The 108,171-nt window shown below is 51.0% G+C and overlaps 8 protein-coding genes and 4 non-coding genes across 27 annotated transcripts; 6 read left to right on the top strand and 6 right to left on the bottom strand.

The window, feature by feature from the left end:
- The first annotated feature begins 2,192 nt into the window (after positions 1 to 2,192).
- Positions 2,193 to 2,265, top strand: TRNAR-CCU. The gene has a single exon. It is a non-coding gene; the product is annotated as a tRNA-Arg (tRNA).
- A 455-nt stretch (positions 2,266 to 2,720) lies between these two features.
- Positions 2,721 to 2,793, bottom strand: TRNAR-CCU. The gene has a single exon. It is a non-coding gene; the product is annotated as a tRNA-Arg (tRNA).
- A 402-nt stretch (positions 2,794 to 3,195) lies between these two features.
- TRNAR-UCG lies at positions 3,196 to 3,268 on the bottom strand. The gene has a single exon. It is a non-coding gene; the product is annotated as a tRNA-Arg (tRNA).
- A 491-nt stretch (positions 3,269 to 3,759) lies between these two features.
- On the top strand, positions 3,760 to 3,832 carry TRNAR-CCU. The gene has a single exon. It is a non-coding gene; the product is annotated as a tRNA-Arg (tRNA).
- A 2,781-nt stretch (positions 3,833 to 6,613) lies between these two features.
- On the bottom strand, positions 6,614 to 12,262 carry ATP5PD (ATP synthase peripheral stalk subunit d). Its single transcript, XM_036339630.1, has 6 exons — positions 12,125 to 12,262; positions 10,132 to 10,262; positions 9,146 to 9,242; positions 7,707 to 7,778; positions 6,941 to 7,003; positions 6,614 to 6,814 (listed from the first exon to the last, which is right to left on the bottom strand). Exons 2-6 carry the CDS (start codon positions 10,251 to 10,253, stop codon positions 6,683 to 6,685), a joined length of 486 nt encoding a protein of 161 aa, XP_036195523.1. The 5' UTR covers positions 10,254 to 10,262; positions 12,125 to 12,262; the 3' UTR covers positions 6,614 to 6,682.
- Positions 12,263 to 12,309: 47 nt separating this feature from the next.
- KCTD2 (potassium channel tetramerization domain containing 2) lies at positions 12,310 to 24,073 on the top strand. Of its 2 annotated transcripts, none has more exons than XM_036339629.1 (6): positions 12,310 to 12,784; positions 14,339 to 14,447; positions 16,252 to 16,343; positions 18,467 to 18,562; positions 20,516 to 20,641; positions 21,367 to 24,073. In XM_036339629.1, the coding sequence occupies exons 1-6, from the start codon at positions 12,446 to 12,448 to the stop codon at positions 21,394 to 21,396; spliced, it is 792 nt and encodes a 263-aa protein (XP_036195522.1). In that variant the 5' UTR covers positions 12,310 to 12,445; the 3' UTR covers positions 21,397 to 24,073. The 2 variants fall into 2 exon arrangements, with proteins under 2 accessions (XP_036195522.1, XP_036195521.1); XM_036339628.1 differs by having other exon boundaries at positions 18,443 to 18,562.
- Positions 24,074 to 27,359: 3,286 nt separating this feature from the next.
- On the top strand, positions 27,360 to 36,433 carry LOC118671596 (E3 ubiquitin-protein ligase TRIM47-like). The gene is made up of 7 exons (XM_036339997.1): positions 27,360 to 27,539; positions 27,833 to 28,503; positions 29,541 to 29,636; positions 29,814 to 30,047; positions 31,105 to 31,267; positions 31,485 to 31,547; positions 33,911 to 36,433. The coding sequence occupies exons 1-7, from the start codon at positions 27,524 to 27,526 to the stop codon at positions 34,456 to 34,458; spliced, it is 1,791 nt and encodes a 596-aa protein (XP_036195890.1). The 5' UTR covers positions 27,360 to 27,523; the 3' UTR covers positions 34,459 to 36,433.
- An 8,604-nt stretch (positions 36,434 to 45,037) lies between these two features.
- Positions 45,038 to 54,687, top strand: SLC16A5 (solute carrier family 16 member 5). Of its 2 annotated transcripts, none has more exons than XM_036339994.1 (5): positions 45,038 to 45,176; positions 45,263 to 45,518; positions 48,068 to 48,211; positions 50,305 to 51,114; positions 53,617 to 54,687. In XM_036339994.1, the coding sequence occupies exons 2-5, from the start codon at positions 45,320 to 45,322 to the stop codon at positions 53,868 to 53,870; spliced, it is 1,407 nt and encodes a 468-aa protein (XP_036195887.1). In that variant the 5' UTR covers positions 45,038 to 45,176; positions 45,263 to 45,319; the 3' UTR covers positions 53,871 to 54,687. The 2 variants fall into 2 exon arrangements, with proteins under 2 accessions (XP_036195887.1, XP_036195889.1); XM_036339996.1 differs by having other exon boundaries at positions 45,045 to 45,168.
- Positions 54,688 to 57,366: 2,679 nt separating this feature from the next.
- ARMC7 (armadillo repeat containing 7) lies at positions 57,367 to 89,605 on the top strand. Of its 10 annotated transcripts, none has more exons than XR_004972640.1 (5): positions 57,370 to 58,008; positions 58,103 to 58,246; positions 63,453 to 63,479; positions 63,663 to 63,794; positions 68,726 to 68,862. XR_004972640.1 is itself a non-coding variant. In XM_036338956.1 (4 exons), exons 1-3 carry the CDS (start codon positions 57,918 to 57,920, stop codon positions 63,464 to 63,466), a joined length of 249 nt encoding a protein of 82 aa, XP_036194849.1. In that variant the 5' UTR covers positions 57,371 to 57,917; the 3' UTR covers positions 63,467 to 63,479; positions 68,726 to 68,865. The 10 variants fall into 10 exon arrangements, 3 of the variants coding, with proteins under 3 accessions (XP_036194850.1, XP_036194849.1, XP_036194848.1); XR_004972642.1 differs by having other exon boundaries at positions 57,374 to 58,008; positions 63,412 to 63,479; XR_004972636.1 differs by lacking the exons at positions 63,453 to 63,479; positions 63,663 to 63,794 and adding exons at positions 72,183 to 72,411; positions 74,203 to 79,532 and having other exon boundaries at positions 57,375 to 58,008; positions 68,726 to 69,223.
- On the bottom strand, positions 70,274 to 71,963 carry NT5C (5', 3'-nucleotidase, cytosolic). The gene is made up of 5 exons (XM_036338954.1): positions 71,582 to 71,963; positions 71,207 to 71,307; positions 71,053 to 71,113; positions 70,740 to 70,854; positions 70,274 to 70,647 (listed from the first exon to the last, which is right to left on the bottom strand). Exons 1-5 carry the CDS (start codon positions 71,777 to 71,779, stop codon positions 70,427 to 70,429), a joined length of 696 nt encoding a protein of 231 aa, XP_036194847.1. The 5' UTR covers positions 71,780 to 71,963; the 3' UTR covers positions 70,274 to 70,426.
- JPT1 (Jupiter microtubule associated homolog 1) lies at positions 75,150 to 89,621 on the bottom strand. Of its 3 annotated transcripts, XM_036338960.1 has the most exons (6): positions 89,489 to 89,621; positions 81,445 to 81,587; positions 80,987 to 81,084; positions 80,085 to 80,103; positions 75,512 to 75,621; positions 75,287 to 75,417 (listed from the first exon to the last, which is right to left on the bottom strand). In XM_036338960.1, exons 1-5 carry the CDS (start codon positions 89,542 to 89,544, stop codon positions 75,512 to 75,514), a joined length of 426 nt encoding a protein of 141 aa, XP_036194853.1. In that variant the 5' UTR covers positions 89,545 to 89,621; the 3' UTR covers positions 75,287 to 75,417. The 3 variants fall into 3 exon arrangements, with proteins under 3 accessions (XP_036194852.1, XP_036194853.1, XP_036194851.1); XM_036338959.1 differs by lacking the exon at positions 75,512 to 75,621 and having other exon boundaries at positions 75,150 to 75,417; XM_036338958.1 differs by lacking the exons at positions 75,287 to 75,417; positions 75,512 to 75,621 and adding an exon at positions 75,847 to 76,743.
- SUMO2 (small ubiquitin like modifier 2) lies at positions 81,447 to 107,934 on the bottom strand. Of its 3 annotated transcripts, XR_004972644.1 has the most exons (5): positions 107,749 to 107,916; positions 106,024 to 106,155; positions 100,020 to 100,091; positions 96,608 to 96,773; positions 81,447 to 81,587 (listed from the first exon to the last, which is right to left on the bottom strand). XR_004972644.1 is itself a non-coding variant. In XM_036338961.1 (4 exons), exons 1-4 carry the CDS (start codon positions 107,767 to 107,769, stop codon positions 96,711 to 96,713), a joined length of 288 nt encoding a protein of 95 aa, XP_036194854.1. In that variant the 5' UTR covers positions 107,770 to 107,916; the 3' UTR covers positions 96,111 to 96,710. The 3 variants fall into 3 exon arrangements, 2 of the variants coding, with proteins under 2 accessions (XP_036194854.1, XP_036194855.1); XM_036338961.1 differs by lacking the exon at positions 81,447 to 81,587 and having other exon boundaries at positions 96,111 to 96,773; XM_036338962.1 differs by lacking the exons at positions 81,447 to 81,587; positions 100,020 to 100,091 and having other exon boundaries at positions 96,111 to 96,773; positions 107,749 to 107,934.
- Positions 107,935 to 108,171: the final 237 nt, after the last annotated feature.

Here is a 108,171-nt window from a genome sequence, read left to right as displayed (position 1 = left end):
GAGGGGCTGGCCCTGCCAGCAAGCGAAGAGCTTGGCACCTGGAGGCTGCAGTGTGTCCAGGGGCCCTGCTGTAGCCGGGACAGTGAACTAGATCACTGAGAGGATGGGCTCTGAGGCCAGCCTCCCGTGGTCAGTCCCTGCCCTCCACCCTCCATCCCCCTCCCCCTCCCACCAGCTGTGGGCTTTGTTTCTCCGTCTGGAAACAAGGGATGATGTAATCACTGCCGACCTTGGGTTGTGGGACTTCAGTGAATAAATAAGTGGTTAATGGCATGAGTATGTACTGGGGGAGCCGGGATTAATAGCCCAGCTTGGCTGGGGCCCAGGGGGTGAGGAGCTGTGGGAGACATATCTGCCACATTGAGTGGGAGCCAGGTCTAGAAAGTCCTTACATGTGACAGTTAAGACATTTAGACTCTACCCCACAGAGGCTGTCAGGGGAAGATGAATCTGACCGTGAATGGAGGAGAAAAGACCGCAGGGAAGTGAGCCCAGGTGGGTGGACTGACCCACATGAGCAGTCAGGGACTCATCCTGGAACTAGGGCAGTGACAACGGGGGAGAGAGAATAGATGCAGAAGGATTATGGGGACAGAAAAGTCCACAGGGAATGGGAGCAGGTGTGTGACGGGTGCTGCTGCGCATTGAAACAGGAACGTCACAAAGGGAGCAGGCGTGGGAGGCTGACTGTGGGGCCTGAGGAGGAACGAGGGTAGTGATGCCAGGAGAGGGGATGGCGCCCTGGAGCTGGGGAGTGAGGCTGCAGCCAGGAGATGCAGGATGGAGGGGGACAAGCAGACTCGGAAATGGCTGGGAGCGGTTGAGGATGAAGCAAGGCAAACCCCAGGGAGGCCGGTCAGATGGTGGCAGTGGGAAGCCAGAGGAGGCATCCAGTGGGTTGCCCCTGAGCAAAGTGCTGGACCCCTGAGGACCTCCGACATTGGTGGTGCGAAAGGCCTGGAATAGCCTTCAAGATGAGGCGGGAAGGACAGGGACAGAGAAACAGAACAGGCTGGGGACGCAGAGTAGAGCACACGGTTAGGACCCACTCTTTTAAAAAGTTGAGGGCAAAAGAATGAAGGTGGGTGAATTTCATAGACACAATGTTGAGCAAAGGAGGCCAGGCTACCAGAGTATGATTCCATATATATGGAGTTCAAAACAAGGCGAAACTGCTTTGTGGTGATGACAGCCGAGAAAGTACTGGGGGGAGATGGTGGTTGACTGGGGGGGAGGGAGCTTTCTGGGATGCTGGGAATGTTCTGTATCTCATCAGGCTGTGGCCTGCGAGCTGTACGCTTCGCCACATGCATGTTACACCTCAACAAACAGACAAATTGATGGACTTACATGAGGGCAGGAGCCTGGACCGGGTGCGTTAAACCCTTCTTGCTGATGTGGAAGGAAGGAGGTCGGTTTCCGCAGACTCCGCCCCTTGGAGAGAGAAACAAGAACGTGTCCAAGCTCTCAGCCCTCAACTGCGGGGGAAGGGGAGGCAGGTGTCAGCCAGGCATGACGAATGCATGGCCCTTGGCTGAAGCTTCTGCGTGGCCCCTTTCAGATGCGCACGGGCTCTAACCGGATTGTCAACGTTTGTAAGGTTTAACAATGCGCCCCTTCTTTATTTGTACTACTTTCTAGCTAACAGCTTTAAAGGAATAAAATATTAGGGCGAAGTGTCTACTTGGCCGATGTATTTGTCTTCTGTACAGTATGCCTTTGTATATCACATGTACATTATGAATATATACCCATATTTCTATTTACGTAGAAGGACTTGTTCCTCCTGGTCGTTCCTGCCTCGTGATGGTGAAGACGTCCAGGGTTTGTTTCATGATTGAGGCTATTCTGCTCTCGTGAACTTCCTACACCCCTTTTCCCTAAAATTCCTGGGTTTTCTGTCGGTTCCGTAGAGGGGCGGACATACTAGCTCGAACCTTAGTCTTCACCGGCCATGCTCTGGGTGTTCCTGCAGCTCCAGCCCCACGTGCTGCCCCGTGCGGTGGCTGGAGGTTGGCCAGCTCACCTCCCAGGGTAGCGTCTTACTGGTCCATTGTGAGCTCCGGAAGCCTATCCAAGCGCTTCCCCGACTTGGGGTCCCTCAGTAAACGTGTGCCCCATTAATTTTCACCTGAAATACCCGCAGTCCGATTAACTACTAAGGGGAGATATACGGGAGCTGTAACCTACAGGCCCCAGTGGCCTAATGGATAAGGCACTGGCCTCCTAAGCCAGGGATTGTGGGTTCGAGTCCCACCTGGGGTACAGCCATATTTTTGACACGGAAAAATTGTCTCCACTGCAGCTCGATCTTATTAAAAAAAAAAAACAAAAACAAAAACCCGAGTTCACGGGACTGGAACACCGAAAGGTTCCCCAAAGCGAAGCACCGAACAGCGACACTCCCCACCCCCCCTACTTTTCTACACGTCACAGCCGACGCTAGAGAGCAGGACTTGTCCTGTAGGTGCAGCGTGTTCCCAGGACCCGCCAGGACCGCGAGGGGATGAAGGGGGCGAAGGCAACAATGAGCTGGGGTGGGGAGCGGCGTAGACACACCCTGATCGAAAAAGCGAGGGGGCTGTGAGAGAGCGGGCAGGGCTCCAGAGGCCGCGCGGCCCCAACCACGTGGAGTGGAGCCCGTGGTTGCCCGTGTGCAGCACGGCAGGGTCCGCACGTTAGCGAATCAAAAGTTACCTGTAGCAGGTGGCCACGTGCACCACCCCAGGTGGGACTCGAACCCACAATCCCTGGCTTAGGAGGCCAGTGCCTTATCCATTAGGCCACTGGGGCGAGACAAAACGTCTCCTCCACGTGGTCCGTGGTAAAGCTCAACAGCACGTGCACAAACTGTACGTTTTTGTCGGGCCGGCGGCCGGAGCGTGTACCCCTAGACCCGAACTTAGTACAAGCAGCAGAAAGCCAACTAGAAAACCAGAGGGTACACCCGCCGGGCTACGCGGAGAGCTAAAGAGTAAGACGAAAAGATTGGGAGGTACCAGCTGAGACCTAAGGGCGCCCGGCGGCGCGCAGGTTGAAGGAAATGAGCGAGGTCCCCGGAAGGCGAGTGTCTGCGGGCCAAGGGGCTAGGAGAGGGGAGAGGAGGGAGGCCAGTACGATGCCCATCGGGATTGCTATGCCCCCAGCCACGAGCCACCGCCCCCTCTGCAAAAAAACAAAAACAAAAAGCACAGCCGACCACGAAGGGACTCGAACCCTCAATCTTCTGATCCGAAGTCAGACGCCTTATCCGTTAGGCCACGCGGTCCTCGTGCTGAGCGGCAAGCAATGTGATATTCAGGTGTAACCTCCTCCCAGGTGGCAGCGGCAGCTCAAGCGACTAGTGCCCGGGAAGACTGCCGGTGCTGGGGCACAGGGTGAATGAAAGGCGGGGCCAGGATGCAGTCTATGCAGCCAACGTCTGTGCGGTGCGTCCTTATATCCCTCAAGAAGCATCGCCATAGAACTCAACCTTTACAGGGCATGTGTGGTGCAAAGAGTAAAATGTCTGGCCCTGGCTCAGGAGGTGGAAGGTTCTAGTCTTCTCCTAAGGAGAGGTCAGCATACCGTGTTACATCTCAAACCTTAACCTTTTCCCTTGGACCTCTGCAGTCTTCCAACCCACTCCCGGTTCTGGACTGCTATCCCACTGAGCGATAACCTTGATTTTTTGCAACGCGGAGCTTCCGGGATGACGTCATTACGCAGCTTAACCCCGTCACAGCCAAAAGGCAAATAATCGCGCGCCGCCTGCGTAGTGCCCCAGTGGCCTAATGGATAAGGCACTGGCCTCCTAAGCCAGGGATTGTGGGTTCGAGTCCCATCTGGGGTGAGGTGATTAACCACTGACCAAATTTTTTCTAGACCCCAGATAAGGTAAAAACAAACAAACAAAAAACCTTGCCGTCTATTTTGTCTTTTTTTATAGCCTTTTCTGTATGTGTTGCACTGGGGAGCCTCGGTAGCAATTATCTTACTCTTTTTAAAAAGTGCGTATTTTTTTTATTGATTTCAGAAAGGGAGAGATAGAGACATCAATGATGAGCACGCCCCACACTGGGGATCGAGCTGGCAACCCTGGCATGTGCCCTGACCGGGAGTCAAACCATGACCTGGTTCATAGGTCCACACCACGCCTGCTGGGCGTACCCTTTCTTTTTGATCAAGCTGGACTGTGCACTTTGAAAGGTATGACCAAGCTGTACTGCGCTCTGGGGCCCTACTTCCCTGTTGCCTCTATGAGTCGGTACCCGCTCACCTGGTGAAAGGAGTGTGTTCTGTGAGAGACCATCACAGACTGTAAAGTTAACAGGCAAAACCTTAGCCCAGTGGTGGCGAACCTGTGACACGCGTGTCAGAGGTGACACGCGAACTCATTTTATTGGTTGATTTTTCTGTTAAATGGCATTTAAATATATAAAATAAATATCAAAAGTATACATCTTTTACTATGGTTGCAAATATCAAAAGATTTCTATATGTGACACGGCACCAGAGTTAAGTTAGGGTTTTTCAAAATGCTGACACCCCGAGCTCAAAAGGTTCGCCATCACTGCCTTAGCCCCTAGTCTCTCCCTGCCTCCCATTGGGGTGAAAATGCTGCCCAATTCTATGCCAAAGATTTTGCTGTGGGCTGTTCCCATGGAGATGGCACCCACAGTTCTGTGCAGGAAAAAAAGGGCACTCAAATGCTGATCCCAGGAGTGTTTAAAAAGGGGCTATAGCTGGTTTGGCTCAGTGGATAGAGTGTTGGCCTGTGGACTGAAGGGCCCTGGGTTCCATCCTGGTTGAGGACACATGCCCAGGTTGTGGGCTTGATCCTCAGCTGATCAATGATTCACATCATTGATGTTTCTCTCTCCCCCTCCCTTCCTTTCTGAAATCAATAAAATAAATTAAAAAATACATTAATAAAAAGGGACTATTGAATATGTACATTTATAATTTTCATACTTTCCTGTATACGTGTGTATCCTTTAGAAAAAAAATTTTTTTAAACTACAAATTTGGCCAGAGATGATTTTTTTTTTTAAACCTTGAGGCCCATAGCACCTGAGGAGTATAGCTGGGCTTTCAAGGTTGAATATCTCACATTATGTGCTGTGTTGTTTGAGATTTTCAAAAGTCCTTGACTCAAAAAAGTTTAAAAACCAGTTTCTTGTACCTTTGTAAAAGAAACAACACACGCCAGACCAGTTTGGCTCAGTGGATAGAGCATTGGCCTGCGGACTCAAGGGTCCCAGATTCAATTCCGGTCAAGGGTGTGTACCTTGGTTGAGGGCACATCCCCAGGAGGCGGTTGGTCGATATTTCTCTATCATCTATGTTTCTCTCTATTCCCTCTCCCTTCCTCTCTAAAAAAATCAATAAAATATATTTTTTTAAAAACACCACACACGAACAAAACGAAGAATTAGAAATACAGAGTTCTCCTCTCTCTTCTCCAGGGTCATCCAGAATTCTTGTCTCTACTCCAAACCAGGCACCAAGTGTCATGGATGCTACGTTAGAGCATCCCTCTGGCTCCCAAGCCTTGCCACAGAACTGCAGCACCATGGGCTCCTCAGCACTGAGACACTGATTCTTGTCCTGTTTCAAGCTTCAGTTCTCCCTGAAACCACCCTCTACTGCCTCCACGCTTACATTCTAGTGAGAGAGAGGACAGAAGACAATTCAAAATAGAGGGCAATGGGAAACTACTGAGTAGTCAGATAAGGCCTCTGGGCAGAGAATAGCAAACTTATCATTGGCAATGTTGTCACCTTCAAAGGACTTTATATATATATTTATGTTTTTATTGATTTTAGAGAGCGAGGGAGAGAGAAACTTCAATGTGAGAAACATCGATCAGCTACCTCTTGCAAGCCCCCTCCTGGGGATGGAACCTGCAACCCCAGCATGTGCCAATCCAGCCTTATTTAATGTCTTGGCTGATATACTACCTACCTCATAGGGTTGTTTTGAGGAGAAATGAGATATTTATCTAAAGTGATTAGAACAATTCTTAGAACATAGTATATGCTTTGTAAGTCATGATCATTTACTAATATACTAGTTGGCCCTATTATCCGAGGTTCATGTGATAACCTCCTAGGCTAGATGTAAACCCCTGAAGCAGGGGTCCTCAAACTACGGCCCGCGGGCCACATGCAAATACAAATATTGTATTTGTTCCCGTTTTGTTTTTTTACTTCAAAATAAGATATGTGCAGTGTGCATAGGAATTTGTTCATAGTTTTTTTTTAAACTATAGTCCAGCCCTCCAACTGTCTGAGGGACAGTGAACTGGCCCCCTGTTTAAAAAGTTTGAGGACCCCTGCCCTGAAGGCTCATATTTCTTCTCTTTCATTTACAATGAATTCATATTAAGGCTCCTCTAAATCCCAAGCACAGTGCTAAGCCCTGGGGAATAGAAATATGACTAAGGTGTAGTGCTGGCACTCAACAAAGAGTCTTCTGGAATCCTCTAGATCTTTATCTTCTGGGATTAAGAGCATATCCTGACCATTAGACAACTGAACCCACATACACCTATCGGCTCACCTTTCCATTTTAACAAAAAGCCCACTTCCAGTGAGGTCACCTCAGAGTTGTAAAGGAGCAGACACACTCAGCCCATCTGATTATTTTTAATGTCCAGAGTTTAAAATACAAGGAGCAGAGCTTCCTCTCAGACTTAAGTTTATAAACTCTCAATTGGCTTGTGAGGCCAGTAGGGATACTTCTTTTTGTCTAATTTGGTTTCCGGGAAGACTTCATTCAAATCCTCAATGGTCATCTGGTCAAATGGAATGATGTTCCTTATCTTCTCCAGCTGGAAGGAGGGGAAACATGTTAAGGTAAGCAGGGTTGCAGAGATGCAAAAAAGGAACCCAAGGCAGGTTTCTGCCATTTGGTGGAAGAGAGGAAATTTATCCCAAAGGCCAAAGGTCATCCTTACCTCTTTCTCGTATTGCTCAATCCTGGTCTTTGAGAGAGACACAAACTCAGCACAACTTTTCGCCTTTAAAAGAAGGGAGACATTCTGTTTTGGATCCAAGTTAAAGTGTCCTGACCCTGAGGCTCCCAAGGTCTCAGAAGTCCTGGAGCCAGACCACTGCTGCTTTCTCACTCTCTACGGAGAATCTGTAGCTGCCATGACTACTGGGGGAGCTGGCTTTGGGAGGCAGCTTATGATGGTGGGACCAGGGTTCTTCAGCAAGTGACGCGTCTAGGCAACCTGCAAAATGCCCATGTTTCATAGGTGCTGGGTGCAGAAGGGTCAGTACAAGCTGCCTGACCACCTAGCCAGACTTCTCCTTTGCGGAGCCACCTGCACTCCAACTTTTGGCCTTCAGTACTTTCAAGCACACTGGGTAATTTTCCCACCCAATTCCAACTCCTTAACTGTTTGTAACAGCTTTTTAAAAAATTATTATTGTAACAGCTTTGTTGAGGTATAACTGACATACAATAAAATGCACATATTTAAAGAACCCACTTGATCAGTTATGACACATGTATCCACCTGTGACACCATCGCCACAATCAAGAGAGAGAACAAACTGATCAGCCCCCTCTGTCCAATTACCAGGCAACTTCCGAGGTTGCATTTTCTAGAGTTTTATTTTATTCCTCCTTTTAGTTCACTCTACTTCAACCTAATGACTAAGAAGAGTCATCAGGAGTTAAGAGCATTTTGGAATAAAAGAGTCTCAACTACTTACATCTTCTTTTTCTTCAGCATCCACCAGGGCACTGTACTTATCCTCTGGCACAGGAACCTTCAGGGCACTAAACTATAAACACAGGCACAGGGAGCTGTTGTTAGTATACCCAGGAGCTCCAAGCTGCTAATCCTTAGAGATCACATAAGAACACATTCTCCATTCCAAGAAAAAGCCGGTATGAAGCTAGGGTGTTGGAGTGGAAAGAACATTAGACAGGGAAAGGGACCGCAAGTTCTTCTCAGTCCTGTCACTAAGCGGAGACCCTGGACAATTCTTTACTACGATGACCTTTAGTTTCTTCATCTGAAAAGGACAGTTGAACTGGATGACCTCAAAAATGGCCCCTTTTCCCTGGCCCCGTAATAGCTCAGTTGGTTAAAGCATCATCCTAATATGCCAAGGTTGTTTGGCTCAGTGGATAGAGCGTCGGCCTGCGGACTGAAAGGTCCCAGGTTCGATTCCAGTCAAGGGCATGTACCTTGGTTGCGGGCACATCCCCAGTGGGAGATGTGCAGGAGGCAGCTGATCGATGTTTCTCTCTCATCGATGTTTCTAACTCTCTATCTCTTTCCCTTCCTCTCTGTAAAAAATCAATAAAATATATTAAAAAAAAAATTCTGATTTCTCTTTTAAGTGAAACCCAATTGGACTTGGTGGAACTAATGTTTGCATAATGGAGATGGTCTCCCTAGAATGGTGGTTCTCAGCCTTGGCTGCACATTAGAATCACCTGGGAATCTTTTTAAAATCCTGATTTCTGGGCCTCATCCTCCGGAAATTCTGTTTCTTTGTGATGGGGTGGGGCCACAACATTAGTAACAAAGAAACAGAATTTCCGGAGGATGAGGCCCAGAAATCAGGATTTTAAAAAGATTCCCAGGTGATTCTAATGTGCAGCCCAGGTTGAGGACCACTGCCCTATGAAGATGGCTTAGTGTTACAGCCCCCGCACTCAGCACTGCACCTGGCACAGAGTAGGCCCTTGACAAGTTAACAAGAAATTACAGCTTACAAATTACAGTAAAAAAATAAAAATAATAAAAGCAGAGTAGAGAAAGGAGGAAAACAGGGGAAGGGTAGAAAAGATATCAGTTTATTCCAAAGGAGACAGGTGGGGGACCAAGAAATAATTGAGGAGAGGAGTGGAAATGTGTAACTTGACAGCCCTCTGGCTCCTTGAGGAAGGCTACCCTGTACTGTTTCTTTGGACAAAAACCATTCGAATAAACAGACCCCGAATTCTCTGCATGCATTTACCACTGAACTCTAACATGAGACCTTTGGCCACACCCACCTCACCTGAGCTTCCTTTGGGATCTGAGTGCTAACACCACCCTTCTTTCCTTGCTGTCCCCCCCGAGTATGTACTTATCTGCTGTCCCCCCTCTTCCCGCAAGCCACGTTACCAGACCAGCGAAAGCTGCCTGAAGCCTCACCTTCTTCTCAAAGTCATCGACTAAGCCGGCCTTCGCCACATTAGCCTTGTAGTAAGCCCAGTCGATAGCAGGTGGTTTCTCAGGCAGAGCAGCCAACCTGCTCACACGGAAAAACAAAAGTTATGGTTGTTCTATGAACAGAAAATTCACACAGTAATTTCCCTGCTCCTTATTCCTACGGCCTGGATGCACCATCACACTTTTGTCTAGGTGGGAAAGCATAGGAATGCGCAAAAAAGTTACTTTTATTTGGAAAATACATGGATTTCTTTATACTTTCAGAAGAGCACCAGAAAGTCCTATGTAGCTCCACATCACTGTTTCGCTTCCACATTCAATGGCAAGTCAAAAAACTCCCTCTCAGAAAGGGCTGACCCGGAGAGAACCGAGATGAAGGCGGAGGAAACTGCCTGTGCTCGCCGCCTCCCACAACCGTATCAAAATTACAAGTGAAATCCAGAACAGCCATCATTCAGAGCCGCCTGAAAGCTGGCTGAATGGAAGTCCTACAACTAGAGAAGTAAAGAAGAAGGCACACGGAGACGGCCTCGCTGTGTACCCTCCAGGTAGGCAACAAAACCAGCCTCAGGCCCGGCTGCACTGAGTACCGACCCTGTGCCCTGGTGCCCGCCAATCAGTGGAGCCCACAACCCTGAAAGGACACACCTGGGAAGCTGCTGAATGCTCCATTAGGATCCTCCCCTGGGACCGCCCCTAAAACCTCCGCCCTGAAAACCCTCAGGATGGGGACCCCGTGCCTCTCCCTCCAGGGAGCAAGCCTGTGCCTTTCCCTTTCCCCTGCCCCTCCCCTCCAGCCCCGCCCCAGGCACCTCACCATTAGCCTCCTCACTCCCAAGCTCCCAGGGCCCTTCCTTTGCCTCTGGAACTTGTTTCCTAAGCCCCTTTCTTCTAGGAATTACTTCTTCTACCTCTGTGATTTACCAAACTGTTCTCTTCCCAAAAAAAAAGAAAGAAAAGAGACTGACCTGGAGGTGAGGGTCTCATTCCAGGATTTCAGGGTGTTAGCAACGGCCTTCTGGTTTCGGGGTATGATCTCCCCAAAAGCTACCCAGTCAATGGTTTTTAGAGCAAGTTTTCGCCCAGCCATCTTGAGATCCTGGAAAATAAAACCCGTCAAATCAAAACTGGGCTCTTGGAGAGAATCCTATAGAGGCCATCTTGGCAACGTTTAAGTCTTTCAGAAACAGATCCGCGTCCTCTGAGGGCTTGGAGGACGTACTTATAAAGAAATCAGGATGACTGAATGAGAAAAGGACGGCGTAGCTCTTCAAATTCAAGGCGTGCAACCTGACATGTAAATATATTCTCCTCCCCCTAAATGCTCCTCCCGCTATTCTCCAACTCCTAACTCTCCCTTAAAACCCCAGTTCTCCAGTGTTTGTTTTCCACGTACCTTCGGAAATATTGAAGTCATACTTATGCCTTGCATTAAAGTTAAAAATGTAATTTAAATGCATTTCCACTCAAACTGTGTTTTATTCACTGACTCTCCAGTGCACAGAGCTGACACATACCCAAGTTCCCACAAAGGCTTGGCTAGAGCAGGCTCTAGACCAGAATTCCCCGCCTGGAAAGTGGGGGTGTCATCAGCCCTGCTTGCCTCAGAAAGCTGTTGCAAGTATCAAGTGAAATCGTGCACATCAACTTGCTCTTTCTACAAACTTAAGAGGCTCTCTATGCCCTCCCTGTCAGATCGGCACCATGTCTGCCCTTCTTACTCCTGTCTGATGCGTCCCCTGCAGCACCACACACTCTTGTCTTGAGTATGCTGGCCACACCCTAAATATATATATGAATGTGAGACAAGAAGGAAAATGATTACAGCCTTTTTGTTTTTAATAATTCTTTATTGTCGAAAGTATTACGTATGTCTCCCTTTCCCCCCCACTGGCCCCCTCCAGCCCACCCGCCCTGTTATCTGTGGCCATGGGCCATGCATATACGCACACAAGGTTCTTGGTTGATTACTGCGCACCCACCACCGCCATTTTTTAAAGAATACGACAGAATAGAGTAAAATAGTCCACTTCAACGAAATAAGATCAGTGTCAGACATCAGGAGACTGACTGAAATGTCCAAGGTCTACCAGCGGTTCTCAACCTGTGGGTCGCGACCCCTTTGGCAGTCGAAGGACCCTTTCCCAGGGGTCGCCTAAAACGATCCTGCATATCAGATATTTACATTGCGATTCATAACAGTAGCGACATGACAGTTATGAAGTAGCAACGACAATAATTTTATGGTTGGGTCACAACATGAGGAGCTGTATTTAAAGGGCCAGAAGGTGGAGAACCGCTGGATGGGGTGGAGCACAGGGAGGTGGTCGTCAATCTGCCCCAGGATCTTAAAGAGAAACGTGCCCAACACCTGCCGCTTCCTTTCCTTCCCACTCAGGACAGCCTGCTTCCTGGAATGGAGGTGAGGGCAGGGGATTCTGAAGATGCCAGAGGAGCAGCTTCCTTAAAGAGACCTTTCCCAGCACCCGGAGAGGGGGGCTCCGTAAGTGAAGGGGTTTTTGACTTTGATTTATTGGGGAACCCCCAGCGCCTCGAACCGATCGTGCACAGGAGGTGCTCCGTGAGGATCTGCTGAGGGGCTCTGACCCGCCCGCAGCTCGAAAGCCGGAACCCTCAGGAGGGAGGGGCGGACGCATCGAGCTGCATTACTGGCTTCAGGTGACGCTGCTCCAGCCCCCAAATCGGACCTCTACCGTCAGCCGCCCCGGGGCGCACGGGGCTGTGGAAGCGCCTAAGTTAAAGGTGACCAGGTCGCCGCCGGGCCCCGGCGACCTCTCGCGCGAGCAGAGCGGCACCAGCTCCACCCGGGCACTCTTCCAGCGCGGCACCCGCGGCGCCTGGCGTCCTGGGCAGGATTGCGACAACGGCCGACGCGAGGTTTGGAGGCGAAAGAGCAGAGGAACCCCCTGGGGTCGGACCCAACGTCCCAACCCTACTCACCTTCACCGACCCCGGCGACCCGCGGTCCACAGCACAAGTAACGGAAATGGGTCACCGGAAAGGCTTCCCTCAGCCAACCACTCATCCAAAGGGGCGGGCCTTGCCGCACAGGTTAGCCAATAGAGATTAAGGTTCCTTCCGGAAGTCCCGCCTACAAGGGCGGGCACAGCGCCCCCACCGTGCGGATCCCCGGGTGCTGGTTGGGGGCGCTCTCGTCCCTCTCCCCGGCCCCACCCCCGCCGATGGGCCGGCCCGGCTCTCCCTGCCGCGAGATGGGCCGGCCCGGCGGCGCGCGGGCAGTGGCGGCGGCGGCGGCCCAAGATGGCGGAGCTGCAACTGGACCCGGCGATGGCCGGGCTGGGAGGGGGTGGTGGGAGTGGGCTGGGCGACGGGGGCGGCCCGGGCCGCGGACCTCCCAGCCCTCGCCCCGCTGGCCCCACGTCCCGCGGGCACAGCCGCCCGCCCGCCGCCGCCGCGCAGCCGCTCGAGCCGGGTCCCGGACCGCCCGATCGGGCAGGGGGCGCCGGCGCGGCCCGCTGGGTCCGGCTGAACGTGGGCGGCACCTACTTCGTGACCACCCGACAGACCCTGGGCCGGGAGCCCAAGTCTTTCCTCTGCCGTCTCTGCTGCCAGGAAGACCCGGAGCTGGACTCGGACAAGGTGCGCCCCGCCCTCGGGCGCGCCCCCGGCCTTCAGACCCCCCGGTTCCTCCTAGGCTGGACCCCAGATCCCTGTGACACGCTCCTCCGGCCTGGACCCCCGCCCCCCTCCTCCCCCTACAAGCTCTACCCCGGCAGCTCCTCTCGCCCATCCTCCGGCGCACCCAGGGTTTCTCCCGGACCCCACCCTTCGTTTCGGTCTCAGCGGCTCGTTCGCCGCACCGCCCACCCACCCGCACGCGGGAGACCCCCGGCTCCGTATTCCTCTCCGCACCCCATCCCAGCCCCTCGGGTCCGCCTGAGCTTTCCCCTAGCTCCTCGTCAGCCTCTCACTGCCTGTGCCAGATCCATCCAGAACTGGGTCAGGGCGAGCCAAGGCATCTTTGTAGCTTTCTCAGACTTCCTCTCGGACCCGCTGCCAAGTTGGGCGAAAGCCTGGGTTAGAGGGTGGCTTGACAGCTGCCATCACACTGCTTTCCCGGGGTCATGGTCCCTGAGCTGGGCGCTGGGAGCAGTCACTGTGTCAGGTCCATCCTTAAGATCAGATCCATTCCTTGGAAGGAGGTTACCATTTCCGGTGCCAACCTCAGACCCCTGGTTAAGATCCCGGGGAAATGAAGACAGGAATGCTGTTGGGCAATATGCATAGCTGCTAACCAGAGGCTTGAGATGACCCAAGAGACTTAACCCATTTCCAGTTTGAACTGTTGTTTGAATTTTTTTTTTTAACTTTACACGTTCATCTTTCAGTTCCCAACGTAAAGCAATTGATCATTGCTTACATCACCTTGTAGCCCATATGACGTGCAGCCTGTTATCTTGAAACAGACTTGGGGTTGGGTAAACATGGGTCGGTTTCATTTATTTATCTCTGACCTCTCTGATAAATCTCAGATTGATAGAAACCTGTCCTGCCCTAACTGGAGATTCCAAAACCCTGGCTTATAAAGGAATTGTTTTTATCTACCCTAAGCCTCCCTTCTTGCAGTAGATCCCAGTTTATTCTTGTTTCTTTTACTGTAAAGATGAGTAGGATTAAAACTGCTCAGAGCCAAGCGCTGGCAGCACCAAGCTTCCTCTGGGCACAGAGCTGGGGTGTGCAAGGTGCAGCTGGCACTGCAGACGGCCACTGACGTTGGCCTTGAGCGCGGGAGCATTGCCAACTAAACAGGTTTTCTTAGAATTAGGAATATGATTCAGGGACAGTAGGGAGTTCAGAATGTCCATCTCAAGCAGAGATTTAACCACAACGAAGGCGTTTTCTCCCTCCCTTTCTTAAAAAAAAAAATAGCCAGAAACATTGGTCATTGTGTCCAAGTAAATATTTTAGAAGTTGAAGTAAACGCCTAGATGATATGACTGTATATCCGGAACGCCTCACCTTAAATTATGTTGAAGTACCAGATACATAAAAATAGCCTTCCTGTCCATAGTTTGTGATAAGCAAACGTCTAGCAAAACTTGCCCTCTCACTAATGGTTTGTGACCCGGTTTGACACCCTGTCCTGACTTGGTCTGAAAGCTCCACAGTGACACCCTTGTGTTTGGTCGGCAGGATGAGACGGGGGCCTATCTGATTGACAGGGACCCCACCTACTTTGGTCCTATCCTAAACTACCTCCGCCACGGGAAACTCATCATTACGAAGGAGTTGGCAGAAGAAGGTAAGAGCAGCGTTCGAACCAGGCATTTTCAGAATTCGGGTTTTGTTTGAGACTTTTGTCGCGCTCGTGTGCAGGTATAGTAAGGGCTTATGAAAGTGAGCCGGGAGCCGCAGTTACTGAGTGACGTCCGAGGGAGTCTTGTTTAAGGGAGCCTCGTCGTGCTCTGTTCATCCACCTTAACGAGAAGGGAAAGAGGTGGCTTTGGGAGTGTTTTCCAAACCTGCAGAATTTTCAGGATCCCTTTTTACAGTTGCTTATATGCTAGCAGTGAATGTCCATAGCCTGAAGCAACACATCTCTGATATTTAGTTATTTATATTTTTTGTTTTAGTTTGAACTTGCAGCTGCAAAGAAATAATAAAGGCTTGGCCTCATTTCTTTTAAGACTGATCTCATGCCTCCTTGTCAATTTTTGCAGCTGACCTAATTCATTCTCCAAACCATTGTCAGGTACCTCATCAGTGGCCTCATCTTTTTGGTTTTTAGGGCATTTAGACTAAGTGGGCCTAGATGTCTTTCTAAAAGGCTTGGTTGGCTTGGTCTCATCGAAGGCCTTCAGTTGAAGATTGGGGCCTGTCCCTGAGTCCAGGGCACCCTGATCGGGAATGTTCGCTGAGTAAGGAAGCTGTAATGGCTGTGCTGGTTAATTAAGCAGCTGCAAAACACCTCTGTTTCTACCAGTGAAAAGGGAACTTGCTCTCTTTTTGTAAATGCCCCCTTTACAAAACATTTCAAATTCATACCGAAGTAACGGGCATGACACAGTAAATTCCATGCACCCACCATCCATCCATCCAGCTTCAACAATTGCCAACTCATGGGTAATCTTGTTTCTTGAAAAGAGGACTCTTAATGCAGTTCTTTTCTAATGCCTTTTCAAAAACTTTTATTTTAAAATAATTTCAAACTAGGAGAAAAGGGCAAGAATAGTACAAAGAACTCCCTTTATCCAGACTCACCAATTTTTAACATTTTTTGGTCATATTTGCATTATCATTCATTCATTCTCTCTCCTCCTCCTGCCTCTCCATCCTCCACCCCTCCCACAGGTTATTTCTGAACTATTTGAGAATAGATTCTAGACTTCTCCCCTTAATACTTCAGTGGATATTTCCCAAGAACAAATCTATTCTCTTACATAACCACAGTATAGTGATCAAATTGAGGGAATTTAATATTGATGAACACTTTTATCTGTAGCTTATTCTCCAATTTTGTCTACTGTTCCAATGATGGCCTTTGTAGTACATTTTTCTCCTGGTACAGGATCACATATCCCATGTAGTTGTCCTGTCTGAAGTCTTTGACTTTATGTAGCATGGGATTCTTCCCATGATTGCCTTTCATATTGTTCAAATAATAAGCATTCTGTTAAATTGGGTCCACATATATTTACACACACAACCCACCCCTGGTCATCTTTAGGACAAACTGCAACTCAGGTAAAAATTGCAAGCTCAGGAGTTGTCTAACTTGACTAGTTCCGGGAACTAAGTGATATACGGTCAAGGTGTCCTGCAGCCAATGGCAGGCACAGGGAGAGCCAGGGAAGGTGCCGGTAGGAAACTAAAGGTGAAAGGGGGTGGACAGGCCAGACCCTTCTGCTGACTCCCTCCCGTTGGGCAAAGCCGATGGGTACGCCCTAAACAGCAACGAAGCATTTCCAGGCAGAGGGAGAGAGGCGAGGCTTGCATTTGAAAACTGCAGCTTTTGGCAAACGTGCACCCCAGACACGAGGCCAGCCTTTCCTGCTCTTCTCGGGGGAGTTCGCACATCTCTAACTACAGTTTGGTCCTTGTTCTAGGTGTGCTGGAAGAGGCAGAGTTTTACAACATCGCTTCTCTTGTGCGGCTGGTTAAGGAAAGGATACGGGACAATGAGAACAGAACTTCCCAAGTAATGGATTTTGAATTTTTAAGGGGAAACTACCTCGAGTGGCTGTCTGTCCATGTGTCTGGGTGTAGTTAGGAAAGGATGACTTGCCCTCAGAGCCTGAGGTCTGTGTGGAAAACTGTCCGTCTGCCAGGCCGGCAGCATGTACTCCACCAGACTTGTTCAGAACAAAAAAACAGAAGAAATAACAAAGAAAACAAAACAGCCTCATGTCCCTGTAGAAGAATGGGGAGGCTGCAGCTACTCACCATATGGCAGTGGGAGGCCCCAAACCTGTTCTCGCGGAGGGAGCATCTGTCTCCCTCCACGTGAAGACCAGGCCGGGTCCCGCTTGCACCTGGTGGCTGCTCTTTGTTAGGACCAGCCTTCAGCGTGTGGCCACATCACAGCCGGCTCCTGCCAGCCACCTGAACCCAGTCTCATGGTGTAGACTTTAGAACAGCGGTTCTCAACCTGTGGGTCGCGACCCCTTTGGGGGTCGAACGACCCTTTCACAGGGGTCGCCTAAGACCATCGGAAAACACATATATAATTACATATTGTTTTTGTGATTAATCACTATGCTTTCATTATGTTCAATTTGTAACAATGAAAATACATCCTTCATATCAGATATTTACATGATGATTCATAACAGTAGCAAAATTACAGTTATGAAGTAGCAACGAAAATAATTTTATGGTTGGGGGTTACCACAACATAAGGAACTGTATTAAAGGGTCGCAGCATTAGGAAGCTGCTTGTCTATTTGCTCCTGAGGAAATAATACCAAGCTTCCCATTTTATTATGAAGTCTAGATTTTGGTATTAACTCAGTAGGTAATAGTAACAAAAGTGAAACATTTCCCACCCGGTTTGGGAAGGGAAGACAGAGCTTACTCGGCTTATTTTATGTCGTCACCCATCCAGGTGTCTTAAGAGGCCACAGTAACTTCGATTAGGCCCTTGGGACTCTATGAGCACTAGAAGTCCCATGCCCTCAAGAAGCTGGAAGTCTAGCAGGAAACACAGACACCCCCTTTCATGTATGAGGCTCTCCTCTAAGTACAACTGCAGTGACAGGCAGGGTCAGACCTCACTGACCGTCTGGCCTGCAGCATGACGTGCCTCCTACCCCAGCAGATTCCGGCGGTGGAGGCTTTCCTGAGAGCTGATCTGCTGCAAGGTAGAATTTTCCTGCGATTAAGAAGGAAGCAGTACATTTCTTTTCACTGTAAAAAATAGTTCCTTGCTCCTGTGTGTTTGACTTGATAGATTCGTTTTCTGGCTCTGAATGGTTTATCTGAATGGAATAACCAACACCTGTGATAAAAAATGAACTCTCATCACGCTGTCTCCAGTAGTGTGCAGGGGTGGAAAGGAGGGCTTGTTCATTTAGTTTCCATCCAGCTGCGGGCTGAAAGGCTGCTTTAATATCAAAGATGAATTTCCAGTTGGTTAGCGGATTACCAGTGAAATAGGATCGAGTGTCACCAAGCTTTTGCACCTCATATTATATTCACAGGGCACCTTTCCCTAATGTAGAGCTTTAAGAGCTGAGATGTTCTGAGAATTCTAACCCTCTCATCATGCTTGGTGTCTCTGGTGACCAGCCATTACCCTATGAAAGACACTTATCACTCAGGAGTTTCCAAGGGTTTATTTTTTATTATTCCTCGGCCTAGCAGAATGTCACGTCTTCCGCTGCGACACTTTCACTGTCCGGTAGCATGGCAGCGGGTAAAGGTCGCTGGAACATGTATGTGTATGTGATGGGTTCCTATTTCATATGTTATTCCCATAATAAGGTGTCACTGCCAATAAGCCACAATAGAATCTGCATTGTCCACATGGATGTTAGACACGAGCAGCTTAGAGGAGCGTGTGGCTTTCTTGTCCAGAGTGAGTTTACTGTTTTCTGTTTGGGAAAATAGAGGAAATCTAAGAACATAACTCATCCCTCTCCACTTGAGAATGATTTTCCCCACTGATTCGTATCCCCGGGCCCTTTGGTTTTTGGATAAGTTGTTACTGAAAGCCACAGTGCTGCTTGTAAAAGGGGTGGAGGTTGGCTGCCAAGAAAATATTCCAAGCAAACTCCTTTTCAGTGTTTGTTCTTTTAGCCTCACTGTTCGTGGTTGTCGCAGGGCCCAGTGAAGCACGTGTACCGAGTCCTGCAGTGCCAAGAGGAGGAGCTGACACAGATGGTCTCCACTATGTCTGATGGCTGGAAATTCGAACAGGTATGTTTCTTCAGTAATACAACCCCTCTGTCTCCCTGGGAGTCCACACTCCAAACACTGACCTCCGTAGCCGGTTAACAGCCTGGGGGTTCGGTAGGGCCCCACGTGCTCCTGCTCCAAAGCATGGGAAAAGAGAGCTGCTCAGTGTGGATTATTTATAACCAAGGCTTCAGCTTGATTGTGCTAGAGGGAGTCAGCCAGCTTGTTTGGGCTTGAAATGCCTCTCTCTCTCCCTTTTTTTGTAATAGTTCATTGCGTCTTAGAGAGAGAGGAAGGCAGAAGAGAGAAACATCAGTGTGAGAGTGCAACATCGATGGCTGCCTCACGCATGCCCCCACTGGGCAGGTGCCCCAACTGGGAATCACACCAGCAACCCTTTGGTGCACAAGACAGTGTCCAACCAACTGAGCCCCACTGGACAAGACTCTCTTTTTTCTCCCCCAGTGGGATTTTTTTCAGAAATGCGTGTGGATGCATTCTAGAATAATTACCTAAAGAAGACTAGGATTCACCAATAGCCCTTCCTTTGCTTGCCCCAGGGTCAGAACTTTATCATCCTGGGTATAAGTGTAATCGGCAGAGAAAGCGTGGTGAGCTGCAGTGATAGGAAAGGAATCAAACGCATGGTTACCATCCCTGGGCTGTGGATTCCGTCCTTGTAGCTTTGTGCCATTAGATGGCAGAATTGTTCTGTTCATCTACTTTCTTCAAAACACGGGTGCTGAGCATGAACAGAATGAATATATTGTAATTTTATTTGGATCGTGCCAATTTTCATGTAGAGTTTAAGAGGCCAGTTGAACTGTCACCATAACTTACCTTCTCAGAAGTTCCTTTTTGTGTCTCTGTCTTCAGAACCGATACTGGGTTTTTCCTCCCACAGACCTCCCACTGCAGAATCCGTTCTGCCTGTGTGTCCTTCTAGTCCTTGTCAGGTGTGGGTTGCAAAATGGTGCCATACTTCCACTCCAGAAGTGTTTCCCTGATTAAAGTCTTAAGCAGAGGATGTTATAAATACGGTTTTAAAGTATTCTTTTTTTAAAAAAATATTTTTGTTGATATCAGAACAGGAGGGAAGGGGAGAGAGAGATAGAAACATCAATGATGAGAGAGAATCATTGATTGGCTGCCTCCTGCACACCCCCTACTGGGGATTCAGCCTGAAACCTGGGCCTGTGCCCTTGACTGGAATCGAACCTGGGACCCTTCAGTCCATAGGCCGACACTCTGTCCACCGAGCCAAACCAGCCAGGGCTAAAGTATTCATGTCCTGTAGGAAGACCAAGTGTGCCCTCAGTGACTCCACTATATGGGTGAGGAAGTTAAGGCACAAAGGGGCTGAGGCGTCTGCCACCCAGCCATACAGCATGTCAGTCATGGTCCCCTGACTTGCGGCCCTAGGGGCTCGCCAAGAAGACCTCACCCTTGGGCTCAGCTTCTTCTGCAGGTGTATTTCCTACTTAGAATTAAAGCCCGGATTCAGTTCTCCAAAAAGGTGAAAGCTACCAGGAGCATGTGGTTTGCGGTAGCGCTTCAGTGATTGGCCTGCTTTCCCCAGCCTTCCGGGCGCCAGGCTCCTGTCTCGCCCTCTGTCCAGATGAGCCACTGTGTGTAGGTGTTCTGGCAGAAGCAGTGTCCATTTTTATTCACAGAAACATTCTGTTTCCCTTTGTGTTTGCTGGAAGGAATGTGGTCATGTGAATCCAGCTGCTGCCTTTGGGTGTCAGCTTCTCGGGTGAGGGAGATGGTGGCAGAACTCAGACTTTTTTCCTCTGGGGCAGCCTCGCTGACGACGCCCTGATGAGTGACCGAGACCCGGTGACTGGGGCCTTGACGGTCCCAGAGCCCTTCACCCGCTGAGGAGGCGAGCCGCAGCGGCCCCTCGGCAGGCTTGGTTCTGTGGCACTGAGCGGTGTCAGGTCCCGTGTGTTCACCAGGTCCTTGTTTTATCAGCTCATCAACATCGGGTCTTCCTATAACTACGGAAACGAGGACCAGGCGGAATTCCTCTGTGTTGTCTCCAGAGAACTAAATAATTCCACCAACGGCATCGTCATCGAGCCCAGTGAAAAGGCAAAGGTAAGAGGCCACTTCACCAGAATCTGCGTGGGACTCGTTCGTCCCCCAGGGGCCCTGTCTCATTTCCTCCCGGCCCTTCTCAAGGCAGCTTTGCGGTTCCCCTTCATTTGGGTCTTCTGATTGTTGTCATTTAAATCAAGATTTATGAGCAGTGAGAGAGGTTTTCGTTAGAAAACAGGACGGAAAAGGGCAGGCTATTCCCAGGCTCTGTCGAATCAGTGAAAAAGAAGGGCTTATCCCCCTAACCCCCCAAGCTCGGCATTCTGAACCTCAGCGTTGGGAAGTACTGGCTGTTGCTTTTATTATTTGAAACTGTTCTTTTTCCTGCCTCAAGAAAAAAGGCATTAGGTTACCTTGGTGGCTTCTTAAGGTACTGGAAAAGTGCTGTACACAGTTACATTTCCCCCAGCGGGGCCCCCAGAAACACAAACACACTCTTGGAAGTCGCCCACATATGCCTGACCCGTTCCCTGGAGCAGGGAGAAGTGGTCCCACAGCACCGCTGGGCCCGCCGCCGTCAGCTAGTCTCCAGCCGGAGTGCTTTAGGCGGGGTGGGCTCCCATCCTGCTCGCTTCCTGGGTAACGGACTGTGGTGCTGCTCGCCGGGGCCAGTGGGAAGCAGTGGGTCTCCTGGCTTTCTTCAGCCGTCTGCTTAGCAGCTGAGCCTAAAAGCAGTCTGCATCCAGAGTCCAAGCCTCAGCCCTCTCCCCACCTTCCACTTCCAGATTCTTCAGGAGAGAGGGTCTCGGATGTAAACGCCAGAATCCTAGACATGGAGAGAGCACCCTGGCAGAGCACCTCTTGAAGTTCAGTCTCGCTCCTGTACAGTAACTGAGCTGCAAAGCAAAGCTGAGCCTGGCCCCCCGTGGACTGTGTTCTGGTCAAACCAAAGGAACCCCCACCCAGCCACAGGAACTGAAGACAGATGGAGCTTCGGCTGCAGCATACCTTCTCAGAAACCTGCTCTGTGTTCCTCGCCAGTGTTACAACAGCTTTACAGCCGCATCTGGGCTGGGTTTCCAGTTGGAACCTGGGGCCGGGGGAGGGGAGAGGAAGGCCTGCTCTTGGCCGTGCCTGTGCTTCCGGGAAGCCAGAGCAGTGAGCGGACTGTCCCTGTGCTGTGCCGGGCTTTCACCTGCGTGTGCCGAGGCGGGCGCTGGCACCAGCCGCTCTGTAACACTATCCTCCCGTCCTTCGATGCACCGCATACTAATGTAGCCGACGCAAAGGAGTCTAGCTCCCATTTGTCGAACTGAATTGAGGGCTTTGATAAAGGAGAGAGTACCCCACATTCCTATGAACTAAGCCTCTTTGAGGAAAGGGAGGATGGGGCGTCCTTGCTTGTGGTTGGAGGCTGGGGAGTGCTGCTCGGGGTTTGGGCCGTTCAGCTGCTGCCACAGTCAGCTTTGCCCCATTTGTCTCCAGCAACCTGGGCCGTCCAGGCGGCTTGCTTTCTTGCCAGGAAGAGGGTGGAAGCAGGCGGCATTCTGCACTGAATGGGACAGGCAGATGGGAGCCGGAGGTAGTTGGTGTAACTGCTTCTGCTTTCTCTTACACTCTTGGTCTCTTACACTCTTGGTCCTTCCTTCCTTCCTGGACTTTTTAAACTGGGCTAAAGGGACTTTGAACCCCCCTGGTGGCTTGGGTGGGGATGGCTGTTTCTTGAAGAGTTGCCAAATGTGTCCTGTTACGGTGTCCAAAGTGTTATTTCTGTGATTGTCTCCTGGAAATGCCTTGACTGAACATGTAATATTTGTTTGTGTCTCTCTTGGTCTCTCACCTTGGCAGCCCTGCCCTGCAGCCCTGTCCGTGACCCACACCTTCCCGCTAGTGTGTATGCGTTTGCTGGGCCATCTGAGGGCTCTCCCTGTCCCTGACCCGCCCGCACCGTCACTTCTTTCTATGGAGGGCCATGCCCTTGACCAAACGCTTGTTTGCCCTGGGGGAGCAGAGCTGTGGCCGCAGAGCTTGTGCCAGACCTTCTCTCAGCTTTGAGTCTGAGAGCAGCTGTGAATGCATGGGGGCCGGGAAGCCTTGTCTTTCCCGATGGCTCCCAGAGTGTGGCAGGTGGGCCAGAGAAGGGGAAGGCGCCTCGCGAACACGCCATCTGTAAGCCACCTCCAGCCAGTCGCTTCTGGTTCTTCAGAGCTGAGGGTCCCTCCGCTCCGCAGCTCACCTGCTTGCTAGGGGGCCTGGGGTCGTAATTTTTGGATATAGACTGTGCCAAGTGTCTTTTGAGCTTGTGACCTGCGCATGCCCAGAATTCTCACTTTGACCTTATTTCTCTGTGTAAAGTAGGATAGACATGTGTCTGCTGACAGACAAGGCTGCACGCCAGCCTGAGGTGCACATTGGCACCTCAGAAGCCTGGCAGGCGCCCAGGATTTTTACAGCTGTGACATGTCGAGGAACTTCTGCCTACAGTAAAAGCCGTCACCTTTCAGAAAGGTTGTAGGCATCCATCCTGTCATCTGTCGGGAGGGGTGGGAAAAAGGTTTAAAAGCATCTCTGACGGGACAGAGGACTGGAGGGGGTGCTGTTTGGACAACTGGAATAAGGAACCTCAAATGGACGCGCACAAGGAGACGTGCTTTCCTGGGCACTGGGCATGCTGATGACCAGCCTGGTCCCAGGCCACGAGGATGAGGAGGCGGGAGGCAGGCATGGCGAGCCCTCGGGAATGCATTTCTCCTCGCAGAACCCACAGCGGGGCTGTAAGAGGACTGCCGAGCCCCTGCTCTGCTCTGAGACACAGGCCTAAGTGGTATCTCATCTCCTGGGGGGCTGGCGTTCACCCAGCTTCCCTCCTGGCAGCCCAGGGACCCTTTAATGGTTCCAGTGCTCCAGAAATCTCAGATGATTTGTTTCGTAAGGTTTCTGAAAAGTATTTTACCCAAACCCTTTATGAGCCAAGGGGTATTTTTCTTAAAAGCCTCCCCCTGGTAGAGTCTGGCTAATTCAGAGAGAGGTCTGGCCTTTGGCTTGGGGGTGTCACATGACCAGTGACCCATCCTCTCCAGCTTCCCAGTGCTGCCAAGTGGGGAGTGTCTTCCTGCTTCATTCTCCGCCCAGGGCTGTGGCCGCAGGCCATGCAGGTCAGGCCCAGGGAGCAGCCGGCATCCGAATGACAGCGGTGGGCTTGTTGTGGCCTCAGAACCTGCTCTGTACCTTGGCAGTGAGGTGGGCCCAGTCCCTCTAGAATGACTTCGTTCCTGCAGTTGCAGCTGATCTCAGGGGTGTCGGGAGGAAGGGACAGCTGTTGGGGTAGGGCTGAGAGGACACCCACACCCTGCAGCGTGGCCTTCGATCCAGACGTTAGGGACCATGCCCGTCCCCTGTGGGTGCCCTTGATGATTGAGTGTTTGAAGAGTCTGAAATGGTGTGACCTCCTTTTTTCTTTTGGTCAATAAACACATGAAACGATCTGCTGAATCTCAAGACCTTTGGTGTGTTTTCCGGTATGGCCAGCTCCTTGTGTCCACTCACCATTCATGCTTCTCCAAGGGCTCCCTGGAGGTGAACTGCACCTTTCCCAGCAGGGCCGCCCGCCCGCAAAGGCCTGGCTTCTCCTGCTGCCAAACTGCCCGAGGGGGTGTTGGGCCTCCTTCCTCCCACGTTCATTTTCCTGAATCTGACAGGACTCAGTGCTGAGAACCAGAAGGTGGGACAGATGGGCTACCCACAGGGCTGGAAAGAGATGGGGGGGAGGAGTATGAGGTGTTTTTGTGGGTTTTCTTTTCATTTGTTTTTATTTATTTCAGAGAGAAGAAGGGAGAGGGAGAGATAGAAACATCAATGAGAGGGAAACATTGACCAGCTGCCTCCTGCACGCCCCCTACTGGGGGTGGAGCCCGCAACCTTGGTTCATGGGGATGACGCTCAACCAAATGACCACACCGGCCGGGTGAGATGCTTAAGGGAAAAACAGTCCTGGAGACAATAAGTGACGAGGTTGCCCATTTTCTCAGCAAAGTAGAGGGTGAGAAATGTGAGGTGAACACCCAGTAACGAAGTGAAGGACCCCTCACTTTAGGCATCAGGCAGGGTGTGGGATCCTCAAAAGGCCTCGCCCCCCCCCACGCCCACCCCCCACCCCCGCGCGCCCAATAGGGAGACAACTGGACACAAAGGTCAAGAACAAGGCACAAGTTTGTATCAGCCAGGGTCCAATGAGATGGAGACCCCAGTGGCTAACAGGCTGTGGGGAAAGGTGGTGGGGATTACAGGACGCTCCCAGGGCCCAGGAGCAAAGGGGAGAAGTTAGGATTACGGAGAGGAGGCTCAGCGGAGGAGCCCTGTGCGAGAGATGCCGCCAGCTCAGGGCTCAGGAACGCCGGGTCTAACTAGAAAAACAGCGCACTGCTGCTACGCCTGCCCGAGAGGCCGCAGTGCTGTGGTTGCTCAGCTGGTTGGAGCATCATTCCAGGCACCAAAAGGTTGAGGGTTAGGGCACATACCTAGGTTGTGGGTTCGATCCCTGGTTGGGGCAAGTACGGGAGGCAAACCAATCGATGTTTCTCACATGGATGGTTCTGTCTCCCTTTCTCTCTCTAAAATCAATAAACATATCCTCCGGTGAGGATAAAAAAATACATAAATAATAAAGATCCTTTCCTCTCCCCGGCAGGGAGCAGCACAGTGCCAACAGTCATTGTCCCGGGGCCTGAAAGAGTCACACCTATTCCTGAGCAATGTTAATTACTCCTCCGGTGGCTGAGGGGGTGAGAGAACACCCTGTTTGTGATGGGCAGTTCAGGGCCTGTGGTCACTTGAGGTCCATGGTTAGGTTGCAGGAGCTGCATCTCCAAAGGAGAAGAGTTCATCTGCGAGAAGGCGAGGATCTACTCCAAAACCCTGGCGTTCTGCCTGCTGATGCTCCAGGGAGGGCTTGCTGGCGGCTGCAGGCAGCGCCAGCGCCTGGAACAGATCGCTGAGTGTGGCCGGACCTGCTCAGTCACAAAGCCCAGGTGGCAGCCTCCAGCTAAACTTTCAGTAGGAATCACACCACACATTTTCATCAGGAAAGCTTTCCACTGGAGGGAACTGTTACTCCATTAAGCCAGTTTAATTCCTTGATCGGTTTTCTATGCAGTGCAATTAAGTTGTTTCCAAGTTTCTATTTTCTTTTTTTCTTTTTATTGATTTCAGAGAGGAAGGGAGAGGAAGAGAGAGATAGAAACATCGGTGATGAGAGGGAATCATTGATAGGCTGCCTCCTGCAGGTTGGACCAAGCCCACAACCCAGGCATGCGCCCCCGACCAGAATCGACCTCGGGACCCTTTGGTCCGCAGGCTGACACTCTATCCACTGAGCCAAACAAGCTAGGCCCCAAGTTTTCTATTTTCATTTTACTTAAAAATATTTTAATTAAGGCCCAGCCAGTTTGGCTCAGTTATTGAGCATCAACCTATGAACCTATTCCTGGTCAGGGCTCATGCCCAGGTAGCCAGCTCTATCTCCAGTGTGGGGTGTGCAGGAGGCAGACAATCAGATTCTCGTCATTGATGTTTCTATCTCTCTCTCTCCCTTCCTCTCTGAAATCAGAAATACATTTAAAAAAAATGAAAGCGGTAAAACATTTTAAAAAAATTCAAATGACAATTTAAAAAAAAATTTTCATTAAGATTGTTTCCCATGTTGATTTTATGGTGGAACTTTAATGATAGCTTTTGCCCTTGTGAGCTTTCTTTTGAGGCCATTATTTCCTCCAAGTCAAATTTGGCAGCTCAAAATCTAAGTTTCATAACTTCTTGAAGCAAGAAAGTGGCATATTGCAAACGTCTCAGGACATTTGTCCTGTTGGATAGGGAAGAATAAGAAACAAAAAGACTAACAAGAAGCCCTTAGAGTAATGAGGGTCTCTTCAGTTTTGCTCGTCCCTTTTTTCCTCCTGAGGGTCAGGACCAGAGTGGGAAGCAACAATCTTTAGGATCACCCATCAGATAATGTTCGGATCAATCCACTTTAGACCAAGAGGGGGCCTTGAAATGTTATCTCCTACCACCACCCTGTTGATTCATAAGAGAAAAACCATGGTCCAGAGAGATTTAATGAACTGCCCAAGATCCTTCTGCCACTGAGTTGCTGTTTTCCCTCTCGGGTTCATAAGGAGTCCCTTAAGTCCACTGCAAGTGGCCCCAGGTGCATAGCGGCTCTGCCTCCTGGGACGCAGGCTCCGGAAGGAGGAATAGCCTGTCACAGGCAGCCTGCATCAGCGCCGCAGCAGGCCCAGCGGTACACCTTTCCCTGCTGACGTCACAAGCAGGGTGCTGGGGCTGGTCCCACTTGAATTGTGACATCAGGAAGCAAAACTGCAGGCAGTTTTTCAGGGGGTGGGGTGGGGGGGCGGCAACTTGATAGGGAGACTGCAAAACACAGCCGAAGGGAAAGGTGAGATGGTGCTTATCAGACCCAGAGAGTTTAAAGGGTGGGAACCCACTAGACCAGTGGTTCTCAACCTTCCTAATGCCGCAACCCTTTAATACAGTTCCTCATGTTGTGGTGACCCCCAACCATAAAATTATTTTCGTTGCTACTTCATAACTGTAATTTTGCTACTGTTATGAATCGTCATGTAAATATCTGATATGAAGGATGTATTTTCATTGTTACAAATTGAACATAATGAAAGCATAGTGATTAATCACAAAAACAATATGTAATTATATATGTGTTTTCCAATGGTCTTAGGTGACCCCTGTGAAAGGGTCGTTCGAACCCCAAAGGGGTCGCGACCCACAGGTTGAGAACCGCTGCACTAGACTGATGGGGACCCTCCCAGCAGCTGGTGAAATGGGACCAGGGGCAAGGGCCCTGCACCTGAGTGCCCACGGGTTCTCTTCCCTCCCGACAGGGCCGCCACGCCTCTGGCCTTCCCTGACATGCAGAGAGTTTCACGTAAGTACCTGTGCTTCCTACCTGCCTGCCGATGGGCCAAGGAAGTGGTTCCTTTCCCGTCACGTGCCTGCTGTCTGCCATCCACCCTCTTGTCCAGGACCTGTCCCAGGAATTGGGGCTGGGACAAGGAGAACACCATCCCCAACTTCTGTCCCCGCTTCGGGCTGACTGATGGCACAGTCCCTGTCCCCCAGGGGCAGACAGCTGCTTCTCAGAGGAGTGTCGTACCCCTGTCAGGCCCCCTCGGCTCCTGCCTAGGCGTCCACATGGCTTTGCTCCGTCCATCTCCCTAGAGCCCGTCCAGGACCGGGTCCCAGCGGCGCAGCCCCCGGCCCAGCCCTCCAGACCTCCGCCAGGCCAGCGCCCGCTGAGGAACAGCGGCAGCCTCTGCAAGTTTGAGGACCAAGTCCTCTGTCCCATTTGCCTGGAGGTGTTCCGCAGCCCCGTCACCACCGCCTGCGGCCACAACTTCTGCATGACCTGCCTCCAGGGGTTCTGGGACCACCAGGCGGCCGAGGGCGAGACGCTCTACTGCCCCCAGTGCCGAGAGAGCTTCGCCTCCAGGCCGCGCCTCTGCAAGAACGTCACCCTGGAGGAGATGGTGACCTGCTTCACCCAGGCCAAGAGCCCGGCCTCGGCGTCCTCCTGGAAGCTGGCCGGGCCCCGGGACGTGCCCTGCGACTTCTGCGGCCCCCAGAAGCGCCGGGCCATCAAATCGTGCCTGCAGTGCATGGCCTCCCTGTGCGAGAACCACCTGCGCAGCCACGCGGAGGACCAGGTGTTCCGGGACCACCAGCTCCTGGAGCCCCTGTGGGACTTCAAGAGCTGCCTGTGCCGCAAGCACCGCAAGCTGCGGGGGCTGTACTGCCGCACGGAAGGCTGCTGCGTGTGCGGGACCTGCCTGCTGGAGGAGCACAGGAACCACGACACCATCCCCCTGCAGGAGGAGCGCGCCCGCAGGGAGGTGAGGCTGGGGTGGCGCTGGAGCGGGGCGGGAGCCAGGGGCCTGGGGTTCTGAGTCTTTCGCTGAAGATGAAAGTCTTTCGCAAGCCCCTCCCCTCATCCCCCGCACCCCAGCCACCTCCACACACCTTTCCTTGGAGGACAATTCTGCAGTCGTCAGAGTGATGGCCAAGAGGGTCAGGCCGTGACAGGAAACAGTGCCGGCCCGTCAGGTGAATAAGGATCCAACATGGTCTGGATGAATCCTATGATCAGTGGGTTTGGGGGGTTTTTTTTGCTCAGAACGAAAGGAAAGGCTGAAAGAACAGATAAAACTACAAACATGACGTCCTTCTATGTGAGGACATTCCATCACGCACATCCTAGAACAGCGCTATTCCAACAGCCACCGTTCGCGGTCCGTGGCAAGGAGCTCGGCCGGAGCGCCAGCCAATGCCTCACTGTTGTGTGATGAGCTGACACCCTCTCCCTGCCAAGCCCTTCTCGGCGAGAGAGCAGTGCGTTGGTTTACCGTCTGGCACGAGCTTCTCATTTTGCTGCGGGTCAGCAGTTCCTGGACAGGCACTTGGAAGAGCGCGGTTCTGTCTGTAATACATCGTGAGACAGGGACACGCCCGTTGCCGGGCAGGGGAGACTAAAGGCATATGTAGAAGAACTGGCCTGGCAGTGCTGCCCCCGGGAGCCCAGGGCTCCCTACCTGATGTGCCCTTTTTCAACCCACTGCCTCCCAGGCCTCTCAAGCCACTGACCCCTCCACAACCCCTTCTTGTGACCTGAAACCCGAAGGTCATTCCTGTCAGGGGCAGAGAACCTGACTCCTAAAAACAGGGAGAGACCTAGAGCAGGGGGGTGGGCCCTCGGCCGGCACCCCTTTCAGCTCTGCTCTTTCTCATCCTCATCCTCATCTCCTTGAAACCTCTTTGGAATGTGAGAGGAATGAATATCTCTTCTGGGCTTGAACATGGGGCTGCTTGCAGAAGGCTTCTTCTGGGCACCCCTCCATCAGGGGCCCTCTCCTCCACTCACCCTCTCACCCAGGTGGAGTTGCGGCAGGTCCAGGCCAACGTGGAGAACCAGATGCTGATGATCACCTCCGACAGCCAGAAGCACCGCGAGCAGGTGGCCTTTCTGCTGGTAAGGGAGCCCACCCGCCCCAGGCCCAGGCCGAGGGGACTCAGAGGGCTTGGAGGGGATGGGGTGGGGCCAGGCGGACAGACAGGGTGCCTAGGTGGGCTGGGGACCATGACAAGGCAGGGATCAGGGTGGAGCTCAGAGATGCCTCGCTATGCACCCTCCCACCTCCACCTCCAGAAAATGATCCAGACAATGCGAGATGAGGTGCACTCCTGCTTCTCGGGGATCATCCAGGAAGTCAAACAGCTGCAGACGAAGGTCTTGGATTTTGTGGAGAAAGAGGAGGCCGCCGCCCTGGAGAAGCTGGGCAGCTCCATCCAGCAGAGCCACAACTGGCTCCTGAAGCTGGAGGCGGACAGCATCTGGCTGCGCACCCTGCTCACCAACCCAAGTGACCAGCAGTTTCTGCAGGCAAGACCCCACCCCACCTCCGCGCCTGGCCCTGCCACAACCTCCACTCCTCCACCCACAGACACACCCTCAGCGTTTGGGGCGCATCACTGGTCCACCCCCTGCCTCCCAGGCCATCTGTCCTGAGCTTTCACCCACCCCCCTGGGTTCCTCCACCTCAGCACCCAGCCTGGCCCTAACGCTCCTGCCTTCATTTCCCTGGAACAGATGGGATATACCCTAGGGTTCTGGGCATCTGACTGGCTAAGTTTCTCCACACGCCCCCAGGCAGGGCTGGAAGTGAGACAGAACAATCTATGGAGCCCGGATTGAAATCCCATTTTTTTTTTTTAATATATTTTATTGATTTTTTACAGAAAGGAAGGGAGAGAGATAGTTAGAAACATCAATGAGAGAGAAACATTGATCAGCCGCCTCCTGCACATCTCCTACTGGGGATGTACCTGCAACCCAGGCACATGCCCCTGACCGGAATCGAACCCGGGACCCTCCAGTCCGCAGGCCAACGCTCTATCCACTGAGCCAAACCGGTTTTGGCGAAATCCCATTTCTTTCCCCGGCCCTGGCCTGGCGCCACAGCCTGGTTGGGTGCTGCTGCAGGCGGGTACCAGGAAGGGTAGCTGGTGGGGTCAGGTGAAGGCTGTGGGGCAGCCTTCTCTCTGGGCGGGGCCGGGGGCTGCCCCAACCCTGTGCTTGGAACTCCTAGCACAACTCCCCTTCCTTCAGCGGCCATCGCACCCCCGAGCAGACTTCGAGGGCTGTTCCTCCCCTGTCCCCCCCCTTCCCCCCCGACCAGGAAGTGTTGGCAAGGTTTTTCACTAAGCAATTAGAGGCTGGAAGAAGTCCTGCCAGCACTGTTTTCTAAAAATCACTCTGTGTAATGCACTAGGCCAGGCCTTTGGCAAAGCCCTAAGCTACGATGTCCAAACGCCAGCAGTTTCTCCACCTGCCCCACACTCTGGGCACCACCAAGCCCCTGCATAGGCAGGGACACCTGGCATCTGCTGGGGCCCTGGTGAAAGGTAGTACCACCCTCGCCGCCCCTCCCCGCACGCAGGAGTTCCCCAGGCTAAAGAACTTCCAAGACTGCATGGAACCCCTAATGGGCACCAGCTGGGAGGAGAAGCAGAGCTTCCTGCAGCTGCCCCAGACCCTGGCGGAGCTCCGGAGCCGGCTGGTGGGCATGGGGCTCAGCTTCATCAACCAGCTCCTCCTGCAGGGTCAGTACCTGCGGCCTGGGCCACTGGACGCTCCCTGTCATTCTGGGGCAGGGACAGCCCGGCAGGGCAGTGGCTGGGGTGGTTTCCGGGCATCGTAGAGGGCCCTGCCGGCCCGTGTGCACCTTCCCCAGGTGACACCTCCTCCTGGGAGCCCACGCCTCTCTGCGGAAGGATGCTGGGCTGGGCGTGTCCTCAGCAGAGCCCTCCATCTCCACAGGCATTAAAATGAACTCCTACGAGGTGCTGCCCCCCACTGTGGACAGGAAGGCACTTCTCAAGTGTGAGTCCTCAGTCTTGGGGTCCCACTGCAGGGGGGGAGGAAGGGAGCAGGGCCCCTAGGTGCCTCGACTTCCCCAGCTCCACCTCCACTCGGGCCAGGGCTCCAGAGAGATGCCAGCTCTCTCTTGCCTGGGCCTGGAGGCCTCAGAGGGACTGGCCTGTGACTCCGAGGCCCTGATAGGAAAGAAAAGACTGCCCTGTCCTACCCCACGGGTGGGCAAGGCCTCACCTACTGCCCAGAGGCCCTTTAGCCTTCCCTGGCCCCGGTGTCGCACCACCCTGTCCTCCGCTGGGTGCCTGACCACCTCCCTGGGCTTTAGCCAAGCCAGTTGGCAGACCCTGTCCATTTCCGCCTCCGTCTCCCTTTCCGCTTGACGTTCCCACAGCCCTCCCGCGCCCAGGCTGGGCTGGGGGCCGAGGCCCAAGGACTTCCCTGCGACCTCCAGGGTCAGGGATGCACTGCCCTTGGTGACCCCTCCCTCTGCGTGACCTCCTCCGGGAGCCCTTGACTCCCCCTCAGTTCCCCTCTATCTTGCATCCTGAATGAATGAAAGGGAGATTGTGTGAGGGTCTGTGAGGGCACGGAGGGCGCCTCAGCGCTCAACATTTCTAGAAAGGTGGGCCTTGCGCCCTGGCCAGTGCGGGCTCAGTTGGGTGGGCGTCATCCAGTGCACCAGGAGGTTGATAGCCAAGGGCACATGGCCAGGTTGCAGGCTTGATCCCCAGCTGGTGGGGAGCATGCAAGAGACCAATGAATGAATGCACTCTCTCATTGATGTTTCTCTCTCTCTCCCTCTCCCTTCCTCTTTCTCTAAATATCAATAAACTATTGTTTTAAAAATAAAAATTACATATATATATATATATATATATACATACTAGGGGCCCGGTGCACGAAATTTGTGCGCTGGGTGTGTGTGTGGGGTGGGGAGAGTGTCCCTCAGCCCAGCCTGCCCCCTCTCACATACTGGGAGCCCTCAGACATTGACCCCCATCACCCTCCGATCGCCTGATCGGCCCCTTGCCCAGGCCTGAGGCCTCTGGCAGAGGTGTCAGGCTTGGACAGGGGACCCCCATCTCCCCCCGATCACTGGCTCTGGCCCCTGCCCAGGCCTGAGGCCTCTGGCCCAGGAATCATGCCTGGGCAGGGGACCCCCATCTCCCTCTGATCGCTTGCTCCACCCCCCGCCCAAGCCTGATGCCTCTGACCCATCATATCCCCCCAATCCCCGGCTCCGCCCCCCACCCAGGCCGGATGCCTCGGCCAGAGGAGTTGACCCTCATCACCCTCCGATCACCAATCACCGGATCGGCCCCTTGACCAGGCCTGAGGCCTCTGGCAGAGGTGTCAGGCCTGGGCAGGGGACCCCCAGCTCCCCGCGGTTGCAGGTTCCGCCCCTGCCCAGGCCTAACGCCTCTGGCCTAGGCGTCTGGCCCGGGCAGCAGGGACCTGCAGTGGCAGCAGGGGGCACCGCGATCGTGGGCTTCGCTTTAGGCCCAGGCAAGGGACCCCTAGCTCCTGGGACTGCCAGCTTCGACCGTGCCCAGCTCCCATCCCTGGCTCCACCCCTACTTCCTGCTATCACTGGCCAGGGCAGCAAAGGCGCCTGATTCTCCGATCATGGCTGGGGGGCAGGGCAAAGGCGGCCCCAGGGCTGCCTTTGCCCTGCCCCCCAGCTCTTAGCTCCCCCCTGGGTTTCAGATCACTGTCAGTGGCAGGGGGCTTCTTCCTGCTTTCCCTTTCGCCTCCCTGCATTGTGCCTACGTATGCAAATTAGCCGCCATCTTGTTGGCAGTTAACTGCCAATCTTAGTTGGCAGTTAATTTGCATATAGCCCTGATTAGCCAATGAAAACGGTATCGCCGTACGCCAATTACCATTTTTCTCTTTTATTAGTGGAGAGAGAGAGAGAGAGAGAGAGAGAGAGAGAGAGAGAGAAACGGTGGGCCTTGGGACAACACCCATCTCATCCTCTAAACCAGCGGTTCTCAGCCTGGGCTGCACATTAGAACCACCTGGGAATCTTTTTAAAATCCTGATTTCTGGGCCTCATTCTCCGGGAATTCTGTTTCTTTGTTACTAATGTTGTGGCCCCACCCCATCACAAAGAAACAGAATTTCCGGAGGACGGGGCCCAGAAATCAGGATTTTAAAAAGATCCCCAGGTGATTCTAATGCGCAGCCCAGGCTGAGAACCGCTGCTCTAAACCGTTGGGGCACATCCCCACCACCACCAGTTGGGGACTTCAGCGGGGGTGTGGGGGGGCGGGGGGGCACAGCTAGGAGCTGGGGGAAGCTCTGGCGTCCTCGGCCGGTGCCCTGGGACCCTGAGCGGCTCCTGTCCGCCCCCTCCCCGCCCCCAGGCTACTGCAACCTGAAATTCGACCCCGCCTGGGCCAGCGAGGAGCTCTTCCTGTTCAAGGAGACGCACTCGGTGCTGAACCTGGGCGTCCTCCTGGAGCCCTTCCCCGCCGGCGGCCCGCTGCCCGGCTTCAAGCAGTGGCCGCAGGTGCTGTGCTCGCGCGGCCTGGCCGAGGGCCGCCACTACTGGGAGGCCGACGTGTCCAACTCGTGGGTGTGCCTGGGCGTCACCTACCGCCGCAGCCCCCCGCCCGGCGGCCGCCCGCGCGGCAGCATCGTCTACCTGCTGGGCCGCAACCCCGACTCGTGGTGCCTGGAGTGGGACTCGCTGCGCTTCTCCGTGTGGCACAACAACACGCAGACGGTGCTGCAGGGCGGCTACCACCGCACGCTCGGCGTGGCGCTCGACTGCGGCGCCGGCTGCCTGTCCTTCTACGGCGTGGCGGGCGGGGTCAGCCTCCTCTACCGCTTCCTCGCCTCCTTCCTGGAGCCGCTCTACCCCGCGGTCATGGTCAGCAGCGGCGCCTTGGTCACGCTCAAGCAGGTGTAGGTGGGGGGGAAATAAAGCTGGACTCCAGCGCTGGCTGGCCCCGCGGGGTCCTCTGGCTCGGGGGTGAGGGTGGGCAGCGAACCTGTCACCCAGCAGAGGTGAGTAGTAGTGACAGAGACCGACTGGCTTGCAAAACCTAACAGCTACCGTTTGGCCCTTTAGGGACAAAGTGTGCCAACTCCTGCTTGAAATCAATATAAACACACAATACCGGGAAGGACCAAGAAGAGGGGTAGATGTGCCAGGAGGAGGAAGAACTGGAGAACCAGCCTTGTGGGGAAATCAGGGCAGGCTTCCTGGAGGAAGTGATATTTGAGCTGCTATCCGAGATGACGGGTTATCCGGGGAAACAGGGCCTGGGAATCCCAGAAAACAGGCAGACCCATATGTCCCCAGAGCCACAGGAGAAGGGCTCTGAACCAGGCTGGACTGTCCCTGGGACTCAGGCCTTGGTTCTCCAGGCTGGTCCTGGCCACTCGCACCAGGTACCTGTCCCTAAAGGCCTTGTGGCCTGAGAGTGGGTGGGGCTTGGGCCCGGTGGCCAGACTGAGAGGTGGCACCTTACATTGGGGGAGGGGGGAGTTCTGTCTGGGTTACTGGCTTCATTGCAGACTAGAGGCCAGGCTGGACCCCGGCCGGGCCACGGCCCTGCGACCCTGGCAGGAGCGGGACTGGGGACTCGGCCCCTCTGCAGAAGCCGCCTCTGCATTTCCAGCCTCAACCAGCCGCTTGTTCCCATGGCCTCTCAAGTGGGGGCTCTCGGGGGTTAATGATTGGCTCTGAAGAGGACATGAGGCAAGTCACAGGAGGAACTCCTTCGGGCCACGGGGCTGTGCCTGAACTCCACCCCCGGGCCTGTTCTCTGTTCTCGGGGAAGTGAGTGACCCCCACTTCTCGGTAGGAGCCGGCTGGAGCAGGCTGCGGGGCCTACCCTGTGGTCTGGCAGGGGTGGGCGCCCTTTGGCTCCTCTGAGCAACCTTGGCTGGGCTCTCAAGCTGACCCTCCTCCCTGCACCAGTTCCAATCACTTTCCCCAGGGGCCGCTACCTGGTGATGGGTAGGAATGAAATCTAAACCTTCCCCGATATTCAGGAAAACCTTTCACACCAAAATGCCTAAATCTCGCCTCTCCACCCCCAAATCTTCCCGGCCCCTGCTTCAAGGAGCTGCAGGCCTCTGCATCATGGGGTGGAGGCAGTGAATGCTGAGAGGGTGAATGTGTGGGCCCAGGGGATAGGGCCTGCTCTTGCTGGCTGCATGGTCTCAGAGTCCTTCCCAAGGACAGGGCCGTACCCTCACCTTCTGGCTCTGAGGGACGTGTCGTCCCAGGATGGGGTGGGGTGTGATGCTGGCACCATGACACCCTGGGACACGGGCTGAAACCACATCCGGTGTAAGAGGGATGTCGTTGCCTTTCTCATTTGGAGCTCCTCGGCCCATAGGCGTCCACAGTGATAGAGATCATTTTGAAATAATTCCTAGTATTTCAAAAAGCCGAATGGGAAGCAGGCGAGGCTGGCCAGCAAGGCAAAAGGCCAGCGTCCTTTGCTCATGACTCAGCATGTCTCATGGGGGCCCATATAGAGGGGCTCCTTCGGGTGCAAGATCAGCCAGTAGCCTTGGATAATCCACACCAGGGAACCTTATCCCTCCCCTTCCCCTGCTGTGGGGAGACCAGGGAGAGGCCTGACCCTGGAACGCCCCCCACACTTCTGCCTTCCTGCTCCTGCCTTGGCTTGCAAAGACTATTTTGTTTAATGTGAATCCAAACAGGCTGTAAACTAATCTGTCTCCAAGGGTTATTTCACTAAACAATGTTCCGTGTTATACTTACAAAAGGATTGGGTAATGTTTTGCATTTCCTTTTTTTATTTTTAGTTTATTTTTATTGATTTTTTTTTAAGAGAGAAAAACATCATTTGGTTGTCTCCGGCATGAGCCCCAACCAGGGATTGAACCCCAAATCTGGGTCTGTGCCCTGACTGGGAATTAAACCCGCCACCTTTGGTGTACGGGACAACGCTCCCACCAACTGAGCCACACTGGCCAAGGCTGTGTTTTTGCATTTTTCTCTAACAGTAATTTTAATGCACATTTTACAAAATCAAATGAATGCAAATGTCACGATGGACAAACATTTGTTTATTTATAACAAAATTATAAATAAAGGTCAGACCGGACTGGGCACTTGGACCAACTGCCCCAGACCCCTTGCTCTGACAATGGCCCTGATTCCAACAGAATGTCATTGACAAACAGGTGGCCGGTCCACTGGCCATGGTTTGTTGATCTCATTTCTTTAAAGGTTGCGTTGTGTCTCTTGATTACTGAGTGTTGTTGGCCTCTCTGTAAATTTTGAGTCCCAGCCAGTCGGCATGGGTCAGTGGTTGACCATCGCCATATGAACCGGTTCAATTCCCAGTCAGGGCACATGCCCAGGTTGCGGGCTCAATCCCCAGTGTGGGGTGTGCAGGAGGCGGCCGATCAGTGGTTCTCTCTCATCATTGATGTTTCCATCTCTCTCGCCCTCTCCCTTCCTCTCTGAAATCAATAAGAACATTTTTACAAAAAAAAATGTTGAGCCCCAGGCAGTTGCCCAGTTGCCTCACTCGCCTCCTCGCTGAGGGTGTCACAGGTCTGGGGGGCACTGGTGGGATTTAGTAGCTGGGCTGGGGGAGGGGCCAGGGACCCCAAATGTCCTGCAAAGCTCAGAGCAGCCGTGCCGCAGATGTCCCTGCGGTCAGTGTGGACACGCACACCCACACTTGAAGCGAAACGTGAGTAACATCCCTCGGGCCGCTCCCCTTTGCCAAAACAAGCCACAAAGCACCGGAAGCCCAAGGGCACCCATTTAGAGGCTGTGGCTCCTCGCCACGTGCTCCTAGACGCTGAACCTTCCTCCCTGACCAGATCCGGCCGGCCTGGAGGACGCGTGTTCTTGCTGCTTTTGTATTTCACGCACATTGGAGAGGGCGGGATGGTTGGATTTCTGCTCAGCTTGCTCCGATGGCCCACAGGGCTCCCCATGGAGGCTGCGGTGAGAAGCAAGACAGTAGCTTGGTGGGTGAGGGAACACTTCCAGCCACGCACTGAGATAAAGCCCATTCAGGGAAGAGATGACAAAGGACCCATCCCACACCAGACATGGATCGGGGCAGAGCAGATGGTGGGCGATGAGAGCCCGGGAGGAATGGGACCTGATTCTGGAGGCCCTCAGGGGGTGGCTGACCCAGTGTGTTTTAAGACAGCGGGAGGGCACGAGGGCGGCTGGAGTGGGGAGGACCACGTGTGACCTGGGAGCCAGGGTCAGCCGGAGTGAGAGGGAGGCGCTGGAGGTGAGGCGAAGGCACGAGGCGGGAGGTGAGGGCGTGAACGCACGTGGGGTGGTGGCGGGTGGGGAGATGAGTCCTATGCGTGGGCTGTCGGGCACATGGGCTGAAGGAACAGGGAAGTGGGAAGTGGGTGTGCAGACCAGAGCCCCGCCCAGGCACAAGCAGCCCCTGAAAAGCAGAAGCTTTTGGAGGATGAGTCTGGCGGTCCCGGCAGGAGGCTGAGCAGAGAGATCCTATCGGGCTCAGCGTCCAGGCCACGTGGGCCCAAAGCGGCCCAGCATCAGGAAGAGATAAGACAGGAGCACGGGGAAGAGTGGGCGATAAGCTGGAGAGGAAGATGAGGCCCTTGACTGAGTCAAAGAGTGGAGGTGGGGCCTGGTCCGAAGAGGGTGAGGGTGAGGGTGAGGGGGGTGTGGGGACAGTGAGTCGGGGAAAATCTCAAGGAGATGGGCCTGGAGCTCCAGAGGGAGAGAGTGGGCCGGGGAGAGAGCCCAGGTAAGAGAGCTGAGAAGGAGAAGGCAGGAGAAGGAAGAGGGGAGCCCCAAAGCCATGAGAGCAGCACCCCAACAGCCTCTTCCTAGGCTAGGACAGGGCAAGGGGCCCTTGGAGTGAGGGCTGTGCCCAGGCTGTAGTTCCAGGAGTGTCCATTTGCCTGGATTTATGATCATTGCCCCTTCCCACACCCCTGAGATGGGGCAGGGCTCAGCACAGGGCAACCCCAAATCAGGGGGCAGGAGGTCACCCTATGGTTTCCCATATCCTGCTCCCCAGCATGAGGTAACCTGCTGCCCCTGACTGGGACAGATCAGGACATCTCTGTCCACGCCCTCCAGGAGGTGGGGGCTGGAGTGGAATGGGGGTGCAGGGAGTGTGTCCCTCAACATCACAACCAGCATCTATGACCAGTCTTGGGACAGATTGCCCACCAGATCTGAGTTCGGGGGACCTTGGGGGGAATAACCAGCTGGTGGCACAGCCTCGGCCTCTGGGCCAACTGACAAGCTTCCACCCGCCTGGGCAAATGGGCAGAGGGGTGACATGGAGGAAGAACAGCGAAGGAGAAAAGCGCCGTGAAGGGGAAGGCGCGGAGGGCCCAGCCGCCCCAGCATCCCCGAGAGCAGGAACAGACCTTGTCGCCATTGTGCCAGCAGAGGGCACTCTGGCTATGCCAGGGACGCAGAGGCTCACAGCACAGGCCAAGAGCTGGAGAGAGAGGCAGAGGGACCAGGAGCCCATCCCGCAGCTTTAGCGACTTGGGTGGGCGATATCTATTCCTTCATTCAGCCAATGAGCCAGAACCCGGACAGCTCCATACATGCCGACCCTCATTATGACAGTTGTTATCAGCCTGTGCCAGGCACCGTGCTAAGTGCTGGGGAAACAGGTCCACGGGGCGAGGAAGCTCCTAAGCCTTGGGGAGCTTGGTGGGGAGACACGCAGCACCCAGCAGGATGAGTGCTCCACTGGGAGGTCTGGGAAAGCTGCCGCCTGCAGGCCGGCCAGGAGCCAACCAGGTAGATGAGCATCCTGGGCACAGGGTGTTCCGGGAAGAGAGCACAGCCATCAGCACACAAAGACCAAAGCCGGCAGGGGGCTCTGCAGAACAGCAAGAGAATGAGGTGCTGGTTGTTATCACTGATGTATGGCAGTGGCAGGAGGCAGCTAACCACAAGTGATTATTGATTTCTGATTTTGAGCAAGAGCCTCCCCCTCTCTTCGAGGAGGTAGCCCAGTTCCCCTTTCTATAGGATGACGACCCCTTCCACTCTGGTCACACTAACAAAACTGGGGGCTAGGCTGTGTGCTGAGACCCCCTCTTAGGGGACGGAGTCACAGAGGAAGGCTGTGGGGACTGCCTGTGGGAGCCGGAGGCCCTGGCTCAAGGGTCACCAGCATTTCAGGCTCCTTGTCCACACCTCTCTGCTAGAGAAGACAGTAGGCGGCTTCCCACAATTTCTCTCTCTCTTGCAGGTGGAAATCTCAGGGGAGGGCTCAGGAGAGGGTCTTCATAGAATATCCATCAGCTTTCCAGCTGTGCTCTTTTAGGGTCATGGTCTCCACTGATAGGTCGGTGCCAGGGCAGGGGGAGTCCTGAGTCAATGCAGCTGGTCCTGAGCAGCCACAGGGTCCCTGGTCTGGTTCTGCTGCTCTTCTGGGCCTGGAACTGAAATACCTCTGAGGCCTAGAGGTGATCTTTAGGGAGGAAAAGTCAGGGAGTCTAAACCACATGACCAGCGAGATGCTAGGGCAGGAAAGGTCACACTGGGGGCGAGGTCCTTGCTTTCCCAGGTTTGCCCCTGGCTAGGCACCGGGCTTTCCTCCCTGGTGACCTTCGGTTCCTGCTCCATCGTCCTTGCTCTGCTCAGGGCTGTCTAACTGCCCACAACACTCCCAATGTTTATATCCAGACACCTTCACGTTAAACTGAATACCCTCCCGTGTCAGAGCCAGCCCCGGCACTGAGACAGTTGGCAAAAAAAACCCCACAGGCACAGCGATGACATGTCTAAGACGCACCTTCCAACTCGACACAAGTATCGCCTCTGTGACACACCCAGACGTGAGGCCATCTTCCTGGGTGGCAAATGGTATCTCCTTGTGGGTTTGATTTGCATTTCCCCGATGAATAAGGGTGTTGAGTATCTTCTCATGTGCTTGTTGGCCAATTGCACATCTGCTTTGGAGAAATAGCTACTCAGATCCTTGGCCCACTTTTTACTGGGCTTGTCTTTTCATTGCTGAGTTGGAAGCGTTCTCAGGACAAGCCCCTTATCAGATGCAAATCGTTGCTCCTGTCCTGAGAGTTACGCTTCCCTGGTGGTGTCCTTTGGTCAATTTCTGTGTTTGTTTCTTGGTCACTTGTGCTTGTGGCGTCACATCTAGGAATCCATCGCCTCATTTACGGTTATGAAGATTTGCTCCCATGTTTTCTTCTAAGAGCTTTATAGCTTGAGGCCTCACATCTCCATCTATGATTCTTTTTATGTTTTTCTTCACATGGTGCGGTGTCGAAGCCCAGCCTCATTCTTTCCCATGAGGATACCCGATTGTTCTGGAACCATGTGCTGAAAAGACTCCTCTCCCCACATTGGACCTCAGCACTGGTGTGGAAAATCAACTCTATTCCATCGGTCCCACTGTGCCCGTCCTGATGCTGGTACTACACTGTCTCAATCACTGTAACTTGGTAGCAGTCACATGCTAGACAATGCATATCGAGGGCTGGCTAGCGGGGGGCGAGGACAGAGGGGCCTGGCATCGGAAGGACCCCTGGGCAGCTAAAACCCTCAGAGAAGGGGTCCCCCATCCTGGTTTCCCTTCCCCTTCCCGCTGGGAGATGGAGTCTCCTCATCACCGGCTTTCTCCCTCCCTCTCCTGGGGTCCTGAAGAGTGAGCATATGGTCTATGCAAATTACATGCTAACGACATACAAATGAACCCCGCCCAGCCGGCGTCCGCCTGGGCTGCTGGACGGTCCACGCCACTCGGAGGAGGGGACCGGGCTGAGATTAGGGGTGCCGGCCTGGCCACGCCCCGCCGCGCCCTCCCACCTACAGGCAAGACCTCCTCCCCCACCCCCCACCCCCGCGGCTCCGAGGTGGTCCCACCCCCCGCGCCCTGCGCCCGCCTCCCCGGGGCCGCCCGCCCGGCGCCCTGCCACCCCCGCCCCGGGAGGCCGGGCCGCAGGAAGCCGTGCGGCGGGAGTGGAGCTGCCGGTAGCTGGGCCCGTGCGAGCCGGTAAGCGGGCTCCCTCCCCTCCCCGCGGCTCCAGGCGCCCTTCCGCCGGGGTCCCCGTCTGCGCGCGGCTGACCCGCCCGCCCTGGGCCTCCCCAGCCCCTTCCCGCCTGTCAGGGGCGAGGATCCGGAAAAGCCTTTTTGCCCCGGGTCCTGGGCTTGCCCCAGCCCCCGATGGCTGGGGACCCGCACCCCCGAGGGGTCTCCCCAAAGCGACTGCTTGCCCCCCACGACCTGGGGAGTGAGGGGACGGACACCCCCCCAAGCCCTGGCCTGAAATATGCACACTGGCGCCTCCTGGACGTCCCCAAGCCCCACCCCAAGCAGCTCTGTCCAGCGGAGGGTGGGAAGCAGGGTGGGAAGCGGAGGGGAAACAGGATCCCTGATGGCAGACGGGGCCCAGGATGGCAAGAGGTCACGAATTTCGGTTGCCAACCACCCCCCTTGCAGGCTGTGGCCAGCCGGCGCCTGTGGGACATGTGGGCCACGTTTGGGGCAGAGAAGGGCGAGGGTGACTTGCCCCAGCTCACCCACCTCTGGAACTGCCTCCTTCCTTCGGGGGGGCCCCTGCCAGGTGCAGGGGTTTGAGGGTTCAAGCTGGCTCTTGCAGTTCTCGGGCCCAGGGGGAGCCCTCCGGCGGCCTGTCCCATGCCCTGTGCCCTGTGCCCTGTGCCCTGTATCCTGACATGTGTGTGTTCTGGTGAGGGAGGGGGTCTCCAGGATCTGCCTCGGCTGCCCCTCCTCTCTCTGCTCTGGGGCTTGTGACCCCCTTTTCCCCTCACCATGAGAAGAGAGGGAGAGGAAGAGAGGAGGAGGCCCCTCCACTCTGCACACCAGCCCAGTAAGCCCACAACCCCTGCATGAGCGCATCGCTCGCCCTTCCCACCATACCTGCAAACCTGGAAGGCAGGGAGAGGATGCTGAGGGCCTAGCCGGGCCTCTGTCATCCAATGGGGAGCCCTAGAAACAGCCTGGGGGTTGGGAGGATAATAAATGTCATCTTGGCATTGTCACTTGGGCATGAAGATGGTCTCGGGGGTCGGGGGAGTCCCTGAACGCTCGGGGCAGCTCCCCTGGAAGGCGGCTCACCTCCAGTCCCAGGAAGTGAGAGTGAGGTCTCTAGCCGCATCTCCCTTCTTGCCCCAACCACACACCAGGCGGTGATGGTGACTCATGGTTCCCAGTACAAAGGAGAGACCACTTCCCCGCTGGGGCAGAGGCGACGCCAGCGCCCCCAGCCCCATCGTGTCTCTGCACCACTTGCGTCTTCTGGAATGGACCTGCCGGCCCGGGAGCCCGGTCAGCCTTGGTCCCCGGCTCGCCTGTCTTCTGGGGAGCACAGGTGGGTCACATCAATAGTGTTTTGGGGCTCTGCCGGAGGCTGGATGGGAGCTCAGGAAAAGATCCTTGCTCCTAGTGTGGAAGATGGGGGTAGGGGCAGGGGGACAGGTAAAGCATTGAACCACTCGGATGTGGTATGAAAACCACTGCTAAGGGGAGAAAACAGGAAGGGAGGGGGTCTGGCCCAACTGGGGTGGGGGTCAGGGTAGCTTCCTAAGGTGGAATCTTGAAGGACCAATCGGACTTCTCTCTGGCTTAAGATTTGGAGGAGCCACCACTGTAGCCAAGTGGGGGGGGGGGGGGCGGCGGGAGGGACAGCTTGCTTGGGGAGGGGGCTGAAGGACCAATGGGACATAAAAGCCTGGGAGTTGCTGAGGTGTGAGGGGATGGCTCGCTCTTCTCACGGAAGACTGGGTCTGTAGGGGAGCTCCCGGAGGGACGCCAGGGGTCCCCAGGCTGGGAGGCAGCAAGTTAAGGGAGGGCAAGGGTGCTGAGTGGTTTCCTAGGCTCTGATGGTCTCCAGGGAGGAGAAGCGGTGACGAGCCAGCTCCCCCAGAAGTTTGTGGAGGGAAGGTGGGTGCAGAGTGAAGGGCCCCACTAGAGAAGTGCTGCTGAGAAGGGCACTAAGGAGACCTCTCCATGGAGGGGCAGGACAAGGATGAACAAGAAGGGACCGTGTCTCTTCTCCCCTCCCTGCCACCTCTTGTCCGTGACTGTGCTGCTCTGAAGGGAAACGCAGGGCCCTGGAGCTTGGGGGTGCCGGGCCGTGGGGCAGCAGCGGAGGGAAGAGCAGGAGGAAGTGGGGACGCAGGGGAAAGCTGAGGGGCCGGGATATGTCAGGGAGGAGGGGCGAGCTACGGACACGGGTGCGGATACTTGACATTCAGGTCACCGTGGAGGGGGTCAGGTGGCGCTGGTGGCCTTTCCATTTGCTGAGGGAACAGAAATCCTGGAAGGGGCCCGAGCCAGCGAGGAGGAGTTGAATCTGAGGTTTGCCCGAGGATCGGGGCCGAGGGGATCTTTAGGGCCAGCGTCCCAGGCAGGAGCCAGGAGGGCAGGAGGTGCCCTTGGCCCATACGCACAAGGGCTCACCGTCACACACACGCTCACACGCACACCCTGAGGCTGGGATGAATGGGATGATGTTCTTGGCAGGGCTGTACCCTGAGAAGGGAGCTGAGCACCTGAAGCAATCACTTTAGGGTGGGTCCAGCTTAGCGGCCGGTTGCAAGATCCTGGCCTGGGGGAAAGGTGTGGGCTGCTGGGCTTGGCAGGAAGAGGGGGTTTCATGTTTCTGAGCGTTTTCTGAGTCCCCATGGATCTTCCCTGGGCCTGGAGCTAAAAGGAGGGAGGCTGTGGGAACAGGAGCTCCTGGGACCCGTGGCTTCCCAGAGGCCCAAGTTGCTCCCACTGCCTGCCGAACCTGGAGCCCCGAGAGCAGGTGAGGTCTGAGGATGTTGGGGAGAGCCAGGATGGAGGGAAGGGTCCGGAAAAGGGCTCTGCATTTGCGGGGGCGGGGAGGGGGGTGGCGGGGACTTGGGGCTTCCAGGTCTGGTTATGGCGGCTTCTGTGATGAGGGAGAGTGGCCTGGTGGTGGCAAGGAACTGAGATAGGACTGAGCCAAAGATGTGAGGGTGTGTGTCTGTGGGTCTATGTGTCTGTCCATTTGTTTGCATGCCTCTAGGGTTGCCTGCATGTGTCTATGTCAGTGTGTGTCTACCTGTGTGTATGTATGTGAGCATGTGTCTTGATTTGTCCACGTGTGACTGTATGTATTTGTGTGTTGGAGGGGTAGTGCACAGAGAAGCCCTTGCAGGTGGTGGGGCTGGACTCCTGGCCATGGCTCTTTCTAGAAGGAGCCTTGTAGGGCTTTCAGAGTGCCCTTGTGAAGGGTCCTGTACACTCCTTGGCTGCACCCGGCACCAGCTTGCTCACCTTGGCCCTCAGCGCGGACAGAAATTCGCTGTTGATGTGGGTTGTGAAAGACTGTTTGTGTGCAGGAAGCCTGGTGATGAATGGAAATGTATGCGCGTGCCTGTGGGGTCAGTGGGACGGCCCTGGCCCTGGAGCCCTGCCCCATTCTCCAAGCAATTACCCAGTGCTCGCTGCCCCGGAAGTCCCACCTGCTGACTACCAAGTGATGTTAGATTAGAAAGAATTCCACTCACCTGCCGGGTCCGACTGATCCCACCCCTGCCAGCTCCTCCTGCCAGGCTGGCTCTGGGAAGTGGGTGAAAGGAGATGCCAAGACCAACGCGTGGGCCCTAGCCACCTCCCAGGGGGTGATGCTCCTCTGACACCTGGTGTGGAGGCAAGAGGACGGGTTCCAGCCGCCCAGGAAAGGTGGCAGGGGAGCCGGGGAGGCTGGCAGCTTCATTCTGTCCCCTCCCTCCCCAGGCAGCCCAGGCGCTGGTAGCAGTGGCAGCGAGGCCGTGGCAGCGTTCCCAGCAGAGGATGCCCCAGGCCCTGGAGCGCGCCGAGGGCTGCTGGGCCTGGGTGGTCCTGCTGGCCGCCGTGGTGGCCCAGGGCCTCACCCTGGGCTTCCCCACGTGCATCGGCATCTTCTTCACTGAGCTACAGCGGGAGTTCCAGGCCAACAACAGCGAGACCTCCTGGTTCCCCTCCATCCTGACGGCCATGCTCCACGCGGGGGGTAAGCAGCCTGAGGAGGGACCAGGGAGGGGCACAAAGAGCCACAGCCTCCCTGGCCTCTGCGTCCCTCTCTTGGAGGCCGCAAGCTGTGCCTTTCGGGTGAATTCCTAAGATTTCACTGGATTTCAGCAGGGCCCGCTCCCTTCCTGGGTTGGAATCCCACTCCCGGTGCTGGAATCCCGCTGGGCGGGGCGGGGCGGGGCTGGGCTGGGCTGGGAAAAGGCTGGGGAGGCACCTAAGATGCTAAGCCAGTCCTCTCAATGGCCACTGCAGGCTGGATCCAGACTAGAGGAGGTGCGGCCTGAGGTCCAGCTGGGAGATCACCCTGAACCTTAGCTCCTTCCCCTGCAACATGGGGTGACACCCGGCGTCCTGCCCACCTCGCACATGGGATCGTAGGGAGATCACGTGAGGGAGGGAAATGTCAGGCGCTGTGAAGGCTTGTATCCTGGAGATCTTCATCTGGGCTTCAGACAGGAAGGGGGCTCTTTGAAGACACCAGGAGCAGGATGGGGGCATTGCCAGAGCCCCATGTCTCACCAGGCAGCAGAGGGGGAGTTGCAAGGGCTGGGAGATGGAGGAGGCAGCCCCCTCATTTCCTGGTGGGCTCCTCCAGGTCTGTGACCACCTCACCCTGACCCCAGCCATCGGGGAAGGTCAGGAACTGTCCAGGCAGTCTGCACAGCAGCCTCGGGCTCAGCGGCCTGCCCCAGCTGCTGGTTGCTGTGGCCTCCAGGGAGACTCCGCAGGGGCCGCTAGGGAGGCCTGGTCACCTGGAGCGGGGTCTGGTGGGGCTGCAGGGCTCGCCCTGTGTGAGGGTGTGGGTGCTTGCCTAGCAGACCCCACCTCCCTGCCTACCTCCTGCCACTCCCTCCACCTGGGACCAGTAGCCTGCTTGTTCTTCCACTTCCTTCCCTCCAATCGGGAGGGAGGTCAGACTGCGAGGTGCCACCTTTGCTGGAATGACCCTGAACCTGTCACCCCAGGGCATGGGCTCAGGGCAAGGGGAAAAGGCCAGGCTGAGCCCGCATGACCTTTTCACTTGGGGTTGGTGCAGAAGTGGGCATCGCAGAGGGCTCCTTGCGTGCAGCCAGATGGGTCTGGGCCAGAGGCTGGGAGCCGGGCATCTAGTGGGAACCCCACTCCCCAGCCAGCTTTTGACTCACTGCCCCCTAGCAGGCTCTCCAGCATCTCAGTCAGCTTGGGACTTCTGTCTGTCTCGTCTGTCTGTCTCTCTCACACACACACCTTTAGCCCATGCTCAGAGATTGATAGACATTTGAAACTGGAAAGTATTGTTGATCCTAAGCGGGCCACCCCCCCCCCCCCCCACACACACACACATTTCAGAGATGAGGAAAGCAAGCAAGAGCAAAGTACAAGGCCTGCCCAAGGTTGCAGAGTGAGTTCTGGCTCCTGCCAGAGCCGCCCTGCCTCGCAGCGCCCCACCCCAGCACCCTCAGCTATCTCAGCTAAGCTGGCTCCCGGCCCAGGCCCACCCCCGACTCCATGACTCAGGGCTTTCCCCAATATCACCTTTCCCGAGACGGGTCAAAGTGTGGTGGTGGGGAACCTGTGTGGGCCCGTGGTCATACCCACGGCAAAGCCTCGCCTCTCCCTCTACTGCTGCCGCTGCTTGATTATCTCTGAGGCTGGGCTGCTCACTTCCCCTTTCACTCCCAAGCTCATACCGGCTACACGCACACATCCCCTCTTCACCCCAGACACACACCCACAAACCTCGTGCGCACACACACACTTTCCCCGAAACTCAGTTCCATGTACTTGGGGGCAGGGCGCAGGGTGAATGGGGCCTTGCAAGGTGCTGAGGAGCAGCTGGCCAGGACTGGCTTGTTTCTCTCCTCTGGGTCTGGGCCCGGAGAAAGCCGCTCAGGATGGGGGTGGGGTGGAGGAAAACAGGCCCCTCTCCAACAGCAGCCACACATTGGGTGCCGGGCTCTGGTGGTGGCTGGAGGTGATGGGGGAGGGGAGAAGGTACCCCACCCAGTTTTCTCCAGAGGCCAGTGCAAAGGGGTGGAGAGTGGCCCAGGGCCCCAGCTGCTCACCCTAGACAGGTGGGAGGCTGGAGGGAGGGCTGTGGCCAGTCTTCTTGAGGATGGGGTAGGAGCAGGGACAGGGGTGCTCACTACGATTTAGATACCTGGGGTCCCCCCCACCCCCCTGAGACAGACCCCCCAGTGAAGAGCGCACCTCGGCCATGAGCCAATCCTGTTTCTTGTCTGGGTCAAACTGGACATTGGCAGCACCTCACCTCACACCTGGTCACCCTTCCCCCAGCCTGATCCCTCCTTCTGTAGGAGAGGAAACTGAGGCAGAGAGAGAGAGAGCCTTGCTGGGGTCCCATGGCCAGTCTGGCAGGGTGGGCATCAGGGTCCAGGACTGCGGGCTCCAGGGCTTATGCCCTTTAAGCCTCCTGGTTAGTTCCTGCTGGAACCCCTTCCCGGCCTCCCCCTCCCCCTGCCCCTCCCTCTGGGACTCCTCAACTGCTGCCTGGCTTCTCATCCCTGCCCCACCTGCCTCCACCCACAGGACCCCTGTGCAGCATCCTGGTGGGACGCTTCGGCTGCCGAGTCACCGTGATGCTGGGGGGCGTGCTGGCCAGCCTGGGCATGGTGGCCAGCTCCTTCTGCCGCACCCTCGGCCAGCTCTACCTCGCAGCAGGCTTCTTCACAGGTGATTGTCATTCCGTTTGGAGAACTACTGGGCGCCTATTAAACAGTGTCACGTGCAAGTGAACAGGGCAGGCAAAGCCCATCGCTGGGGCTGCTCACAGGAGGGAGCCCACAGAGGGGAGAGGCCAGGGACAGATGAACGAGGAGCATATCTGATCGCGACAAGACAAGTGCGTGAGAAGACAGGACAGCCGATGTGACAGCGTCCTGGCTGAGGGTGGTGGCGAGCAGAGATTAAACAAGGAAACATGTAGAATGTCAAGAACGTCCAGGGTCGAAGGGAGGCTGCTGTTTGCAACAAGCAAGCGGAGGAGGCCTTGAGAGGAAAGGGGTGGCTGGGCAGAGAGCTGCAGAAGGGAGTCTGCCCCTAGGTTCTGGGGGGAAGGGCATTCCAGGAAGAGGGAACAGCAAGTGCAAAGGCCCTGGGGTGTCCAGGGGCAGTGCAGTGGCCAGTTAAGTAGAGGGGCATGAATAGGGGTGGAGAGAAAGAATGAAGGACGTTCGAGAGGAAGAGCGAGGGGTTCAGTGTGCCAAGCGGCTGCCGGGTCAGCTTGAGTGGGGCCCCGGCTCTTTGGATTTGGCAATGGAGAGGTTGGTGACCTCGGCGAGAGCTATTCTGGAGCAGAGTTGGGGGTGAAAGTCTGATGGGAACAGTTTCAACAGAGCACAGGAGGAGGGCAATGGGAGATGGCTGAGCTGATCGAACCTTGCACGAAATTTCGGTGGAAGGGGAGCAGAGAAATGGGCGGGGACCCAGAGGAGCCTGTGGGGTCAAGGGAGGGTTGTGTTTTGTTTTTAATGAGAGAAATAACAATGAAGGAGAATGATCTAGAAAAGAGAAAAACGGGTGATGCAAGAGAGAGGGACATTGCTGGAGGGCTATGCCTCTGAGTGGGCGAGATGCAGGGCAGAAGGAAAGGGCTGGCCTTGACTGGGAGCACAGATGGTCCACTGTCTCTGGCGGGAAGGCGAGGCGGCTGTCAGCTGGGAGCGAGGAGGGGTGAGGTGTGGAGTATGAAGAGGAAGGAAGCCCGGGCGTCATCCAGGAGGAGGGAGAGTAGATGGATGACAGATCTGGCCACCCAGGGCCCGCCCGAGGCCAGTGGTCCTGGGTGGCTGTGAGCTTTCTCTCCAGAACGTCCAGCTGTGCAGGGGCAGACACAGAGTGGGTGAGGAGGCGGCTTCTGAGCTGAGTCAGGAAAGGGAAGTCGGGGGAAGAGTGTCCCAGGCAGAGGGAACCGCAACAGCCATGTCCTGAGGTAGGGAGCAGCGGGGTGTCCGGAGGAAGAGAAAAAAGCTGATGTGGCTGCCGCCTGGTGAGTGACGGGGAGCGTGGCCTGAGATGGCACCCAAGAGCTGGCGGGAGGCCAGATGGTACAGAGCCTTCCGGGGCATAGTAAATACTTTGAAGTCTCTGGAAGGTGTTAAGCAGGGGAGAGACTTACTTTGATTTTAAGTTGTTGTTGTTTTTAAAAAAATAATATATATATATATATATATATATATATATATATATATATATTTTTAGAGCGAGAGAGCGGAAGAGAGAGGGAAAGACAGAGAGAAACATCGACGTGAGAAAAGCACATTGATTGGTTGCCTCTTGCATATGCTTTGACCAGGGCCTGGCTAGGGCAAAAATATATATTTTTATTGATTTCAGAGAGGAAGGGAGAGAGAGAGAGACACATCAATGATGAGAATCATCGATTGGCTGCCCCCTGCACCCTCCACACTGGGGACCAAGCCCGGAGCCCAGTCGTGTGCCCTGATGGGGAACTGAGCCATGTCCTCCTGGTTCATAGGTCAACGCTCACTGAGCCACGGCAACCCGGCTGATGTTACGGTTTTAAGGATCACCTGGGTACTGTGCCAAGGGGACAGGTGTGCCCCTGGCGGCCTTGGGAGGGCAGATCTGAGGGGCGGATGTTTCCAGGGAGGAGAGTAGGCAGGCTGACTCCATCTTAAATCCCTGGGGCCCTGGAGGTGGGCTTGGGCTGGAAGGGAAGGAGAGCAGACGTGGACATGACCCTGTGACTCCACTGTGGGTGGCCCCAGGACGCCCTCGAGCTGGTCTCCCCTCTTCCACCACAGGCCTGGGCTTGTGTTTCAGTTTCCAGTCGACCATCACCGTATTGGGCTTCTATTTCACCCGCCGGCGGGCGCTGGCCAACGCTGTGGCTTCGGTGGGCGTCTCCCTGGGCATCACACTCTGGCCGCTGCTGGCCCGCCACCTCCTGGAGGAACTGGGCTGGAGGGGCACCTTCCTGGTCTTCGGCGGGGTTTTCCTCCACTGCTGCGTCTGCGGCGCCATCCTGAGGCCCGTGGCCCCCAGCGTGGCCCCTGCACCCAGAAAAGGCCGTGCTGTGCCCTCCAAGACACCGGCGCCCGGCTGCCTGGCAGCATGTGGCCGGGCCGTCCTGCGCCACCTGGCCTTCGACATCCTGTGGCACAACGCTGGCTACCGCGTGTTCACGCTGGGCGTCACGTGGATGATCCTCGGTTTCCCGCTGCCGCAAGTCTTCCTGGTGCCATTCGCCATGCGGCACGGGGTCGACGAGCACAAGGCCGCCCTGCTCATCTCCATCATCGGCTTTAGCAACATCTTCCTGCGGCCCATGGCCGGGCTGGTGGCCGGCCGCCAGAACTTCGCCAGATATCGCAAGTACCTCTTCAGCCTCGCAGTTCTGCTCAACGGGCTCACCAACCTGGTGTGCACGGTGTCGGCCAACTTCCGAGTGCTGGTGGGCTACTGCCTGGTGTACAGCGTGTCCATGAGCGTGGTTGGCGCCCTCTTCTTCCAGGTCCTCATGGACGTGGTCCCCATGGATCGGTTCTCCAGGGCCCTGGGCCTCTGCACCATCCTGGAGAGCATCTCCATCCTCATCTCCCCGCCAATGGCTGGTGAGGCCCAAGAGGGAGGGCGTAGCCTGGGAGGGCAGGGTTAGGGGGTGAGGCGGAGGGAACAGTCTGGACAGATTTGGGCCCCGTCCAGCATCCCAGGGGGAGGGACTTGGAATCTGTGATTTTCCCCCAAGCACCTCAGGGGACTGGCTGCAGCCTATTCCCCAGCTGGCACTCAGTCTGAAGAGTTAAAAATGGGGGTTTGGGTACCACACTTAGCTGAGGCTGTCATCTTCCTCTCTGTACCTGTTTTCTTTTTTTAAAAAAAATATACTCTACTGATTTTTTACAGAGAGGAAGGGAGAGGGACAGAGTGTTAGAAACATTGATGAGAGAGAAACATCGATCAGCTGCCTCCTGCACACCCCCCCACTGGGGATGTGCCCGCAACCAAAGTACATGCCCCTGACCGGAATCGAACCCGGGACCCTTGAGTCCGCAGGCTGATGCTCTATCCACTCAGCCAAACCGGTCAGGGCTGTACCTGTTTTCTTATCAACAAAGTGAGGATGAGAATAGAATCTACCTGGTAGGCTTGTTGTGAGGGTCACAAGTTATACTGTTAAGCTCTAAGTAGAGAAGATGGCAGAGTAAGTACTATGCACGGATTGGCTGTTATTGACACTTCCTGCCCGTGGGACCAACCCCGCATCTCATTGACCTTCTCTGAGCCACAGTGTTATCTGCAAAATGCAGAAAAGAACACCTGCCGTCACCCAGGACTGGCCTGCCGGGGTCCAACCCCAGCAGGTCCAGGGGTCCCCAAAGGTGTGGACGGAGTCGGCGAAGAAGGAAGGACACGGAGACTGCGTTCAGTTGATCAGCAGCCTAGCCAGGATCTCTAGCCAGGATCTCCAGCCAAGTTCTGGTCTGGATCTCCAGCGAAGTTCTGCTTAGGATCTCCAGCTAGGTTCTGTGTCCATGTTCTCTTGCTAGGTTCTCCAGGTTCTCCAGCCAGGTTCTGTAGCCATGTTCCCTTGCTAGGTTCTCCAGCCAGATTCTGTCCAGGTTCTCCAGCCAGGTTCAGTTACCAGGTTCTAGTCAGGTTCTTTTGCCCATTTCTGTAGTCAGGTTCAGTCCAGGATCTTTTGCCATGTTCTCTCGCTAGGTTCTGTCTCTAGGTTCTGAGGCCAGTTTCTGTCCAGGATCTTTTGCCATGTTCTCTCCAGCGAAGTTCTTCTGTCTCTAGAGAACGTTCTGTGTAGGTTCTGTGCCTAGGTTCTGTCTCTCTTCATTCTGTATTCTTAGTTCTGTGTCTTGCTGTCTTATTACATCTGTATTTATACCAGTTGATTCAATCCTATCAATCTCTATTACAAAGGTTAGGGCGTTTCTTATCTCCATTCCAGGGAGTAAAGATTATGTAGCTTAAGCATGATTGTTCATAGTTAAAGTGATTAATTACCCACCTGGCACTAGTTAAGAGGTTTTATTCCCTCCCTAACTTCAGGGGAAAATCCCTACCTGGGGAAACAACCTTTCTCAGAGACCTTGGTTAAAACACATAGTGCCAAGAAGGTGAGCAAACATATTAAGAACAGTATGCCATATATGCCAGGTCCTTTGAAACAGCAAGGATGGACCGGCTCCCGGCACACGGCCAGAGGCAGAGACTTCCCTCTGGGGGGGAGAGACGGCAATCAAAGTGAGGAGACATATTTGGGGGCCCAGTGGCGGTTTGTGCCAGGAGGGAAACGTGCAGGTATAGAAACAGAGCCCCACACGAGAGGTGTGACATGCAGAGCAAAAGGGAAGGTTTGTGAAGCCTTTGGTGCCGGGGGACAGTCACACAGACAACACGTGCCTGCCGTCATTACAGTTAGATGACGGGGACTCTTCCCCCAAGTGTGGAGTGGGAAGGCCCAGTTTCCACGGGATCCCCCGCCCCCTGCCCACCGCTACGCCAGCAAGTGCAGAGAGCTCGCTGGGAGAGGCCTGGGGGGCCCAGGGCGGGGCCCAGCCGATCGATATCCCGACTCCACTGGCCCTTGTCCTCATAGCTCCCTGCCCCCGGGTGAGCGAGACATGCCCTGAAGTGCTCTTTGGCCCGAGGACTCTTCCTGCCTGGGCCAGAGGAGGTTTAGTGTTCCCTCTCCCCCTCACCTTTACCAACTGTTTACTGAGTGCCTAGGCCAGTGATGGCGAACCTTTTGAGCTCGGCGTGTCAGCATTTTGAAAAACCCTAACTTAACTCTGGTGCTGTGTTACATGTAGAAATTTTTTGATCTTTGCAACCATAGTAAAACAAAGACTTATATTTTTGATATTTATTTTATATATTTAAATGCCATTTAACAAAGGAAAATCAAACAAATGAGTTCACGTGTCACCTCTGACACGCGTGTCATAGGTTCGCCATCACTGGCCTAGTAGGTGCCAACCCCGGTTCCTAGTCCTGGGGTTCCGCAGAGACAAAACTAAAGGCCCTGCTCTTGCGGAGCGCACAGGGCAGTGGGGGGCTGGCAGCCCGGGCCGTGACCTAACTTGCTCTCTGTCCTTCAGGGTTTGTCCTGGACAACACTGACAGCAACTTCAGCTACGTCTTCTACATGTCAAGCTTCTTCCTCATCTCCGCCGCCCTCTTCATGGGTGGCGGCTTCTGTGCGCTTCAGAAGAAGGAGAGGCAGGGCAGGCCGGCCGAGGCGGAAGCAGCCGACCCGGAGCCGGCCCCGCTGCGGGCCCTCAGCAGGGAGGACACAGGCAGTTCGGAGAAGCGGCCGTGCACCGAAGAAATCATGTATGTGACCAGCGTCTGAGCCCCGAGGTCAGTGAGCGAACACCGCCTCCGCCCAGGAACGCGATGTCCTGCTGTTTCACTGGGTGAAGCCTGAACCAAAGGGCTGGCCGGCCCGCCCCGCACGTCGGGACTCAGCCAGGGGCTGGGGCCTTGGAGGCTGGCCTCCGAAGACTCAGGGTTCCTTCCAACGAGCAGAATCCAGGAGCTGGTCCTCCTGACTTTTTTCCTTGGGCACCAGGGTACTTGGGGCCCAAGAAGGTGGGTCTGAGCTCTGCTTGGGTCTCTCATGGCCGACGGGGCTCAGCTGGCTGCCCACTGCCGCTGCTACAACTCAACACACCGGGCCTTCAGGTCCAGCCTGGATGCTTCATAGGTGACCTCTCTGTCCTTCTCCAGCCTCCAGCTCCAGACAGTTCCAAAAAGTTCACCCTAAGTTCCCCTAAGCCCTTCTGCCCCCCTTCCTCCCTGCGGCCCAGCCCTTGCCCTCGGGGCTGCCCCCAGCACCGGTTGCTGGGCCTCCCACTGATTGGGACTTGGGAAGAAGGGAGAGAATTAGTGGTGGCCTGCAGCCGTGGATGGCCAAGCTGCGGATGAGCTTGGATGCAGGGTTCGGACAGATTAAATGCTGGTGGAGCACCTGTCCTGGCGTCTGTGCAGAGAATCGGAGGGGAGCACCTGACTTGGGTCCTTGAATCAGTGAAGTCTGAGGAGCCCCTTACACCAGCGGTTCTCAACCTGTGGGTCGCCACCCCTTTGGGGGTCGAACGACCCTTTCACAGGGTCGCCTAAGACCATCGGAAAACACATATATAATTACATGTTGTTTTTGTGATTAATCACTGTTTTCATTATGTTCAATTTGTAACAATGAAATTGGGGGTCACCACAACATGAGGAGCTGTGTTAAAGGGTGGCGGCACTAGGAAGGTTGAGAACCACTGCCCTACACAGTCAGCAGAGCCCGCTCCAGGGTCTCATTCCTTTGCCCCACCCAGTATTGTGACCGGGAAGATTAGTGGGGGGGGGGGGTGTTGGGGGGGGAAGCCAGACAGTTGACTGAGCAGGGAGGGTCGGATTGCTAGGCAGGGCCCAAGGGCCTCTGTGGAAATAGAGCTGCCCTCGCAACAGAAGCCCTTCTGCTCCCCTCTCCCGCCCTCCTCGTCTCCCTGCTGTGTCCAAGGCGTCAACCCTGGGTGAGTAGCTGGCTGGGCCAGCTGCCAGTCCCCCCTGCTCCCCATGGGCCTGTGTCTGTGGCCTGGAGGTCAGAGCTCTCCCCCACACCCTTTGCTGGTGCCCTTCCTTGAGGTCATGACCGTGGGGGGCGGGCTGTCATCAGCACGGTCTTGTCCCAGCAGGGTCCCGACCGAGGGAGCCAGGGAACCGAGAAAGTTTGTTTGAATCACACACAGAAGTGTTTCCTGCAGCAGGCTATAAACCCCGGGAACTAATGAAGCAGGAAAACAGGCCTGGAGAAGTCCTCCTCCCCCTTCAGTCCTCCCAGCTTAGCTGGGGCTGCTCACGCCCAGGGCCTTGTTTGTTGATTCAGGCTCAACCAGGCTCCAATGAGAAAACCTTATCAGGAGGATTGATTTTATTTTCATGATCCGCCTCTAGCCTTCCTCCTCCACTTGTCCAGCTGGCCTGAGTAAGCATCCTTGGGGTTGTCCTGTCCTCTCCAGGACCCTGCCACGAGTGCCCCCTTATGGCCAAAGAAAGTAGTGCAGAGGCGACAAAAAGGCTAGGATAGTAGAGACCCGAGTTCGTGTTTGACTCTGCCTGAATTTACTGTGTGCCTTTGGGCAAATTGCTCAGCATCTCTGGGCTTTTAAAAAGGAGGAGGCTGGCCTGGATAAGTTAAAGTCTCTTCCAGTTTGAAAAGTCGGATCCTGAAGAGCCCCACTACCGGCCTGCTCCCCACCCCGCCACCACCCACAGTGCTTGGCCACCACCCACAGTTTGTGAACGGAAGGGGGAAAGCCTGGGCACATTTCACCAAGTCCTATCTCCGCCATCTTCATGGAGTGGAAAAGGAGGGAGTCGGGTTGGTGAGTAGGTAAATGCTTTTGGTGCCAGTAGCTCCCAGGCTATGAAACGTGCCTCCCCTAATAGGCCCACTTCCTTAAAAGATTTATTTTAAGGAAAAAAAGATTATCGGTGAACATTCAGCACAAAGAACTCTGATTTCATCTGCCCCGGGCAACAGTAACCATAATCACCAGGCAAATATTTATTAAGCATCTACTGTGTGCCTGGGACTGGACAGATAACCAGTAAGAACTGGTGAATGCCCTCAACACAAAACCAAGGGCTGAGAATATTTCCCCCAGGAGGGAGGGCCCTGAGGTCTTGGGAGGAAACAAAGGAGGGAGGATGGGTGGCCCATCTGATTCCAGAACCACACTTAGCTGGTCTGGGGCAGTTCCCGACTAGCAGGGGGTGGGGCTCGTTTCCATGGTGTCCACAAGCCTTTGCTGCTCTGTCTAGCCAGAGGCAGAGAACCCCCCTGGCCACCTTTGGCTGAGTGAACATCCCCAGGTCGCATCCCGTCCCCAAAGAAGCAGCCTCGATATCCAAGCACCCAGACTATGGCCATAACTAGGCAGGCCCAGGGCAGGGGGTGGGGGGTAGGGGGAGGTGCATCAGGCAAAGGCTGACCACGGGGACCTGAGCCCGTGTATGCAGGGCCTGCTCCCAAGGGGGCTGTAGCAGGTGGAGTATGGCCCAGGGCCAAAGGCACATGGTCCTTGCCCTCAAGAAGCTCACAGCCCAGGCCTCCTTTACCTTCACATTCAAGCACCGTGGGAGTGTGGTAGGACCACCTCCTAACCTGGTGCTTTATAAACCCAGTGCCTATGAGGTCCCGGTCACACACTACCTTCCTGAGAAGCCCCAAGAAATAATTGGGCCAAAGGGCTTTACCACCATGGCAGCTCCCCAACCCAGAAAGCGGCCAACACTGTACATTTGGGTGGACAGAGGTTCCTACCACCGGTTGGCGCTGCCCCAGCGCTCCCCGTCCACCTGGCGGGCAAACAGCCTTACCTGGTTCCGGATATTTCAGACCAGAGGTGGAGGGCTCGGGGCTGGGGAGCATGGGATGCCAGGCTCCCGCGGCTTCTTGGAAAAGGGCCCGTGGGAGGGGGGGGCTCAGGGAGCTGGCGCTCACGCTCCAGTGGGGCATTCTTTGGTTGAGGAGGCTGGCCTGTGCCCCCTCATCAGATGCAAGGGGATCTGGCGGTGGTTCTGCCTCGACAGCCGGCCACCTCTGGGCTCCTAAGGGCCCTAGAGATGTTGTTCCAGCGGTTCTCAACCTGTGGGTCGCCACCCCTTTGGGGGTCGAACGACCCTTTCACAGGGGTCGCCTAAGATCATCGGAAAACACATATTGAATATATAATTGCATATTGTTTTTGTGATGAATCACTATGCTTTAATTATATTCAATTTGTAACAATGAAAATACATCCTGCATATCAGATATTTACATGACGATTCATAACAGTAGCAAAATTAGTTATGAAGTAGCAACGAAAATAATTTTATGGCTGGGGGTCACCACAACATGAGGAACTGCATTAAAGGGTCGCGGCATTAGGAAGGTTGAGAACCACTGTGTTGTCCCCTTAAGCATCCACAGCCCTTGGCCTTGGGCCCAGGCGGTGAGGCGTGACGTTTACTGCGCACGCGCGCCGAGCTCCACGACGGCCCCGCCCCTGGTCCGCCTGGACCAACCCCGCCCCGCCCTCTGGGGCGGAGCTAAGCACGGCTTCCGCCGGAAGTCCGGGCTCCAGCGGGAAACCGTACCCAGCCGGTGATGCAGCTCCCTCCTCCAGTGACCGGCCGCTTCCGTGTCTTCCGCGCCCCAGTTTAGATTTTCACGCCCAACTCTTATCCAGTCGTGATCACACCACATCCCAGTGCCAGGTGCAAATCACTGCACAACCCGAAGCTAGGAGAGGAGCCTGTGTCCCGCCCGGGGCGGCCCAGGGAGGTCCCCGCCCGCCTTTCCGACCTCATCGGCCGCACTCTCCTACCTGTCCCCCGTGCACCCTCCGCCACCCCGGCCATGGCGCAGAAGCCGAAGGTAGACCCCCACGTCGGACGGCTGGGATACCTGCAGGCGCTGGTCACTGAATTCCAGGAGACGGAGAGCCAAGGTGAGAGCGACAGGATGTGGGTCTGGGGACAGGGCGGGGGTCCGCCCGCGACCCTCGCCCCGGACCTGGCTCCAGTGCCGCTTTTCCGCCGCAGACGCCAAGGAGCAAGTCCTGGCCAACCTCGCCAACTTCGCCTATGACCCCAGCAACTACCAGTATCTGCGACAGCTGCAGGTCCTGGATCTATTCCTGGATTCGCTGTCGGAGGAGAACGAGACCCTGGTGGAGTTTGCTATTGGTAAGGATGGGGCGGTCACGGATGCCTGATGGTGAGATAAGCGAGTCCGAAGTGAGTCGTTGGGGAGAGACCTCGGGCAGTCCCTCACCGCAGGGGCAGCCTTCGGGGTGCGCACACGGTCCGGGTCACAGCTAGCGGGACCCTCCGCATGCTGCCTTCCCACCTGCTTAGAGATGAGATCATAAATGAAGGGATGGATTGAAGCCACTCGGAGAGAAAAATATTTAGAGTGCTCTTTTAAACATCTTTATTTTAATGTTTTCCTATCAAGGAAAGTAGGGGTAACTTAGGATGACTTATGGTCTAAGACAGTGGTTCTCAACCTTCCTAACGCCGCGACCCCTTAATACAGTTCCTCATGTTATGGTGACCCCCAACCATAAAATTATTTTCGTTGCTACTTCATAACTGTAATGTTGCTACTGTTATGAATCGTCATGTGAACATCTGATATGCAGGATGTATTTTCATTGTTACAAATTGAACCTAATTAAAGCATAGTGATTCATCCCAAAACCAATATGTAATTACATATGTGTTTTCCGATGGTCTTAGGCGACCCCTGTGAAAGGGTTGTTCGACCCCCAAAGGGGTGGCGACCCACAGGTTGAGAACCGCTGGTCTAAGATCTATTGAATTATTCACTGGACAGGTACTTATGGGGCATGAACTGTGTGAGCAAGGTCCTGTCCTAAATGCTGAAGAGATGGCGAACAAGTCGGGGGAAAGGCCTTTGCCCGCAGGGAGAGGGGGAGGCAGATGGTGGGCAAACCAACCAAAAGGCTGAGGCTCTGAAGGACATTCACAGGATGATAAGACAGGGCAATAGGAGATGGGGCCGCTGCACTTCGGCCATCATGGGCAGGCGGACGTGATGGGTGGGAGACCCTGAAGCAGGAGGATCCAGAGGAAGGCTGATGTGTCAGGACTAGTGAGGTTACAGAGGTGGCAGCACCAGAGATGGCTGGGAGGGGCTTAGATGTAGGCTTCGGGAAAGAGTTTGGAATTTATTCTGAAGGCAAACAAATTATTTTTTCAGCTGCATCTCTAAAAAAAATAACATTTTTCGCCCTCGCCGGTTTGGCTCAGTAGATAGAGCGTCAGTCAGCCTGCAGACTGAAGGGTCCTGGGTTTGATTACAGTCAAGGGAACATCCCCTTTAATTTCCTGTAACCTAGAAATTAGATTGAAAGCCTTGATAGAATCAAGTAACACTTCCCCCGCCCCTGCCAAATATATCATAGGTGAGTGTGATTGAAAATTTTGAAAGACCACCCATGTCTGCCCCTGATGTTTGTGGTATTGTGGCTAGAGTTCAAATGGGAGTCACCCCTGACCTTCTCACCACGACAGGTCTTCACACACGAGTGTGGACATCCCAATTCTGTTCACACACACCTGCCTGTGGCCTCTCCTTGGACTTAGTGTGCACACCAACCGTGGGGTTCACCCTCGGAGTCAGGAATCCAGGAAAGGCCCATGCGCTGTGGGAGGAGGTTCAGGGCCTGGTGTGGGGAAGGGAGGACTTTGGGTGGGTTCTCTGGATTTTTTAGCCTGTGGAGCGGGCCAGAGTGAGTCCCGCTAGAGCTGAGTCGGGGGCAGGAGCCCCAGTGGGCTGGGCCTAAGAGAGTATGTCTCGGCCCCTCGGGAAGATTATTACTCCAAAGAAATATCCTAAAGGATTGCTACTTGAAGGTTTTCGCCAGTGGCAGTCCTCCATCCCCTTCCTTTTTGTAACTCGGCTCCACAGCTTCCAGCCTCTGAATGGTGGCCGTGGCCCCTGCAGAAGCACGTGGCTAACCTCCGCCTGGGAGTGATAGAACTCCTCCCACTCAAGCTTCTGGCTCCGGAGAAGAGTTGCCTAAAAAGAGCAGTCACCCAGGGAAAGCTTTGACAGCATCAGGCACCAAGCAGGAGCACTCTGTCTGAGGTCCTGGCCCACGGAGCCGGGAGCTACGGGGGATGCAGGCCTGCCCTGAGTTCTTGCTCTCCTGGCCAGCTTCCCTGTTTTCTTTTCCCAGCCACCTTTCTTTTTTCCTTCCTCCTTCCCTCTCTCCCTCCCTCCCTCTCTCTCCCCCTCTCTCTCTTTCTCTCTCTTTCTTTCCTCCCTCCTTCCCATCAGAGCAAGCTTCTCAATCCCAAGAGCCTTGGCTTTCTCGCATTGAATCTCTTCCCCGGATCCCCTGCAGAGTAAATCTCTCTTTTCCTTGTTATGCGTGACTTAAAGGAGAGCCAGTGCTACTTAGAAGCGGGTCTTGTTACCGCTGTCGTTCTCTCTTCTCTTAATGTGCCTGGTGCTCGATGGGAAACACTGTCAGGCGCTTTCTCTGCTGTCGAAAGGCTCTGTGCTGCGCTTTGTCGTTTTGAATCTTTTCTCTCCGGTGGCAGGTCTGACATTGTGATCTCCATGAGGGCAGAGCCCAGCCTTGCTTATCTCCGCTGTTGTCTTGAGTGCTCTGGCCTTGTGGTCTGGAGAAGGTGAGAGAAGGGCCCAGTAGGTGCAGAGACTGGCCACCAATCGCAAGGCGCGTAGTACTGAGCCCTCTGTACCGGTGATGAAACAGCACCTCAGTGAGGTGAGTCCCATTGCCTGAGGCTCACACTGAGCACTAACTGGAGCCAAATTCTGTGCCCAGGGGACCCGGCTGCCGGAGCCAATGCCGGAGTCCATTGTGTCTTCTCCCCTGGTTCCCATGGCACCTGGCCACCTCCAGCATATCCCTGGGATGGTTCTGGTGGCAAGTCGTCCCTGGCCCAGGTTCTAAGTGGAACTATCACCAGGAGATGGTACTGCTCAAGGTAGGACAGGGCGTGGGAAGTGAGTGAATTATGGGGAACCAGATATAAAGCCAGGATCTCAGCAAATACTTGAATGAGTATTCCGAGCTTGTGCCCCACATAAAAACTCTGGCAGCCTTTGGCATTAATTTGGAAATGTTTGCCCAAAGCACCATGGGTTGACTCTCAGGCATCCTATATGCTGCGTGTGCACACCTGCACCATCTTAGATGCCGTATGGAGACAAAGGGACCAGGAGAGAATCCTCTACTTCTGTGAAAATTGGTTGAAATCTAGGACATCACAGAATACTTGACAGTCTTGTTACTAAAACAGGGTTCCAATAGGTTGCCTCCAAGAATTCAGGTTAAATCTCTTTCCTGTGCTCTATTTCCTGTAATACACGTAGCTGCCACTAGATGGTGGTGGTGCTCAGTAAAAGGCAGGTATACATAAGTCCTCAGAGGCCTCTCTGGAAAACAGTATTTAGTAAAATTGAAGCTAGGCTACCCCATGACCCAGCAGTTACAGTCATTGGAGTAGGGCACATGCATGCATATCCAGACACATGTGCAAAAATGGCACTAGCAAACTTGTAACAGACAAACTAGAAACAGTAAACAGCAGAATGGATACCAACATTGTGGGATGTTGCTACTATTTAGCAAGGCAAATGAACAGTCAACAACTACATGCAATAATGTTATAAATTTTTTAAAAATTTAAATTATTTTTTGTTAATCCTTATTCGAGGATATTTTGTCATTGATTTTTAAAGAGAGTAGAAGGGAGGGGGAGAGACAAAGAGAGAAACATCCATGTAAGAGAGACCCATCAATTGGTTGCCTCCAGCACACACCCTGCTCATGGCCAGGGATTGAGCCTGCAACCCTGATACGTGCCCTTCACCAGAATCGAACCCAGAACCCTTCAGTCTGTGGGTTGATGCTCTATCCACTGAGCCAAACGGGCTAGAGCAATAATGTTATAAATGTAATGGTAAGCAAATGGTGCTAGACACAATAATACATACAGTGTGATTCCATTTCTATAAAGTCCCCAAAACAGGCTGAAATGTTTAGGGATGTGTGGAAAAGACAGGAATGGAGGGAGACTTCTTTAAAAACCCTATATTTTAAGTTAAAAAGACAAGAGGTCTGCTTAGTAAAAATTTTGTTATTAAACTATTACAAACCAGGAAAGTGTTTACCTCAGAGAGAGAATTGGTTCAGGAAGGGACACAGGCTCTGGATTGCTGATAGTGTTTTAGTTCTTGACCTGGGGGCTGGTTCCACAGGCATTTGCTTTATCATTGTCAAACTGACCTGTGTGTGTCAGCCCTTTGCTGTGTGTGTGGTTTGCAGGTATGGCCCTGTGCCAGCCTCTGGGGCTGTGAACAGGTGCCTTGTTGATCCACATCTGTGCGCCAGGGAGGGGCCTCAATCACATTACTTCATTCTCTCTGCCCATTTTATTGATGAAGAAACCAAGGCTTAGAGAAATGGAGTTGCTTGCTCTGGTCACCTAAATCCTCAGTGGCAGAACTGGTTCTAACTGGGTCTGCCCACCACGGAGCCCTTGCTCCGTCCTCATCCTCTGGGCTCCGCCCGTACATCCTTCTCCCACTGATCAGTCAGGCTCCTGCGGTCTTGCAGCTTCTGCTTCAGTTCCTCAGCCATCCACCCGGGGCAGATTCCCCTTACAGGATGGAGGTGGTGTTGAGGTTCTCACCCACTGCTCCCTTCCTCGCTGGCCCCAGGCTGGCCTCATGGGGACAAGGGCAGCCTCCACCATCTTTCCTGACTTACAGAGACCCAATTCCCCATCTCTTAGTTCTAGGCACAAGTAGTGTGTGAGTGTGTGAGAGAGAGCACATGTGCGTGCACGTATACGTGTGTGTTTGAGTGTTATTAATTTATGTGAATGCATAATTGATTGACATGGTACAAAATTTAAAAGGTATTGAAAGGTAACTCCCTCGCTAGCCTTCTCTGTAGCTCACCACGGTTACTAGTTTCTTAAATATTTTTTGGAATTTACAAACATGTATATATCTATATGAATATATTTTTGCATGTTCTGCACATGTGGTAGTATACTATATCTATATTCTGCTTGCCGTTTTGTTTTTGTTTTTAACTTAGCAGCATATCTTGACACACCTGCAGTGTCAGTCATTCTGTAAAGCGGCCTGGTGTTTATTTCCTGGCATGGAGGCACTGAGGCTTAGCCACGCTTAGGGATGGGTGTTTAGCTGCTTTCCATTTTGCCAACACAATCAGTGTTTCAGTAGATACCTTATTGGAGTTTCATTTCTTACTTGTGGGTCTATATCTGTAGGATAAATGTCTTAAAATTCATCAGTTTAAGTCAAAACTCTATTACAGGGTTTTAAAGAAGTCTCCCTCCATTCCTGTCTCTTCCACAGCCCTCTCCTCATGAAGAACCAGCAAATGTGAGCATCTATATTATAAAAGGCCTGTGGCCCTAACACCGTAACGGCCAAAGACTGGCGTGGGTGGGCGGGGCTACGCGGTGGGCTTCTTGTATACATATATTTGTCCCCCGCGCCTCCCTTCTTCTACATAATGGTAGCTTTTTTAATACACTGTTCTGTCCCCAAAATTTGAAATTTCAGAAAGAACCATTTTCAAGATGCTAAAGTAAAACCCAAGAACAAATAGTCCCAAGAACAAAAAACCCAAGAACAAATGAAGATTTTTGACTTGGGACGGACTGTGGCCAGCCCAGGGCAGGCGGGTCCTCAGAGGTAGTAATGTCTTGGGCCATCTCTCCAAGGCCCCGCCTCGCCTCCAGGCACCAGGTGCTGGCTAAGCATGTGTCAGCATGACCTCATTTAATCCCTGGGACAATCCTGGCTCTCCCAGCAACAGGCCCTACTTGCTGTGTGACCCAAAGTCACCCACCTGACCTCTGAGAGCCTCCAGCTTTCTCATCCCAGGCCGCATTTGGGGGTTTCTCTTTTGCCTCTCCCAGGGGTTTCTGTGGTTCCCTGTGTCTAGAAGGGCCCTTCTTTTGCCTCTTGTCTTTTCTTTTTCTCTCCTGTCTGGTTTGTCCAAAACGTCCACCAGCCAGTTGAGACTTGTTCTCGTTTTTGCTTGGTAACCATTTTTAAATTGCAGCCTGGTGAACATACGGTACAATGCACATACCTTAAGTACAGTGGATGTACATCAATGTAACCAGCCCTAACCAGGTTTTAGAAAGGTCCCTCGTGCCCGCTCCCAGTTAGTGTCTCCCACCCCAAGGTAACCACTAACCTAACCTCTATCCCCATGGATTACTTTAGCCTATTCTTTTTTTTTTTTTTTTTTAATATATTTTATTGATTTTTTACAGAGAGGAAGGGAGAGGGATAGAGAGCTAGAAACATCGACGAGAGAGAAACATCGATCAGCTGCCTCCTGCACATCTCCCACTGGGGATGTGCCCGCAACCCAGGCACATGCCCTTGACCGGAATCGAACCTGGGACCCTTCAGTCCACAGGCCGACGCTCTATCCACTGAGCCACACCTGTCAGGGCACTTTAGCCTATTCTGGAACTTCATATTAGTGGGATCATGCAGATGTATACTCTTTAAAAATATATATTATTTATTTTTTTTTACTGATTTTAGAGGGGAAGGAAGAGGGAAAGAGAGGGGAAGGGAGAGGGAGAGGGAGAGAGAGAAACATCAATGATGAGAGAGAAGCATCAATTGATTGCCGCCTGCACACCCCCTACTGAGGATGGAGCCTGCAGCCCCTGCCATATGCCCTGACCCGGAATCAATCTGGTGACTCTTGGTTCGTGGGTCGACGCTCAACCACTGAGCCACGCAGGCCAGGCAGGATGTGGACTCGTGTCTAGTTTCTTTCACTCAATGATGTATCGACCTAAGAAACATCCAAACCTGTAGGGAATTTTTATATTTGAGTCAAACTGACAATTGCTGAGAAGCAAAATCTCAATGGACTGAGAAAATGATCCAGAGAATGACAGTTTCACAGCTTTTTTTATACATTAGAATCAAAGGAGGAGATGTAAGGGGCGGTTACCTGAAATTCATGGGTGGTGGATTAGGGAGGCGGGAGAAAACCAAGTGGGGAATCTCTGAGAGTGATAAAGAATGAAATGGGGCCGAAACCGGTTTGGCTCAGTGGATAGAGCGTCGGCCTGTGGACTGAAGGGTCCCAGGTTCGATTCCGGTCAAGGGCATGTACCTGGGTTGCGGGCATATCCCCGGGTTGCGGGCATATCCCCAGTAGGAGATGTGCAGGAGGCAGCTGATCGATGTTTCTCTCTCATCGATGTTTCTGGCTCTCTGTCCCTCTCCCTTCCTCTCTGTAAAAAATCAATAAAATATATTTAAAAAAAAAAAAAAAGAATGAAATGGGGACACTTCTTTACTTTGTAAACATTTACAGCACATAGAGGTAGTGTGTGGGCAACAGGTCACAATGAAGGTTCTGTGGTCCTTGCTCTGGTGCTGCAAAAAATTACAGGCAAAGGTGGTCTGTTATCTCACATGCAGAAAGACAGCAGGCAGGCCCACTTAAGATGAAGACTGACCTTTGTCAAGGAAGGTCTAGGCCTGGGCTGTGGCTGCCCGCCATGACCCACTTTCGTTAGGAATTTCTGTGTTCAGATCATCCTGTGGTCCCTCTCCGTCTCTGCGTCTGCGGCCCACAGTGCACATTCAGTGTGTGGCCCCCTTTTCCTCCACAAATGTTTCTGATATTCATCCCAATTGTTATGGTATTTTTTTTTAACCCTCACCTAAGGATATGTTTTACTGTTTTTAGAGAGACAGGGAGCTGGGGAGAGGGAGAGAGAAACATCATCAGTTGCCTCCCGTATGAGCTCCCACCAGGGATAGAACCCACATCCTAGGTATGTGGCCTCACTGGGAATCGAACCCGCAACCTTTTGGTGAACGGGACAACGCTCTAACCAACCACCCAGCCAGTGCTAGTTCGTGTTTCTGAATGAATGTGCCCGATGTGTTCATCCATTCACCTGTTGTTGGAGATTTGAGTTGTTTCTAGTTTGGAGCCTTTATAAAAGAGCTCCCCCACCCGCCGTGTTTGGACCCAGGCACTTGTGAGCTCTGGAAGGTACCTGATCCATCCTTGGAGGCTCCCAGGCCTGCAACTGGGGCACAGGTGGGGCCTGCTCTCCTGAGGCCTCCTCCTGCCCCCACCCTGCAGGGCTGGCCATCTGGTTATCCCCTGGCTTTGGTGGCAGTGTCCCGCCCAGGCACTCCTGGGTGTGATGATGACTCACCAGCCAGAGAGTGATTGAGTCCTCATTGTCTCCTCCTTTACAGCGAGATAAGTCCCATCCCCACCCCTGGGTTGCGTCTGCAGGGTAGATAGGCTGGTTCACACTCTCAGGGCAGGAGAGAGGGTGCAGGTGTGTCTGAGAAGCCTGAGCCTCCCCAAGCATTTGCACTTGTCCCTGTTCCTAGTCGAGCCTGGCACCTGCCCACAGCACAGTTAGTTGTCCTTGGAGCTTCGGGACACCTTTCCCGTGGTTGTGGCAAAGGGCTCCCATCTTCTGGGACTTTGGACGAGTTACTCCACAGCCTTGGCTTCTGCTGAAATGGGGGTGAGGGTAATACTTTGTGGGGTTCATTCGTGTCCCCAGCATGTGTCCAGTGAGTTTCCGCAGCTGTAGGTGCCTGGGATACAGAGGGACACCAGAGGGTGGGGCCCTGCCTTATGGTGCCCAGTGACGAGGACAGGCAGCAGTACAAAGACACTCAAGGGATGGCCCAGTGTGCCAAGTGCTACACGGGTGAATGGGCACGGAGGGAAGATTGACAGGAAGGCCTGTGGGTGTCCAGTAGGCAGGGACCTCTCCATCAGAGCCTTGTCCCCCTCCCCTCCTGACCTCAGGAACGCCACTCAGCCCCTTGCCTCCCTCAGATGCACCCTGTCTGGGAGCCACAGCCTGGATCCAGAACTACGGGGGGTCCAAGGTGGGCTGGGTCTCAGGGAGCCATCCCATGCGGCCCCCAACCCTCTGCAGGTCAACCCTTTCCTCCCCTCTCTGCTTTAAAACCTTCCAACAAATATTCCGGGAGTGCCCCTTGGGTCAGGCACCAAATAAGACAGCCGAGGCTTGTTTTTTTTTGTTTTTTAACCAAAGAACGTGTGAGCATTTAATGAACTTCCCTCTATGTGGCTTCAAACTATCAGGACACAGCCCGGCCTGGGTGGTTCAGTGATTGAGCATCGACCTATGAACCAGGAGGTCACGGTTCGATTCCTGGTCAGGGCACATGCTGGGCACATGCAAGCTTGATTCCTGGTAGGGGAGGGGGCGTGCAGGAGGCAGCTGATCAGTGATTCTCTCTCATCATTGATGCTTCTCTCTCTCTCTCTCTTTCTCCCTCCCTCCCTCCCTCCCTCCCTTCCTTCCTCCCTCCCCTCCCTCCCTTCCTCTCTGAAGTCAATAAAAATATCTTTATTTTTATTATTATTTTTTAATATATTTTTTATTGATTTTTTACAGAGAGGAAGGGAGAGAGATAGAGAGTTAGAAACATCGATGAGAGAGAAACATCGATCAGCTGCCTCCTGCACATCTCCTACTGGGGATGTGCCCACAACCCAGGTACATGCCCTTGACCGGAATCGAACCTGGGACCTCTCAGTCCGCAGGCCGACGCTCTATCCACTGAGCCAAACCGGTTTTGGCAATAAAAATATCTTTAAAAAAAACGCAAAAAACTATCAGGACGCGCGCGCGCACACACACACACACACACACACACACACACACACACCTTAATCTTCTCCTCAGCCCTTCTGCTGAAGAACTTGGCCTCCATGGTGACAGGCTGCGGTGGGAGCCTCCCCTTCCCCAGGACTCTAGTAGGGACCGCACGTCAGTGATAACAGCTCCACTCTTCTGCTCACCGACCACGGTTATCGAGGTTGACAGTTGGGCAGAAGCTCTGGGTCCTCTTTAAGTGCTCATGCCCCAGTTTTCCCACAGGAGCCCAGACGGTAACCCTGGGAGTTGGGCCTGTGATGACGCAAGGCACCCACAGTACCTCGGCCTCCCGGGTGCTTCCTGTGCTGGCCGATGCGGCCGTGGCTCACACGGCCCCCAGCTTTCCGGGTCTTCCTCCGTCTGGGTGGCAAGTCGTTGGGTGGCTGGGATGCAAGAGGAAGCTGAGGTCTTGGTGGCAGACACGCAGTTGCTAGTGGGGCCTGGCAGGCAGTGCCAGGAAAATGGTCCGCAAAGACGCCTTCTCAAGTGTTCTGAGCACAGGAGAAAATGGATCAGGGTGGTGAGGAGTCCCCCAGGCCCGGCAGGGAGTGGCTAGTGGGGTGCTCCAGGGAACCCTCACTGGTGAGGGAGCAGAGGGTGCTGGTTACCAGCAAGAGGGTGGCAGTTTGTGAAGATCTGGGGCCAAAAGGTCCCAGGGTTGGTAACTGTTTTTTACTTTTAAAAAAAGTATATCAACCATTGAACTGGCTGGACCGAGAGGTAAGTGCCCACTTTCAGGCTAGGCTGTGGCAGGCAGGCCTTTCTGGAAAACAGAATGGGCTTTGGATCCCTTGTCCCTGGGCCACCTTCTCACAGCCCCGGGCCCTTCCCTGAGCCTCAGTGGGCAGAGAGAAGCAGAAAGGGGAGAAGGGAGGCCAGGGCTGAAGCTTCCAGACTTACCTTGCTCTCCCCCAGGAGGCCTCTGCAACCTGTGCTCAGACAGGGCCAACAAGGAGCACATCCTGCAGACAGGGGGCGTCCCGCTCATCATCAACTGCCTGTCCAGCCCCAACGAGGAGACTGTGCTGTCCGCTGTCACCACCATCATGTACCTGAGCTCGCCAGGCCCCGGCTCCCACCCCGAGCTGACCGCCACGCCCGTGGTCCAGTGCATGCTGCGCTTCTCTCTCTCGGCCAACACACGGCTCCGGAACCTGGCCCAGGTCTTCCTGGAAGACTTCTGTTCCCCGAGCCAGGTGGCCGAAGCCCGCCGCCGGCCGGCTCACTCTGCCCTGGGCATCCCACTGCCAAGGACCGAGGCCCCACAGCAGCCCTGACCCACGGAGACCTCAGGGCCGCGGTTCTCTCACTGCCGGAGACAAGACCGAAATCCTGGTGGGGGCTGGGAAGCAGGAGCAGCTTCGCTCCCACTGAGCACTTTCCCCCAATTGGTGCCTTTCAGCCATTTTAAAGGTGAGTTTCCTCGGCCTGACAGGCACCGGCACAGGATGCAGGCGTTAGGAGATGAGTTGAGGAAGACAGACTTTGGGGTGTGGAGAAGGAAGTCAAAGGCAGAGCCTCTTCCTAGGCTATCCTCAAGCAAGGGACGACCCAGGGCCTGCCACTGATCCACCCACTGCCAGGCGCTCCCTCCTGTAAGAAGCAACCTGGGCCCCAGGTCCAGAGGCTTTTGCAGAAGGTGGTTCTGAGAGCAGCTGGGCCTGGGGCTTCGGGAAGCTGCCTGCACTTGAGGAGGTAGCCTGATCCCTTCACTGAGGGTCTGCAGTCATTGTGAGGAGTAGGAATGAGAAGCCTTGTTGTTAACACTGTCTCAAGGCTCTGGGTAGCTGGGCACCGGCATAGTGGGTGTTGGCCCAGAGAGCTCTGTGGCCCAGGAGTAACCATTTATCCACACGGGCCATTTGCCAGGCGCAATGGGAGGGCTTCAAGGATGAAGACGTGGTCCCTGCTCCTGTGACGCAGCCCAGTGTCTGTTAACCTGACCGTCAGGCATTAAGAGCCAGGCCACGAGGGTGACGACATCAGAACATAAGCACAAACCCTTGGAGCTGCGTCTTATCCCCCCCCCCCCCGGGCCCCGCCTGAAAGCCCCGCCATCGGGGTTCAGTGAGGGGGAGCCCTTGCCCCTGGAAATGCGTCTCGGGAGGCTTTGGGGATGCAGGGGGAGTGGTGCGCAGGGAGACAGACCAGATACTGACCGAAAGTGTGTGGCTCGTCGTCCAGTGTATGCTGGTCAGTACAGGGAAGGGTGTGGGGCACCCATGGGAAGCTGGGGTTCAGGAGTGGCGGGGAGTCCTGGTCATCTGTACTCCCTTAAGGTTGACCTCTCACATGACCAAGGGAGGGCAGCTGCCAGAGGAATGGCATCCAGGGGGCAGGGAGGTGGGGCAGGTCCTGGGGCCTCTGGGAGAGAGGGGGAAGGCCTCTATCAGCCTTCATTCCAACGGCAGCCCTCGGGCTCCTGCCCTTTCCTTTCCCAAATAAAGAGCCTGAACAGAGCAGTGAGCCAAACTGTTTTATTAACAGGTTCCTGACTGACTTCCCACCGTGTTTCCGTGCCGCCATCTCGGGAGGTGCCAGGTGGCTGGCCTGGGAGAGTAGAGGCTGCTGTGTCCCCTGCCCCCCAGCGCTGGGTCACCGCACGAGGCTGCCCTGTCACTTAGCTCTGCTGGGCTTCCCTGCCGGCCTGTCTTCCGGTCCTTTAAGCACTGTCCACTGCCCCGGGGCCACGGCCGCCGTGTCCCGCTTGCTCTCTATGATCTCCCTCCAGTCGTCGCTCCACGAAAGCAGCCGCCTCTTTGCGGGGGGCAGCGCCAGGTGCTGGTTGTGGCAGCAGGTGAACAAGATGTGCTCCCAGGCTGGGGTCTCCTCTTGGCCTGGGACGGGCACGGGAGAAAGGCAGCACGCGATCTGTGAACTGGTTGTTTTTGCGCCCTCTCCCCAATCCCCGCAGGCCAGATGATCCAACCTAGAATGGTGTCCTTGTCATCGATGAGCAGGTCCCCCAAGACCACCGTCTTGTCCCTCGTCAGGATGATGCGCTCCACAAACTGGGGCCCCAGATACTTGTCCACCCAGGAGAACTGTAGGGGGCACAGGCCTGTCAGGGGGGCCTCCTGGGCCCCTGAATTCAGGCCAGTGAGGAAGCAGTGTGAGTGGGTCTGTGGCCTCTGACAGAGGCGGCTCCCCTCTCCCCCCACCCACCTCCTGGGCTTCTGCTGGTTTATTTAGAACCGGGACGTGGAAGGGGAGTTTGTCTCGAGGCGCCGGGGCGGCCGCACCTTCTCACCCACACAGTGCTCGTACTTCAACAGGGGGCTGGTGCAGATGAAGACCTCGGTGCTGCAGGGAAGGCCGGTTAGGCGGGGTGGTGCCAGCCCCCGCCCCCCCGCCCCCCCGCCCCTCCGCCCCTCCGCCCCTCCCCGCCTCCCTCACTCGTGCATGGCGTGCATCTCATGCATGGCTTCCAAGGCTCCGGGGATGGGCTCCAAGTCTAGGAAAAAGCCTGGGCTTTCATACACGCTGGCGACTTTGTCCTGAAAGATACAGTGTTCCCATCCTGGCTTCTGCCTCCGCAGATCTAGCCCCAGCGGGGCCCTCCAAGTCGGGGGTGGGGAGGGCGCCCCTATCGAGCTGTGAACTGTGTTCGGAAGTTAGACAGGAAGGGGGTGATCGGGAAACGGAGCAGAGACCATCCGGCCCCAGCGGCGGGCTCCCCACTGGCAGGTGTCCTGTGGGGTCGGGGTTCCCGCTCCCGAGGATTTTGAGGTCACGGATCCCCTCCGGGCGCCCTCCACCCCCACTCCCTACCGCCAGGTCCGGCCGCAGGGCTCGGTACTGCTCGCGGGCGAAGAAGCCGCGGCGCTCCTCCAGCGGCACGTGCGGCTCCTCGGGGAAGCGGCGGCGGAAGGCCCGCAGGAGGCCGCCCTCGAAGTCGGCCAGCACGCCGTCCATGTCCACCAGCACCCGCACGGGCCGCGCGCGCCGCGCCGCCATCGCCACCGCCATCGCCCTCGCCCTCGCCCTGCCCGAGCGCCGGGCGAAGGGATCCGAGAGCGAGAGCGCGGGCCGCCGCTTCCGGAGCCGCGGGGGCGGGGCCGGGCGCGAGGCCCAACCCCAACCCGGCCGCGGCCGCTCCACCTGCGGAGCCCCGGCAGCCCCGGCTCCTGCGGAGGCTGCACCCACCCGAGGCCGGGATCTCGGGCTCCCCGGAGCTGAATCAGCGAAAGCGCTGAGTGAGTCCAGCTCCTAAGAAAGGAACTGGCAAACCTGCTGCTTGGAAACCCGAGCTGCTGCTTCAAACACGCCGTCCCCAGGAAGAGCTTCCGTCCAGCTCAGGGCGTCGGACTGACGCCTGGAGAATCGGCATGAGATTCCCTCTAAAAATGCTGAAATAACCCCCCTTTTGTAGATTTCATTCCGTTTCCTGACTACACCCAAGTATCGGTCCCCATCTGAGCACCCCAATACTTCCAAGCCACTGCAACAGACGCAGTACAAAGGGAGCCTGGCGTCCCATTCATTCTAAGATGACTTCCAAACACGCTTAAGAAAAGAGGAAGCAGTTACTGCACCAGCAATACACACTGAGGACTTGTCTATTTCCCCCTCCTTCACTGACACCGAAGTTTACAAACTAGGTAAAAAGTCCAAACTGTCCATTCTAGTCATCATTTTAAGATCATTCTTAAAGATCAGACAGAGGTAGAAAACCAGGAGTACAGGTTTTATTAGAGGAGAAGGGCCTGCCCGGCTGTCTTGCAAGGGGAGGACAGCAGCGCGTGCAGGGTGGGCACATCTTTTGAGGGGCGGAATGGGAAGGGGTGGGGGCTTAGTGTACCCGGTGCACACTGATTGGTGGCTTACTGCATTGTCCATATAGGACAAGGGCTTAGGCAGTGATGGCGAACCTATGACACGCGTATCAGAGGTGACACGTGAACTCATTTTCTTGGTTGATTTTTCTTTGTTAAATGGCATTTAAATATATAAAATAAATATCAAAAATATAAATCTTTGTCTTACTATGGTTGCAAATATCAAAAAATTTCTGTATGTGACAGGGCACCAGAGTTAAGTTAGGGTTTTTCAAAATGCTGACACCTCAAAAGGTTCACCATCACTGCCTTAGGATATTTGGCAGGTGTGGATTGGTGGTCCAATGTATGGTCCATATAAGGTACATGGTTAATCACTCAGGTATTTCCGGGCTGCAGGTTACATCATACTCCGCCCATCAGTTGGGGGAAGGGAGGATCTATCAATTCAATTTCACTTTCTAGACCCTAAACTTTCTAACTGGAACTTTTAACACCTTAGCAAACATGTTTACATGGAATTTTAGGAAATTCTATGTAAATTTTAGGAAATTCCAAGTAATTTTGATAGTAGCAAAATGACAGGCAGAACTGTCCTTCCCTCAGAACACCTTAATTTTGATGAGGCATTTATCTCCATAGATTATGGAGATAAATCTCCATATCATAAGTGGTGACACAAATCGGGGACATATCTTTCTGGGAGCCCCTCCTTCACTGAGAGAAGGGTGCTGGTTCCCTATCTCCGAAGTCATGAGAGAAACCGTAACTCAGGCTCCATGCTTTACACCGTAAGAGAAACTTAACACCCCACAACCTGTAAACACTCCGGTTGCTCCCAGAGATGCCAGATAGTTCAAGTGAGTCTGTGGTTACACTATACTCGAGTCATCTCGATCATGGGAGGGGTTTAGAGGTGACCTAGTTCATCAACAGTGTCACTTATTTTTAAACATTTTTAAATTGTTTTATTTATTGTTTTGTTGTTGTTAATCCTCACCCCAGGATACCTTCCATCGATATGTAGAGAGTGGAAGGGAGGAGGAGAGACACATCAATTGGCATGCGCCCCAACCAGGGCCGGGGAGGAGCCTGCAACTGCGGTACATGCCCTTGACCAGAATTGGGACCCCTCAGTCCGCAGGCCAACGCTCTACCCACTGAGCAAAACCGGCCAGAGCAAAAAGTGTCACTTTTTAAGTTAGGAAATGGAGCCCCGAATGACAAGCCGACAGAATACAGCTGGTAGGTGGCACCCGTGGGCCTAAAAGCCAGGTCTAGTGATGCCCAATTCAGACGTTCGATACAGCATGTGGACCTGGAGCTTTCTCCCTAGAACCCAGCGGTCTCCATATCCCTCAAAGGGACTGACTCCCCTGACGCCCCCACCCGTCACCTTCTAATTAACGTGGACCCTTCCTTCCTTTGGAGCTCTCCTCTCTTTGACCGCCCACCACTGCGAAGCACCTTGCAGGTTGGACTCTGTGCTGGGTGTACCGTCCGTTACACCCAGCACAAAGGGTAGGGAGTAGAAGAGTCAGACATACAGCATATTGGCTAATAATTATTTTAGATATCAGTTCATCTCATTATCCCTGAATTTTATTGCCACAGACATCAGCGGTCATGATCATTTTGAGCTCATGCTACGAACGGAAACCGGCTCCTTAGAGAACTGTCTGCAGAGGGAAGCCCGCTGGCCTCGGCCTTCACGGGTCGTGTTCACTGTGACCAATCACTGAGCGGAGGACTTGGAGTAACGAGAAAAAGCAACTAGGCGGGCAGAACACCGAAACCACCTCCAAAAGATGACACGGGACACAACAGTTCAAAATCGGTACATTTGTTTACTTGAAGCAACAGTCCAGGATTGTGAAGTACAACACAGTTTTTAAGGATGAGACTTCGTTTCATGGTCAACACCAGCAGCATGCACACGGCGTCTGGCTGTCAGAGCACTGCCCGAGGGGTCCGCGCTGTGAGGTCACGCCCTTGCTTGCTTCACGGACACTCGGAACCGGGCAGCTGGAGTGGACATGGAGCGTCCCCTGCGGGACAGCAGGAGGCGTTGCTCCTGGGCCAGCCCAGTGAGTGCCTGGCTTCTTGCTTAAGGTTCAAAAAGAAAAGGCAGTGTCTTTGCTCTGCGGCAGCAAGGCATGAGGCACAGGCCTCTCTGTGGTTCCAAACGGCACAGGAAGAGCTTTTAGCAAAGGGCAGGGACAAGTTCGGGCGACACCCAGGAGGTTCGGTATAAAGATAGCCCTGGGGGGGGGGGGGGCTGTAGGGAAGGTGCCTGTGGACTGTTTACTGGCCTGTCCGATCAAGGCTTGGTAAACCCAAGTAAAGCTGACAAGAAAAGGGTTTTAAAAACCTCAGTACAAAAGATCCTCCAATACATCTGGAACCAAATTATTTGTTTTTAAAAACACGGGACGAGGTTCACAAGGCTTTCCCGCCCACCTACTACTAGGAGCACTCATGCCATGGCCTACAGACCGGAGCAGGGCCGATGAGGAACCTGCTCTTCAGAAAGAAAAAGGGGAAAGAAAGACAGCAGTACATAAAGTGCTTCTTCTTTAATGAAACAAATCCAAAAGATGTACAGTCAGGCTCAAGTTGTGCAGTTCACAAGCATGGAGGAAACAGACAGACAAACAAAACGACGCGTCCGACAGGCGCGCTAGCCCAGGACCAGGCTGGACTTGCCGCCAGGGGGGTTTCTCCGCGACGGCACCGGGGCCGGCGCCACCGGGCTGGGCACGGGGGCGGCGGGCACCGGCTTCTCCTCGCTCTGCCCCAGGCTGGCCTGCAAGTCTACGTCCACGTTTTCTATGGAGACAGAATGAAATGAAGGCTAACAGCGATTCCCAGGGAATCTGAAGGATCTAAGGTTGTTTGTTTTTTAGGAAGACTCAAAACATACCTAGAGACAGAAAGAAGCAAACCGCCGCCGCCAATCATGTCCCGCCACCCAGAATTTACCACGGTTTGTGTTCTGCCATATGTGTCCCCAGGCCTCATTCTGTGTATGTTCTTTTCTCAATTACACAAACAAGAAAGACATGAGTATTGTAAATTAGAACATCACAGACAAGCTCTAGATCCCTGACTCCTAACCCACCTCCACGTGGGTCTCCTCGCCCTATCCCCAGAGGGTTTGTTTTGGGCATATTTTACGTGTATTTTATATCCAGCACGTGACATATAATATTGTTTTCCCTGTGTTTAACATAAACAATATCAACTTCCTTTTTTTTTCACTCTTTTGCAAATTTACCCATATTTATACATATGGTCATAATTCACCTTGCTTAATTGAAGTGCTTTATTGTGTGTGTGTGTGTGAATTTAATATATCCAGTCTTCTACTGAGCAACCGGCCCAAGTACTGCAAACAAAACTGTAATGCAAACATTACCCAGCACCTTCCCAAGTGGCTGTGCCATGTCCCACCTCGTACCCCCCATCAAAGCAATGTATGCCCACCTGACACCTTTGCATATGCACCGCTTGGTAACCTCTTTGCTTTAATATTTGCCAGACTGATGGGTGGGAAATGTTACTGCGTTCATGTTGTATGTTACATGTCCATGATTACTGGGTGAGGTTGATTTTAACTACACAGATGGCCAGTTGTACCATCATCTACATTTATTAACGAGTCCACCTTTCCCCTACTGGCTTGTAATAACACCTCCATTAACCAGGTCACTCCCATCTCTCATGAACTGGGCACTTTCCATATTAAAGTGTTTAGAATTAGTGTAGTATTGTCCAAAATCCTGGATACTGCTTGATTGATTCACTGGCTGATTTGTGAAACTCCCAACAAGCATATATTCTTAACCAGGTAGTTTACAAAGTCAGAGATGTCATTGGTTCAAAGAGTAACTGCAAGAGAAAAAACTCAGAATTTTCTGCGGAAGGAAACTTCTAAGAAGAGTTTCATAGTTTTAAGGCATGTTCGATTTTTAATTTTTAAAGAAAATCCAGGTCTGATTTCATTCAGTGTTAGACCACATTCAGTTGAGTATTCTAATACCTGCCTTAGAATAATCACACACAGAGACACCTTTAGTAGCAGACATGGGAGAAAAGCTTCCATAAACTTAGAAAAAAGTTTTCCAATCTTCACCTGAGGATATGTTTTCTTGACTTTAGAGAGAGGTGAGAGAGAAACATCAATCAGTTGCCTCCTGTATGCACGCCAACTGGGGATCATACCCACAACTTATGGATGTGCCCTGACCAGTAACAGAACCCACACCCTTTTGATGTATGGGATGCTGCTCCAACCAACTGAGCCACCCCGCCAGGGCTTAAGGACATGCATTCCCTCCCAGTTTGGGAGTTCCAAAGCCTGGAAGCAGTGAAGCCGAAATATTGGTTCTGCTATATACTATGTAGGAACTCCATATGGACTCATTCTGGACACCAATGAAAAGTTCTAATTTTAAAAAAATACATAGTTTCTCTAAGTTCTTCAAAGACCAAACATTAAAAGTTCATGTTCCTAAAACCACTTGTACCAAGTTTTTATTTAGCCGACTGAAACTGAGAAGTCCAAGGGAGAAGTGGTCTTAGATCAGAAACACACCAAAATCTCAGACACAAGCTACTGCTGCTAGTCACATGGCATTTGATGAATTTCTGGAACATTCTGCAGAAGTAACATGATATGACACACATAATGGTCGATAGTATTGAACTACAAGTAAAACTCTAATAGGAGGCTTTCCAAGACGACAGTCCTTACGGTTATGAACTGAAGCTGGGGGAGAAAGGGCCGGCTACCCTTCGGTTCCTGTTGCTACACTCTTGTTACGCAAGCAACGGGATCACAAGCATCACCATCAAGGACCCAAGTCCCACAATAAGTGTCCCTTACATAACCTAAGAAAACATGTCCGATATACTACAAACACAAACAAAACACCCGAAACCCACATTTTAAAAACAATTCAAAATAGATGAATACAGAGCATGAACTCAGGCTGAGCCAACAGGCGAGCGGTCTCATTCCTGCTGCGAGGACATGGCCTGGCCTCCCCGCTGCACACATCTACCTGATTCTCCACTGTCTGCCGGGGCCAAGCAGCTAACGGCACTTCTAAAGGACACAAAATTACCTTGCAGCGCTACCATGGCAATTAATTCCCACAGAGTGGTTTTTAGCTCAATCAGGCTCATTTCCACCCATTTTCTTTCGTTTATTATTAATGGAACTGTCCTCTTTCACAACGAGGTAACAGCATACCAAAAAAAAAAAAAAAAAGCGAAGGGAAAAAAAAGCACATATGGAGGTTAAAAACAGCAGGCCTTCACGTCCTCTTTCTTATAGATTTCCAAAGTCCTCCTGTGGCCACTCCTGTGTAATTGCCCACAAGACGAAGGCAATTTTCCTTATATCCAAACAAAATCTGTTTTGTTTAAACAGAGCAGAATAGCTTGGCTTTGAAGTAAACTTGGCAACAGAACTGGGGTTGACCTCTACTCCGCCAGATGTGCCTTACATTATCAGGCCCTTTGTCATTTTACGACAAATAAAGTAAAAGTAGCAGCTATCAGGAACACAAAATAATCAGGTGGCAAAATGGATGACAATGGGAGAAAAAAAGAGGAAGGACTTGTCATACTACACAATTCAATGTGCGATTTACCCGAAGAATCTCACACACTCTCCAGGCTCCCCAAATCCCCAACTGTATTCATTGGCCAAAATTAGTGAGTCAGGATTGTGGCTAAATAAGGTCTCACAGTGGAAGTATTTCAGGATTACACAAAGCAGTGGAATCGAAAAGCCTAGAAGATATTTTACCTGCAGAACAGTCTTTTCAAATGAAACAAATTGGATATGAACAAAAAACAAACCCATCTTCAGCCCGGGCACAGGGAATGTGTCCAACGAGCATGCGCCTGGGTTACGCTCACAGACGGTCAGAGCTCGCCCCACCCCGTGGAGACGCACCGCGAGCCCGGCCGGCGGGACTCAGTGGTTGAGCATCGACCTATGGACCAGGAGGTCACGGTCCGATTCCGGTCAGGGCAGAAGCCCGGGGTGCGGGCTCCATCCTGTGAGAATAAACAAATCATCTTTTCTGCCAAAGAACAATTTAGACAGCTGCCATGTTGGCCGCATGGCTTGCAGCTCCCCTGGGGGCCGCCATCTTGAAACAGCCAAGGCCAACCCCTCTTTTTGAATTAGCCAATCGTGAAAGGCTGTGCGCCTGCGCTCCAATCAAGAGCAAGGGACAGGTCACGTGGGTCAGGGATTATAAAGCCGGCAGACCACCTGCTCGGTGTGCGTGCTTCCAGACCATGAATGCGCTTCCAGACCATGCGTGCGCACCCTTCTGCGGAGAGGTAAAGACACCTGCCTGCTGCCTGCCTCCGAGTGTGATTTGTGTTCTACCAGGACCCCTGAATTTGGGGGCTCGCGTTATTTGTAACAATCCCCAGCGTGGGGAGTGCAGGAGGCAGCCGAACCATGATTCTCTCTTATCATTGATGTTTCTCTCTCTCTCCCTTCCTCTCTGAAATCAATAAAAATATTTAAAAAAAGAAAAGAAAAGCACCGTTTGAGAGGACAGAAGAGGAACGTGGCTCTTACACATCTGCCTCCCTGGAGGCTGCAGCACAGGATGTAATGGCAGGAAGAGGCCGCGAGGCAGCCCCGGCAGGACCGGGGGCCTGATAGCTGCATTCCACCGAGTCCATTTTTACCCGCTGCCGCCGCCTGGTGTGTGTCAACTCCGCATCACACTTGTCAGGACTTCTCTGGCACTTGTTAGGGAAATGCCAATAACTACCTCACAGATTAAAATAATTAAATGGCAACAGCTCATTTCCACAGGGATGAAAATTTACATCTGCCCCCTAAATCACCATTTATAAGATCACCAGGTTTCCACTGTCTCGATAAATAAGCAGCTATATATATATATATATATATATATATCAAACTACCTTTGTAAGCTCAATGCCATGGGCCAACTTGAACTGCCAGAGCCATTTACTAAAAAGCTCTCACTAAGTGTAACAAATACCAGCCTGAATAATGTACATATATTTGTAAAGGGTTGGTTTTTTAATCCTTTCTCACACACTTCTAGCACTGCTCTCACTGCTGGCCATCCGAATGTGGCCATGTTCGCTAACTTCCCTGTTTCATTTTTCTTCCCTCCACCCAGAGTATGCTGGCACTCAGGCAAAGCTAGGGTGCAGTCCCCAATCTCTTTCCCAGGAGGTGACTTGAATCAAAATTCCAATCTATTCTTTCATTGATTTTAGAGAGAAAGGGAGAGAGAGAAACATCCATCGGTCGCCTACAGTACATGCCCCAACCTGGGATGGAACCGCAACCCAGGCATGTGCCCCGACTGGGAATCAACCTGCCACCTTTCAGTGTACAAGCCCAACTGAGTCGCTTGGCCAGCGTTCCACTCTATTCTAAAACCATTTACAGAACCAGAAATCTGGGCTTCGGAAGTACTCACCATGAATGTCACCTTCTCCCTGGAAAAGAAAAGAGATTAAAATTTTACTCCGGATTTTAATTTTGCAACATACAAATAAAGCAGCCACAGTTCAGAGAGATTACTACGTCTTTGAAACCAAGTGTTTTCATTTTGATGCGGTCAAGGGCAGGGTCAGGCTGCATCACAAGCAACCTTTATTCAACCAGGGACAATGCTGGACAAATTGCCCCGGTGCCAGTTACACACCCAAAATTTAACAAACCTTAACATCTAACTAATATAAATTTTTAAAAAAATATTAACATCTACACTGATGACCTCTATTAATTAGCATTTCAGAGGCCCTTCTATCAGAATGGGAAACTAGTGAATCTGTCCTTCCTCTCTTGCTTCTGACCTAGGGGTTGACAGGCACCTAACAATTTCAAAGCCCCTTCCACAGCCTCCCACACTCAGGTGGCTGACGCCTCCATGTGCCCTGAAATCCCTGCTCCGGAGGACACTCTACCAGCTTTCCAGACACACAGCTGGGGACTCTGGGGCGGTGCTACAGTCCTTGAGTTCAGCTCAAAACAACTGGACAACGTTTGCCAACAATTTAAACAGTCCTTGAACTCAGAAATACCGCCGTATCTGAGATACACAGGAAGTGAGTGTGATGTGACTAAAATCAACGCGGAGGCGTAGAGGCCAATCCTAACGGCTGAAGAGACTCAGAACAGCAAGGTCACGTTTATTCACTTTCTGACTTCCCTCTCTTCAGTTGTCAGTCATCCACCAATACTGCCCAGTCCCTTCCCAACAATCTCTATGGAAAACTCCAGTGGAAGAACTGAAGCTCTTAGAACGACAGGGGGGAATCTGATTTCTAAACCGAAATGTCCTCAAAGCCTGGCCTCTTCCCCGATTGTCACACTGACCTTCAGGTCTAGGAAGTCTCCAGAGCTGGCTTCCGAGGAGTTCCTTCTCTGGGGTGCAGACGACTCAGGGTCTTCTCTGCCACCACTGGACTTGGCACCTGAATCAAAAGACACTTTCTTGAGGAGCATAATAGTATACCTAAAGCAAACCCTCTTAGCGAGCGATATTTTAGGTTAGTCTCGTATTCCAAAATGAGCAAACAGTGTGAGGGAGGTTAAAGGATGGCTTAAAATGTTGACAGAGGGACTGAGTAACCCTGTCCGACGTCGCTCCTTATTCTGATCCATCCCGTAAACTCTGAGTATTTCCAGACTTGGTCCCAGTCTTTCCTCCAATGAGGAGCTTTAACTGCTGTTTATCTCTTTAAGATAAAGTTAGATTTGGCTCACAAGCCCTGTGACAGCTGTGGTTTCGCACTGGGTCCTCCCCTTGACCAGCAATCAGACATAAGCCATACCTGCCGACTTGGCCCACGAAGGGGGGTTTTCCTCGGGTGTCCCGAAGATGCTAGAGGCCATTTTGTTCTTCCTCACGGGCTGTTCTGTGGGTTCATCAAAGCCTAATGAAAAGTTGGATCCGCCACCTGGAGGCCGCAAAACCCTAGGAAAATGGAAAAACAGAAACGTCAAACCATACCAACACAGTCCTAGGAAAAATGTCAGGAACCGTTCCCCCAGCCCCTTCATTCCCCTTCCCTCCCACGAAAGAAAGGTGCTAATGGGGACGACGAATTGATTCCCTGGGGTATAAATTCAACGCTGGGTGTTAAGAACAAAAATGCAGCTTTATAATATCTCTAGTAAGGTTGTCTATCACACAAGGCTGCCGGGAAGTCATCACAAACAATAGCCTGGCTGGCGGCTCCTTTTAGGAAATGGCCAGAGACCTCAGGGACCTTGCCTCCTGGGCTTAGCTGGAAATACAGGGTGTGGCAAAAGTGGGTGTACAGTTGTGAGTATGCAAAACAGTTTATTCTTATATCTGTATTATTATTTATTAATTACTAGAGGCCCCATGCGGGGGGGGGGGGGGGGGTTGGGGAGTCTGGCCGGGTCGGTGAGGAGGAGAAGCCACAGGCAGTTGGCCAGCCGGTCCTGCCCACAATTGGGGTCGGGGGAGCCAATCAGGGGCAGGGCAAATTGGGGGGGGGGGGCAGCCAGTGGGGAGGGCCCGATTGGGGCCCGAATCAGGCCAGTTGGCTGCCACAGTGCATTTCATAGCCACTGGTTGTTCCGTCGTTCTGGTCGCTGGGCTTTTATATATAGAGATTGTATTATTTTCCATACAAACTGTAAACCTACTTTTGCCCTACCCTATATGTGCAAAGTTTAGAAACACATCTTGTTACTTTTTTCCATTTTTATTTTCAACGAAATAAAAAAAGGAAGACCATTCATATTAAAGTTAACTAATCAATTTAGAAGGCCAAGCAAAGGTAATAATAAAGCATCTCTCCAATCTCAACATCACAGGCGAGCCCTGTTTATATACTTGGACCTCACTGTTGTCACTGGTAAACGCAAGTGACTAGCCACAGGGAGAAAGTCAACATGAGACATTAAGTGTAAAATTCGCAGCATGTTCTGTAGGCATGTACCTGCGGACACCACCTATGGGTTTTTGTTCAACAACGAATATAGTACTTTCACATTTCCAAATCTCCCTGCCATAGGCTGACCCATTTGTCCCCTCCCTAGAAAAACTCAAAAACACAGAAAATGGAGATGATTTTATGGAAAGATTTTCTAACCACTAATTCAATTCCTCTGTTAGAGATAGGAGAGGTCTGGTTTCTATTTCTTAAGTCAGTTTGAATAAGAAGCCATTTTCTAGGAATATGTTCATTTCATCCAAGTTTACAAATACGGTTGTCATTTGTAAACTAAGCTCCTTATATTAGAAAATAAACGAAAAATTAAACACTTAAGGTATAAATACCCCACTGAAGTTATTCCCAAGTTTTGATTTTTTTTTAAAATATATTTTATTGATTTTTTACAGAGAGGAAGGGAGAGAGAGAGTTAGAAATATTGATGAAAGAGAAACATCGATCAGCTGCCTCCTGCACATCTCCCACTGGGGATGTGCCCGCAACCCAGGCACATGCCCCTGACCGGAATCGAACCTGGGACCTTTCTGTCCGCAGGCCGACGCTCTATCCACTGAGCCAAACTGGTTTCGGCAAGTTTTGATTTTTTTAAACTACTGTCCAGTCTAAATATTTTAGCATGTCCATTATTTTCTTCTTTGGCCCATAAATTATTTAGAAGTGCATTTGTAAGTTTCCAAGTATAGGGACCTTTATAGCTTATTGGTTTTTAGCTTTTAATTATAACACAGACAGACAACAGTTTTATGACATGAACCCTTTGAAATTTGATGAAATGTGCCTTATGGCTTAATATATGGTCAATTTTATAAATCTCTCTATATATGCTTGAAAAGAGAGTGTATTTGCCACTGTTCTCTATGTCCACTAGATCAAGCTTATTAAGTGAGTTGTTCAAATCTACTCATTAAATGTTTTATCACTTAATGAGAGAATCTGATCTGTTTTTCCCAGAATTCTGTCAAGATAAAGCATTCTCTCTCAAAAAGACTGCCAGTGGGGAAAACTGCAATGAGTTAACTGGCTAGTCATTTTGATTAAACAAAAAATATATATATATCCCTAACTCACTTCATTTACCAAAAAGTTCCAGCTAAGCCAAATATTTCCATTTAAAGACTAAAACAGCCCTAGCCAGTTTGGCTCAGTGGATAGAGCATTGGCCTGCGGACTGAAGGGTCCCAGGTTCAATTCCAGTCAAAGGCACATGCCTGGGTTGCGGGCTTGAGTAGGGAGCATGCAGGAGGCAGCCAATCAATGATTCTCATCATTATGTTTTTATCTTTCTCTCCTTCTCCCTTCCTCTCTGAAATCAATTATATATATATATATATATATATATATATACATATATATATATATATATATAAAAATACTGGAAGAAAATAAATACAGATGTGTCCTAGTCTTGAAGAAAAGGGCTTTCTTTCTTAGCACAAGATGAAAGCCAGAAATCATGAGATGGACAGATTAAACTTGGCAAAAATATGCACGTTTGACAAAGGATAATATCACTAATATAATGCAATGCTCTTAAGAAATTATTTTAAAAATAACAAAAAAAAATGACAAACAGTACTAACAGGCAATTAAAATATATGGGTAGCCTCTAAATATTAAAAATTCAACCTCATTAGCAAATAAAATTTAAAACAAGATGATAGTTGGGAGCATTTGAGATCTTGCTCCCCTGCATATCTTGTTAGTTTGGTTCAAATAAACTCTAAAAAACAAAACAAAACAAAAAAAACACACCAAGATGACAGTTTTGTGAGGTTTTCTGCTTATTAGACTAGTGAAGATGGAAAATAAATGCCAATTCCCAGCATGAATTTGTACAAATTTTCTAAAGAACATTTTGATATGTGTATCAATTGTTTAGGTTTACATTTTATATGAATCAGCATTTCTACTTCCAGAAATTATCCTAAGTAGATAACCAGACATATGTACAAGGATACCCCTATAAATAGGTTAATCTGTGAAAAGTTGGAAATACCCTAATTATCCAATAGTAGGAGGTTAGGTATCAAAGTCTGTCCATACAACAGGAAGCTATACACATTACAGTGAGATTTGCCTTTAGTAGATACAAAAAGTTACCCAAAACCCAGTGAATAAAAAAGGTTAGAGAACAAATATAAACCCAATTACATCCTATATAATAAAAGACTAATATGCAAATCGACCGAACGGCGGAATGACCAGTCGCTATGGCGGGCACTGACCACCAGGGGGCAGACGCTCAATGCAAGAGCTGCCCCCTGGTGGTCAGTGCGTTCCCACAGGGGGAGCGCCGCTCAGCCAGAAGCCCTGAGCTGGGCTCCTGCCCCCTTGGCTGTAGGCAACACGCTGGCCTCAGCTCCCTTACACTGGCCCTTCCTGCCCAAGGGGTATGATCTCCTGCCCTGCCCTGTGTCCTTCCCCACCAGGCTCCCCTGTGCGATCTTAGTCCTGCTACCCACAAGCCAGATGCAAGGTCTGGTTAAGCCTCGGCAGAACTGAAGGAAATCAGACAAACTTCTCCAACTGCCAATGTGGCCTCCTCTCGGCACCGCCCTCTTCACCAATCCAGTCAGGCCACTTTCTTCACTGTTCCCCAAACAGTTCTGGCTTATCTCCACCTCATACTTTCTCCTCCCTAGTGCCCTCTCCACCCTTCCCTCAGTGACTCTTTTTTTAAAAAATTGATTTTTAGAGAGAGAGGAGGGAGAGGGATAGAGAGATAGAAACATCTATGGCTGCCTCCTGTAGGCCCCCAACTGAGGATCGAGCCCCCAGCCTGGGCATGCGCCCTGACTGGAATGGAGCCATGACCTCTGGGTTCCTGGGTCTGTGCTAACCACTGAGCACACTGGCCAGCCCCCCTCAGTGACTCTTAAACCTTCACCTCCTCCATGATCTCAAAGAGTAGCAGGTGGAACCTGAGGTAAAAACACTAGAGATGCTTTGTGTGAAAGGGCCAGACAGGAGGTATTTTTGGCTTGTGGGTCCTGCCGTCTGGCACAACTATGTAACTCCATCACGTGGCACAAAGCAGCCACAGACAACGTGAAAATGAATGAGTGTGGCTGTGTTCCAATAAAACTTCACTTACGGACATGGAAATTTGATTTTCATATCATTTTCACAAGTCATGAAATATTCTTCTGGCTTTTTTTTCCCCCAACCACTTATAAATGTCAAGATCTGAGGCCAGCTGGGTTTGGCCCTCGGGTGGTAATTTGCTGGGCTCTGACTGCTCTCTCCCAGCGATTTGCAGCTGGTGTCTCGGCAATAATTTTTAAAACATGCAATACCTGACTATTCAGTCAGGGGCCCTGACCTCTTTTCCCTTAGATTGCCAAACAAAAAATGACAACAGCCAACACAACAATAGCCCTCCGGTATGAATGAATCAAAATTATATCTATTATTTTTGTCAGATCGGCAAAAAATATATTTTTTGGTGTGCTGCAGAATTTCAGTAATTCGTTTGTGTGTGCCATGAGATTCAAAAGTATGAAAAATCCCTGTCTATCCAGTTCAACAGCCTCTTTTTTGTGTGTGCCCTGACCAGGGATTAAACCTGTAACCTAGGCATATCGTATCGGGACCACACTCCAATGAACTGAGCTACCAGTCAGGGTTCAGCCTCATTTTTAAGGGAGCCAAGTCAGGCCCTGAGAAGTTCCAAATAAATTGCCCAACATTAGTTAACTGACACAGATATGACCAAAACCCAAATCCCCAGCTCCTGGCATTGATACAGGGGAACCACACAAGGCCATTTTTCTCTTTACACTACAAACCCACATAGTTGGTGCTTTGATTTGTTTTCTTGCTTCCTAATCTTAAACTGTCTTATATTTCTTATGTAGGTCCTCTAGTGTCCTACCCTGAATCTAATATTTGTGTCTGCCCATAGTAAAATTCAGTACCCAATTTATACTAAATAAAAATCCTATATAATAAAAGGCTAATATGCAAATTGTCCCCTTGGGAGTTCTATGGGGAGACTGGGAGTTTGATCGCCCGCTATGACATGCACTGACCACCAGGGGGCGGGGCGGAACATGGCGGGTGACCAGCAGCAGTGGTGGGGCGCTGAGGGAGCAAAGGAAGAAGGAGGCCGGGAGTCGGGCAATCTGATCGGCCCTTGATCGCCAGCCAGGCCTAAGGACCCTACCCTGCATGAATTTTATGCACCGGGCCTCTAGTGTCATATTTCCCTTGGGAGGGGCGGGGAGATCCATTGTGTTCTCTTATGTCAAACATTTAAAACCTCACTGGTTTGTGGGTGTTCTTTTTTAATCTCAGATATTAAATATTCACTTAGATTATATGTGCTCAGGCATACATTTTATAAAGGTGATAATTTTACATTGGTATAAATGGTTTAAGTAATAATTAAAGGTATAAATTCTTAATAGGCTTTCTCTCATGTTAAAGTTTGAAGTGACTAGGTTTTCAACATTTGTACCCCAAAAGTTAACTTGCTTCATTGTCTTCCCCCCTTCATTCCCTAGACTCTAGGGCCTAGAGATTAATGATTTTTTTCCCTTACCATCATAATTAAACCCTTATGAATTTTTAGCCAGATGAAAATCTTCAGAACCCTAATGGGCTGGGAAATATTTTTCAGCCTTGGGGGGGGGAAAAAAAATAGAAACTAGTACCCAACACCAGCTTAAAAAAAAACAAAACGCAAAGCTCTGACCATTTCAACTTTTTAAAGGTCCGTGTTCCTGCTCTAACAGCAGGTAGTACCTACTCGATGACGTCAGTGTTGTGGAGCCCATTTGTAACAGCCAGACATCCCCAAACAAAGGATTTGAATCATAAGACAGAAATTATATCCATTTTACTCTTTCAGGCCCTACTATTCCTTCTGAGCAACACACATGATAACTAAATCAGGATTACACATTTGAGACAACACAAATGTCTCCACGTACTGCAGACAGCAATGTTTTAAAAATTACTTTTTCTTTCTTCTCTCTTTAAATCCTAGACTTCCCATATAATCTTTGCAGATCATTTCCTAACAGACTAAATTTATGGGGCCAGGAGGATGTTACGGGAGAAAAGAAGTTTTAAGAGCATTAGCTGAGATTACGGAAGAAGGAAAGGCAGGAAGTAAATAAAAGGACAATGCTACAGTCCCAAGATCACAATACTGGACAGAAACTGATGACAAAAGATGAGTTACAACACTTACTGTGCAGAACCAAAACTCATTTCCGTTTGACATTTCAAATATACATATCAAAAGCTAGTGTGAGGATTCATTTGACCAGGTTACCGAAATTCTTTATGAAGCACCAAACCGAACTCAACCCCAAAGGCTAAAACCTCAGATTTTTTACACATGAACATTCCAACCACTACATTCTGACCCGCAGAAAGTTGACCCCGTGGCACAAACGGAAAAACCAAGGTTCAATTCGCTCCAGTGTCCTCTGAAAAAAATGATCTCATTGGAAGGATGACAACAGAAGAGGGAGTGACCCTCTTCAGTATTTTGTGTACTACCACCGCTCCCCCAGCCTCCCAGGAACCACTAATTTTGTTTTTAAAAATCTTTCCTGTTTTTTCTCCATTGCGAAAGGGAAAGGAATGAATTCAAAAGGAATGTCATTTCCAAAGCTCCTCCTAAGACTCAGTGCTGAGGCCTGCTTTTGTCCCCAAGTTCTCCAACCCCTGAGACACAGCTATTTCACAGCTGTCTTCTTAGCCCCACAAAATGGCTCCCTTTTGTGCCACTTGCTCAGGACCCCAGGGCTGGCCACACATGACTGCAGATCCCCATCGATGAAGAATAGATGCCCAGAAAAAGCGGAGGCTAAGCTCCCTCCCAGCCGTGAGCAAGGATCCCGGAGATCCCACCTCAGAGAGCAGCCCAGACAATGTGGGCATGTTCCACCGGATCCAAACCCTTCCGCCAAGTTAGGCAACCGCTTGGAAAAGGGTCCCGGTCCAAACCCGGCACCCAGTGCCCCTTCCCCAAATGCAGTGGCCTAAGTGGCCAGAAAGGCCCCGCTTCCCAAGTGGAAATAGTACACGGAAGAGACAATGGATGTCTCCGGCCCCGCCCAAGAACAGGAAACCTCCTCCTGCAAGGGAACTGGGGCCAGAGATGAACTCATTTAACAAACGTCAAAGAGGTGGGATGCAAAGACCGAGGTCCGCAGGTTTGAGCACCGAAAACCCACTCGGACTGGCACACGCCCTCTCCCGTTCGCAGGTGGGCGCAGGAGGGGAAGGAGCGGGGGTCTTTCCTTTGTTAGCAGAAGGGAGGCACTTGGCAAGGGCTGGCTGACGGCTGGGTCCTGGAAAGGAAGGAGTTGGGGGTCGCGATGACCACCCTGCCTGCCCACCAATGCCACCTGCCAGACTGGCCCCAGTGGGGAGAAGCCCGCCGGACCCGCTGGCTGCGACCGCGGAATCTGATCGCCACGCCGATCGCACGGCCGCACCTGCCCCGAGCAAGTGACAGGAGCGCGTGGCCCGGGGGTGAGACAATGGGGCCTGGCCGAGACGCCCCTAAGCTGTCCGGGCACCCGGGGGCTAAGACCACCGCCCTGGGAACGGGTTGGCCCCGCTTAAAAGAGGAGGGCGCGAACCCTCTCGGTACAGCCCAACTTACAACCCGCGGCGCGTTCAGGGCGAGTCCCCGGCCCTCCGGCCCCTCGCTCCCGGGCAGGAATGAATGAGAGGAGAGGGAGTCGGGCGGGGCAGCGTGCGGGGCTCGCGGGGAGACACAAAGGCGGGACTGGTAACTGAGCACCGCCGCCTGGCCAGACGCCCCGGGCACGTTACCGCCAACGACCCGCAACTCGGCCCGCGTGGCCCCGCTGGGCAGCGGCCCTCCCGACCCCGAGTCCCGCGTGGCGCGGACCCGCCGCCTCACCTGGAGCTATTCCTGCTGTTGGGGTCGACGCCCTTGAAGGTGGTGGTGGTCGTCATGACGCCGAGGAGTGAGACAGGCTGGCGCGGCACCAGAGTTGAAAGGATCCGGCCCTCGGGGCGCAGACAAGCTCCCCACCCCACCAACGGCGACCGCTGCAGAAGCCTCCGCCACCGCCTGGTCGGCCGGCCACCGCTTTTATAGGGTCTGTAAACCCCGCCCCCGCCCTCCCGGCATTGGCCGATTCAAATAGCTCTCTGCGTACCTATTGGTTCCCCGGAGTGCCAAGCATCGTACTGCCTCACGATGGGCTGTGGTGGTCCAGGCTCAACCTAAGCCCGCCCGCTTCCTGGTCAGGGATGGTCTGGAGAAGTGCCCCCTCCCCCACCCTCAAATCTCGGAGATGATTGGACAAAGGACAAACCTGCCCCATGCTTGGTACGAGTAATGCTCGCTGTCACTAAAAAGTTACCTGACAAAGGAGAAAGCTCGCTCCGGTAAGTTGGAACCCACAGTGCAGGGCAGATTTGTCGTTCCCACGCACTTATTTGCCTTACTTATGGTGGGACAGTGAGGGCATGCTCCTTAAGGGATGAAAAGGACTATTCTAAATTGACATTGAGTGCCTACTGTGTATCTCCTGTGAAAACCTGACAGTCCCAAGGCAGCAACATTGAGTCAGCGACAGAAAGCACGCCAAGATGATCCCTTTTAAAACGACTGGAAATTCTTTACATTTTAATGTTAATATTTAGCTGTCATGGGCGGTGCATGCACTAGACCAAAATTATAGTCGTGATTTGAAGGTCTGTTCTAAGGCTGTTAATGCCTGGTGGCTGGGAATGGCCACATCCTTTGCTATCAAGACTATTCCAGAGCTCTGCAGCTGTTTATACCCTTAAGTCATGGCTCTTCCTCCACCTGTCTGGGTAAATCTATCCCTGCAACAAATGCAGACACACTTGGAGGGCTCAGGAATGACTGCTTACAAAATCATAATAGAAAAGCATGCATGTTTCCTCAAGGCAGATCTTGTTCAGTATTTCCATAAAATTGAACTACTTTCCTCTTTGCATAGCCTCCTCCCCCCAGTCAGAAGTTTATATTGTTGGCTAACCGCTCTTCTGGGCTTTCATGAAAAGCCAGAGATAAGTTCTTCTCTTCTAGAAAGGCATGGATTTTTGTGCTTACCACAAAAACTCGCGAAGCACACCACTTGTTTGGATTAAAATATTTCCATTCTTAAAGGCTTGGCGTAAACTTTCAAAACTTTAATAATAATAAAAGCTAAAAAACAAAAAACCACTTTCATATCCATCTAGCCAGTGAGCATGCAAGCCCTCCTCAAAAATCATGTAATTCCTGCCCTGGCCAGTGTGATTCAATTGGTTGGAGTGGTTACAGGCTCCATCCCAGGTCAGGGCAGGAGGCAGCTGATAGATGGGTTTCTCACATCAATGTTTCTCTCTCTCTCTAACAAAAAAAAATCATGTAAGTACAGACTAGGAGTTAGAGTATGTTGGTTGCTGGCTCAGGCTCTCATACGAGAAATCTGGGTTTTAATCTCAACTCTTAACTTTTCTGAGCACGTTTCCTCATTCATAAAGATAAAATAGTATCTGGACTCCAGAGTTGAGGACTGAATTAAGTAATGATGTAAACTGCTTGGCCTAACATATAAGAAGTCATCAAAGTGATAGTCGTTTTTATTGACTTACTTGGAAAATAATCACATACTTTCTAATGATCTGAAATTTTTTGTATGTGAAATGAGGGGTTTTTACCTGACTCTTTAGGGTCCCTTTTAACTTACATTTTTGAATTTGTACTTGACTTGCCTTACTTCCTCCATCCCCTGTAGTCTAGTAGAAGACAGGTTGCTGTGGTAATACAGCACTGGGCTGGCAATCAAAAAGCCTAGATTCTGGGTCTGCTCCCTCTCAATATAACACTCCTAAGTACCCTGATGCTCTCGAGCCCAGTTTCATCTAGAGAATGGGGTTTGGAATTTTAAGAATGTTGTACTTAGGAAATGAAAGATCTCTCATAGAGGTGCCTCACACTGGCTACACATCAGAATAACCTATGAGCTTTTAAGAAATACAAATGAATGCCAGGCCCTATCCAACATCAACTAAATTGAAATTTCTGGGTGTCGGACTCAGTCATGGATATCTTTAAGAAGTAAAACAGGTAATTCTCATGTATAGCTTGGACTGAGAACCTCTGCTTCAAGGATAAAACATAAATCCCAGGAGAACCCTTTTATTATTAAGAGTAAATTTATGTAAAATAGACATCAGATTAAGGCCATTTTAGGCAAGCCTGTTTGGCAGTCTACCTACCTTTTTGTACAACCCCAGGGTTCCAATTTTAAATACCACTGCCATAAATCCTATATAATAAAAGGCTAATATGCAAATTGTCCCCTCAACCAGGGGGCAGGGCCAACCAGCCAACCGCCTGTGACCCTCTCCCGGTCAGCCCCCCATCCTGACCGATGGGGCCAGCCGGATCCCACCCATGCACAAATTCGTGCACTGGGCCTCTAGTAAATAAAAAAACCCCACTGCCCTATATGTGTATGTCCATTTTCACCTACTTTTAAAATACAATAAAGGGGAGAAGAATGAACAGTTGCTCACATGCTTTATACTTTTCATGTCTTTAAACAGTTAAGTACTCTTAAATTTACCTTCGTCCCATGCTGCCACTTCCTTGCTATATTCAAAGTACTAGTCATCCACTTGTAATTCAGTTCAGAAAGGTTAGTAAAAATCAGCTTACCCAACAGGTTTGAGTAAACCCAACGTTCTCCTCAGAACACAATCTATTGTTCCGAATCAGGTGGCTAGAAATCTAGTATTTAAAACATGTCAGAAAAGTGTTTGAAGCCCTAATAATTTTCCTTTAATATGGACAGGAATGCCATTGGTTTTTAATTTTGCTACTGGGTATCTGGAGAGTTTTATTCAAGAATGCAATGCCCGACCTACTCAAAATAATATGGAGGTTGTTTCCAACCACTTCTGCCTCACCACTTTAGTTAAGGTAGCAACTAAAAGCAAAAACATGCACTAACACAGCAACTCTTAGCTCTCAAGCACCTGTTTTTACCTTTAATGTTATCAGCTTTCCCACTACCATACAATGTACTGAATCCCCCAGAAGTTCAACCTGCCCCAATTTATTCCACAATGCCAGAGGGAGTGGGTGATACTCTCCCTAGATTCTGAAATTGGGTTCGAACCAATCTCTTTGATCAGTGCATTTGACTGACATCAATACATACTTATTAGGTTAAACCATATGAAACTGCAGATATCTGACTATTTCAGACCTACAAGAATAGCAACTACTTACGTTCAACCACAGTTTAATAATACTCTTAATATTTTCTACCCTTCTGTTTCATTATTTAAAAACAAATGCTGGTCATGCTTTTGAATTTGATTTAATGACTGAATTAATGAATGGCCCACTGACAAGTATTTCTAACAAGCTGTATTTCTCAGCCTCAACATTGCAGGATACTTCATAAGCGTATCACTTATGTATGACTTAACCACACATATTTACACATAAGTTCTGCATCCATTACTCTTAAAGTCAAATTTAGTATACATCTGTCCATTCTTTTCTTAGCCATATCCTCACCAAAAAAGAGGGTGGCAGATCAGTGCCCACTGAGACAGCCCAAGTTCTCTTAAAGCTCATTTGCCATTAAACAAGTGCACGAAGAGGTCTCAAATAATGGAAAATAGCTTTGTCATGTTCTTGCCTTCTCTTTATTCAAAGGTAAACAAAATGGTACATACACTCTACGTCCCTAACCCATCTGTCCCACTCTCCTAAAATGAATTCACCTCCTTAGCAAAAATAGCTAAAAGCCCAGCAGGTGTGGCTCAGTGGTTGAGTGTTAACCTTTGAACCAGGAGGTCACAGTTTGATTCCCAGGGGAGGATACATGCCCAGGTTGCAGGCTCAATCCCCAGTGGGGACCGTGCAGGAGGCAGCTGATCAATGATCCTCTCTCACATTTCTCTCTCTTCCTCCCTCTCTAAAATCAATATATCCTTGGGCGAGGATTTAAAAAATATCCTGAGGAATATTTTTCCTTAAAGACTCACTAGGGCACTATTTAGTATTAAGCATTTATTAAAAAAATCTAATGAGACAAGAGACAAAGGTCATACTCAGTTTTTTTTTAGTAAATAGAAAGTTCTTGGCTGGGTCTCTGATTTCTCATTTACATTAAGTGCAGGCCAACTGGTAGAGATTTAGGTATTCAGTTGAAGCCTCAGCATTCTATGGCAGAGCCCTTACTTCACACTGAATATAACAACTTATTTTAATCCTCACCCAAGGATATATTTTTATTGATTTTTAGAGAGAGGAAGGGAAATATCAATGTGAGAGAAACATAATTAGTTGCCTCCAGCCCCAACTGGGATTGAACTTGAAATTCGACCAGGGATCGAATCTGCAATCTTTTGGTGTATGGAACAAAGCTCCAAGCAACTGAGCCATCCTGTCAGGGCTGAGTAACTTTAGAGTTCAGCATGTGGGAGGCATTTTCTAGCTAATACTTATCTCATTTAATCTTCACCATAAGATGATTAACTCAAGAGTTGTAAGGATGCCTCCCAGAATTGCTTCTCAATTACACATGCTTTGAAAATACATTTCTGGGCGGTAGGGCAGAAGCACTGGTATTTTTAAAAAGCTCACCCAGACGTTCTGATGAAAAACCAGGATCCAGAATCCCTGTTAGTCATATTTAAAAGCAGCAATAACCTAACTCAAAAATAACCCAGCAGCACAGCTGGCCCTCTCCAATATACTATCCACCACCACCACCACCTCCCCACCAACACACACACACATATACACAAAGACCTTGAAAAAACTCCCTCAAATCCTGAGAGTCCACTGTCCACTGACCTGCTGCTGTCACAATTCCCAATTGCACTTTCACCCGTCTCCCATTTTCCTCAAAGTATTCCTTCCCATCTTCCAGTCAATCTCATTAAATATGAGGGCAGCCGGAAAGAGTTTAGCCAAATTGTAACAGTTAACCAAAATGGCAGCATAACTCCCATCACTTGAATGTCCCCTCCCAAACCAAAAAAAATAAAATGCAAAGATTACTTTCAGTATTTTCAACTCAAACCATTTCACTTATTTTCAAAGTGATTTTTAAAAAGTACTCCACAAATTTTTTCTATACAATAATTGTTTTGGTAGCAACTTATGTGAAATGGTCAAGAGCAACAATCAAGAAGTCCATTTAAGAACACAAATAAGGTATACACACTGACCCAAGTATCAATAAGCTACAACATACTATATTATTGAACAGTGCCCTGTCCACACATTTCTCTCTGGCTCTATTAATTGTATCAAGTTTTTCCACTATGAAGGAATTTAAAGTTTATCTTCTCCGAACAAGGCAAAAACTCATAGTATTAATTCCTCTAACTGAAGAACCCAGTTTAAGACCCCTTCCACATTAAAGTCCTCTGATTTAAATTTCAATTTAACTTTAGTTTTTAGGGCACCACAAAACTCCACTATTTAATAGTACCTAGATCAGTATGTCAAGAGAAATGTACTCAACTGATCCCTTCTAAGAAGAATTCTTGGGGGCAGGCTTCCCACCGTCTCACAATATAAGTTGTAAAAATGGGTTGGTAGCAAAATAAAAATTGATTCAAGATTAACACATATCCATAATAGAGCCAAAAATCTAGAGAATTCCTGTTTCTGGGAAGCTCATTCACTATGGACATGGGGAATGTAAAAGAGATCATACTGTAAGCGGTACAGTGAATTAAGTGAATCACATGGCATTATTACATGGGGACTTGATCCAACAAGACCACATTGGTGGGTTAGCAGGGGTGAGAATTCAGTTTCTTGAGAACTAGTTTTAGAGAATTCAATTGGAATAAAAAGGCAGCAGGAAACCTATCTCTAGTCCCAGTTCTATAACCATGTGGCTGTGTGACAACACTCTGGATCAGTTTTCTCAACCCCAAAACAGGGGTTAGAATTAGACCATCTTTTTTTATCTTCCCTGCTCAAATACTGTTTATTGGTTCTATAGCCATGATCTTTCCCCATACATTTGAAGACAGTAGTGACCTATATATTTAAATGCTAAAAGAAATATATGTAGATAAACATTTTCTGTCCTTCAACATCCTTAAATAAGAAACAGATTCTATTTTAGGTTAGGGATTACTCACCAAAGTGAAAGCTAGAGAATTAAGTGACTTATCAGCAGTTAGCTAAACCAGAACCTTTTTCCTAGCTGCATTTTACTAAGGCCTCAGGTAATGGTTTACAGAAAAGAATGCTTGAGAGTAAATCCACATAGTATGACCTATTTTTTTTTTTTTTGCTACTAAAGTTGCATATTTGGACCTAAGCTTTTTTAACAAAGAGGAGGCTGGAACATCCGTTGATAGTCATTTATGTAACTTTGTTATTCTTTGTTTTGCATTAGTCTGTCAGAAATAGAAAGTCCTGTTTCTTCCTTTAAATGTTACTTCTAGCAGGCCTATTGGTATCCTAAACTTCAATTTTCTTATTTAATATTCCTCAGAATAAAGAGAACAGCTCATTTTAAACAAGAAGTTTATTTAAACAACAAGACACTTGACTTGAAGGGAAAACTATCTAGGATTCATTTTTTTAGAGTAATTTATCCCTACTTAAAGACAGATTGCCCTACATGTAACAGCTACGTACAAAAAAGTTATAAAATTGTCCTTGGTTTTACAATGATAAATGAAAAACATTAAAATTCTCCAATCAAACAAGGTATGCAAGAATTTTTATGTTGTTCTTTTTTGTTAAACAGTGAGAGCAAAATAACTTACTGGAATATAAAGATAAGAGCTGGATGAGCATGCCACTAATGGAGAAAGGGGGTGTTTTCACAGAACCAGTATTTTTTCCCCATCCCATCTCCATTTGATGTAGATCAAAACATACCATTGGCCATTTAGTTAAAAAAAAAAAAAATGCAAATGCTTGTGCACATACATCCGTTACTTTATGTACAATAATAAAAGAATGGGGAAGGGGAAAATGAAAGAATAGAGAAAACTATACTGTAGTAGTCAGATGTGTTGAAACCAAATTGCAGTTTTCTAATTGAGAATGTCTTCTTGGTCTGGAGGAACAGAGTTCTGGAGTAAAGTAGCAGGTTCCCTTTTTAGTAGACCCCTCCTGTCTGCTGCTGGAACACATCAATTGTATCTTCATCCTCCATTTCCAACTAGCATAAAGGAAAAAAAGCCATTGATAGTTAAAATTTATAACTATCAGAAATATCCTGAAAAACTGCACAAGTTTCACCCAATTCTAGTGTTGGTTATTTTAGACATCCCAAACACTAACTTAGTTAGCATCCCAGGCTTAGATTTTAGTAATTTTTCACTTGGCATTCCTTTTTTAATGAAGATTATACTAGAAAACTTAGCTTTTAAGTTAAAAACTGAACATGTCTACAAGTTAAATCATCTCCTTCGATCACTGAAAATGAGTGATGCATGTAAAGGATCTCACTATGTTGTTTAGGTGAGCAAGACTGGAAATAACCTAAGTACCAACAGAAACCCAAAGAAATACTATACATTCACAATGAAATACCACATACCTGTTATTAAAGAATAAGCAGATTTACATGTGCAGAAGTAGAAATATTCCTATAATACTAAATACCCCTAGAATACTAAAAACAACATTTAAAAACTAGGCAACCTTTGTGTTTTTAGGTGTGTGTGCGTGTGTGTGTGTGTATACACATGAATGTATCCTTGCCTATGCACAAAACAGTGGTTGCCTCTATGCAGTAAGGAAAGGGATCGGGCAAGAAAAAACTTGTGTTGTTTTTTAAGTTAATTTCAATTTTAAAATGCTATTCACAAATTAAGTTTGCAAGTTTTACTACCCATATGTTATACACAAAACAACCATGTTGATAAGGTTTGGGTACATATGGCAACACTGTAAAATGCAGGAGTGGGGAATCTTTTTTCTGCCAAGGGCCATTTGGGTATTTATAACATCATTCTCAGGCCATATAACATTATCAACTTAAAAATTAGCCTGCCCTGTTTGGTCAAACATTTAATTGACTCACCCTAATGCCTTGGCAGGGCCAGACCGAATGATGTCTCCAGCTGTATGTTCCCCACCCCTGCTTTAAAGTAAATAATCTTTGTAACAGTTTATTATGCTGACAATTACCCTTAAACATTTCTTTCTAAAAACTGGTAATTTTGAAAATAAAACAATCTTGAGCACCTAAAGACAAGAAACAACTGTTTCTAACAAAGTTCAAATATACTCAAAGTAGAGCTAAGGCTTTAAAATACAGTAGGGCCTTGACTTACGAGTGTCCCGACTAACGAGTTTTTTGAGATACCAGCTGTCTCTCAGCCGATTTTTTGCATTGAGTTGATAGAGTAATTTGAGTTAACGAGCTCGGTCTCAGAACGCATTAAACTCGTAAGTCAAGACCCCACTGTATTAATAACTGCGTCTCAATTCCCTCTTTGTAAAAAGGCATAGCATTCAGTTATGAGAATGAAATGAGTTGAAGAAAGTATTTAACAGAATGATGGGCACATAATTATACTGCTATTAAAATTGGCTGATAAGATTTTTTGATTTATTACAAGTCTTCTATTTAATATTGGGAAAACAATTCTAAAACAAGTCAATTTCATTCTAAAATGAATTCAATTCTAAATTCATTTGAAGATTTTATAATGCAAGTCTGAATAAATCCTCCTCACAGTTTAGTATTTGCAACTAGCACGGTAGACAAGCCTTAGAACTACTTTCTGGTGGGGGGTAAGGGCTTCATAAGACAGAAAATACATTCTAATCATCAGAGTTTAGCTTAATGAATTCTTTTTATTCTTTTAAAAACATCAATTCAGGCCCCCCCCGGGATGCAAAAAAACAACAACCACAACAAAACCACAAAATAAGACAAAAAAACCCACACACATCCAAACAGGTCTTCAGCCTATCTACTGTAACAAAACTATTAGTATTTTGAACTTTATAGTGAAACTTTAAATGCTTTTAAAAGATAAAAGAGCTTTTTCTCTTTCATCAAGTGAATTCAGTTCACCCTAGCCTGTTTGCTTCAGTGGATAGAACGTCGGCCTGTGGAATGAAGGGTCCTGGGGTTCAATTTCGGTAAAAGGCACATGCCCAGGTTTCAGGCTCAATCCCCAGTAGGGGGGCGTGCAGAAGGCAGCTGATCAATGATTCTCTCTCATCATTGATGTCTCTCTCTCTCTTCTTCTCTGAAATCAATAAAAAAATATATATTTAAAGAGAATTCAGCTCCACCTTGTGGTTATGGACTATAACTGCTTCTTAGAGACTCACCAACGGAATTTCTTCAAAATCTTCTCTTCTCAAGTATAACTCATAGATAATTCAATATTTTTTTAAGATTATCAAGGAAGCCACAATCTTGACATGCTGCTTCACTCACACCATATTTATCACTTTCTGGTTTTTATGGCGTGATAAAAAAATTCAAAAATAGACTCTAATTTAAATTTTCAAAGTGGAATTCTTAACTGGAACTTGAGAGCTTCTTACAATGTGATAGACCAACTGTGCTGATAGGTAGAGATACAGGGATCAGACAGCATGACCTTTTTCTGTTGTTGTTAATCCCCACCTGAGGACATTTTTTCCATTGATTTTTAGAGTGGAAGGGGTTGGGGGAGAGGGAGGGAGCGACTGGAGGGGGAAGAAAGAGGAGGGAGAGAGGGAGAGAGAAGAGAGAGGTGGAGAGAGATATAGATACATCTGTTACATTGACTGGTTGCCTCCCACACACTGGGCCGGGATGCAGGATGGAGCCTGCATCCAAGGTACATGCCCTTCACAGGGCCAACACTCTAATCACTGAGTCACTGGGCCAGGGCAGCATCACATTCTGTAGTAAGGGTCTGGAAAGCCACCTGTTGTCAACAGCCCCCACTCTCAAACTAAGCTATCAAGAGACTTGCAGTTGTCCTGCAGGTATAGCTCAGTGGTTGAAGGTCAACCTATGAACCAGGAGGTCACAGTTCGATTCCCAGTCAGGGCACATGTCCAGGTTGCGGGCTCGATCCCCAGAGTGGGGCAAGCAGGAGGCAGTCTATTCAATGATTCTCTCTCATTGATGTTTCCATCTTTCTCCCCCTCTCTCTTACTCTCTGAAATCAATAAACATTCTGAAGAAAATGACAATAAGAAAGAAATGGGTTAAAGTAACTAAATGACCTATTAGTTTTACTGAGTGATAACCAGATATTTTAAAACCAGTGGCATTTCCTCAATCTATTCCTATTTTTTTTCTTTCTGTTCCCCCTTGATCATCTTTTACAAAGCTTTGAATTTTGATAAAGAACTGTATTTCAACATCTAAAAGTTCATAAATAAAGCTGTTAAGCAAATTACAAAAAAAAAACACACATTGATTTTTCTAGTTAACAGAGATTTTTACCTGTGCAGGTGTGTCTGTTTCATTGATTGGCTGCCCGTCAAATCGGAATCTGATCTGCCTCATTGACAAACCCTGTACAAGAGAGTTTAAAAGCATCTTACTGCAAACATATGCATATTTAGCCACAAATGTTTTAAATGAGACATAAATACATTTGCTACCAACATTTCTATGAGTAAAAAGATTTGGGGTGACTTTCACTTTCTTTAAACTATGTTTGATTTTCTTTGGAAAATGTTTTTAAAAGGTCTTCTTTTAAAAAAAGCTGCACTGCTTTTGAGACCATAGCTAATCCAACCTTGAACAGATCATACTTTGAGTCAACTGCATTTAAATAAGATACTGAAAGGAAATTTGAAGTAACCAATGCACACAGCAATATTCCTCAGTGCATGTTAAAGAGATCAAGCATTACCTTCCCGACACAAGAGTGGGAAGAGGGGGAAAGGAGCAAAGCATCAAAGCTGTTGATAACTGCAGCCAAATGAAGACAAGATAGAAAAATAAAGTATCTTTGGAGGTATGGCATAAATATATTAACTTGAAAGACAGCTTTCTAGAAAGCATCTTACGAAGTCACTCCAATATCATGCTCAAATTATAAATTATAATTGTTACACAAAAGCCATACTTCAATGAATATATTTTAAATCCTCACCTGAGGATATTTATATTGACTTTTGGGGTTTTTTAGAGAGGAAGGGAGACAAAGGGAGAGGTAGAGACAAACATCTATAAGGCTGCCTCCCACTGGCCCCTAGACTTGGAATGGAACCTGCGACAGGATGACACTCCAATTTACTGAGTGTAAATACATACCACTTACAGACTAGCCCTTACCCTTGTCTTGAATACAAGCAATCCTCCATCAGGTAGGTGAAATTCCTCATGACTTTTAATTTTAATTAGCGATTACAAAAGGAACCAAGAATTCAATGCCAAGCATTAATTACCAAGTTTTACATATTTAAAAACACTCCACATTGCCGAAACCGGTTTGGCTCAGTGGATAGAGCGTCAGCCTGCGGACTGAAGGGTCCCAGGTTCGATTCCGGTCAAGGGCATGTGCCTGGGTTGTGGGCACGTCCCCGGTGGGGGGTGTGCATGAGGCGGCTGATCGATGCTTCTCTCTCATCGATGTTTCTGACTCTCTATCCCTCTCCCTTCCTCTCTGTAAAAAATCAATAAAATATATTTAAAAAAATAAAAATAAAAACACTCCACTGAAGTCTGTGCTTCAACAAAATATTAAGCACCTTCTATATGCTGGGTTCTTCCTTCACTACATCCAGGGGTAAGGTCGTAAGGACAATGGTGCAGCCATTCAAAATAAAAGGGGGGGAAAGGCAGGGACAGAAAATAAGCAAACTATATTCCTTTTTTTTTTTTTTAATCTTCACCAGAGGATTTTTATTGATTTTAGACAGAAACATCAATGTGAGAAACATCGGTATGTGCCCCGACCAGGGACTGAACCTAAAACCTTTTGATGTAAGGGAAGATACTTCAACCAACTGAACCACCCAGCCAGGACTACTGCTTTATTGCCACCTGTTTATATACTTTTCTTTTTTTTCTTTCTTAACCCTGAGTGCGGGGAGCGCAATCGCGCTCCTCCTGCAATTTTTTTTCCTACTAGTATTTTATAATACCATCAGCAAACAATATATGTCAAAGATGAAAACAAATGTAGTAAAGGTTTCCTTAAGTTTTTGAATATGTAACTTCATTTACTTGCGATTCATAATTTTTTTCCTAAACTGCTGTAATATCAGCAAAAATGCCTTGGCAATTTTAGCATAGTTCCTAGGATATTGGTTGGCACTCAGAGGGTTAAATATATTTCATTCGTTTCAGAGAGGGAGAGGGAGAGATAGAAACATCAAAGATGAGAATCGCCCTAGCTGGTTTGGCTCAGCAGATAGAGCATCGGCCTGCAGACTCAAGGGTCCCGGGTTCAATTCCGGTCAAGGGCATGTACCTTGGTTGCAGGCACATCCCCAGTTGGGGGTGTGCAGGAGGCAGCTGATTGGTGTTTCTCTCTCATCGATGTTTCTGACTCTCTGTCCCTCTTCCCTTCCTCTCTGTAAATCAATAAAATATATTTAAAAAAAAAAAAAAAGATGAGAATCACTGATTGGCTGCCTCCTGCATGCCCCCCCACTGGGGATTAAGCCCACAAACCAGATACATGCCCGGGACCCTTCAGTCCGCAGGCCAACACTATCTACTAAACCAAACTGGCTAAGGCTATATGCTTTTCTTTACCAATAAAAGATTTTGCTATAGCCGAAACCGGTTTGGCTCAGTGGATAGAGCGTCAGCCTGCGGACTGAAGGGTCCCGGGTTCGATTCCGGTCAAGGGCATGTACCTGGGTTGCGGGCACATCCCCAGTGGGAGATGTGCAGGAGGCAGCTGATCAATGTTTCTAACTCTGTATCTCTTTCCCTTCCTCTCTGTAAAAAATCAATAAAATATATTTAAAAAAAAAAAAAAGATTTTGCTATAGAGCAAAAGTCCAAAATTCAGAAAACTTGTCTTTAAGATTCCATAAGCCATGTAAATTCAAACAAGGAATTTACATTAAACCAGTACTTGAGCTCCTCTTCTGAATAAATCTCATCCCTGAGCTTTAGAGTTGTGCCTGAAGAGTTGTATGAGCTTATCTCTGTGGGTCCATTTTCTCATCTCACAAAAATGAATTGGACTAAACCAATAAACCTGTGCCCTCTGAAACCACCTGACACTCCATGAAACAATCTGTAGGGTAAATCCACTACAATGGGAAAGTATGCTCTCAATCAGTTAGCTGAAGACTATGTGGCTGACATAAAGTAGGCAAACTCTAATTCTACATGTGAATGAAAAACTTAGTAGGAACCAACCTCTGGAAATACTACATTGAATGTTCTCTATAACATGTTCGATATGCCAGGTTATTGGTCTAGGCTCTAGAGAAATAGTGATCAAAAAGGCCCTATGCTCATGGAGCTCGCATTTCAGTGGAAAGACAAATATAGACATCGACCAATGAAAAATATCAAACTGAATGAGGATTGAATGCCAGGAAAAGAAGCTCTTTGAATTAATCAGACACATCTCCAAGGAAATAACTTAGCAAGACTGGAATAAAATGGCTGAGGGCTCAGCAATAGCCAACAGAAATATGTGAGCCACATATGTATTTTTAAATTTTCTAGTTGCCACTTGAAAAATATAGAATTTTAATAGAATATCTTAATTCAAAATACTATCATTTCAACATGTATTCAACATTTTAAAAACTAAGCTAATTTACTTTTCATACTGAGTTTCCAAATCTGCTATATATATTGCACTTTACCGCACATCTCAAATTGGACTAGCCACATTTCAAGTGGTAAATAGTTACATGTGGTTTGAGTACTGTATTGGACAGCAAAGGTTGTTAGAGAAGAGAATTTGCTGATGGCTTATATGAGTTAGGAAAGCATCATCAAATGACCCTAAGGCTCAGCCGGGATAGCTCAGTGGTTGAGCATCAACCTATGACCCAGGAGGTCACAGTTCAATTCCCCATTAAGGCACATGCCTGGGTTTCAGGCTCAATCCCAAGTGTGGGGCATACAGGAGGCAGCCGATCAATGCTACTCTCTCATTTATGTTTCTATCTCTCCCTTCCTCTCTGAAATCAATAAAAATAAATAATGACCCCACGGTTTTGACCTCACGACTAGATGTTGAATATTGCTGTTTACTTAGTGGGGACACCAGAGAAAAAGATTTCTAGAAGTAAAATCAAGAGTCCTCTTTTGGATGTTCAGTTTGAGATGCCCATTATACATCCACTGAAACTCCAGAGTCAAGATATCAAGTGAGTTCATTACAAAATAAATATGCACATTCAATGAATCTTTACAGGAAATCCTTGGTCAAGAATTTTCAACTGCCAATTCTTAGTCTTTTGAGTCTGTACCCACACATAAAAAGCAGGGAGTCAACCAGGCTGGTGTGGCTTGGTGGTTGAGTGTTGACCTATGAACCAGAAGTTGAGGTTTGATTCCTGGTCAGGGCACACGCCCGGGTTGCAGGTTCGATCCTCAGTTAGGGAGCATGCTAGAGGCAGTATCTCAGCAATGTTTCTACCTCTCTAGCCCTCCCCTTCCTCGCTCTCTAAAGTCAATTAAAAAATAAAAATGAATAAAATTTAGCCCTGGCCGTTACTCAGTTGGTTACAATGTTGTCCCTATACACCAAGGATGCAGGTTGGATCCCCAGTCAGAGAATAAACACGAATTGACCAATGAATGCATAAATAAGTGGAACAACAAATCAGTCTTTCTCTCTTCCCTCCTCTTTCTAAAAATCAATGATGTTAAAAAGCTAAAATTTAGTAGTAATTAGAGAAAACTGAAGATACGGAGAATTTTGTTCAAAACTACCAAATCTAAACATGAGTTTCTGTTCTGTATAAGGTTTGGCTACATAAAACATCTACAAAATGATTAGCTTTAAAAATTCCCCTGTATGTCCTAGCTGGTTTGGCTCAGTGGAGAGCATCGGCCCGCAGACTGAGGGGTCTCAGGTTCAATTCCGGTCAAGGGCACATGCCCGGGTTGAGGGCTCAATCCCCAGTAGGGGGCGTACAGGAGGCAGCCAATCAATGGTTTTCTCTCATCATTGATGTTTCTATCTCTCTCTCCCTCTCCCTTCCTCTGGGGAAAAAAAAAATTTCCCTGTAACCTGAAGGGGAACTAGTTTTCAAATATGAAAGGTGCTAGTGCAAAAAAATCTTTAGCACAATTAAGGGGAATTTCTCCAAAATTCTTCAAATAAGAATATACTGAGGCCCTGGCCGGATAGCTGTTGGTTAGAGTGTCACCAATACGCCAAGGCTGTGGGTTCGATTCCTGGTCAGGGAACATACAAGAGCCAAACCAATAAATGCATATATAAGTGGGACAACAAATCTATGTTTCTCTCTCCCCCCACTTCCTGTCTTTCTAAAATCAAGAAATAAAAATTTTAAAAAGAAAAGTACTTCTGTGAAGTAACTGTTGTATTTAACTTATGTAGGTACCAGAGTTTTTGTTATACTTGCAAAAGTCATTTTTAAAGTTGCCTTTGTATTGTTAGACTCATCACAAAGAGAAGCTTCTTTGTCTTACAGCTTGCATTTACCTCCCAGCATCTATATATTTCTACTTCCTCTCCTTGATGTCTATTTACTATTATCTAAGTAAAATGCAAATGTCTTTAGAATATAAAAATGTTTATGCTTGGCTCAGGTTAAATTTTTTTAAATATACATTTCTTTATTGATTTCAGAGATGAAGGGAGAGGGAGAGAAACCTAGAAACATCAATGAGAATCACTGATCGGCTGCCTCCTGCACGCCCCCTACTGGGGATCGAGCCTTAAACAGGGGCACGTGCCCTTGACTGGAATCAAACCTGGGACTCTTCAGTCCGCAGACTGACGCTCTATTCACTGAGCCAAACCGACTAGGGCAGATTAAATTTCTTGACATCCACTTTTAGTGTAAAAAGGGAATATTAAAATTTTACACACTTCAGGAAAATTGCAATGTCCTTAAACTCACTTTTTTTTTTTTAATTAAACTCCCATTTAATTGTATTTCCAAACTGGTCAAAATAGTTTTGACATAAGACATATCTGAAATGGATAAAAAAGAGCCTGACAAGAAATTTTACTATGTTCATTCTTATTTTCTTATATCACCTTGGAAACAAACCACGTGTTGTGAGTATAATTTGATGCATTTGTGGTACAGGACTAGACTCTAGTCATACATTAACCAACCCATCCTAGGGTTTTCATGAAGAATCAACATACCAAGTCCAAGTGTATGATAAAATTGATATGTCAAATATGTAAGTGCATATTCATTCTAGCAAAGTCAGTCTACTTATTATGCTAATCTAGTCTCTATTCTCATGAAAATAAGGGTTTTTTTATTTAAATAAGTTTTATTCAGTGAAAGTGCTCATGTCAGTTCCTCACCTGTCGTTCACAATAGGCTTTCATTAGTTTACTAAGTGGTGTATGCCTCTTAATCTTAAACTGCACCACAGAACCATCCTGCCCCGCCACCTTCAAATTAATATGATCGTTGTTCTCAGTCTTGACTCCTTCCTGTTGAAAGAAAAATAAAAGTATAATTTGGAAAATGTGAAAAACAAACACCTTTTAAAGCAGCTGCAGCCCAAGTTGCTTCAGAAATCAACAGGTTTCTCATTCTGTATGATAAGAGAGCATACAGCTGTTTTCAGCCGCTGAAATCAATCTGAAAAAATGAGAAACCCTGAGGTGACATTAAATAGCTGTCTGCCACAGAAACAGAAAAAGCGCCTCATGCAATACTATCAGTGGCAACAATCAATTTTTAAGGATGAGTCCCACTCAAATTTACTACAGTGCTCTCTTCAATTGCCTAAAATGGTCTATTTGGTCACTTTCAAAAGCTATCTTTTCCTTTAAAAAGTTAAAAATGAGCATCCTTTCCCTTTTCAAAGTACAGATGCAGGGGAACAAACCTCGAGCTTGCAACTCAAAACCCATTACAATTCTCTCGTTGAAGCTACCGAACCCGATTTTATGACTTAAATCTCAAGTTCCATGAACAAAGCTAATCGAGGAACATCCTGATTCTCTCTGAAGCAGCGGCAATAACTCAGAACCACCATTAACGTTCGCCTCTATTTGCAGCTTCATTTTGTTTATTTTTAGTGGAGAGCTTCTTCTCCCCTCCCCTTTGTTGACATGAGTCAAATGAAGTTTATTCCAAGTCTTCCTCGCAGATTTCCACCTAATCTGAAGTTCACCCACATCGAGTGCAGAAAGAACTCTGTGGCCCCTGAATCGCTTCGGGGGGGGGGGGGGTCACAAACCAGACAAACCGAAAGAGGCGCCCCGTGCGCCAGGTGGACGCGTGCGCCCGGCCCTCACGGGAAGAGCCTCCTTGGTGCCTCAAAACCCGCCCTCGAAAGTTAAGCCCTAGGAAGTCTCTGCACGAACATCGACCCCAACTTCTCGAAACCACATGGTCCCCGCAGGTTAGGGGTCATCTCACACCCAAGGAAAAGCCCCTGCCCATCCCCCCCACCACCACCACCGGGACCCGAGGCCATTAAAATGGGAAACACTCCCCGGGAATCCCCAGCCCCTCACGACCGCCCGACCGCCACCCGGCTTCCGACCCATCGGCAACCCATTGATTCCTCCCGAGCCCTCACCGGGCCCCGGCGGCCCGAGGCAGGGTCCCCGGACGCCCGCGCTGCTCATCCCTGTGGGGGAAGTCCCGGACCAAGGGAACTCCCCGCCACCGCGGAGGCGGCAGCACCCGCCTCAGCTCCGCACGGGGTCCGCGGAGGGTGGAGACACCGCGCGCCCTAACGCCCCTCCTCACGCGCGCCCGCCCGCCCGCCCGGCCCGAGAAGCCCCGCTCGCAGCCGTTGGCCTGCGGGCGTCCGCGATCCGCCCGCCCAACTCGCGCCTGGCGCGCACTCTGAGGCGGCCGGGGGCGGGGGAGGGCCGCGGAGCCTCCTCCAGCGCGGGAGGGAGGAAGAGGGGAGGGAGGAAAATGGCGCGGAACGCCCGGGCCTGAGCCGCGGCCGGCCCGTGAGGGGCCCGGGAAGGCGCGGGGAGCCCGCGGTGGCGCGGGCCGGAGACCAGCCCGCGCCGTGACCCCGCCGCGAGGCGAGACGAGGCGGCCGGCGCCGAACTCACCTTGGGCTTTTCGTCGGCCATGGCGAGCGCCGGAGTCTCAGCTGCCGCTTCACAAAAGAGGTACCAGGTCCGCACCAAACGAGCACACAAGCAGCACCAGGAGCGGCAGAAGAAGGAGGCGGCAGCGGTGGAGGAGGGAGAGGGCGCGCGCACGCTGTGCGCTCCCTCCCCCCACCCTGCGTGCGCGAGCACGAGCCGCCGGGGCTTCCCATTGGCTGTCGCCTCGCGGGAGCGCGCAACGCTTACATAACCACCCCGCCCCCCCCGCCCCGCGCTGCCCCGGCCCGGCCCGGCGCCTGCCAGGCCGGCGGGAAGAGGCGCGGACACGCGCACCCGGCCCGCCGCGGGGGCGCGCCTGCTCTGGGCGGGGCTGTATTGTCCTTCTGTGGTGGAGCTTAATCAAAATGGCTTCCAGCTGGTCCT

This window comes from Myotis myotis, unplaced genomic scaffold, assembly GCF_014108235.1.
Source record: "Myotis myotis isolate mMyoMyo1 unplaced genomic scaffold, mMyoMyo1.p scaffold_m19_p_17, whole genome shotgun sequence".
Lineage (NCBI taxonomy): Eukaryota > Metazoa > Chordata > Mammalia > Chiroptera > Vespertilionidae > Myotis > Myotis myotis.
This window is presented reverse-complemented; position numbering and strand designations above follow the sequence as displayed.

Bases quoted from the DNA above. Each gene is read 5' to 3' on its own strand.
- NT5C (XM_036338954.1), bottom strand. From the start codon at position 71,779: ATGGCGGTGGCGATGGCGGCGCGGCGCGCGCGGCCCGTGCGGGTGCTG. The intron at 71,114-71,206 runs GTGAGGGAGGCG...CCTTCCCTGCAG, and splicing joins GAGATGCACGCCATGCACGA to CACCGAGGTCTTCATCTGCA. The intron at 70,648-70,739 runs GTTGGATCATCT...TGCCCGTCCCAG, and splicing joins TGACAAGGACACCATTCTAG to GCCAAGAGGAGACCCCAGCC.
- SUMO2 (XM_036338961.1), bottom strand. From the start codon at position 107,769: ATGGCCGACGAAAAGCCCAAG. The intron at 106,156-107,748 runs GTGAGTTCGGCG...TTCTTTCAACAG, and splicing joins TGGCCGACGAAAAGCCCAAG to GAAGGAGTCAAGACTGAGAA. The intron at 96,774-100,019 runs GTAAAAATCTCT...CCTTTATGCTAG, and splicing joins AAACAGACACACCTGCACAG to TTGGAAATGGAGGATGAAGA.
- JPT1 (XM_036338958.1), bottom strand. From the start codon at position 89,544: ATGACGACCACCACCACCTTCAAGGGCGTCGACCCCAACAGCAGGAAT. The intron at 81,588-89,488 runs GTGAGGCGGCGG...CCATTTTCCTAG, and splicing joins AACAGCAGGAATAGCTCCAG to GGTTTTGCGGCCTCCAGGTG. The intron at 81,085-81,444 runs GTATGGCTTATG...CTTTTGATTCAG, and splicing joins TTCGTGGGCCAAGTCGGCAG to GTGCCAAGTCCAGTGGTGGC.
- ARMC7 (XM_036338955.1), top strand. From the start codon at position 57,918: ATGGCGCAGAAGCCGAAGGTAGACCCCCACGTCGGACGGCTGGGATAC. The intron at 58,009-58,102 runs GTGAGAGCGACA...TTTCCGCCGCAG, and splicing joins CCAGGAGACGGAGAGCCAAG to ACGCCAAGGAGCAAGTCCTG. The intron at 58,247-68,725 runs GTAAGGATGGGG...GCTCTCCCCCAG, and splicing joins CCTGGTGGAGTTTGCTATTG to GAGGCCTCTGCAACCTGTGC.
- ATP5PD (XM_036339630.1), bottom strand. From the start codon at position 10,253: ATGGCTGGGCGAAAACTTGCTCTAAAAACCATTGACTGGGTAGCTTTT. The intron at 7,004-7,706 runs GTAAGTAGTTGA...CTTCTTTTAAAG, and splicing joins ATGCTGAAGAAAAAGAAGAT to GCGAAAAGTTGTGCTGAGTT. The intron at 6,815-6,940 runs GTAAGGATGACC...CCCTCCTTCCAG, and splicing joins TTGAGCAATACGAGAAAGAG to CTGGAGAAGATAAGGAACAT.
- KCTD2 (XM_036339628.1), top strand. From the start codon at position 12,446: ATGGCGGAGCTGCAACTGGACCCGGCGATGGCCGGGCTGGGAGGGGGT. The intron at 12,785-14,338 runs GTGCGCCCCGCC...TTTGGTCGGCAG, and splicing joins CGGAGCTGGACTCGGACAAG to GATGAGACGGGGGCCTATCT. The intron at 18,563-20,515 runs GTATGTTTCTTC...TTGTTTTATCAG, and splicing joins ATGGCTGGAAATTCGAACAG to CTCATCAACATCGGGTCTTC.
- SLC16A5 (XM_036339994.1), top strand. From the start codon at position 45,320: ATGCCCCAGGCCCTGGAGCGCGCCGAGGGCTGCTGGGCCTGGGTGGTC. The intron at 45,519-48,067 runs GTAAGCAGCCTG...CTCCACCCACAG, and splicing joins GGCCATGCTCCACGCGGGGG to GACCCCTGTGCAGCATCCTG. The intron at 51,115-53,616 runs GTGAGGCCCAAG...TCTGTCCTTCAG, and splicing joins CATCTCCCCGCCAATGGCTG to GGTTTGTCCTGGACAACACT.
- LOC118671596 (XM_036339997.1), top strand. The intron at 31,268-31,484 runs GTCAGTACCTGC...CCATCTCCACAG, and splicing joins CAACCAGCTCCTCCTGCAGG to GCATTAAAATGAACTCCTAC. The intron at 31,548-33,910 runs GTGAGTCCTCAG...CCCCGCCCCCAG, and splicing joins CAGGAAGGCACTTCTCAAGT to GCTACTGCAACCTGAAATTC.